The 144179-nt window shown below is 43.0% G+C and overlaps 2 protein-coding genes across 2 annotated transcripts; one reads left to right on the top strand and one right to left on the bottom strand.

The window, feature by feature from the left end:
- Positions 1-35421: 35421 nt before the first annotated feature.
- Positions 35422-100880, bottom strand: rbpjl (recombination signal binding protein for immunoglobulin kappa J region-like). Its single transcript, XM_060836225.1, has 12 exons — positions 100832-100880; positions 75023-75176; positions 61885-62010; positions 60698-60768; positions 52545-52660; positions 49555-49729; positions 47842-47979; positions 44287-44396; positions 42393-42533; positions 41827-41982; positions 38464-38567; positions 35422-35695 (listed from the first exon to the last, which is right to left on the bottom strand). The coding sequence occupies exons 1-12, from the start codon at positions 100878-100880 to the stop codon at positions 35422-35424; spliced, it is 1614 nt and encodes a 537-aa protein (XP_060692208.1).
- matn4 (matrilin 4) lies at positions 74728-143391 on the top strand. Its single transcript, XM_060836224.1, has 12 exons — positions 74728-75126; positions 114403-114558; positions 118763-119332; positions 120577-120699; positions 121763-121885; positions 123287-123409; positions 125334-125456; positions 126777-126899; positions 131462-131584; positions 137187-137600; positions 141170-141322; positions 143264-143391. The coding sequence occupies exons 2-12, from the start codon at positions 114450-114452 to the stop codon at positions 143389-143391; spliced, it is 2112 nt and encodes a 703-aa protein (XP_060692207.1). The 5' UTR covers positions 74728-75126; positions 114403-114449.
- Positions 143392-144179: the final 788 nt, after the last annotated feature.

Raw genomic sequence — 144179 nt, 5'->3', positions numbered from 1 at the left:
GTAAAGACTGACACAAAGTACTTGTTAAGTTCTCCTGCTATTTCCTTATCTCCCATCACTAGGCTTCCAGCACATCCTATGCACATCCACCCAACCTACACATCCCTGGACAGTAAGTGGCAATTTAGCACAGCCAATCCACCTAACCTGCACACCTTTGTGAGGAAACCCACGCAGACACAAATGTGTAAACTCCACACGGTCACCTGAGGCTGGAATCGAACCCAAGTCCCAAATACTATGAAGCAGCAGTATTAACTGCTGAGCCACTCTGTTGTCCCAAAGAGCTAGTAAAATAAGACCAGGAAACTATACACCAATGAGTCTCACATCAGTGATAGGGAAACCATTGGAGAAGATAGTGAAGGGGAAAATTAATCTCTATTTAGAAAGGCAAGGTTTAATCAGAGGTAGTCAGCATGGCTTTGTCAGAGGGAGGTCATGCTTAAAAAGATCTGGTGGAAATTTTTGAGGAGGTGACCAAATGAGTGGATGAAGGTAGGGGCATTTGATGCAGTTTATATGGAATTCAGTAAAACCTTTGACAATGCCACACATGGGAAACTGACAAAGCTCAAGGGATCCAGGGTAACATAGCAAGTTGGATCCAAAATTGGTTTAGTGACAGCAGACAGAGAGTGATGGTAAAAGGCTGTTGGTGTGATTGGAGCTTAATGTGCAGTAGCATATCACAGGGATCAGAGCTGGGTCCCTTACTATTCACGATATTTATAAATGATTTAGGCGAGAGCGTAGAAGCAATGACAAGTAAGTTTGTTGATAACACACAAATTGGCTGGGTGCTTGACCGTGAGGAGAAAGGTGTTATGTTACTAGAGAATGTAAATGGTCAGATTAGTGGCAGATGGAATTTAATCCTGATTAACATCATGTTATGCACTTTGCAGAAGGAACATAACAAATTGGTATTCAATGAATGATGGGACACTGGGAGCTCAGAGGAACAGAGGGATCATGGTGCGCATACTCGCAGCCCCCTGACGGTGGTAGGACAGGTTACTAGGGTAGTTAAGAAGGTATGATGTTTGTCTTTATCTTTGAGGCTTATAAAAGAAGAGCAGGGATGTTATGTAGGAACAAAAACAGAAATTGATGGAAAATTTCAACAGGTCTGGCAGCATCTGTGGAGAGAAATCAGAGTCAACATTTCAAGACTAGTGACCCAATTTCCCTAAAATATTTTTCCTATCAATCTCACACATTCCCATATTGTATTCCATCTGCCATTTCTTTGCCCAATCTTCTAGCCTGTTCAAGTCCTTCTGCAGACTTCCCTCTTCCTCAATCTCTGTCTGCCCCTCCTACTAGTCAAGGAACAGTCATACCCACAGAGTTGTACTCGAGCATGACCTGGAACTTTATGGACCGGCATATCCCCCACTCAACCATTACGATCATGGCAGGGGATCAACCCTAGTCCAATGGAGAGTGTTGGATGGAATGCCAGGAGCAGCAGCAGGCACACCTAAAATCAAGGTGTCAATCTGATGAAGCTACCAAACAGTATAAGCAGCAAGTGATAGACAGAGCTAAACAATGCCATGACTAATGGATCAGGACTAAGCCACATGTCATGCTATATTTAGTTCTGAATAGTGATGGACAATTAAACAACTTACTGAAGGAGCACAGCAGTTCAGGCAGCATCCGAGGAGCAGCAAAATCGATGTTTCAGGCAAAAGCCCTTCATCAGGAACAAAAAACCCGAAATGTCGATTTTGCTGCTCCTGGGATGCTGCCTGAACTGCTGTGCTCTTCCAGCACCACTAATCCAGAATCTGGTTTCCAGCATCTGCAGTCATTGTTTTTAACCTAACTTACTGGAGGAGAAGACTCCACAAATATTCCCATCCTCAATGATGGAAAAGCCCAGCATATCAGTGCAAAACTTAAGGCTAAACATTCACAGCAATCTTCAGCCAGAAGTGTTGATTGGATGATCCATCCTGGCCTTTTCCAGTAATCCCCAGCATCAGAGATACCAGTTTTCAGCCAATTTGATTCACTCCATGTGATATTAAGAAATGGTTGGAGGCACTGCAAATGCCATAGGCCTGACAACATTCCAGCAATAGTTCTGAAGACTTGTTGTCCAGAACTTATCGCTCCCCTAGCCAAACTCTGACAATATTGGCCTCGACCTAACAATGTGGAAAATTGCCCTGGCATGTCCTGTACATAAAAAGCAGGAGAAATCCAGCCTGGCCAATTATCGCCCCATCTATTTACTTTCCATCATCAGTAAAGTAATGGAAGATGTCATCAACAGTGCTATCAAGCAGCACCTACTCAGCAATAACCTGCTCAGTGATGCCCAGTTGGGGTTCCACTAGGGCCACTCAGCTCCTGACCTCATTACAGCCTTGGTCAAAACATGGACAAAAGAGCTGAATTCCAGAAGTAAGGCAAGAGTGACAGCCCTTTGACTGAGTGTGGCATCGAGGAGCACTAACAAAACAAAATGGGTATCGGAGAAAACTCTCCATGGTTAAAGTCGCGGTTGCACATAGGAAGATGGTCGTGATTTTTGGAGATCAGTCATTTTAGCTCCAGTCCATCTCTGCAGGAGATCCTTATGGTAGTGTCCTGGGCCCAACCATCTATACCTGCTTCATCAATAACTTTCCCTTCAGCATAAGGACGAAAACATGGATGTTTGCTAATGATTGCACAACGTTCAGCATCGCTCCCGACTGAGATACTGAAGCAGTGCATTCTCAAATGCAAAAAGATCTGGTCAATACCCAGGCTTGGGCTGACAAGTGACAAGTAACATTCACGCCACACAAATACCCAGCAATGACCATCTCAGATAAAAGACAATCTATCCACTGCCCCTTGACATATAATGGTGATACAATCACTGATTTCTGCATTATAAACATCATGGGGATTACCATTGACTGGAAACTCAGTTGGACACAGAACATCAATACAATGGCTACAAGGTCAGGTCAGAGGCTAGGAATATGGTGGCAAGTAATGCATTTTCTGACTTCCGAAAGTCTATCATAGAGTCATACAGCATGGAATCAGACCCTTTGGCCCAACTCATCCATGCCAACCAAGTTTTCTAAACTGAACTACTCCCATCTGGCCTCGATTCCTTGAAACTCTTAACCAAGTAATTGTCCAAATGTCTTTTAAATGTTGTTGTAACTGTTCACAGATTGAAAGAAGCAGCAATAACTCTGTCTGGAAAAAACTATTAAAGGACAAGGATAGACTTATGCAGGAATTGAAAGTCTATGCATCGATGGGAAAAGAAGAAGTCGAGGCTACATGAACAACACTGTTTTAATAACTGCTAAATACTGGCTGCTTTATACCACCAGGACAAATGATTGTCCTACAGCAAAAGTTTAAAGAGCCAACTACAGGAAAGCTTTATCTTTGAACAGGCAGTCAATGCCAAATATAACAAGGAACAAAGCTGTCCCTACAGGTCACCCCTGCTTTTCTACCACACAGCTTCCTTTACTTTTGTCCAAATGGTGTTTTGGATCACTCCAATATTTTGTACTCATGGAGTAATAGAGTCATAGAGCACAAAAACAGATGCTTCGGTCCAACTCATCCATGGTGACCTGGTTTCTTAAACTGAACCAGTCCCATTTGCCTGCATTTTGGCCATTTTCCTCTATACCTTTCCTATCCATCTCCCTGCCCAAATGTCTTTGAAATGTTGTAATTGTACTCACCTGTACTACTTCCTCTGCCAACTCATTTTATATACGCACCACCCTCTGTGTGAAAAAGTTGTCCCTCAAGTCCTTTGTAAATCATTCCCCCCTTACCTTAAACCTACATCCTCTAGTTTTAGACTCCTCTATTCACCTTATCTATGCCCTTCATGATTTTATAAATCTCTGCAAGGCAATCCCTGAGCCTCCTATGCACCAGGGAAAGAGGTGTCACAGCCTATCCAGCATCTCCCTATAACTACAAGCTTTCAGTCTCAATCACACCCTTGAAAATCTTTTTTCTACCCTTTCCAGTTTAATAACATCCTTCCTATAGCAGGGCATCAAGAATTGGAGGAAGTACTCCAATTGTGGCCTTACAAATATCTTGTACAGCTATAACATGACTTCCTGAATCCCGTACCCAATGTTTTGACCGATGAAGGCAAATGTGCCAAATACCTTCTTCACCAAATCCGTTTCAGTCCTTACAGTGAGGAATGCTGAACAAGTGCCAGGAACAACGTGCACTCGCTCATCCTGGTTAGAAATTGATAAAGCTGGGTGACAGCAGCAAGCGTTGTTCCAGTGCCTCTCACCCTCCTGGATAAAATAAAGAGAGCGAGCGAGCTCCTTGTTTGACAAGTGAATTTTCCCTCATTTTCCACGCCAGAGAAAGAATCAAAGGGAAATCCCCGCATGAAAGTCCACACCTTTCAGCATCTCAGGTGGGCTGGGAAGTTCTTTAAAAGTGCAGTCACAGTTGTATAATAGGAGGTGAGGCAAGCAAATGATGCACAGAAAGATCCCACAACGCTGTTCCACACTAAGACCTAAGATTAGCATTGTGTCCACTGACCTGCATTGGCTCCCAGCACCTTCATGATTTTGTGACGTGCAGGTGAGGTACCAACTGAGTAAAGATCGATGAACCCGGTCTAAGAGAGGTCACCACATGCAGCGAGGACATTATGTAGTAGCAAGCACAGTGTCCTGGCAGCATTTGAAATTAGCAGCATTGTCCACAGCTTATTAGATAAATGATTGGTCTCTGAGCCTGATGCATTGGCATAGTTCAGGTGCGTAAGGCCATCAGGCCTCAAGTTAGAATTGCAATGGGAAAAACATTTCCCCACCCCCACAGTCAATGTAATGTCAACTAACAACCTTGTGAAGTAAATCAGCTGAGACGGTCAGTAGAACACACTCTCGGCTGAGTGAGAGTAGTGGCTGGCTATCCTATCCCAGTGTCTGTCAAGACCACAACAACCCTTCTAAATCTTTATGTGAGTCGCTGCTTCTCAAAATCCACTGCGGACCCATGAAGGATCTCTCTATCCTTGACTCAATATGGAACAAGGCTACATCACATTGAGAGTGCTATACCGTGACACGGCCAAATTCATTAATAGGAAAGGGTCAATGTACAAGTTATCTAAGATGAGTTCTGAGGAAGGTTAACTCGACCTGAAACGTTAACTCTGATTCTGCCAGACCTGCTGAGCTTTTCCAGCAATTTCTGTTTTTGTTTCTGATTTACAGCATTAGGAATGAAGGGCTCTGGCCCGAAACGTCAAATTTCCTGTTCCTTGGATGCTGCCTGACCTGCTGTGCTTTAACCAGCAACACATTTTCAGAGCTGATGACTACAATGCACAACTGCCTTGACTGAGACCAAACATAGATATGATGCATTTCTGATGAATGGCTCCGGCCCAAAACGTTGATTTGCCTGATTTTCCTGCTCCTCGGATGCTGCCTGACAGAGATGTACAGCATGGAAACAGACCCTTTGGTCCAACCCGTCCATGCCGACCTGATATCCCAACCCAATCTAGTCCCACCTGCCAGCAACCGGCCCATTTCCCTCCAAACCCTTCCTATTCATATACCCAGGAGAAAGAGAGGACTGCAGATGCTGGAGATCAGAGCTGAAAAATGTGTTGCTGGAAAAGCACAGCATGTCAGGCAGCATCCAAGGAGCAGGAGAATCGACGTTTCGGGCATAAGCCTTTCTTCAGGAATGAGGAAGGTGCGCCAAGCAGGCTAAGATAAAAGGTAGGGAGGAGGGATTTTGGGGAGGGGCGTTGGGAATGCAATAGAAAGAAGGAGGTTAAGGTGAGGGTGATAAAACTGGAGAGGGGGATGGGGGCGGAGAGGTCAGGAAGAAGATTGCAAGTCAAGAAGGCGATGCTGAGTCTGAGGGTTGGGACTGAGATAAGGTGGGGGGAGGGGAAATGAGAAAGCTGGAGAAATCTGCATTCATCCCTTGTGGTTGGAGGGTTCCTAGGCGGAACATGAGGCGCTCTTCCTCCAGGCGTCGTGTTGCCATGGTCTGGCGAAGGAGGAGGCCAAGGACCTGCATGTCCTTGGCAAAGTGGGAGGAGGAGTTAAAGTGTTCCATCATGGGGCAGTTGGATTGGTTGGTGTGGGTGTCCCAGTGGTGTTCTCTGAAACCTTCTGCAAGTAGCCGGCCTATCGCCCCAGTATAGAGGAGGCCACATCGGGTGCAGCGGATGCAGTAAATGACGCGTTTGGAGGTGCAGGTGAATTTCTGATGGATATTGAAGGATCCCTTGGGGCCTTGGAGGGAAGTGAGGGAGGAGGTGTGGGCGCAAGTTTTGCATTTCTTGCAGTTGCAGGGGAAGGTGCCGGGGGTGGAGGTTGGGTCGGTGGGGGGTGTGGCCCTGACGAGGGAATCGCGGAGGGAGTGGTCTTTCCGGAATGGAGGGGAGGGAAATATATCCCTGGTGGTGGGGTCTTTTTGGAGGTGGTGGAAATGACGGGGAATGATACCATGTATCTGGAGGTTGGTGGGGTGGTAGGTGAGGACCAGTGGGGTTCTGTCCTGGTGGCGACTGGAGGGGTGGGGTTCAAGGGCAGAGGAGCGGGAAGTGGAGGAGATGCGGTGGAGAGCATCGTCAATCACGTCTGAGGGGAAATTGCGGTCTTTGAAGAAGGAGACCATCTGGGTTGTTCGATATTGGAATTGGTCCTCCTGGGAGCAGATGCGGCAGAGGCGAAGGAATATGGGATGGCATTTTCACAGGGGACAGGGTGGGAGGAGGTATAATCTAGGTAGCTGTGGGAGTCGGTCGGTTTATAGTAAATGTCCGTTTTGAGTCGGTCGCCTGAGATAGGAATGGAGAGGTCTAGGAAAATGTTGCAATTGTACCAGCCTCCACCACATCCTCTGGCAGCTCATTCCATACATGTACCACGCAATACACTCTCAACTCTGATCTTCAGCATCTGCAGGCCTCACTGTCTCCTATAAATATGATGCAGCCCATGATTCAACCTGGGTCATTGGAGAGCAACTGTTAGGCCTCCTCAGTATGTTCTGCAGAGCTGGAGCTGGCAAGGAGGGGATGTGATAGCCTCTGAAGGGAGGGAGAATATCAGCGTTGTTCTGAGATGAAAGATGAGGACATTGAGTAGGAGAACAGAACAGAGCAGTGCAGAATCTGGTACAACAATCTCTACAGAATTTAATTGCCGCCTACTCCCAATGGATTTGAGAAAAGCAAAGAAATAATTGAATTGAATTGAATGTATTGTCATGTGTACCGAGGCACAGTGAAAAACTTGGTCTTGCAAGCAATACACGCAAATCACAGAATTAAGTAGCATAGATAGTAAATAATAGGTAAACAGCAGCAAAAACAAAAAATCACAGGTACAGACGAATGTTAAGAGTTTGTGAGTCCATTCAGTATTCTAATAACAGGAGGGTAGAAACTGTTTCGAAACCGGCTGGTGCACATGTTCAGGCTTCTGCACCTTCTCCCTGATGGTAAAGTTTGTAGAAAGGTTTGTGGATCTTTGAGAATGCTGGCGGCCTTTTCTTGACAGTGGGCCTGGTAGATGGGAGGTTGGCCTTTGTGATTGTCTGGGCTGAGTTCACCACTCTCTGTAACCATCTCCGATCTTAAATGGTACAGTTGCATATGTCCAGATAGAATGCCTTCAATAACGCACCTATAAAAGTTGGCAAGGGTACTCGCCATCATGTCAAATTTCCTCAGCTGCCTGAGGAAAAGGGGAGACATTGCTGGGCCTTTGTAACCAATGCATCCACATGAAGAATCCAAGAAAACTTGTTGTGGATGACCACTCCCAGGAGCTTGACACTCTCCACTCATTCCACCTCTGTGCTGTTACTGTGTAGGGGGACATGAGTAACATCCCGCCAAAAATCAATAATGATTTTGCCGGCATTGAGAGTTAGGTTGTTCTCAGCGCACTATTTTTCCACGTCTTCCACCTCCTGTCTGTAGTCTGTTTTGTCGCTATCTGAGATTTGACTGACTATAGTGGTGTTATCAGTAAACTTGTAAATGGCATTACACTGGTATTTGGCGATGGGTATACAGTGAGTACAGTAGGGGGCTGAGTGTGCACCCCTGCGGGCTGCAATGTTGAGTGTTAGTGAGGATGAAATATTGCCCCAATCTTCACTGATTGTGGCCTGTGGGTCAGGAAATTGAGGATCCAGTTGCAGCAAATGGGGCTTAGTCTGAGATCACTAAGTTTAGTAATCAGTCTAGAGGGGATAATAGTGTTAAAACCTAATTTAGTTCTTGCTCAAAGGCAAGCAGCCCTTGTTTTGTCCCAAAACTAAATGCAATATCTTTGTTTGTTCTTTCTTCAATTTTCCTGTTTTTTTACAACTAAAAGTTAACATTTGAAGACTTCACAATATCTGATGCTGCAGCATTCAACAAGTACACACATTATATCATGATTAACATTAGGGAAAGAATTGTACTCCTTCACAAAGTATTACACTACCTCTGTAAAGAGGTGACTCCTGAATTCCTTACTGGCATTAAAGGTGATTCTTTCATAGAGTAATAGAGATGTACAGCACGGAAACATACTCTTAGGTCCGATTTGTCCATGCCAACCAGATGTGCCAACCCAATCAAGTTCCACGTGCCAGCACCTGGTCCACAGCTTTGGACCCTGGTTTTGATTTACCCTATATCATTTCTTGAGCTATAAAAAGCAATAGTACAAAATCTTCTTTAATCAGGAAATTCAAGAAACAAAACCTCACTGTAGCAATTGTAACAAGATCAGCCAGGTAGACATCATAGAATAGGAATTCCTTGACTGGGGCTGTTAACCTGGTCCCATCAGGGAGCCCTGGCTGACAGATAATAATAGGAGTGCCAGACATCCTGTTCACTTGGACAGTTGGTTCTGAGGGAGCTGGACCAATATCAGGGAATCTCCATGTGAAAATAAAGGGTGATTTGGTGAAGGGATACCAACCTCTGTAGAGCTATTTCACTTACAAAATCAGGAAATTCAGGTCAATCTGCAACTGAGATGGGAAAAGCCCCAGTTCACGGTTTAGTTGTAAATCTGTGTCAGAATTAAAAACGTATTAATCATTTGGTTATTGTGAGTATTAGTGACAAAAAAAAATACATTTGTTTAAGCCGCTTGTCTTGCACACTTCAGGACAATTTGCAAGAATTCCAATTAAAAGGGAAGGCCAATATTTCTAATGCTTGAAAGGAGATTATTGATTGATTAGCAAGTGGGCTTTGATTAGAAGAGGTGTTGCCATGGAAAATGCACCAGTTACTGTTAATTGGCAGTTAACTGTCAGGTTTCATTTACACTTTTAACAAGGCATGTTGACTCTGATTGGTTTAGGCATTGTCATAGAATCCCTACAGTATGGAAACAGTCCATTCAATGCATTAACTCTGCACAAATCCTCCATAGAACATCTCATCCAGATCACCTCACCCCTGCATTTCCAATAGCTAACCCACGTAGCCTGCACATCACTGAATATCATGCGCAATTTTGCATGGCCAATCCAACTAGCCTGTACATCTTTGGACTGGGGAGGAAACAGGAGCATCCAGAGGAAACCCATGCAGACACTGGGAGAATGTACAAATTCCACACAGACAATCATCCAAGGGTGGAATCGAACCTAAGGTCCCTAGCACTGTGAGGCAGCAGTGCTAACCACTGAGCCACCGTGCCACCGCATGTCTTGATAAATGAACCAATGGAGACCCGTCAGCCATTTTTTGAGTTTAAACAGGATTGTGTGTCTGTGTCCTCTCTGTCTGCATCGCAACTTATGTAGCTTCTAGTACATGCAAGTTCAAAATACTGTGAACTTGACTGACAATCCGATGGTTGTTAGCATAATTCTTCCCAAATTTAGGATTATCCAGCAAATGTTGTCCAATTGTGGAATCACATATAATGTTGGACACTATTGAAAGTTTTGGAAGTGCAGGTTGTTTGTGTACAGACTGAATGTTGCATGTTGTAAACAGCTGGAGGATGTATTAATGACTAGAAGATGAATTTTTTTTAAAATAGTCTTTTTGCAACAAGGCTAAAAAGTTTTCGTGCATTAGCAATCTTCTGTGTGGTTCCAACATTTTCTGTTTATAATTTGGGGAGCATCCAAGATGTTGAATTGCAGCTGGACAGTGACTTGACAGTGCCACATGGCCTTTCATTTCTTCCTACTTACTTATGTCCTTCTTTCCTGATTCAGACGTACTGTTTGTAGAAATCTGTCTGAGAAACACAGAGCTTTTTTATATTCATTTATGGGATGTCATAGAATCATAGAGTCATACAGCATGGAAACAGACACTTTAGCCCAATTCATCCATGCCAACCAGATTTCCTAACTGAACTACTCCTATTTGCCTGCATTTGACCTATATCCCTCTAAATCTTTCTTATTCATTTACCTGTCCAAATGTCTTTTAAATACTTCTTACAACTATCTCTTTTGAATGTTTAAATTTTTAAATCACTTCCTCTGGCAGCTCATTCCACATAGATGACACCCTCTGTATGAAAAAGTTGCCACTCAGGTCTCTTTTGAATAGAGTCATAGAGTCATACAACATGGAAATAGACTCTTTAGTCCAACCAGTCCATACCAAACATAATCCCAAATTAAACTAGCCCCACCTGCCTGCCCCTGGCCCGTATCCCTCTGGATCTTTACTATTCATGGACATATCCAAATGTCTTTTAAATGTTATAATTGTACCCACATCCACCACTTCCTCAGGAAGTTCATTCCATATGTGAATCAAATGTGTCCCATAGTTTTGAAATCTCCCATCCTCGAGAAAAAATAACTACAATTAATTCTATCTCTACCCTTCATTACTTTGTATATTTCTATAAGGTCACCTCTCAACCTTCTACATTCCACTGGAAAATTGTCCAGCTTATCCAGCCTTTCTTTACAATCTTTCCACATCCAGCAAGATCCTGATAAATCTCTTCGGAACCCTCTCCAGCTTAATAACATCCTCCTATAACCGGGCGACCAGAACTGGAGACAGTATTCCAGAAGGGGCCTCACCAATGTCCTGTACAACCTCAACGTGAATTCCAAATTCCTATACTCAAGGACTGAGCAATGAAGGTAAGTATGCCAAATGTAATGTTTGCATATGTAATGCAAACTTCAAAGAATTATGTAGCTGCACTCCTAAGTCCCTCTGTTCTACATCATTACCCAAGGCCCTACCATTAATTAGATAAGCCCTACTCTTGTTTGTTGGACCAAATTGCCTCACTTTTATCCAGATTGAACTCCATCTGCCATTTTTCAGTTCATTGACCCATATGATCAAGATCCCTTTGTAATCTTAGAAAACCTTCTGTTAAATATGTCACAAATTTTGGTGTCGTCCACAAACGTACTTACTATGCCTTCTATATTCTCATCCAAATCATTTATATAAATGACAAACAAAAGAGGACTTACAACCGATCCCTGTGGAACACCGCTGATGACAAGCCTCCAGCCCGAAAAGCAACCCTCCACCTCCATCCTCTGTCTCCGGCCATTAAGCCCATTATGTATCCAATTGGCAAGGTCACCATGAATCCCACATGACCTAACTTTACTAGTTAGTTTCCCATGCAGAACCTTGTTGAAGGCTTTACTAAAATTCAAGTAAATAATGTCTACTGCTCTGCCCTCATCAATCTTTTTGTTAGCTTCTTCAAAAAACTCAATCAAGTTTGTGAGACAGGAGTATCCTCACTCAAAACCATGTTGACTATCCCTAATCAATTTTTACCTCTCTAAATGCCCATAAATCCCATCTTTTATAATCACCTCCAGCAATTTACCCACAACCGAAGTCAGACTTCCAGGTCTATAGTTCCCTAGTTTCTCCTTACAAACTTTCTTAAACAAAGGTACAACATTAGCCACCCTCCAGTCATCAGGCACCTCACCCGTAGATATAGATGATGCAAATATTTCTGCGAGGGGTCTCATAATTTCCTCCTTACTTCTCACAATGATGAGATAGTGTAGGGGGATGGACTGACAATAGTTCACGGGTCGGTGCAATATCGAGGACCAAAGGGCCTGTTCTCCACTGTATTGTTCTATGTTCTATGCATTCTCTAGACCCCATTTCTTTCTCCACAGTAGAAACTGCACTCCAGTATTTAGCATCTCTCCCATTTCTTGAGGTTCATCACAAAGATGATGTCCTTGATCTTTAAGGGGCCTTACCCTCTCTGTTGTTACCCTCTTGCTCTTAATGTATTTATCGAATTTTTTTGGATTATCTTTAAACGTCAATGCAATCTCATAACTCCTGTTCACCTTCCTGATTTCTTTCTTAAGGGTTCTTCCGTAATGGTAAAGTCCTGGGGAGTGTGGCTGAACAAAGAGACCTTGGAGTGCAGGTTCATAGCTCCTTGAAAGTAGAGTCATAGGTAGATAGGATAGTGAAGAAGGCGTTTGGTATGCTTTCCTTTATTGGTTCGAGCATTGAGTATAGGAGTTTGGGAAGTCCTGTTGCTGCTGTGCAGGACATTGGTTCAGCCACTTTTGGAATATTGCGTGCAATTCTATCAGATGGATGTTGTGAAATTTGAAAGGGTTCAGAAAAGATTTACAAGGATGTTACTAGGGTTGGAGGATTTGAGCTATAGGGAGAGGCTGTTTTCCCTGGAGTGTCAGAGGCCTAGGGGTAACCTTATAGAGGTTTATAAAATCTTGAGGGGCATGGATAGGATAAATAGACAAAGTCTTTTCCCTAGGGTGGGGGAGTCTGGAAGTAGAAGACATAGGTTTAGATTGAGAGGAGAAAGATATAAAAGAGACTGAAGAGGCAACATTTTCACACAGAGTGTGGTGTTGTTTGGAATGAGCTATCAGAGGAAGCGGTTGAGACTGGCACAATTACAGCATTTAAAAAGAATCTGGATGGGTATATGAATAGGAAGGGTTTAGAGGGATATGGGCCAAGTGCTGGCAAATGGGACTAGATTGGGTTGGGATATCTGGTCAGCATGAATGGGTTGGACCGAAGGGTCTGTTTCCATGCTGTACATCTCTATGACTCTATGAATGCCCCTACACTCTTTATATTGATTAAGAGATTCAGTTGTCTACATCTAAAATAAGATACTCTTTTATTCTTGACTAGAACCTCAATATCTTTATTCATCCATTGCTCCTTAATCTTACCAGTCTTACCCTTCACTCTAAAGGAACATAATGCCTATCAACTCTTGTCATCACACTCTTGGAAGACTCCCACTGTCAGGCATCCTTTTACATGCGAACAGTCTACTCTAAATCAACTTTTGAAAGTTGTTATCTCATGCCATTAAAATTTGCCTTTCTCCAGTTAAAAACTTTAACTTTTGTGGAAGGCTTACACTTTTCCATAATCATTTTGAAACCAATAGAATTATGATCGCGAGACCCATGTGTTCCTCCACTTTTACTTAAGTCACCTGCCCTGTCTTATTGCCCAAAAGAAGATTTAGTTTTGATCTTTCTTTAGTAGGAGCATCCACACATTGATAAAGAAAATTTTCTTGAACATGTTTGACAAATCCTTCACCATCCAAACCTTTAATACTTTGTTAGCCCCAGTCAATATTTGGAAAATTAAAATTCCCCCATTATTACAACCTTATTATGCTTACATATATCTGAGATTCCCCCTACATATTTGTTTCTCAATTTCTGTCCTACTATTAGGGGGCCTACAGTACAATTCCATCAAAACGTTCTTTCCTTTCTTATTTCTAATGTCTACCCGTATATTTTCACTGGACAATTGTTTTTCAGAAATATCTTCTCTAGTTACAGCAGTAATGTTTTCCTTAATCACGAACCTCCTCCTTTCTTGCCTCCTTTCCTGTCCGTCTTGTAGCAGCCAAAACCCTGAACATTGAGCTGCCTGTCTCGTCCATCTCTCAGCCAAGTGTCTGTAATAGCTATGACTGCTGAATCCCACGTCCTTAAACATGCCCTGGATAGAGCAGGGTTGAAAATGCGTTGCTGGTTAAAGCATAGCAGGTCAGGCAGCATCCAAGGAATAAGCCCTTCATCAGCCCAAAACGTCGAATTTCCTGTTCCTTGGATGCTGCCTGACCTGCTGTGCTTTAACCAGCAACACATTTTCAACTGAGATCTCCAGCATCTGCAGACCTCATTTTTTACCTGGATAGAGCAGGGACAGGAATGGCTGTTGCAGATTCCAGGATTCAGATGTTTCAGTGAGAACAGAGAAAAAGAAGGGGAGGTGTGGCATTGTTGATCAGGGACAATATTACAGTTGTAGAAAGGATGTTTGGGGACTCGTTAACTGAGGTTAGAAACAGGAAAGGAGAAGTCACCATGCTGGGAGTTTTCTATAGGCCTCCGAATAGTCCCAGAGATGTAGAGGAAAGGATAGCAAAGATGATTCTCGATAGGAGTGAGAGAGGCAGGGTAGTTGTCATTAGGGACTTCAACTATCCAAATATTGACTGGGATCACTACAGTACGAGTACTATAGATGGGTCAGTTTTTGTCCAATGTGTGCAGGAGGGCTTCCTGACACAGTATGTAGACAGGCCTACAAGGGGCGAAGCCACTTTAGATTTAATAGTGGGTAACAAGCCTGGTCAGGTGTTAGATTTGGAAGTAGGTGAGCACTTTGGAGACAGCGATCACAATTCTGTCAGGTTTACTTTAGTGATGGAAAGGGATAGGTGTACTTCACCGAGCGAGAGTTGCAGCTGGGGGAAGGGATATTACAATGCAATTCGGAAAGATTTAGGAAGCGTAGAATAGGGAAGGAAACTGCAGGGGATGAGCACATTAAAAATGTGGAGCTTATTCAAGGAAAAGCTCCTGTGTGTCCTAGATAATATGTACCTGTCAGGTAGGGAGGAAGATATAGAAAGCGTGAGCCATGGTTTACTAAGGAAGTGGAATCCCTGGTCAAGAAGAAGAAGAAGGTTTATGTTAGGACAAAATGTGAAAACTCAGTTAGGGCACTTGAGGGTTACAAGGAAGTCAGGAAAGACCTAAAAAGAGAGCTCAGAAGAGCCAGGAGGAGACATGAGAAGTTGTTGTCAGATAGGATCAGGGTTAACCCTAAGGCTTTCCATAGGTATGTCAGGAATAAAAGAATGACGAGAGTTAAATTAGGGCCAATCAAGGATAATAGTGGGAAGTTGTGTGTGGAGTCAGAAGAGATAGGGGAAGCACTAAATAAATATTTTTCGACAGTGTTCACTATAGAAAATGATGATGTTGGCGAGGAAGATACAGAGATACTTGCATCTAGACGAGAAGAGATTGAGGTTCACAAGGAAGAGGTATTAGAAATACTGCAGAGTTTGAAAATAGACAAGTCCCCTGGGCCGGATGGGATCTATCCTAGGATCCTCTGGGAAGCAAGGGAAGAGATTGCTGAGCCTTTGGCATTGATCTTCAAATCATCATTGTCTACAGGAATAGTGCTTGAGGACTGGAGGATAGCAAATGTGGTTCCCTTGTTCAAAAAGGGTAATAGAGACAACCCTGGTAATTACAGACCAGTGAGTCTCACTTCAGTTGTTGGTAAAGTGTTGGAAAAGGTTATAAGAGAGAGGACGTATAACCATCTAGAAAAGAATAATCTGATCAGGGACAGTCAGCATGGTTTTGAGAAGGGTAGGTCGTGCCTAACGAATCTTATTGACTTTTTTGACAAAGTGACCAAACAGGTAGATGAGAGTAAACCGGTTGATGTGGTGTATATGAATTTCAGCAAGGCATTTGATAAGGTTCCCCACAGTAGGCTATTATACAAAATGCAGAGGAATGGGATTGTGGGAGACATAGCAGTTTGGATCAGTAATTGGCTTGCTGGAAGAAGACAGAGGGTTGTAGTTGATGGAACATATTCATCTTGGTGTCTAGTTACTAGCAGCATATCGCAAGGATCGGTGTTGATTCCACTGCTGTTCGTCATTTTTATAAATGACCTGGATGAGGGCTTCGAAGGGTGGGTTAGTAAATTTGCGGATGACACTAAGGTCGGTGGAATTGTGGATAGGGATGAAGGATGTAGTAGGTTGCAGAGAGACATAGATAGGATGCAGAGCTGGGCTGAGAGATGGCAAATGGAGTTTAATGTGGACCAGTGTGAGGAGATACACTTTGGATGGAGTAATCGGAATGCAAAGTACTGGGCTAATGGTAGGACTCTTGGGAGTGCAGATGAGCAGAGAGATCTCAGTGTCCATGTACACAGATCCCTGAAAGTTGCCACCCAGAGTGATAGGGTTATTAAGAAGGCATACAGTGTTTTGGCCTTTATTATTAGAGGGATTGAGTTCTGGAACCAAGAGGTTATGCTGCAGCTGTACAAAGCTCTGGTACAGCCACACTTGAGTATTGTGTACAGTTCAGTTCACCGCATTATAAGAAGGATGTGGAAGCTTTGGAAAGGGTGCTGAAGAGATTTACTAGGATGTTGTCTGGTATGGAAGGAATGTCTTACGAGGAAAGGCTGAGGGCCTTGAGGCTGTTCCCGTTAGAGAGAAGAAGGTTGAGAGGTGACTTAATAAAGACATACAAGATAATCAGAGGGTTAGATAGGGTGGACAGGGAGAACCTTTTTCCAAGTATGGGGACGGCAAACACGAGGGGACACAACTTTAAAGTGAGGGGAGATAGGTATAAGACAGATGTCAGAGGTAGTTTCTTTATTCAGAGAGTAGAAAGGGTATGGAATGCTTTGCCAGCAACAGTAGTAGATTCGCCAAGTTTAAGTGTATTTATGTTGTCATTGGACAGGCAAATGAACGTACATGGAATAGTGTAGGTGGGATGGGATTCAGATTGGTATGACAGGGCGGCACAACATCGAGGGCCGAAGGGCCTGTACTGCGCTGAAATGTTCTATGTTCTATGAATTCATCAGCCTTACCTATAAGACCCTTTGCATTGAAATCAATGCAATTTAGTTTTCAGAGTCACTACATACTCTGAGTCTCTCTTGTCTTTCTTTTCTAATTGACTGCTGTCTTTACATTTGGAACCTTCCCCATCAATATTTCTGTTTATACTGCTACATAGAATTCCTCCATTCCCCCTCTCTATCAGTATACAGTCTCCCTTATTGGAATGAGCAAATCTCCCTGCTAATATATTTGTTCCTTTCCGGTTCAGGTGAGACCCATCCTTTTTGAACAGGTCCTTTCTATCCCAAAAGACATGCCAACTGTCCGAAAACCTGAATTCCTGAACAATACATCAGCTCTTCAGCCATTGATTTATCTCCTTTAACTTTTTGTTCCTTCCCTCATTTGAGTTTGACACCGGGAGTAAACCAGAAATGACCGCTTTTAACTTCTTTTTTTTAATCTCCTACCTAACTTCTTAAATTCACTCTGTACCGCTTTAATCTTTTCCCTAAAAATGTCATTCCTTTCGACGTATACAATAATTTGTGGCTTCTCAATCTCAATCTAACAATATGCTTGAAAAATTAAGAGACATCTTTAATCCTAGCCCCAGAACAGCAACATAACAAACTAAATTTACGTTTGCTGCCACAGAATCGCCTATCTATCTCCCTGACAGAAGAGTCCCCTATAACAATAATTCTATTAAGTTTTGTCAAATGGTGCCTAATATAAGAATCATTTCAAGTGTTTAATAACTGACTGCCCCTTCCATTTTCCTTTGAGAGATTATCCCTTTCAGCAAATGATTATCCCAAAAACTTGATAGAGGAATAGTCACCGGAAACTTTTGAACTATCTTCTTATTGTTCCTGACAGTCACCCAATTATCTCACTGAACCTGCTGTGTAATACGTTTTCTAAATCTACTGGCCATCTCACTCATATTTGCCCTTAATAACATTAAGCCTAAAAAAAGGAACTTTCAATAACATATATATAAAATAAACTTTTGATTACCTAAAAAAGATGCTGAAATGGATAAAAATTATATATATAATATATGTCAAACATGTTCACTTCTCACCTTAAAAATAAGCCCTCTAGTTTTGGACTCACCTACCCTGCAGAAAATACCTTTGTTGTTCACCCTATTCATGCCCCTCATCCCAGACTACCCATCCTCTTGGTATAACTCAAACTTTCCAGTCTCGGTAACAGCCTTGTAAATCATTTTTGCTCTCTTTCCAATTTAATAACATCCTTCCTACAGCAGGCTGACCAGAATTATACACAATAGTTCAAAACGGGCCTTATCAATGTTGCCCGGCCAGCAGTTCTTGCCAATCCCCAGTTCCCATTGAGAAGGTAGTGGTGAGTGGCATCATGTACCACTGCAGTCCTTGGGATGTAGGAGGTCCCATGGTGCTGTTAGGAAGGGATTTCAAGGATTTTGATCCATCTGAAGCTTGAAATGGGCCCAACTTCTGCCTCATCACTGTGTATGTGAATCCTAATGGCTCAGTTGGCAGATGTTTTAAACACTGGTCAAAGTAATGGGGTTTCCATCACTACTCTGCAGTTTGACAATCATGAATCAATTTGCCAGTGCACTGAAGAATCAAAACAGAAATGTACTGCAGGGGTGTTGTTATTGCTATAAAATTTTACAGCAAGCCCATTTTTGATGGTTGAGACATACATTAAAGACCCTACCCCACTGGTTGGGGTTGAAGACGTGATGGTATGGTGGCTCAATGGTTAGCACAGCTGCCTCACAGCACCATGAACCCTGGTTTGATTCCTGCCTTGGGCGACTGTCTATGTGGAGTTTGTGCATTCTCCCCGTGTCTGTGCTCTGGTTTCCTCCCACAGTCCAAAGATGTGCAGGCTGGGTGGATTGGTTATGCTAAATTGCTCATATTGTCCATGAGTGTACAGGCTAGGTGGATTAACCATGGGAATTTCAGGGTAATTGGGTAAGGTCAGGTGGTTATGCTCTTCAGAGTGGCGGTATGGATCTGATGGGTTGAAAGAAAGCCTGGCTTTGAGAAGATGAAGGGCTCCTATATTAATGAATACCCACTAACACTTTCAGTACAGTGTCCTGTTTTATAGACTCAGGCATTAGCGTGAATGAGACACTCCAGAAACTCATGTTACATTCAGTAGAAACCCTCGTGAATCTGACTGTTTACAAATACCAGAATTCCTGTCTATCTGGTAAATCCTGAAAAGCTGGATTACGACCATGTTCTAGAGACTTTAATCCAAACTGGTTGGAAACAGAACTGGACATTCCAACCTTTGGCATGCAGATCCTGGTCTTAGAGATAGTCTTATTTCCCTTTTACCTGTTTAAAAATCAGCATGTCAGCAGGGACTTGGCTTTTTGTGTAGTATGAGTGGTGTGTCTTTGTGGAATTAAAGGAATATAGTTTTAATTCTAAATCATAGTTTAGGTGGCATGTGGTATGAATGAAGGAATTAGTTTGAGTTTGTTAAAGAAAATTGAAGGATATTTCTTTTGTTTTGGATAGTAACATTAAATAAACAATTAATGATTTTGATGATTGAATCAACACATTCGCACAGAATAGCAAGTGGAAGTTCCATCAAAGTTCTATCAAAGGAGAGAGATTGTGTTATGGAAGATGAATAAAGCCAAGGCTTTAAGTCCATGTGAAATTGTTATTGACGTATTTAAATGCTAAAATAAGGCTTGTAAATCCTCGGCAGAGGCCTCACCTTCATTCCCCTACGCTCTCGGATTAACAAGTTCAACACGCGGCAAGACATCGAACAATTCTTTCGCCGCCTTCGCCTCCGCGCCTACTTCTTCAACCAGGATTCTCGTCCACCCTCTGACAACCCCTTCTCCCACCTCCAACACACCCCATCCACCTGGACACCCCGTGCTGGCCTCTTACCTGCCCTCGACCTCTTCATAGCCAACTGCCACCGTGACATTAACCACCTCAACCTCTTCACCCTTCTCACCCACTCCAACCTCTCACCCTCGGAACGTGCAGCACTGCACTCCCTCCGCTCCAACCCCAACCTCACCATCAAACCGGCAGACAAGGGAGGCGCGGTAGTAGTTTGGTGCCCCGATCTTTATACCGCTGAGGCTAAACGGCAACTCACGGACACCTCCTCCTACTGCCCCCTTGACCATGACCCCACCTCCCACCACCAAATCATCATCTCCCAGACTATCCCTAACCTCATCACCTCAGTGGATCTCCCATCCACCGCCTCCAACCTCATAGTCCCACAACCCCGCACTGCCCGTTTCTACCTGACTGCCTCGGCTGATCCATTGTCTCAGCCTGCTCCTGCCCCATCGAACTCATCACTGCATACCTCGACATGGTCCTGTCCCCCTTAGTCTGAGAACTCCCCACCTACGTTTGGGACACCACCCACGCCCTCCACCTCCTCCATAATTTTCACTTCCCCGGTCCCCAATGCCTTATCTTCACCATGGACATCCAGTCCCTGTACACCTCCATCCCCCATCACGAAGGACTCAAAGCCCTCCGCTTCTTCCTTTCCCACCGTACCAACCAGTATCCTTCCACTGACACCATCCTTCGACTGACTGAACTGGTCCTCACTCTGAACAACTTCTCTTTCCAATCCTCCCACTTCCTCCAAACCAAAGGAGTAGCCATGGGCACCTGCATGGGCCCCAGCTATGCCTGCCTCTTCGTAGAATATGTGGAACAGTCCATCTTCTGCAGCTACATTGGCACCACCCCCCCACCTTTTCCTCAGCTGCATCAATGACTGTATTGGCGCTACCTCATGCTCCCATGAAGAGGTTGAACAGTTCATCCACTTTACCAATACCTTCCACCCTGACCTCAAATTTGCCTGGACCGTCTCAGACTCCTCCCTCCCCTTCCTAGACCTCTCCATTTCTCGGGCAACCAAATCAACACAGACATTTACTATAAACCGACCGACTCCCATAGCTACCTAGACTACACCTCCTCCCACCCTGCCCCCTGTAAAAACGCCATCCCATATTCCCAATTCCTTTGTCTCTGCCACATCTGCTCCCAGGAGGACCAGTTCCAATACCGGACAACCCAGATGGCCTCCTTCTTCAAAGACCGCAATTTCTCCTCAGATGTGGTTGACAATGCCCTCCACCACATCTCCTCCACTTCCCGCTCCTCCACCCTTGAGCCCTGGCCCTCCAATCGCCACCAGGACAGAACCCCACTGGTCCTCACCTACCACCTCACCAACCTCCATGTTCATCATATCATCCGTCATCCTTTCCGCTACCTCCAAATGGACCCGACCACCAGAGATATATTTCCCTCCCCTCCCCTATCAGCATTCCGAAAAGACCACTCCCTCCATGACTCCCTTGTCAGGTCCACACCCCCCACTAACCCAACCTCCACTCCCAGCACCTTCCCCTGCAACTGCAGGAAATGCAAAACTTGCGCCCACACCTCCCCCCTTACTTCCCTCCAAGGCCCCAAGGGATCATTCCATATCCGTCACAAATTCACCTGCACCTCCACACACATCATTTACTGCATCTGCTGCACCCGATGTGGCCTCCTCTATATTGGGGAGACAGGCCGCCTACTTGCGGAACATTTCAGAGAACACCTCTGGGACACCCGGACCAACCAACCCAACCACCCCGTGGCTCAACACTTCAACTCCCCCTCCCATTCCACCAATGACATGCAGGTCCTTGGACTCCTCCATCGCCAGACCATACCAACACGACGGCTGGAGGAAGAGCACCTCATCTTTCACCTAGGAACCCTCCAACCACAAGGGATGAACTCAGATTTCTCCAGTTTCCTCATTTCCCCTCCCCCCACCTTGTCTCAGTCCCAACCCTCGAACTCAGCACCACCTTCCTAACCTGCAATCTTCTTCCTGACCTCTCCGCCCCCACCCACCCCCTCTGGCCTATCACCCTCACCTTAACCTCCTTCCATCTATCACATTTCCAATGCCTCTCCCCCAAGTCCCTCCTCCCTATCTTTTATCGTAGCCTGCTTGGCACTTTCTCCTCATTCCTGAAGAAGGGCTCATTCCCGAAATGTTGATTCTCCTGCTCCTTGGATGCTGCCTGACCTGCTGCGCTTTTCCAGCAACACTTTTCCAGCTCTGATCTCCAGCATTTGCAGTCCTCACTTTCTCCTTGTAAGGTGGAAAAAACTTTACTACATTTACCATCGAATCTGAAAACGGACAAAGCATCTCAGTTTGGAAAGACCAGCTGGAGGATCCCAACTAGTGGCTTCCCATCCTCCCCCTTCTCCACTCTCCCAGTAGCCATGTCATCTCCTGCAAGAGACAGAGAAAGATGGAATATTCAGGACCCATAAGGGCAAAACTAGGCTGGAAGATTCATCTCTGATCATGTCAGATGGTTGAAGCCAGTCCAGGAGATCACTGTGTTATCTATAAACACATTTCTCCATGATGTCTCCCCCTGTCTCCAGAGAGACACTTTACTCCATTCCAACTCACACAGGTGTCCCTGCTCTTCCCTTATCTGGTAAACTTGAATCATAGGCTTACCATCTATTATTTTGTTATTAAGACAGTTGTCATGATTTTGTTCTGGAATATGAGGGGTTGGGAAGGAGAATGGGATATTGGGAATACTATTATGTTTCATTTGCAAAGGTATGCTTTTGTGACAGGATTCAGGATATATTCACATGAGCCTGTGTTGACATAGTCTCCAAGCTATGGACCAAAAGCTGAATATTGGGATTAGTGTAGTCAGATATTTGTTGTTTGGTGAGGACACAATGGGCTGAATGGCCTCCGGTTCTGCTATGAGTGAAAAGAGAGCATTGTGTTTCAGAACTAGTGTCAAGCTGATTGAAAGGTACCGGGAGTAAACAGCGGATCATTGGGCCTGTGCTGTAGTCATTAGCTGGGTGTAAATTTGCTGGAACCCTTAGAAATGTAGAAGGGGATAGAAGTCAGAAAGATTCAAGCTGAGGTTGAAGCACAGTGAGGATAAAATGTTTAATATTTGCTTCTTGAGGTTCAGTTATTAAGTCATAGAGTCATGCAACACAGAAACAGATCCTTCAGTCCAACTCGTCCAAACCAACCAGGTTACCCAAACTAAACTAGTCCCATTTACCTGCATTTGGCCCATATTCCTCTAAACCATTCCTATTTATGTACCTGTCCAAAGCACTTTTAAATGTTATAATTGTACCTGCTTTTACCACTTCCTACCAGTTCATTCCACATACAAACCACCCACTGTGTGAAAAACTAAATCTGTTTTGCAACTTAATAACTTGCTTCCTTTCGAAGGCAACCAGAACTGTATACATTACTCCAAAAGTGGCTTCACCCACGTCCTATACAACCACAACATGATGTCCCAACTCCTGTACTCAATAGCCTGAGTAATGAAGGCGAGCATGCTAAACACTTTCTCCACCACTCGACAATGTGTCATGCCCTTCCATGGAACTATGAACTTGCACCTATAGGTCCCTCTGTTCAACACTCTCCAGGACCCTACCATTAACTGTGTAGGTCCTGCTCTTATTCATTTTACCAAAATGCAACACTTATCCAAATTACATTCCATTTGCCACTCCTTGGCCCATCATAATCTTGGACAACCTTCTTCAATTGCACCAGGATATAAAAAGAACTGGAAAGAGAGAACTAAATCATTTCCCATCTGCAGTGTAAAATCAGGGCAAGCAATTTGCATGCAGCAAATGTCTTCAGTTCAATGAACAATAAGACATCTGTTTTATTGGTGATATTTGAGGGGAAAAGAGTGACCAGGAATCGCTCTGTTGATCATCTTCAGATTGTTCCTGAGGATCCTTTAAATCCACCTGAGATGGCAGACAGGGCCTCAACCTGATATCTTATTCTAAAAGCACTAACTGAGAGTACAGTGCTTCTCTGTACTGCACTTAAGTGAAAAGGCAATAAACTTGCTTTACTGAACCTGGGGGCTCCAACCATAGCAGTGGCCAATTGCTCAACAGTTTCCAGTTTGGTGCTGACTCAAGCACAGAAGCTAGTTTGACATTCCAGACAGCTAGCACCTTTCCACATGCGTGAGTTCATAATTATAATCAACTTCACACGCAACTGAGGAGTCGGAACAGTTACCTCGATATCTGTGGGCCTTCTTTAATAATTTTTTTTCAGCAGCAAGTATAAGCTTCCCTTGTTTCTTTACAGTTAAAAAGAAGTCATATTTCTACTTGATGTGAGGCTGAGTACAATGTGTTTTTGATGGCTGTAGCCAGCACTCACAGAGCTGGCTTTCTTTGGGGAGTTTAGGTTCAGCTCTACTGGGACAGGAGCAACCTACGCACTCAGGGGTCTCAAACATGGAGGACTTAGCGCTTCCTCCCAACCACACTACTATGGCCCTGCACCACAATGTTTTTAACAGTTCAATTGGTGAATATATTAACATGAACATTTGGAGTCTCGCCTGCTTCAAGACAGTCTCCAATTGAGTGTGAGGCTGGACTGAAGCATAATGCTTTGGTATGTTTTTCCCTCACTCGGCCGTTAATGAAACTCACACTTTGAATCTCCAAAAACTTCAATAGCCATCTGCTAGATTAAAGGTGGCTGTTTAAAGTCTTGCTCTGCACCATTGAAGAATGAGTGAATATGAGTGAGAGTCTGCAACTGGTCAATAGGAATGAGGAGGGGACAATTTTTATGTTTACTGCTTGGTTGGTAATCCCCAGAAAGAGAATCACGGGGTTTCTAAAGTAAGGAGATAATTAAATGCATCTAGTAATCACCAAGGCAGCAATGCTAACAGTACCTTCAGTCACAGAAAAAGGCAGAGACTGGAATGCAGAAAAACAGAATGACAGAAAGAGAGGATGAAAGTGCATGATACTGAAAGGGTGAGTAAATAAGAAAATGATCAAAAGACGAAGAAATACATTTATAAAGCCGGTTTCAGAGCTATATTATATCACAATTACAGCGACAACCAATTTACACGAAGCAAACTCCTACGAACAGCACAGCGATAGCAACAAGATCTTCTGTTTTGTGATGTTGATTGAGAGGAAAATATTAACCAGGAATGAGTGAAAGAGAGTGTGCGAGTGAGAGAATGACTCAGAGAATGTGTGAGATTGGGAGACAATAAAGGGAGATATTGAGTAACATTAATGAGAATGTGAGATTGAGAGATAAAGTCAGAGGGAAATGTAAAGGATTACTTTAAGCTTGTAATGGTTGTAGTGTAATTTGGGTGAAGTGAATTATCAGCTCATTAAAACTTAATTAATTTGTATTTTCATTGACCTTTACATTGTCTGAATATCTTAACTCCCTAAACCCCATTATCATTCTGGCACCATTCATAAACTTAATATATCCATCCAGAGAAATTATGCTCAACACTACATACAAGAATGAGGTTTGATCAAATTCCTGTTCATTTGAAACATTGTCTCAGATGTACCTTGATATAAAGATCAATATTCTATTAGCCATTTTAATTGCTTTATGTACATATCAGGGTTAGATCAAACGATTGATATCAAGATTTTCACAGTGAGTCACTGACATTAAAATAAACATTTCAGGCCAAACTTTGCAGAATAATGGTTGCATGATGGCTCAGTGGTTAACACTGCTGCCTCACAGCACCAGGGACCCAGGTTTGATTCCAGCCTCGGACTGTCTGTATGGAGTTTACACATTCTTCCCGTGTCTGTGTGGGTTTCCTCCGGGTAGTCCGGTTTCTTCCCACAGTCCAAAGATGTGCAGGTCAGGTGAACTGGCCATGCTAAATTGCCCGTAGTGTTCAGAGATGTGTAGGTTGGGTGCATGAGTCAGTAGAAATGTAGAGTAATAGGGTAGAGGGATGGGTCTGGGTGGGTTGCTTCGGAGGGTCAGTGTGGACTCGGTCCAAATGGCCTGTTTCCATACTGTAGGGATTCTATGAAATAATGTACTTTTAACTACATTCATGGGATGTAGATATCATTGGCCAGGCCAGCATATATTACACATCCCTTCTAGCCCTGAAGAAGGTAATGTTGAGCTGTTGTCTTGAATCATTGCAGTCTTTTTGGTGTAAATACACCCACAGTATTGTTTAGGAGGGATTTCCAGGATTTTGACTCAGTGACACTGAAGGAACAGCGACATGTCTCAGGACGGTGAGTGACTTGGAGGGGAACTTGTAGGTGGTGGTGTTCCCACATACCTGCTGTCCTTGTCCTTCTAGATGATTGAAGTCATGGGTTTGGAGGGTGTTGTTTAAGGACTCTTTGCGAGTTGCTGCACTACATCTTGTCAATCATATGCACTGCTGTTACTGAGCATTGGTGTAGAGAGAGAGAGAGAACGTTAAAGGGATTAGATGAAGTGTCAATCAAACAGGATGTTTTGTCCAGAAGAGTGTTAATCTTATTGAGTGTTGTTGGTGCTGTTCCATTACACTCTTGAGTTGTGCCTCAGAGATAGTGGTCAGGTTTTAGGCAGTCAGCAGGAGAGCAACTCTTTGCAGAATTCCCAATCTCTGCTCTGTATCTGAGATCGGACTATTAGAATGGTGAGTCCAGTTCAGTTTCTGGACTTTGGTAACCCCCAGGACGCAATAGTGGAGGATCCAGGGATGGTCGTCTCATGGGGCGATGATTGGCCTCTCTCCTGTTGGAGATGGCCAATGCCTGGCACACCAAATTCACTTTGGTTGAACTTTCAGGCTGCATATATGAGAAACGAGACAGGTCCTTTCCTGAATCCCAAACTACATGTCCAACATACGCTAACACTGCCTTGGAATTTCATGTTTCCACACTGTGTTCACAGTGCAGTTAGGGAGCCACAATGAAGTACAAGAGAAGTGTCAATGTGGAGGCATGCTGGTTAGAAGGCAGGCTTAAGTTATAGAGTCAGAGATTCAAACAGAATGGAAACAGACCCTTCAGTCCATGCTGACCAGGTTTCCCAACCTAAACTAATTCCAGTTCTCAATGTTATTTCAAGAACAGCTAAATCTCATCCCTTCACCTCACACCCCATGATGCTGTGTGGACCTCCAATGTCCCCATACCATTTCATGTCCTAAATGCACCCTTAATGCTACTCCGAAATCTTTACCTCCTCAGATCCTTCATGGCCCTTCCACATCAGACCCCTTGTGCCATCCATTTAACCCATGGATGCTCCACAGACAGGAACCCAGTAACAGCCTGGTGAGCCATGCAATAACAGTGGGAATTCTTTCAAAGGCATTGGAAAAAATCTGTGATAATCTTATTCAGAAATTACATTGGTGATCCAGAAAGAAAAATTGTACTCTGATAGAGAAATATTTTTAAGCAATCATTAATCACTTAAGCACACAAGTAAACATGCAGAAACCACAAAGCAAGTATATGTTATTGAATTTTCTGTAATCTGCCACACATTTCCAAATAGCTGTATCAATAGACCAACTGCTGAGTTAGTTCATTTATAGATTTTTGAACTCAGCCAAGCGTTCATAATAGCCACAGCTATCAGAACAAACCATTACAGCTACAAGACACTGAAACTGAAAGAATAGGTGGTGTTAAATTTCCATTTCAAAACATATTACCTGACATTAGTATTTTTTAAGATGTTCAGCAACACGTTTTAAAGTCAGAGTTGCCTGTATGTTACAGAAGTAAACATGACAGGTGGTTTACTAACATACTTTTGCACATTTTTGAAAGTCTCATGGCTCATTTTTTGAAGGAAAACGTATAGTAATATATGTTAACACCTACCCAATCCTGGCCAATATACTGGTCAAATTACCATAGCAGAACAGAGTTCTATGATGAATAATTGCTTTATAAATGTACCCACGTTAATATAAGCATCTGATAGTGATATTTGAAAGTGTCAAAATTTTATAATTACCTGTCAGAGTGTTTCCAACTCTCTGGCAGGTTTCCTTCAGTGAAGTCTGTAAGGAGTTACATTTATTCCAAAATAAGTATGAAGATAAAAAGAGTGTGTGTGAGGAAATACCTTTTCTCTTTTCTCCTCAAAATGGGAACATGGATCTCAGAGGGGTGTGTGTGCATTTTGCACCCTGACCCATGAAAGAGCCACACAGAAATGGAGTGGGGTCAGAAAAGCACAGGGAAATTCTTACCCCTTTATTTAAAAAAAAAGCATTTTGTGAGCCAATTTCCACCCAGTTGAGGACATGAAAATCCAACCCTAATCTCATGATTAAGCTAATTGCACCGTGTGTTCAGGCTCAAATTTTAGGGGGGCCATGGGAAGGATGAATGTGAGCTGAACGACCTTTCATAGGAATGGTGGAAGATAGGAATAGGAGTAGGCCATTAAGCCCCTCGAGCCTGTTCCACTATTTAATGAAATCATGGCTGACTTGTGGCAGCATCTGTGGAGAGTAAATAAAGTTAACTTTTCTGGTCCAGTGACCCTTCTTCAAAATCATCTTCAGAGAAAGTTCTGAAGCAGGGTCACTGGACGGAAAAATTTAACTAAAAACTGAAAGAGATCCTCAGAAGGTTCATTCAAATCAAAACATTAATTCTGATTTCTCTCCACTGATGATGCCAGACCTGCTGAGCTTGTCCAGCAATTTCTGCTTTTGCAAAACATTAACTGTTTTCTTTCCATAGATGCTGCTGGTTAGTTGAGTTTCTCCAGCAATTTCTGTTTTTGTTTCAGAAATCCAGCATCGTGCAGTCCTCTTCTTTATATTGATGTTTTATATTGACATGTAAAGCATTTTGCAAAGCTCGGAGTTATTGATGGAATAGGGTGGGTAAGGTTAACGTTGCAAGAGGGTTCAGGGTGAACATTTTGATTCCTTCTTTGACATCCCTTTCTATTCAATGACAACTGATCAGCTAGTTCCTCACCACCTGCACAACCTCCATTATTCTTTCCTAATCAAAATGAAACATTGCAATCCTGGTAATTTTCTGAGAACCACTCATGAACCCCCTCCCTGTTACTGCACAAGCAGTTACTACATTAACTCAGAGAGTGCAAAACTATTTTGAATGGTCCATTGTGATCCCACTATGAAGCATGACTTGCCTGTATGATTTAAGCCCTTACGGTACACTAAGCCTAGTATACAGTGGTGTCTGTGCAAGTCTTGCAGAAAGTATTTTCTCCTCAAATACCTCCAGTTTAGGTTCCAGGAAAAACAAAACATCGTATGGGTTTCTGTTTTAAAAAAAAATCAAGAGACCTGTAATAGAAAGGACAGCTTCAGTGTGTGAAAGCTCAGCAATTTCTGACAGCACTGCAAACATTGACAGCCTGACATTTGACAACCGACACTTTGAGAGGTTTGTAATGTCAGAACCAGTGACAGAGTTAGAAACAGGCAGCAATCTCCTGGAAGCCTTAAAACATTTTTCACAACCGCGGGATATCACAAAGAATTCACTTACCTTTGAAAGTGCAGTCACTGTTGTCTACATTAACTCAGCTGCCAATTCATGCTCCATAAAACAGCAGTGATCAAATCATTTGTTCACTGTGATGAAAATAAATATCATTCAGAAGACTGAGGGACAATCCTCCTTCTCTTCTTTGATGACATGTCATGATACACCTGATGCAAGTGAAACTGATCCTAGACCTTCCAGCTCAAAGGTAGGGACAGTGCCACTGCACCAGAAGACTACTCTGGCTCTTCTTTGGAGTTGAGCGCTTTTGTCTTTGCCTAAGAAAGCAGACAGGGCCTTAGACATTGAATCGGTCTCTTAGAAGTCACATTGAGAAAGCCCAAGTTTGCAGACTTGCATAGCTACCCACAGTATGGTCAAGGGTGAATTGTTTCATTGTGTTGGGGCAGTCTTTTAATTTACTTTTTGTCCATTTACAGTCGGATCTACTGTGATGTGTGTTTCTTCAATGCGAATTGGCTTTAACACAACTGAAGATTTTAGACTTATTTATAGTATGTGAACGTTTCTTACCTGTGTTGGCTGTAACGTGATTCTGGCTCCATTAGTTTAAATGGCATGGATGTTGATGAGTTTCTTATAACGCAATATCGCCCAAGAACGGAATTTTTGCGTTATATCAGAACTGACTGTATCTCCCTGTGTTCTTTGTGCTATTCAAATGAAACAACACACCATTTAATCCCCAGGTAATTCCTTCTAGTCCCCCCTTTCCTCGTATTTCACCTGGGAGTCCTCAATTTTGATGTCAGGAAAATTGATGTTTCGGGCAAAAGCACTTCATCCTGATGAAGGGCTTTTGCCTGAAACACGATTTTCCTGCTCCTCAGATGCTGCCTGACCTGCTGTGCCAGCATCACTCTGATCTAAACTCTGGTTTCCAGCATCTGCAGTTCTCACTTCTGCCCAATCTTGATGTCAGCCTGTCTTACAGGTTGCGTCAAGCTGGTGTTAGAATTTTGAATGTTATCGTCTGTCATACATACCATATGTTGACACCATCTGTGTGACTCAATTCTATATTTTTTTCTTTCAAGTAACTCAATGTTGGATACTTTGTCCTCCCATTTAAGGCACATCATGTTTCAATTTCATCTCTGGTGAAACTTGTCCAAATGTTCAATATGTCTTGAGTATTATTCCATGTCTTATAGACATGTAATAAAGAGATGTGATTTAAATATTACCTTTTAATAGGATTACCCGCGTACACATAAATATATCTCAAACTTTTAAACAAACAAGGCTTTGCTCAGAAAAAGGAACAAATTTTAACGGAAACAATGAGAGAACTGAAAGATCGTGTCATACAGTCCAGAGAACTTTCAGAGAGAGCTCACAATAACCAGTTTAAAGGTAAAATAAGTTTATTGCATTTCTGAACTCAGTGGGAGACTTCAACCTACCCAAAGAGCAACAACTCTTTCTCTCTCTCTCTCTCTCTGTCTTTCTTTGCAAATCCTCACAGTAAAGTGCATGAGCTGGAAACAACCTTTTGGAAAGAGTTCCTGAAGAGGATTTTTATGGAAACTACCCAACTATCTCCTGCAAAGAGACTTCAGCCAACTATAGCTGTTCCAGGAAGACATCTCTGTCCCAATAGCTTATGCAAACACAGACATGGAACACCATTTGGGACAAGCCATGAGTTATCCTATTTTAATGAGTCGAACTTTTAGAGGGATGAGGATTGAAGCCTATAAAATTCTGACGGGGTTAGACAGACTGAGTGCAGAGAGGTTTCCCCTGGTTGAGGAGTATAGAACCAGAGGTCACAGTCACAGGATATGGGGATAGACAGATGAGGAAACACTTCTTTTCTTCGATGGTGGTCAATCTGTGGAAATTGTTACCACAGAAGGTTGTGGAGGTCCAATCTCAATACAGTTAAGAAAGGGATTGCTTTTAAAAAATATCTTAAAGACATAAGAAGTACAGAGAGAAAGCTGGGATTTGGCATTGACTTAGAGAATCAGCCATGATCATATTGAATGGAGGATTGAAGCAGGCTTGAAGGGCTGAATGGTCTATTTCTGCTCCAGGTTGTGTCTTCCTGATTTCAATTTTGAACAGCCTACTTCTACTTTTAAAATCTATTCCCTTGTTCTCTTTATTCATCCTATGATGGAAGTATACAATTTCACCATACCGACCCTAAAAAATCCTTAAATCATTTTCAGCAGCTCAACCCTTCAACATTTCAGGGTTCATATTCACACAGCCAATCCTCACAACGTAACCCTTTCAGCCACAGGCTAAGTCTGTCCCTCCCCTCGGAAGTCAGTACACCCTCGGCTCAGGATCAACAATGTGAGACTGATGCCTAATACTTGGCCGTAGGGGAGGCTCTGATCTTACTGAAACATGAAAGATTTTAAAGAGGCTTGACATGGCCGATGCTAGGAAGATGTCATGGGGGAATCCAGACAGTTTAGAGAGAAGTGGCTTCCCATTTAAAACAGAAATAAGTTTGAATCTCTTCTCTCCAAGGTGGTTAGTCTTTGGACGTCTCTTTGACAGAGAGAGTAGTGCAGACCGGGCCATTGAATGCATTCAAGGCAGAGTTACAGAGAGTTTGATTGACATGAGAGAGCCGAGAATTATGGTGACAGGCCAGAGGACGCTGCTATAAAGGCCACATCGGGTAATCCACAATCTTATGGATAGTGGGGCAGGCTGGAGGGGCTGAATAGTTTACCCAAATCCTATTTCTTATGAGTTTATGATCTCTGGAGATGTTAGTACATTTATTCAAAGCATTGTGGCATAGCCAAAAGCAGCCTTTAAAAATTCAGGCTAAGATGCCAGTGGGAAATGCCCTGTGCTTCCCTGTGGTTCATAATGCCCACGACTGTTTGACTAGAACATTCTGTAACCAAACAAAATAACATGCAGTGAATATTTTTCCTGGATGCAGTGAGAGACTCACAGCCTATTGCAGAATGAGCCAGTTAGTCTGCATTGCATACTCAGTAAACTGAGAGCCATGGTGAAATGGAGATGTGCTGGACAGCCATGAGCAAGGTCAACAGCAGAGAGGTTACACCTATTGAGAGGTTCCTCCAAATGCTGAACTTTTATTCCAAAATGTGATCATCTATGTGCAAACACCTCCACAATCATCAGATTCTGGCTTATTGCCTATACCTGATTTTCATGGCTTCACCAGCGGGGACTGTGCCATTAGCTGCCTGGGCCCCAGGCTCTAGAATTCTCTCGCTGACCCCCACACATCTCCACCCTCCTACTCTACAGCACTCATCCTTAAAAATCTATATACTTGATGAATTTTTCAGTCACCTGTCTCACATTTCCTTCTGTGGTTTAGTGTTAGTTTTTGCTTGGTAATCGCTCCTGCAAATCTCGGGATGTTGTTCTAACTTAAAGATGCTATATAAATGCAAACCATTGTTACTAAAATTTCCCTTAAAGACAATGGGACCATTTTCCTTCGAATGTATATGAGGAGACAGGTCTGTTTCTCATTAACATCTTATGTGTTTTCTCTGACAGAACATTCAGAGACAGGAAGAACATAGAATCCCCATTATGGTATTAATCTGAAGCTCATTGTCCGATGATTGTGGTATGACTAAAAGTGAAATAAAACTGATAGTCTGTTATTGTAGGCCCCATTAAACCCCAAGGCACCAAAGTGGACTCCCCTCAACAGCGTGAGATTAGGTTGGTGTTAGGGTGACATTAGTAACCAGTGGGCGGAGGATTTATAAAAAGGGCTTAGTGATTGGTTGGCTGGGGATGGGGTGAACAGACAGGAGGCATGGGAGGTCCTGGGTAGGGCACAAGCTAAAGCTTTCCTTGTGGGGCCCAGAACACCATTTTCTCTCACCCTGACACTGGAAGTTTAAAAATTTGTTTCTACATATTGAGATTCTGTTGGTTTTGACTCCACTTCCCACAAGTTATCTGGCCCAGGTCTAGAAAATTACAACCTTTTCTGTTAAGTTTTCATAATTGAGATTTTGATAGACCTTTGGGATGTTCCTGGAGGTCAATTCGCACATTTATAGAATGGTGTCACAAGTGAGGCCCCTCACTTGTACAGAACAGCCGTGTGAAATCACAGCTGACAGGACTCCAGCGGCTAATATTCATGCATCCTCCTGTGGATGGAGAGAAAAAAATCTCCCCTTTATAGTTCGAATTAATCAAGCTGATCCCTGGAACCATGTGTCTGTGCTCCAATTCAAAACCCAACCAGAGACTATGCAACCAGTTATGATCTGCAGTACACTGCCTAAAAGAGAGGTGGAAGCAAATTGAACAGCAACTTTCAAGAGGATATTGGATAAATACTCTGAAAGGAAAACATTTGTGAGGGCAGAACAGAATTGTCACATTTCTATGGGTTTGAACTTGCTGTGCATCTTCTGTGCTTCCAAAAATGTGCTGCTGGTCAAAGCACAGCAGGCCAGGCAGCATCTCAGGAATAAGGAATTCGACGTTTCGAGCATAAGCCCTTCTGTGCTTCCTCTATTACAACAATGACAAAACTTCAAAAGTACTTCATTGGCTAAAGATCTTAGAGATGACCAGTACTGCTATATAAATGCAAATCTTTCCTTTCTTTATATATGACTGCAGACCCACAGCAATGGGATTTACTCTTAACTACCCACTGAAATAGCAAGACACTCAGATGTACTTTCTCAAGAACAAATAATTATGGGAAATAAGATGCCGGTCTTGTCAAAGACACTTGGATCAAAGAAACAAAAAAAAAGAAGCAGAGTTAAGCCATTTGGCCCTTTGTGCCTGTTCTACCATTCATTATGATCATGGCTGATTATCCAACTCATTCCTCTGTTTCTGTTTTCTCCCTTTGGCCCCTTCAGCCCTAGGAGTTATACTCTTTCTTAAAACCACATGTTTTGACCCCAACTGCTTTCTGTGGCAGCGAATTCCACAGGCTCACCACTCTCTGGGTGAAAAAATTTCTCCCTGTCTGAATCTTAAATGGCTTAAACTTAGAATGTGACTTCTAGTTCTAGACTGCTTGGTCACTGGGAACATTTATCCTACATTTACCATGTTGGGTCCTCTGATAATTTTATAGGTTTCAAAGGGATCACCCCCCACTCACAACATTCTTCCTCACTCCAGTCAATATTGTCCTAAACAATCTTCATACATCATTCCTGCCTTCCTAGGAATCAGTCTGATAAACCTTCATTGCACTTTTTCCATAACCAGAACATCCTTCCTCAGGTAAGGATACCAAAACTGCACACAAGATTCCAGGTGTGATCTCATCAAGGCCCTGTACAATTCCAGCAAAACATCCCTGCTCCAGTACTCGAATCCTCTCACTACAGCAGATGTTGTAAATCAGAAACAAAAACAGAAATTGCTGGAAAAGCTCAGCAGGTCTGGCAGCATCTGTGGAGAGAAAGCAGACTTCTGAAGAAGGGTCACTGAGCCTGCTGAGCTTTTCCAGCAATTTCTGTTTTTGTACAAATTTAGAAATGCCTATTTAGACAAGCAAGGAGAGTGCAGGGTGGATAGAGACACACAGGGTCATGTGATGAAACCTTCAGCAATAAACTGAGAATGATGGGAATTCTACTTCCAGGAGACTGAGTGGGTGTGGAAAGGGGAAGGGAGGTGTCTAGACACGATACTCCTGTCCGTTTGAGTGAGGGCTAGCCTAGATCAATCAGCAGTCAAAGTCAATCGACCCTGATCAAGAGGGTAATAAAATCAGAATTTATTTCTCACAAAAATTTACATAACAATTATAAATTCCAGTAATTGCATTTGTTTCATAAGAATTCATTGATTTGATTGCTTCCCTTGAGTTCCCCCACTGAAAGCTGGTTATTCCCACTGTAATCTGGAAAAGTGGAGAGGAATGAGGAGAGATTGGAGTCACAAGACTCCAGATTAAAAACCAAACAATGATGAGAATGTTTAAATCTAGGATAGCTAAACCGGGAGCCTTTGTAAATCAGCATTCACAGAGGTGAACGGATCCTGGTGGGTATGAGCACGTGGGCGGATGAAGACTGGTGTTTCGCAGGCTCTTAACTCTGCATGAAGAGGTGGAAATTGGTGCGAGTGAACTCCTGATGGATGGTGTTCAGGAAGTTGTCAGATTCCTCTGGGATCTCTCGGACCACTGCCTGCCTGGGAAGGCAGCCCTGTTCTGGGGTGTAGGTGAAAGTGAAGGTGCTGGAGAAGATGATTCCGTCACTTCTTATCAGAGAGAGGGGAACCGTGATAGGCTGTCGGAGCCAACGCCATTCACTGCTGTATGCACAGATATCAGGCACCACACAGATCACCGATTTGGGATTTCTGTCAAGGAAAGACATAAAATAGATGAGAATCCAGCTCTCCCAATTCCCATTTCTGGCTTACTATAGACCCCATCCCTCAGATAACACATGCCTTGTTAAACCTCTTCTGTTAAACTCTTTCCAAGGTCTCAGGTGATTACTTCAAATGTTCAATCTTCTCCTATTTTCCAGTTAAGAACTTTAGAGATCATTCATTTTTAGAGAAGATGGTGACATTGTGCTAGTGTCACCAGAACAGAAATCAAAAGGCTCAGACTAATCCTCTGGGGACAGGGCGGCTAGAGGAATTTAAATTCAGTATTTTGAGGAAATGGAATTTAATGTCTCACTAATGGTGACCATGCAACCTTCAGCGATTGACATAAAAACCTATCTGGGTCAATAATCTCCTTTAGCAAGGGAAATCTATCATTGTTATCCAGTCTGGCCTACAAGTGACTCCAAATCTAGCACAATGTGGTTGACTGCCTTGAAGGGCAATTAGGATGGACAAAAAATGCTGACCTCACGAGCAATACCCACACCCCATGAATGAAAATAAATCAATATTCTACATACCCCATGCCAAATGTCAGTGTTTCTGCAAGTGGATGTGCATGCATATGTGCAGGGAGGTTGGTGGCTCAGTGGTTAGCACTGCTGCCTCACAGCACCAGGGACCTGGGTTTGATTCTACCCTTAGGTGACTGTGTGGAGTTTTCACATTCTCCCCTGTCGGTGTGGGTTTCCTCCTACAGTCCAATGTTGTACAACTTAGATGGATTGGCCATGCTAAATTGCTCCATGTATCCTGGGATGTGCAGGCTAGATGGGTACACCAGGGAAAATGCAGGGTTATAGGTAAGGGGATGGATCTGTGTGGGATGCTCTTTGGAGGGTCAGTATGGACTCGACAGGGCAAATGGCCTGCTTCCACATTGTAGTAATTCTATGATATGACTATATGTTGTGTACACATAGATCATATAAAGTTCACATACGTACATATTGAGGCAATGATTTAAATTCATGAAATGGTTTGACAGAGGCTAGCAATACCAATTGGGCTCAAAGTGAGTCAGCTGATGTTTCACTAACTTTACTTACCATGGAGTGTGGAAATGATTGCTGATGTTTTTCATTTCAAATCAAGTTAAAAACCAGCAACATGGATGTCATGTTGTGAGTTTGATGTTTGAATCAAGCACATCAAGCTTGAAGAAGTGAGAACTCTAACTAGTTTAATACTCACAGGCTGCTTATACTGAAGAGGTCCCAATTCAGACTGTAACAGGCAGGGGTATTACTGGTTCAGTTACACATTACATGATTCTTAAATGTGGCTGTGAAATGTTTCCTACTGGAACACTTTAACACAACACTTTAGTTATAATCCTAACATATAGTAATATTTGGGTGGCACGGTGGCACAGTGGTTAGCACTGCTGCCTTACAGCGCCAGAGACCCGGGTTCAATTTCCACCTCAGGCAATTGCCTGTGTGTAGTTTGCACATTCTTCCTGTGTCTGCATAGGTTTCCCCCAGGTCCTCTGGTTTCCTCTCACAGTCCAAAAATGTGCAGGTCAGGTGAATTGGCCATGCTAAATTTCCCATAGTGTTGGGTAGGGGAATGAGTCTGGGGTTGTTCTTCGGAGGGTCGGTGTGGACTTGTTGGGCCGAAGGGCCTGTTTCCACACAGTAAGTAATTTAATCTTATATATTATTTTGTATTTATAGAATATATACAATGAAGCCCAGGAAACTAATCTCAAAAATAGTTTGATCTTTAATCTATTATCTGTAATGGAATGATTGGGTGCAGTCAAAGATTGGTTCCTAATTTGCTCCAAGCCTGCTTCAAACCAATTTCACACATAGGTGTTTTCACTTGTCAGAGAGTCCAAAACTACAGTCCAGGGGACTCTTATAGTTCAGAAGTAGTGTCCCTACTTGGCTTCAAGTCCACTGCCTCAGAGGTGTGTAATAACATGTCTGAACAGGCTGATTAGAAAAATGGGTTAAATAAAAAAAACCCACAGTTCATAAATATAATAGGGAGATCAGGTGAAATTTCTTTACAAATGAAGTGGTTAGAATGGGGAACTCAGGAACTGAATCAAACAGTTACACTTCAGGAGAAGCTATAAAAACTCAGCAGGGAGAAAGGAATAGAAGATTATGCAGATAATATGGGCAAAAGTATGGAGGAAGTTTCTTGCAGAGCATATCAAATTAATTAGGAGCATTTGATGCATAAGCTTGCTCTATTGTTTGATAAGTTCATGGATGATCCGATTGTATCTCTCTTTTTTGTAACTCTTCTTTTCTATCTATCCCTATATGTCAAAGTGGAATCCACTGAAATATTCAATGATCCTGCCTCCAATTGCTCTTTGGGGAACATAATTCTGCAGACCAGTGATCCTTTGAAAGAAAAAGATCTCCTCATGTCTGTCTTCACCAGGAGGTCCCTAATTTGTGTCTCCTCACTCAAGACTGTCCCATAAATGGAAACATCCTCTCAGCATCCCTATCTCATGTTTCAATAAGATCACTTCTCATTCTTCTAATGGAGACTGTCATCCCAGGAATAAGTCAAGAGAACTTTCTCTGAGCTAATTCTAATGCAATTTTTCTGAAGTAGAAATGTAGCACAGACATGATAGACTGAGTGGTGTTGTACTACTCAATGAACATGAAAGAATTTGGGTTCTAAAAACATTCGGTTCAGTACAGTCAGCTCAAGATGTCTATAGGTACAAGTCTAATGTCTAATACAGGTCTTACCTGTACATAGTTTCTGCCTCCACATCACCAAACCACACTTTCAAATTTGGGCTGAAGTTCTCTCCTTGTACTTCTAACATTGCTACATCACCTCCTCCATTCAGCTTGGGAAAAGAGAGAAGAAACTGTAATTGGAATTGAAATAATGGCCTACAAGGTTATGAGGGGTCAGTCAGACACAAACATCAGGATCTTGCAGTGTGCTCATTCTCTTTCAGCCACATGACCAAGAAGACAATGTTTTCAAGTGAACTATCAAACCAAGATCTTGTTAGCCTTCATGGAGGAGTATTAAAGATGCCATGGCACTATTATACCCAGAGGAACTTTTCTCTAGTGTCCTGTCTCAGGCTTGACCTTTAGCCAACATCACTGAAAAACAGATGATCTTGATGATTATCTCATTACTGTATGCAGAACCTGTGTGTGAAAAATGGCTGTGCATTTCCAACACTACCACAGTGACTACACTTGGTAAAATACTTCATTGACTATAAAGATACAGGAGTCGTCCTTTTGTATTGGAAAATTGCACATGTCTCTCCACTTTTTAAGAAGGGCAAAAGAGGAAAATCAGAGAACTACTGACCAGTTATCATAACATTTGTGGTGGTGAATCTGCCATGGTCTATGATCAAGGGGGAGGTAACTGAACATCTTGAAAATTTCCCATTAATCAGATAAAGCCAGCATGGACGTATGACAGGTAATGAATGTAGGTTTGCTCGCTGAGCTGGAAGGTTCATTTCTAGACATTTCGTTACCATGCTAGGTAATATCTTCAGTGAGCCTCTAGTTGAAGCACTGCTGGTGTTTCCTGCTTTCTATTGGTTTCTACAGGTAGGTCATGCCTGACAAACCTCAAGAAATTGTTGCAAAGGCAAGTAAGGTAGTGGACAGGGGAATGTCCATAGATAACACAAAACCACAGATGCTGGAAATCTGTAACAAAAGCAGAAATTGCTGGAGACACTCAGCAGGTCTGGCAGCATCTGTGGAGAGAGCCACAGAGTTAAAGTTTTGAGTCCAATGACCCTTGATATGTCATGTCGTGCCCAAAATTCATTAAGGTGGGAGTGCAGGGGGATAAAACTGAGACTTTTACTGAGTACAGAATGTTCAGCATCAGACAGCGGAAAGTCAGTAGGGATAATAATTATACAGCAGGAAGTGGGATTAGGAGAGGGGATTGAGTCAGAGAGGAGGGGAGGGGAAGAAGATTCCAGAGGGGCAAGGGTATCTCTTGAGATGTTGCGTCTTATGTTCCATAATGCCTGAAAAGGAGATGTTTATTGTTAGAACGAGCTGAAGGATGAAGTGGAACTGGGGGGCAGTGCAGCTTTGAGACAACATGAGACGGTGCTGATGGAGAGAGAGGTTAAGAGTATATGGCATCACGTGTGCACTGAAAGCTAATGAAATGTTGGCCTTTATATCGAGGCACCTGGAGTACAAGGACACAGAAGCTATACTGCAGTTACATAAAACCATTGTTAAACCCCCACTTGGAGTACTGTAAGCAGATCTGGACACCACACCTTAGGAAGGATATATTGGTCTTGGAGAGGGCACAACACAGATTTACAAGAATGATAACTGGATTTCAGGGGTTACGTTATGAAGAGACATTATATAAATTAGGCCTGTGTTCTCAAGAATTTAGAGGGTTAAAGGACAATCTGATCAAACTCTTCAAGATATTAACAGGAAAAGACAGGTTAGATAAAAATAAACTATTTGTACTGATTAGGCATTCTAGAACTAGGGGCATAGGCTGGGAATTAGGGCCAGACCATTCAGGAGAGATATTAGGAAACACTTCTACATACAAAAGGTGGCAGATGTTTGGAACTCTCTTCCACAAACAGCAGTGGAAGTTGGATCAGTTGAGACAGGTGATGGCGTAGTGGTATTTTCGCTAGACTATTCACCCAGTGACCCAGGTAACATGTTGGAGACCTAGGTCTGAACCCCAGCATGGTAGATGGTGGAATTTAAATTGAATAATAATCTGGAATAAGACTCTATGGATGACCATGAATCCATTGCCAATTCAAAGGCAAAACCCATCTGGTTCACTCATGTCCTTTAGGGAAGGAAATTTGTCATCCTTACCTGGTCTGGCCTACATGTGACTCCAGACCCACAGCAATGTGGCTGATTATTACCTGCCCTCTGGGCAATAAATGCTGGCCAGGCCAGTGATGCCCTCATTCCATGAATGAATTTTTAAAAAGTCGCTAATTTAAAATCTGAGATAATTTTTTTCTTATTAAGCAAAAGTGTTCAGGGAGATAGACCAAATATCAAAGTGTTTTTAACTGAATCTGTGCAAGAAGAAATCTGTTCTTTGTTTTCTAATTTATGCATGGTGTTGTATGCATATTTTGGGATATTTAGAGAGTAACCATTTATATTTTCATACAAGCTGTGTGTGTTAATCAATGCTACATTTTTATGGGATAAGTTTTGTTTTATAATAAACTAATAGGTTTGATGATTATTAACAAAACCTGGTTGATAGATCATTTTATTCAAAGTTTAATATCATGAAAACAAATGATAGTCAACTTTAGGAATTGGGTGAGACAATAAAATTTATGTTGTGACCCTTGGACTAGTGGAACTGGAAAGAGACAGCGAACCCCCTTCCACTTAGGTCTCAACACCAAGTTCTTTCTTTCTGACGAAAGGAAACCATCTCTCAGGCTCAGAGAAGCGTCCACTAAGCTCTATCCATTGGATAGTATTCTGTCTAGTGCTTCTTTCTTAGACCTTACGTGGCATGTAAAGCTCACTATTTACAATATTGCTGAAAAATCTTGCAAAAGGGAAGAAATTTCCGCTGGCTATTTAGAATTGGTTCAATCTCAAATTGGGGGAGTGGTGACATTGTGGTAATGTCACTGGACTAGAAGTCCCGATGAAGGGCGTTTGCCTGAAACATTGATTTTCATGCTCCTCAGATGTTGCCCCCTGCTGCGCTTTTTCAGCACCACACTCACGACTCTAATCTCCAGCATCTGCAGTGCTCACTTTCGACTGGAAGTTCAGAAACTCAATCTAATGCCTGACAAGATTGGCTTGAATCACATCATTGCAGATGGTGAAGTTGAGAGACAGGTTCATCCACATCCAGCACTGCATACTGCTCTGAAGTCATGTCATACTCAAAACATTAATATTTGTTTCTCTCTACAGATGGTGCCAGAACTGCAGTGTTTCGCCAGCACACTCCTTCTATTTCTGCAACATTGACATTGACCCTTGAAATGGTTTCCCAGTTTAAATATCTAAATGAAGGGACAGGACAAAGTGTTAAATACCATCAGACATTCTCTGAGATTACTACAAATCTCTTACCTCAAGGCTGCTGATGATGGGAATAGGAGTGACAGGCATGTGAAGCTGTGCCAAGCTCTCACTAAATGTGTATTCTACAGTCTCGGTGCCAATGATTGTCCAGCATGCACCATCATTCAGTACTTCCTTATTGACATCCTTAGAGCAAGGGGTCGCCTTTGAAGGGTCAGAAGAAAGCATCAGTTTGGAGTTCTTGATTCCACAATTGGACAGCATTTGCTGAAACATCCCAAGTATGCTAGTGAAACTGTTTTCAATTGTTGTAAAAACCTATCTCATTCACTAAAGTCCTTTTGGGAAAGAAATCTTCCATCCTCACCCGGCCTAGTTGACATGTGACTCCAGGACTAGAACAATGTGACTGACTCTTAACCACCCTCTGAAATGGCTGAGCAGGTCACTCAGTGCAAAGGCAATTTGGGATGGGTAACAAATGCTGACCTTGCCAATGACCCCCACTTCCCACCAAAGAATTAAAAAGACGTTGGCCAACCAATCCTTCACCCACAGCTTTCAAGTAGTCTGATTCCCCTAGATACAGGAACGGAAAGTCCTGGTGACATTACCTGGAACTGTATGATGTTCTCATTGGAGAGACACAGATACATCCTGTTGGTGTCCTTGATGTGAAAGGCACATTTGTGAAGTTGAGAGACAGGTTCATCCACATCCAGCACTGCATACTGTTTGTTCACCTTCCGAATGATCTGGCCACACAATCAACACAGTGAGATACAAATTATTACTCAGGTATGGCACATATACACCAATCTTTAGGTCAAGGAGGTAACTATATCTACCATTTCCATAAATACTGATGAAGGGAGAGCTATGTTGCCAAAGCTTTTTGACTTGTGGACAAACACAAGAATGCCAAATATCTAATAATCACAACAATTTTCACTACAAACAAAAGGGAACTTGGAGAGCCTATACTTCTCTGTTGCTGTCTCCATGGCAACCCATCAGCTAATCAGAGGTGTGCTGGCTAGGTGGATTAGCCAAGGTGGGAGAGAGTAGGACATGGGGCACCGCCTTAGAGTAAAGGGATGACCTTTTACAGCAGAGATAAGGAGAAGCTACTTCAGTCAGAGAGTGGGGAATCTATGGAATTCACTGCCACAGAAGGCCAGGTCATTGAATATATTTAAGACGGAGATCGCTAGGTTCCTGATTGTCAAGGGGATCAAGGGTTACGGGGAGAAAGTTGGAGAATATGGTTTAGAAACCTATCAGCCATGATTGAATGGCAGAGCAGACTCGATGGGCTGAATGGCCTAATTTCTGCTCCTCTGTCTCATCGATTCATGCGAAGGTGGGGCGTGGAGCAGGTCTGGGTGGGATGCTCTTCAAAGGGTTTGGTGTGGTCTCAATGGGCCGAATAGCCTGTTCTCACACTGTACGGATTATGTGATTCAACAAAAGTCATGTCTAACGAATTCTTTGAGTAAATAGCATGCATGGCAGAAGAAAGGGAATCATTGGATGTGCTGTACTTAGATTTTCAAAAGCCATTCAATAAGGTGCCACATCAAAAGGTTACTATGCAAAATAAAAGCTCTTGGTGTTGGGAGTAATATACTGACACAGGTAAAAGATTAGCTAGCTAACAGAAAGCAGAGAATAAATATAATTGGATCATTTCGTAGATTAGATTAGATTTTTTTTTAGATTAGATTTTTTTTAGATTAGATTCCCTACAGTGTGGAAACAGTCCCTTCGGCCCAACAAGTCCACACCGACCCGCCAAAGTGTAACCCACCCAGACCCATTCTCCTAAATTTACCCCTTCACCTAACACTATGGGCAATTTAGCATGGCCAATTCACCTGACCTGCACATTTTTGGACTGTGGGAGGAAACCGGAGCACCCGGAGGAAACCCACGCAGACACAGGGAGAATGTGCAAACTCCACACAGAGTCGCCTGAGGCGGGAAATGAACCCGGGTCTCCGGCGCTGTAAGGCAGCAGTGCTAACCACTGTGCCACCGTGCCACCCCAAATTAGTTAGCAAGATGAATGACAGTGTTGAGGCCACAAAGTATAGCAATTTGAATGGTGGAATGGCAAATGGTGGAATTTGAAGTCAATTTAAAATGTCTGGAATTAAGAGTCTAATGATGACCATTTAACCATTGCCAATTGTTGGAAACACCCATCTGTCCTTTGGGGAAGGAATCTGCCATCCTTACTGGTCTGGCCTACATTATGACTTAGACCCACAGAAATATGGTTGACTCTTTGCCCCCTGGGCTATTAGGGATCAGCCTCATTGGACTTAATCTTCTCATGAAAAGTGTGTTTTGATCAAGATAGTGACGCATGTCATAGTTTAACAATTCTCGATCAGACACTCTCATATGAGGTGATAAGTTAAACTAGAAGAGGACAAAATAAGCAGCAATAGTGAGGATAACCGGACTTCACTCTAGGCAAAGGCCACCTGATGTGGGTCATACCATGCTTGGTAAGGACACTCCTGACGTAGTGCATACTAATTTGACAGCTGATCCATATCGGATGTATCCATCCCCAGGACAGAATTCACCTCTTGGACATTGGTCGTTCTCTGCTGAGGAAACAAGAGCGTTAGGGATAGGCATGAAGTTGGCACAGTAAGAAGCTCTGCCTGCTCCCCAGAAATTATTTCAGGGAATGTTCCAGAATTCAGCCTATTGGATCTGTTCCAGCTCTTTAAACAGGTATCCCCTTCATCCTGCCAACAACTCCCACCATCTTTCTTCAATTATTTTGTTTCCTCTCTTCAACTTGGAAATTGTTATGGACCAGGCCAGATGCTCTCAAAACATTTCAGAAAGGTAGCCCAGACCCTGACTTTGCTGGTTGTTTTAAGCAGGTGTAACGCGGATATTCCAGGAGAGAATCAGCTGGTCAAACTACTTAGTTTTAAACAAAACAGAATTTATTTACAAGATTACCGAATGAAATACAAACAACAGAAAACAGAATACCAAATAACTCAACCTATCCAAAAACTCAACAGATTATCGCAGCTTAATGATGCTCTACCAAATACTTGTAACAATCCCCATAAATACCCCATGGCACAAAAGGTAAAATCAAACACAGGTTCTTATAGGATAGAAGTCACAGAGAGAGAGGACCAGCCTGGACCTGGGTCCAGCAGCCTTTCTCAATACTACCTGCTGAAACCAAACCAAATCAGAGCAATGCTAAACTGGGAGAACTGGCCACACCTCTTTTATTGCACAAGTGTTTATTTTAAAACTTGAAAGCCTCTGCCTGAGACATTATCTCTTAGTTATTATCAAATCAGCCCTAAAAATCCTTCAACCCCCAAACTTTTCGGAGTCTGTGTTGTTTACGAACTCTCTGACAAAAAAGCCAAGGACTGCATAGCCTTGTTAAAGAAGCATCGTCGTTACAATATTATGACTGAATCTGCTTCTATCAGGCAACACATTTCGCTCATAGCAACTCAATCTCCTCACCTATCCTCTGGTTCATTGTCAATCATTTTAAATGTGTGTTCTCAGGAAACTGGCTCTCCTGACCCTGAAAACATTTCTACACTTAGTCTATCGGAATCCTTTGTAATCTTTGAATCCCTAATAAATCTCCCTAACACTCTTCTCTCTAAGGAGACCAATATTAGCTTACAGTTTCTCTGTGTAATTGAAGTCTTTTGACCTTTTACTTCCCGGAGGCAGTCCCTTAGGCCAGAGGGTGACTCATTTTCACTCAGGGTCAAGAGGTTCTGAGTTCATGTGAGTCCAATGCTTATTCTGCAGACTTTGTAACATATGGGGCAACATGGTGCCCTGATATTCCATGTCCCAAATTTCATCTTGACCAGATATGCGGACAGGATCTCTTTACTTCTAAACGTGGAGTGGTCACTGCCGCTGAGGGGCCCACGGTCTTGGCAGGGTGGGGCTTTGATCCAATATCAAAGGGGTTACAGACAATCGGAGGCTGGGCTCTGTGGTCAGACATCACTGTGGTCTGTGCATGAGCAGGAGCTGGAGACATCCGTTTTCAAACCGTGGATGGCACCCCACCCACTCCCCACACCCCAAACTCTCTCATCCCCTCTCCAAAATGGGCAAAACAGGTCAGAGTTGGGGCAATGAGTTTCTCCCTCCTCCAAGCCCAACTGTACAGATGTGCTCTGCCCAAGACATTGACAATATGTTAGAGGTCAATATGAGCACTTTCCTAACACTGTCTCCTTCCAGTGGCTCAGTGCAGTACTATGGGTGTATGGGAAGGGATCACAGGCCCCAGTGTCAGCTGTGTTCCTGCAAGTGTTATTAAATAGCTCGGCCAGTGAGTGGTGGAGATGTATGTTAAAGAGGAGTTTCTGCCCCGTGTTCAGTTTACAAATCGATCTTTATTTGGAGCTCCTTAACCACGTGTGTGGGAGAGGTCAGAGACTGCTCCAAATCGGTCTTTCACATGAGGCCCAATTGCCTTTTTAATTACAGCGCAGATCGATGGAGAGGTCAGTGACATTCTACCTTTCCCAGTAAAGAACAGGATATTTACAAATTATGCTTTACAATGGTTATATGCAACATTGACATCAGTGTTTGCCACCTCCCATCGGACCTACACATCCAATCCTGTGAATACACGATCAATGATGGTCAACATTATGGTCCACCTTAGGTCCTCCCATCAGCTCATATATTTGCCAGGCCCCCTATCACCTGTCCTTGGGCTCCTATGATTATTGACCACATTCTAACACTAATTGTTCCGTCTCTTCCTATACATTTGCCAGCCACATCGTACTCTTTCTGGTTACCAATGACTTTTCAAACTCGATCATGCAATCCATATCCATTGCTGATCTTAATACAGAAGGTGAAAAGGGATGTTAATTTCCACCAACTGTTCTCTTATTTGTAATATCAGCTCTAAAATAAAGTTACTTATAAAGTTATGTGTAGTTAAACCTAATACTATGATTCTGTGACAAAGCTAACAGTGTCAGGAACAGCTTCCCTCTTATGAGACTTGTGAAGCAGCAGTTGTTTATTCTCTCGGCCACAGTGACCCTATTTCAACACTGTTTCTGAACCCCCCACCCCACCTTGCCACATTATTTGTCTCTCAGTACTCTTACAAAGTCACCATGCCTATACCTTTTTGCTGCTCTATTCGAGTAAAACGTGAGGACTGCAGATGCTGGAGATCAGAGCTGAAAATGTGTTGCTGGTTAAAGCACAGCAGGTTAGGCAGCATCCAAGGAACAGGAATTTCCTGTTCCTTGGATGCTGCCTGACCTGCTGTGCTTTAACCAGCAACACATTTTCAGTGCTGCTCTATTCTTCTTGCTGGTGGAAAAAGAAGTGTCTTCAAGGCTGTCTCTGCATCCAAGGCGAACTGCCTTCAGAAATGTAATTCCCCAATATCTAATAAATTGTAAACTTCTATTCTTGTATGAATCCGTGTCGACTCTAATATGTAATTATAGTTAATTTTAAAAGCCTCATTTCAGGTTGGTCAAGCTTTCCCTTTCTATTTCATATTAAAATCAGAAATCTCAAATCAGATGGTTTTCACCTAAGCTGCCTTATCAGAGTCTTACTGTCTACATCCTAGTCCCAGCTCACTAAGGCTCAGAGGTATTTTGTTGTGCGGCCATGATTTGAGCAATATAAAATGCTACATCAGCTAAAATTTCCTTTGATTGGCTGTGTCAGTTAAAAAGAAAACCCCTAACAGCCATTTTGTCATATACAGCCCTGGGCATCTACAACAGTGTGTCAGACCCTTGTGGGGCCTGAGTACTGGAGTGTTGCAGAGATACCAGAGGTCCTGCAACACTCTGTGACCTTTCCAAAGCCTTCACATCCTTCCTAAACCATGGTGCCCCAGAACGGAGTGGAAATTGAACCAGTGAGTTAATGAAAGCTTGCCATAGTGGCTCGTGAAGTTACAGTGATAGGCAGCAAAGTTGACTATTATTTTCTATCAGAAGTATCCCCTTGCAAAGGCTGATGTGATTCATGGTGAACTCTTACCCAGATGCAGAGTGAATGCTGCCCATTGCCTGGCACTAGCGATGAACTCCTCTCCTTCCACACACAGGTACCGTGTACTGACTGTTTGAGATCGCAGACGATTGAACAAAGCCACTTTGGAGCCTGAAAGGATACATACTGGGCACAGGCGATTAAACAGTGAATACCTTGTGAGTGGAAGAGACTGCATCCCAATAACACACCCTGAACAATTAGAAGGAGGTGTCTTTGAGTACAGTGTTTCACAGGGATTGGGGCAGCACATTCACATCTGAATGGGTTCTCTTATGTATTTTTTATCTCAGAGCTATACCGAGGTGACAGTAGCTTGTGTAAATATGTACCACGGTTTTGTTCACAGCACTTTACTCCACCCTTCTAGTTGGAATTTCTGGCTCTTTTTCCGCTTTGTTCACTTTCCCCTGAGTCCACACCCAGGCTTAACCATTCAAGTGTAATGAGCATCAATAGTAACCAGACTCTCTCAATCGAGCACTGAAGAATTGAAATGACGATTTCAAGTCTCACTGTCGAGATTTGGGCATGTTATTTGGGCTGACAGTCCAATGGGGTACTGAGGGAATAGCCCCTTTTCAAAATATAGAAGATATCTCAAAATCAACATTTCTCATCCCATCACTGACTAGACCCCAAGGTGACAGGCACTCAGGGCGAAGGGGCTTTGGAGAGGTCACGGAATGATACAATAAGGAAATCATTCAGCTCATTGATTCTGTATTACTTAAATAACTTAAAAATAAAATTAGCGGCTGACTGTTGGAGATTCAGAATTAATGAGGCTTCAATTAACTAAATACTGGGGATGTTGCCTCCTTGTTTTAAGATAATTGCGGTGCAAAGGTTTGGAGGTAGCTTTATTATCTGTGACTTACAAAAAAAAGGGAAACTCTTGTGGTAAACTGGCAGTGTCCCTACCTCAGATTCAGGAGGCCTAGGTTCAAGTTTCACCTGCCCCAGAGGTGTGCCCTACTGTATCAGAATAGGTTAATTAAATTATGTACAAAATAGAAACTGAGATTTCTCTAGCACTTTTCTTCATGTTGTCACTCCTTTGAATAAAGACAGGAGTCAGGTTGTGCACAGTGAGCTCACGGAAACGATAATGAAGATTTTTTTTTAAAGTGGCTTTGCCTGAGTGTTAAATATCGGTCAGATCAGTGGGGAAAACTTTCCGTTTGTTCTACAAGGTAGTAAGGTGGGATTTTTTACATCTACCTGAAAAGGCAGTTGGACGTTTGGACTTGATGCAGCCAACTCGTCCAACAGCCTGCACCCCAACAGTATGACAGTCTATCAGTGATCCGTTGGATTGTCAGCATCACTTTTGGACTCAGGATCCTGGAGCTGGACAGGACCTTGTGACCTTTGGACTCAGCCACTCACCCAGTCCCATCTCCATGAGAGAACTTTCTAATTCCTACTCTGCTGCTGTGAAGAACACAGTAATACTGGACTCAAAACATTAACTCTGTTTCTCTTTCCCCAGATGTTGCCAGAGCTCACAGTCCTAGAGTCACACAGCATGGAAATAGATTTTTTGGTCCAACTAGTCCACCCTAGTTCAGTCCATTTTCCCAAACTAAATTTCCCATTTATTTACTTATCCAAATGTCTTTTGAAATTCTGAGTTTCTCAAGAACTTTTCTGTTTTAATTTCACTTTCTAACTGACCACTTACCCAGTGATACTTACAGTCTGCATTCTTAATAGAGTGCTTCTTCTGGGATGGCTTTGAAATGACCTTGATGAATTTACTGTAGAAGGTGCCAACCTCTTGGCCAGTTCCAAGGAAGAGACTGAAAACAATCCGAAAGTGTTTGCGTTTGTCAGCATCAGATATGTACAGCGCTTTAGCACAACCGAATTTCTGTAGGTAAACAAAATCCACAAAACGCAAGTGTATAATTTTAAAGATTTGGTCTGATTTATTATTGTCACACGTACTGAGAAAGTGAAAAGTATAGTTCACATACTAACTGGCAAATCATACCTGACATAAGTACATCAGGATAATGGAACAGAATGTAGAATATAGCATTACAGCTATAGAGAAGGTGCAGAAAAGGTCAACCCTAATATGTGAGAGGTCTGTTTAGAAACTTACAGGGTGCAGAAAAGATTTACAAGGATGTTGCCAGAGTTGGAGGGTCTGAGCTATAGGGAGAGGCTGAATAGGCTGGGGCTGAGGGGTGACCTTATAGAGGTATATAAAATCATGAGAGGCATGCATAGGTTGAAAAGACAAGGCTTTTTTCCCAGGATAGAGGAGTCCAAAATTGGAGGGCATAGGTTTAAGGTGAGAGGCGGGAAAAAATTTAACTGGGACTTAAGATGTAGCTTCTTATGCAGAAGGTGGTGGGTATATGGAACAAGCTGCTAGTGGAAGTGACGGTGACTGATACAGTTACAGGATTTAAAAGATAGCTGGATGGGTAAGAAGGACTTGGAGGGATATGGGCTAAAAGCTGCCAAATGGGACTAGATTAATTTGGGAAATCTGATTGACAACGATAAATTGGATTGAAAGTATGTTTCCATGCTGTACAACTCCATGTCTAATAACAGTGGGGAAGAAGCTGTTCTTGAATCTTTTGGTACGCGTTTTTAAACTTTTGTACCTTCCACCCGATAGAAGATTTGCCAGAATTGTACAAGGCATGAGGAGCTTCAATTACATGGAGAGAAGAAAACATTTCCCTTAAAGCAGAGAAGGTTGAGGTGACAACTCACGAGACATTCAGAAACGTGAAGGAGTTTGAGACAGTAATAAAGGGGAACAATTTTTAATGACAAGAAGATTGGTAAGTAGCAGAGAGTTAAGGTGATTAGCAAAAGAGCCAAAGTGGAAGTGAAGATTGGTTTAATGCAGTGCGTTGTTGTGATATGGAATGCTCTGGAGTGATGGGAGCAGATTCAATCATAATTTTCAGATCGGAATTCTTTGAGAAGTATTCTTTCATTCACTGATGGGTTATAGGCATTGATGGCTAGGCGCATTCCTAGTTGCCCTTGAGAAAGTGATGGTGAGCTGCCTTCTTGAACTGCTGCAGTCCATATGCAGTCATGATTTGACTACTTTATTGATTAAGGATTAGAATCCAACAGAAAGAAAAGTATGGGGAACCACAGCCAGAAGGGTCACGTTTCCTCCCACAGTCCAGAGATGTGCAGGTCAGGTGAATTGGCCATGCTAAATTACACATCGTGTTAGGTGCATTAGTCAGAGGAAAATAGGTCTGGGTGGGTTACTCTTCAGATGTGAGCTGTTGGGCCGAAGGGCCTGTTTCCACACTATAGGGAATCTAATCTAATTCTGGGTGTTAGAATTTCAGCAGGATAATAACTTTCGAGAGGGTGCAGAGTAGATTGACCAGGATGGGATCAGGAATGAGGGTTAGGGTTCGGGAAGATCAGAATGCTCCTCTTACAACAATATGCTTTAGGGGAGACTTGATAAAGACATTTATAATCATGAAGGGACATAAGGAGCAATTGTACCCACTGGCAGGTGAGTCAGTAACCAGAGGACACAGATTCAGGCTGATTGGCCAAAGAACCAGTCAGTAAATGAGAAAAGTTTATTTTACTCAGCAACTAATATAATCTGGGGCTCTTGTGGTACAGTGGTAATGTTCCTACTTCTGAGCCTGGAGGTCTGGGCTCAAGTTCCCTTTGTTCCAGAGGTGTATCACAATACACCAAGAGAGACTGATCCAGAATTAATGAAATAAAGAGATTATTGTAATCTGGAATGAGCTGTGTAAAGAATGGGAAGCATCCTTTGAAAAGAGAATGTGAAACAGGGGGAGGGGAGAAACAATGTCAAGGTGGTGAGGATAAAGAGACTAATTGCACAGCTCATTCAAATACTGTGGGCGTTCAGCACTGCATCATTCTGTGATTGTTACCTTTATTCTATGATATAGGAAGTGAATTCAATCTAGAAAATAATCACTGGGAACCTTTATTGTATTGGTTGGAACTATTGTTTTGAATCTCCATTTCCTCCCCACTCTATGCTTTCATTGTGGACTCTCTGAGGCCACTTTTATTCAGACTGACCAATGCCTCAGTGATCTACCAAAAGCATCCTACAGTCCAAGGGAGTCACTGATTCCCTCTGGAAGGTAGGATGCTTGACCTCTCCAACAGGACACCAGCCGGTGGCCAAGCTGAGAGCACCCAAGGAGTTACAATTCCAGATGTAGGTTTGCTCGCTGAGCTAGAAGGTTCATTTCCAGATGTTTCATTACCATTCTAGGTAACATCTTCAGTAGGCCTCAGGCGAAGCACTGCTGATAAGTCCTGCTTTCTATTTATATGTTAGTGACGTCATTAACCCAAAGAAACTCAAACATATGGGTGCTCTGAGTTCTTCCCACTATCCAAAGATGTACAGGTTAGGTGGATTAGCCATGCTAAATTGCCCATAGTGTCCAGAGATGTGCCAGTTAGGTGGACTATGAGAACTGCAGGGTTACCGGGATAGGGCAGGTTATGGGTATGGTTGGGATGCTCTTTGGATGGGCTAAATGACTTGCTTCCATGCTGTAGGGATTCTGTGATTGGGCTAAATGATCTGTTTCTATGCAGTATAACCTCCAGAAAAAAGCACATCGCAAAGGGATTGAAGGCCACAGCCGATGATTTTAGGATACAACCACTAAAGATTCCAATGGTACCTTGGAGTCGGGCTGTTCTTCAAAGTTGATCTTCATTGCAGCTTCTTGACTGTTGGTAATGCCATCCAGCCCCATGTACCCACAGAGTCTACAGCTGGATTCGTTGAGACCACACACTGAAACAAATATTGATGTTGGTAAATTGTTGTGGCCACCTCAACCAAGATGAGATGGTCCAGAAAAAACTCTACCCTCAAACCTCATCCTTCCCCCCCCCCACAGACACACACACACGTAGTGGTGCAACTGTGATGACAGGGGAGGGACAATGGCAGATATTTCTGTGGATAATGCAGAAGATGCAGGATCAGTTCATTCCAAAAAGGAAGAAAGATCCTAGGAGGAGGCATGGGAAGTTAAGAAACATATAAAGTTAAAAGAGAAAAAGTATAACATAGCAAAGATAAGTGGGAACACAGAGGACAGGGAAGCTTTTAAAGAACAACAGAGGATTACTAAGAAGGAAATATGCAGAGAAAAAAGGAGGTATGAATGTAAACTGGCCAAAAATATAAAGGATGACAGTAAAAGCTTTTTTAGGTATGTGAAAAGCAAAAAAATGGTTAACACTAAAATTGGGCCCTTGAAGACAGAAACAAGGGAATATATTACGGGGAACAAAGAAATGGCAGAAGAATTGAATTGGTACTTCAGATCTGTGTTCACTGGGGAAGACACAAGAAATCTCCCTGAGGTAACAGTGGCTGAAGGACCTGAACTTAAGGGAATTTATATTTGCCAGGAACTGGTGTTGGAGAGACTATTAGGTCTGAAGGTTGATAAGTCCCCGGGGCCTGATGGTCTACATCCCAGGGTACTGAAGGAGTGGCTCGAGAAATCGTGGATGCGTTGGTGATTATTTTCCAGAGTTCGATAGATTCGGGATCAGTTCCTGCGGATTTGAGGGTGGCTAATGTTGCACCACTTTTTAAGAAAGGTGGGGGAGAGAGAAAGCAGGAAATTATAGACCAGTTAGTCTGACCTCAGTGGTGGGAAAGATGCTGGAGTCTATTATAAAGGATGAAATTATGACATATCTGGACAGTAGTAACAGGATAGGTCAGAGTCAGTTTATGAAGGGGAAATCAGCTTGACTAATCGTCTGGAATTTTTTGAGGATGTAACTCTGAAGATGGGCGAGGGAGATCCAGTAGATGTAGTGTACCTGGACTTTCAGAAAGCTTTTGATAAAGTTCCACATAGGAGGTTAGTGAGCAAAATTAGGGCGCATGGTCCTGGGGGCAAAGTGCTAACTTGGATTGAAAGTTGGTTGGCTGACAGGAAACAAAGAGTAGTGATAAACGGCTCCATTTCGGAATGGCAGGCAGTGACCAGTGGGGTACTGCAGGGATCAGTGCTGGAACCGCAGCTTTTTACAATATATATTAATGATATAGAAGATGGTATTAGTAATAACATTAGCAAATTTGCTGATGATACTAAGCTGGGTGGCAGGGTAAAATGTGATGAGGATGTTAGGAGATTACAGGGTGACCTGGACAGCTTAGGTGAGTGGTCAGATGCATGGCAGATGCAGTTTAATGTGGATAAATGTACAGTTATCCACTTTGGTAGCAAGAACAGGAAGGCAGATTACTACCTCAATGGAATCAATTTAGGTAAAGGGGCAGTACAGAGAGATCTGGGTGTTCTTGTACACCAGTCAATGAAGGTAAGCATGCAGGTACAGCACACAGTGAAGAAGGCTAATAGCATGCTGGCCTTCGTAACAAGAGGGATTGAGTATAGAAGCAAAGAGATACTTCTGCAGCTGTACAGGGCCATGGTGAGACCACAACTGGAGTATTGTGTGCAGTTCTGGTCTCCAAATTTGAGGAAAGACATTCTGGCTATTGAGGGAGTGCAGCGTAGATTCACGAGGTCAATTCCTGGAATGGCGGGACTACCTTACGCTGAAAGACTGGAGCGACTGGGCTTGTATAGCCTTGAGTTTAGAAGACTGAGAGGGGATCTGATTGAGACATAAAAGATTATTAAAGGGTTGGACACTCTGGAGGCAGGAAACATGCCGAACCAGGGGACACAGCTTAAAAATATGGGGTAGACCATTTAGGACAGAGATGAGGAGAAACTTTTTCACCCAGAGAGTGGTGGCTGTGTGGAATGCTCTGCCCCATAGGGCAGTGGAGGCCCAGTCTCTGGATTCATTTAAGAAAGAGTTGGATAGAGCTCTTAAGGATAGTGGAATCAAGAGTTATGGAGATAAGGCAGGAACAGAATACTGATTAAGGATGATCAGCCATGACCATATTGAATGGTGGTGCAGGCTCGAAGGGCAGAATGGCCTACTCCTGCACTTATTGTCTATTGATACACTGAAAGTGGTGCAGATAACCCCAGGGATTTCTAGAACATTCTACCATCTTCCCAACACAACTTGGTTTGAGGCAATATTCCAGGTGGTCAACCATTCCTGAGATGCTGCCTGGCCTGCTGTGCTTTGACCAGCAACACATTTTCAGTTGCTTCACCCACAACTCCAGAAAGGTCATGGCAAGGCAACAGCCTTGGGAGCATGTGGGGCTTTAGGTTAAGGCTCGTGACAGTGACCAAAGAACCAGAAGATTTGATAAATAGCCACCAATCAAAGGATACTCAATCTTCAGGGTCAAGACTCACCTCAACTTAACTGGCAAGTTGCCAATGAATAGTTTGAAAATCATTTCCACAGCAGCCTTCAGTTGTTACAAAAGTGGGCTGTGGCTGTGGTGAGGGATGATGGCAAGATAATGGGGAATCCACTGGAAGGCACTGCTGAGCAAGTGACATCTTAAAGCATTGGAGCACAGAGGTTTTTACAGCAACCCTATTCTAGATTGAGCAGCACTGTTTGAGGGTGGAACTGTTTAATTTGGATCTAACAGTCTAGGTGACAGCGATGTTGTGTTAGAGTTCAATTGGGGAGCCTAGCTTGATGCTGAAACACTCACTCACATGTTGCAGTCTAAAGCCATAGGTAGCAATTGTTCTAATGTGCTTTCCATCCCTTGGCTGACCAAGAATCGTTCCCACACATATTACCTTCCACTGGCTTCTGCTGGAAGGCTTTACAAGTTGATATTTGTAACGTTTAGCCACCTTCCCCAAGCTTCTGGAGTGGAACTTGAACCCAGAACTTTGAGATCAAGGGCTGGGACACTACCCATTGCACCACAACAGCATAAGATCCTTCTTTAAATGTTTCTTCACAAGGCTCTTATATGTTTCAGCCACTCTTTATCACAACATTGATTTAAATATTGAATCCACAGGGCCATGAGGACTGTAAACTTTTTTACTTCCATATTTTTCAAGATGACATTGTCAATTTGATAAACGTTGATAATTTTGATAAATGTTGCTCACTTCACACCCACCCTTGAGTAAAGCAAACAGCAAAACCATGAACGATACTCAGTAATCGTCAAGTAAAATGTAATTACTCTTCCCGCAGAAAATAACCTGACATGATAAAGGAGAGCCTGACTCTTGATGGAACTTAGCAGGATATCAACTTTCTTGATTTTATCCAGAAACTTTTGTAAGGGCCTCCAATGCATTCATCAACATCTGAATACACTCTGAAACAGTTTGGAGCTAAATTCATGTTCCTAAAACAGACACTTGCACCAGCATGGATGTAATGTAGGAAAAATGTCTACTGCCATAACAACTATCCAAAAATAACGTCATTGTAAAAGCAGTTATCAACACCCCCTTAAAGCTTAGAGTTTAACTCTTATTTACATAAATGCATTGCCAGCTTGTACATTTAATGCAAGTCTGGCCTTAGCACTTCTCAGAATTTAAGATAACTCTAAAAGACACCACAGACATCTCTTCTCTGATAGTTCAATGGAACTCACGATTTGCTGGTCAGTTTCTAGTCCTAGAAACAAGATGAGGCCATTCAGCCCCTCAGGACCATTCCATCAGTTTACCACGGTTGGTCTGTCTCTCAACTCTCAACTCCAGTTCCCTGCCTTGCATCCACATCTCTTGATAATCATGAGCCATCAAAAATCTCTCTAAACTTATTGAAAACATCATTAATATCTACAGCTTTTTTCATGGTAACATTCAGAGACTGTTCCAAACTTCCATTAGCCTTTTGGTGAAAAAATGTTTCCTCATTTCACTCCTAAAAGATGCTTGAATGGACATTTCAATGGACAGTGGCTGGGACAGGGAGGAGCCTTTTGAACTTTCATTTAAAGAGGGACCTATACTATTGAAGGGACTCTGATGATGCAGCAAGTAGTGTACCCACCTCTGAGCTAGGGGTTCTGGGTTTGAGTCCCACTCCAGGACTGGATGGCTAAGGAAGGCACAAGTGCAATGTGGCCAAACATGTCAAGTATCAAGTTGCAAATCCTTCCAACACATGTCAGTAGCAAGTCGTAAGAATGGGTAAAATTCCCGGTCAACCATTGGAAGAAAAGAAATTGAAGGCTTTATTGTCAGTATTTTGATTTATTCGTTTGTGGTATGGTGAGCCTTACTGGCCTGCACTTATTGCCCTTGATTTGTTGCCCTTGACAAGATAGTGGTGAGTTGCCTTCTTGAACTGCTGCAGTCTATGTATTGAAGGTTCACCCACAATGTCCTTAGGGAGGGAAATCCATTGACAACAATGGGGGAATGGAGATATATTTCAAAGTCAGGATGGAGAGTGGCCTGAAGGTGAACTTGCTGACAGCGGTGTTCCCATGCCCTCATCTTTCTAGACGGAAGTGGTCATGGGTTTGGAAGGTGCTCCCTTAGGAGTCTTGGTGAATTTCTGAAGTGCAGTTGCTATCTCTTATTCCAGAATAGAACACACAGCATGTTGCCTCGTACACTTGGACTCCCTGAGTGAAGTGTAACACATTACTATCACACCGCCCAGACTGTTAGTCAGATCCCAGATAATTTTCAGCTACTAATCAGCCTTCCACCCTCACCTTTTGAGATGATGTTCTGGATTCACTGAATTTGTAGAATCTCCATCTTTCTTCACCAGCTCAGCATGAATCCATAGCAAATAAATAAATTAAACAAGTTTGCATGAACTGCAGTTTTCACTCTGAGAGTGTTGGCTTGAGAAATTAAAATGTCAACATCAAGTGAGCTTTGGTTTTAAGCGTGCCGCGAGAGGAATATAGAAGGATATGTCACTTCACCTAACTCACGCTATACAGCAATAGCAAGTTTTGATTGTGACTGAAATATTGAATTCTTTTCCATTTCAAAAATAAAATTCATTCTAATAATTTTTACAAAAATTATAATTCCCCAACAGCAATACCCTTACAGTGAGGTGTCCAATTGTCTGTATTGACCTGAAGGACCCCAAGGCACACATCAGAAACCACACAAACCTCCGCGTTCAGCAATCGGAAGATTAAGTGCACCATCACTCATGTAACACTGGCATACAAACAAACACTGTGTCTCTTTGGGATATACGATCTTGAGATTACAAAGCGCGATATTAACTTAATTCTTTGGGGGTTTTTCTTGTAACTTATTAGTTTGATGTTTGACTTAATTCTGCCTCTGATAAGTTACTGGCCAGGAAGTGCCAGTATGAGCAAAAGTAAAGGATTTAAATCTCTCATCAACAACGGGAGTACTCTTCTGTCTGGTGTTCCAAAATCTTACCCCTCCTGCTATCTTTCATTTACCTCTGGCTACAGATCCTGACAGGGCCAGTTCTAATTACAGGATTAGATACCTTGCTGTTAGCTAACAACTGGTATGCTTTAGCCAGGGTGATTTCAAATCAGGATTTCTTGGCATCGAGTCTACCTCGCAATTCATACAGAGGAAAAGTTCAAATCAACCAGTTTAAGATGAAGGGCAGGAGCTTTAGAGGATTTCAGGAAATGTTTTCCACCGAGAGGGTCGTGAAGGTCTGGAATGTACTGCTGGGGTGGAAGGTGAAGCAGATAACATCACAACCTTTAAAAGGTACTTGGATGTACATGGGAAATGACATAACATTAAAGGCTTTGGGCCCAGCATTGGAAATTAGGACTAGTGTAAATGGGTCAGAGCAGACTCTTTGGGCTGAAGGGCCTCTTCTGTGCTGATGACTCTATATCTATAAAGCTAACAATATCCATTAGCATTCTAAATCATCCCATTGCCTGTAGGTCGAGCTTGGCAGACAGTTGATATCATCTTGGGGACGTGGATTTGTGACAAATTGATAACTCAGGAGCATTTCATGCTTAGGTTGGGAATTTGTACATTGGCAATAAACAGGAAAGTGATCAGAATGCAGAGGAATATTCGGATTGGATCACAGTTTTGCTGGAATAACCGATATGTTTGGCCAGTGCTGATTCCCATGTTTCCAGGTTGAACTGTAATGATGCAGTCAGACAGCGGGTTTGTCGAAACCAGATCAAGATGACTTGCACTACTGCACCATCAGAACGCTCAAACTCTGTGCCAGCTGTTTAGCTCGTGATCTTTTCAGGATAGTTGTTTACAAAAATTTAAACCAACACCGGCTTTTATGTCAAAGATGGTTGGCTAGCTCGGTTGGCCGGTTGCCAATGCAGAGAGACACTGACAGTGTGTTCAATTCCTGCTCCGGATGAGGTTACCGCGACAGTTGTACCTTCTCAATCTCTCCCTTCACCCGAGGCATGATGACCCTTGGATTAAACTCTCCATCAGTCATCTCTCTTTCTAATGAAAGAGCAGCCCTATGGGGATTATGGCAATGTGCTCTGTACCCTATGTAATGTTTCAGAGGGAAAGCGGCCTGACATGCTTTTAATCCTTTGACGAGAGGGTGTTTCCACTTGGTATGTTGTTTTTATGGTTCACCTATATTGACAGGGATTCAGGAAAACCTTCTTTACCCAGACAATGGCCTAGATGCAAATGAGGGGAATATCTCCGAGGGAAGGTAGGTTCACAGTCAAGGGGGAATAGAATACAAGGTCATGTTGATAGGGTCAACTGAGGTAGAGTCAAGGAGATTCACATGAAGGATAAACATCAGCACAGACTTATTAGGCTGAATGGCCTGTCACGGGGCTGTGAATTCTATAAATGCTTATCTCACTGCAGGTGTTCCTATCAAACAATCCAAGATCAAGTTAACATCTGCAGGGAGACAAACCCAGCAGTCTGACTTGACAATAGGGTACAAGTGGACGGTGTTGAAAAGGGTGGCACTGGAAAAGCACAGCAGGTCAGGCAGCATCCAAGGAGCAGGAGAATCGACATTTTGGGCATCAACCCATTCCTGATGAAGGGTTTATGCCCGAAATGTCGAATCTCCTGCTCCTCGGATGCTGCCTGACCTGCTGTGCTTTTCCAGCGCCACACTTTTGAACTCTGATCTCCAGCATCTGCAGTCCTCAGTTTCTCCCACAAATGGACAGTGCCTATTGCACCAAGATAGTACTTCTATTTTGGCACACTTTGCATCCAGTTGTGAAATACCCAATGTTGTGCCACATTATGGACACCATTACACAGTGAGCCCATGCTCTTCAGCAACTTGATTAAGGCTAGTCCCAACTCAACAGCTATCTGACTCTTGCAACCAAACAACTAAGGAACCTTTGTGCTGTCAATCTGAAAGTGAAAGGTCAGTGTATTCATCAACAGGACAAAATATCAAGTGGTAGCATTGTCATAATTTCACTGGATGAGTAGTCCAGACCCCAAGATAGTGTTCTGGGGACATGGGTTCAAATCCCATCCTGGCAAATGGAATTCAATGAAAATCTGGAATCAAAACAAATTCGCTTACTGATTAGGCAGGTTGACCCTGGCTCTGACCCTCCCAACACATGAACACTCCTGTTGGCCTCCACATCCATTATTAGTTGTCATTAAATCCCATCTGGTCGACTGACATCCTTTCGGAAATCTGTGACTCCAGACTCTCAGCAATGCAATTGACTCTTATTCACCCTTTGGGCAATTAGGGATAGCCATTAAATCTATGCCTTGCTACCTTGTTTGGATTAAGCCTCTGGTTCATTCATCCAGGTCTCTGGCTTAGTGTCCAGTAACACAACCACTTTGCTACTATACCTCCACGCCTGTCAGTCTAGCCATTGCTTGCAGATATTGAAAAACAGACCCTATACAAACACAGTCATTGCTAAGTAAATATCTGGTTAATGTTAAGACTGCCTTACATTTCAGTTGCTCATGTTTGAGTCTCCATCCTGGACCAGTTAGATAGACAGATGGTGGTGGACAGAAAAACCTGAATGGAATTTCAAAGAAAAACCTTTTGTTAGTCACATGAATAGATTGATGTTGGTTGCTGGTATCAGTTGAACGAACTTTTCTTCCACATGCACTAGCTCCCACAGGAAGGCTCTGGTTCCAGTTAACACTAGCCCTAAGGACGTCTCTCTTTAATACTTGATTACGGGAAACCTCCATCACACCAAATAGGAACAGGATTAAACCATTTTACTCTTTCAGCCTGCTCTACCATTCAACCAGATCATGGTTGGTGCACTGTTGCACCATCCACTCCTTTGTGCCCAACATACACTCGACTCCTTTGTCAAATAACATTGTTTCTAAATTAATATTCATTCATGGGAGCTGGACCAATAATTACTGCCCATCCCTAATTGCGCAGAGGATAGTGAAGATTGAAGCACATTGCAGTGGGTCTAGAGTCACATGTGATTCAGACTAGGTAAGGGTGGGGTTTTCTGTCCCAAAAGGACTTTAGTGAATCCGATATGATTTTACAATCAACATGTCACTGCAAGGTTAGCTTTTTATTCCAGACTTCTGTTAAATTCAATTTCACCATCTGCCGTGGGGGGGATTTGGACCTGCGTCCTCGAACATTAGCTGGGGTTCTAGTCTAGTGGCATTATCACTATGCCATTGAATTCACTCAAGAGGAGGCAATGAGTCAGCTGCCACTGCTCCCTATGAAAAGAGAATTTTAAAGATTCACAACCCTCCACAAGAGAAAAAAATTCTTCCTCATCTATCTTAATGGGAGATCACTTATCTTTAAACCGTGGTCCCTTGTTTTACATTCCCCTCTGATGGGGCACATCCCCTCAGCATCAGCCCTGTCAAGCCATGCCCCTCTCCTCAGCAAAATCCTAGGTGTTTCGCAAAGCTTACTTCTCATTCTGCTAAACACCAATCTGCTCAACCTTTCCCCCACAAGAAAATCTTTTCATCCCAGTAGGCATTTACAAATCACTCTGTAAGCCATTGCAGTGATGGCTATGTCTATGGAACTAAAGACACAGAAAGTGAGTAACTCTGCGAGCTGTGATGTAGACCATAAATACTTCTGTATAAAGTTAAAGTAATACATAAATGATTGGCTTTGGTTTCTTACCTCTTTTCATTTCCATATGATTTCTGAGCAACCTTCGCATGTAGGATCAGCACCGTCTGGTCAGGGCGTTGTTGCAGGTATTGGCGGAAAGTGTCACGAGTCAAACTGAGCTGGTCAGAGCCAGACCTACAGGGGAATGGAATGATGGCTTAAAGATGATGTTTGATGTCACAGATCTCTGCGTTCATAATTTGTGAATGGTAGTATTATCCAATCATTGTTTTGCTGAAACCCCATTCCTGGGAATGTTGCAACAAGCAGGGGGTTGCTAGCTGAATGAAGGTCAGATACCAAGGAGGAGAGGAATAAGGAGGTCTATTGGTCCGGCAGTCCCAAAGCATTTGAAGAGCTTTTTACTCATTGTGGGTTAAGATAACACCCCCGTTCTCTAAAGGTTGTTTCCAATGTTTTCTCTTGCTTACTGCAAGTGGGGGAAGTGAACAACTGCACAGTGCAAATGTATAGCAAAGTCCCAAAAGGATCAAACAGCGGGGTTAAATCAAGTACAGACACAGAGCAGAGTAGGCCAGGAGGCAGTCATTGGCACCAGTTCCAATGTAGTCATCTTTAACTTAGACGCAGGCTCCAAGTGCTCTCCAGCACCGTAAAATCTCACAGTGTAAAAGGAACAGAGTCTCATTGTAACTGCCCACAGCTCACATTTCTTGACCCTTGCATTTAAGAAGATAGTTATTCTTTGAGGTCAGAGAAGTCAGCCCAGATCTTTTTTTTCCTGCGTACTCATTTCTTTAAAGTTTTGTCAGAAGTCACAGAACACCAGGTTAAAGTCCAATACTTCACCCGATGAAGGAGCAGTGCTCTGAAAGCTAGTGATTTCAAATAAACCCATTGAACTATAACCTGGTTCGTGAGACTTTTGACTTTGTCCATCCCAGTCATACATCTGCATCTCCACATTTTAAGTTGTGTGAGTAATCTCGTAATGTAAAGCCAGGGTTAAACTATCATATGCAGTTCATTTGGATATAACCCAGGGATTAGGATGATTACCCATGACACAGAATCATTCATTGCTCTTGGGGCTATTTGCATTGTCGTGAAATAAAAAGTAAGTAATGCAACTGAGTTCTTGTAAAGGAAATCTATCTGAATAAGAAAGCATTCCAGTACCAAGAGTCCAGCTCCCTCTGACAGTTCTCAGTTGGGTGTCACAGGCTGTCAGTTTGATGAAAGCAAGACCAAGTCCTGGAACAGCAACCCATTTGATAATTTGGGTCTGACATCATTCCTGACACTAATCCAACAAGCATACTATCAACGGACAGGGCCATATTGTCAGCTCCTTCCAAGTGTGAGCTTGAACCGTCCCAAACTGATTACTTTATTAAACTATAACCATATCATCAAAAGCCATACGACACCAGGTTACATGCCAACAGGTGTACTTGAAATCACAAGCTTTCAGAGTGCTGCCACTTTGTAAAGTGCAGTCTCACTCCACCTGATGAAGGGGCTGCTGTCTGAAAGCTTGTGATTTCAAATAAACCTGTTGGACTATAACCTCGTGTCGTGTGATTTCCGACTTTGCCCAACCCAGTTCAAAACCACCACATCATATCATAGAATGTTACAATACACGAGGAGGCCATTCAGCCCATCATGACAGTGCCAGCTCATCCAAAGAACTTTCTAATTAGTTTCACTTGCTTACTCTTTCCCAATATCCATGCCAATGCATTTTTCTTTTTCAAGTATTTATCCAACTTCCATTTAGAAGTTATAATTCAAACTGCTTCCAGCAATATAGACCAGATTATAACAACTCACGGTATATGGACTGTGATTGTGAGGTCTGACCACAGAGAATTAAAATGGAGGCCTTTCAAACAGGCAGTTAAGACTTTCATGATCACTGGATTTGGAAAACTGTTTGTTTTGCTTGATTTACAGTATGCCATTTATTTCATACACAGTGAGTTCCAAGACTGTTTGTGACTCACCATCATTCTTGAATGATCCAAGCAGCTAATCTTCACACATTAAGCCTTGTCAGTGAATGTTAATGGTCTCTTCAACAATGGGCTAGGATTCAACTTTACCCTGGAGTCTGATACTGACTCACATATAGCTCTTTCACTTACAGGAGATTGTGACAGGGAGTGAGAATTGAGGATGGTTAGGAACAACAAGGAAGGAGTTTAGGCCAGCAGTGAGAATGGACAGTTTTAGATTAGATTAGATTCGATTACTTACAGTGTGGAAACAGGCCCTTCGGCCCAACAAGTCCACACCGACCCGCCGAAGCACAACCCACCCATAGCCCTACATTTACCCCTTACCTAACACTACGGATAATTTTAGCATGGCCAATTCACCTGACCCACACATCTTTGGACTGTGGGAGGTAACCCACGCAGACACGGGGAGAACGTGCAAACTCCACACAGTCAGTCGCCTGAGTCGGGAATTGAACCCGGGTCTCAGGCGCTGTGAGGCAGCAGTGCTAACCACTGTGCCACTGTGCCGCCCACAGTGATGTACTATTCTCTTATTTATTCATTGGGGAAAGCTGTTCATTGCCATGCTGACAGACATGCAACTGAGGCCTCGTAAACTTTGAAAAAAAGACTGCATTTTCATCTCATCTTCACCCCAATGTATTTTACAGTCAATGACACACATTTGAATTGTAGCCATTATTGTAATGTAGGAAATAAACAGCCAATTTGTGCACAGCAACATGTCAGTAATAGAAACAAAGACAGACGTTGCTAGAAAAGAAACTTCCGGTAGCATAAGTGAAGAGAAATCAGAGTTAATGTTTCATATCCAGTGACCCTTCCCCTGAAAAGACAAAGGGTCACCGGACATGAAACATTAACTCTGATTTCTCTTCACTGATGCTGTCAGACCTGCTGAGCATTTCCAGCAAGTTCTGCTTTGTTCCTGATATATAGCATGCACAGCCCTTTCAGTGTTAGTGGTGGGTTTTTTTAAGCTGTTGATCGAGGGAGTCCTGGGAGAATTTGCCTACTCATAAGATCATAAGATACAGGAGCAGAAGTGGGCCATTCAGCCCATTGTGTCTGTTCGGCCATTCAATGAGATCGTGGTTGACCTGATAATCCTCAACTTTGCATTCCTGGTTTTTCCTCATAATTCTTGATTCACTCACTGATTAAAAATCTATCCATCTCAGCCTTGAATCTACTTAATGACGCAGCCTTGACAGGCCTTGTTGATAAAGGATTCCATAGATTTGCTGCCTTCAGAGAATAAATTCCTCCTCAACTCTATCTTAAATCTGCAATCGCCTCCTCTGAGATGATGCCCACTGGTTCTAGGCTCTCCCACAAGGGGAAACAACCTTTCCACATCTACCCTGGTTAAGTTCTGTAAGAATCCTGGATGTTTCAATAAAGTCATCTTTCATTCTGCTAAATTGTAAATTAGTCTCTGAAAATAATGCCATGAGCTCTGCAATGTTCAGCTATTAGGGCAGTCAGAGACTCCTTCTAATGACTGATTTGGAGGATCTGTTCATTACTGGCTTGGTTCCAGAGTGGAGTGTCAGCCTTGATTTTTATACCTAAGTTACTGAAGTGCAACCTGAACCTAAGCCCTTCGAGAGCGATAGTGTGCCCAACTGATGAAAATATCATCAGTAGACATTGGGATTGAGACTGGGCAGCCATGGGATTGAGAATTCCAGCAGGAATATCACTTGCCACATCACTTGCCCTTCACTCCTCCCTAGAACACCTTGACACCAAAAGCAGTACGTAAGAACCCTACTCACTGACTACGTTCAGCCTTTAACACTATTATCCCTTCGAGAATGATTACTAAACGTAGTACTAAGCCCCACTCTCTGCAATTGGATCCTCAGTTTCCTGACCCACAGGCCACAATCAGTGAAGATTGGGGACAATATTTCATCCTCACTAACACTCAACACTGAAGCCCCCCCAGAGGTGCGTACTCAGCCCCCTACTGTACTCACTTTATACCCATGACTGCATCACCAAATACCAGACTGATGCCATTTACAGATTCGCTGATGATACCACCATAGTCAGTCGAATCTCAGATGAAGACGAAACAGACTACACAGGAGGTGGAAGACTTGGAAAAATGGTGCACTGAGAACAACCTAGCTCTCAATGCCAGAAAAACCAAGGAACTAATTTTTGATTTTCGGCAGTATGTTACTCATTCCCCCCTGCATATTAACAGCACAGAGGTGGAACGAGTGGAGTATGTTGATGGGAGTGGTCATCCACAACAAGTTTTCTTGGACTCTTCATGTGAATGCACAGGTTACAAAGGCCCAATAATGTCTCTTCTTCCTCAGGCAGCTGAGGAAATTTGGCAGGACGGCGAATACCCTTGCCAACTTTTATAGGTGTGCCATCGAGAGCATTCTGTCTGGATGTATCATTACCTGGTATGGCAACTGTACCATTCAAAATCGGAGACGGTTACAGAGAGTGGTGAACTTGGTTTGGACAATTACAAAGGTCAACCTCCCATCTGTAGAATCCATCTACCAGGCCCGTTGTCAAGGAAAGGCCGCCAGCATTCTCAAAGATCCATTCCATCCTGACAATGTTTTTCTACAACCTCTCCCATCAGGAAAAAGGTACAGAAGCCCGAACACATGCACTAGCCAGTTTTGTAACAGTTTCTACCCTACTGTTGTTGGAATACTGAATGGATTCGCAAACTCTTAACATTCACCTGTACCTATGTTTTTGTTTTTGCTGCTGTTCACCTATTTTTTACTATCTATGCTACTTAACTCTGTGATCTGCCTATATTGCTCACAAGACAAAGCCTTTCACTGTGCCACTGTACATGTGACAATAAATTCAATTCAGAATAGAATACTGATTGGGTTAGGATAGAGCTGAGGAGAGGCAATAAGTTGTGATTGAGAATTTCCGTGACCCTGATGGGAGGAGTTCACTGGGTAACCAAGCCCCACTATTCAACAAACCGTCACACATGTATAAATGATCATTTGAGTCACTAAGATGGTTAATCGCTTGACTTTGACTGCAAACAAGGTTTTCATCAACAAAAATAACAGTTAAAGACACCCTTTAACATGTAACAAAATGGATTATTAAGTAGGACCATGAAAATTTAACCTACATCCTCTTTAAAGCCAACCACACATGTATTCGTTCATAAACAGGACAGATAAGCCAGCAGTTCTGGAAATGTATCTAGAAGAGAAAACATAAGCAAGAAGGAACAAATTCTGTGAATCTAGAGACCAAATCATAAATGTGGAATGAGGTGACTTCCTCACAGTTCTTTTTGATGATCATTCACTTCGTTGTCAACCATAGAATTTTCTCAAGTCAGTAGCCAGTCAGTTAGACCTAGGTCTTTGCTTGAATTAGATATCTTGCTTTTCAGAGACTTTGAGTGCCAGTTTTCTTCCACACACAGAGGGAGAGAGACAGGGACCTGTATTGGTCTTCTGGTTTTTGTCAGTCTGAGTGCAACTACCTTCTCAGGTCTGTGATAGACTGCAACTGAAAACCAATTCACTGTTGTTGCTGAGTAGCTTTTTAAGTCAGTATTGGAGCCAGCGAGATTTACTGAAGTTTCAAATCTAAATTCTCCAAGAATGAGACCTTTCAGTGTGAACAAAAAACAGTATTCTTTGCAATACAGAGTCCAAATTTCCATTTTTCCCAGTTTATATTTTGGAGGAATATAAATTGAGAAAAACAATCTTTATAGAATGGATAGAGATAAAGAATGGGGTTGAAATGGGACTACGAAGAAACAGTAATCAGCATAGGATAGTTATTCCACACATTCATGAAAACAGAGCTGAGTCCAACCTCACTAGCCTTCACTGCTGGCTGAGCTCAGTAACTGAATCACCATCATCTGTAAGGCATCAGCACGGGGCGGCACGGTGGCTCAGCGGTTAGCACTGCTGCCTCACAGCACCAGGGAACCAGGTTTGATTCCACCCTCAGGTGACTATGTATGTGAAGTTTGCACATTCTCCCAGTGTCTCTGTGGGTTTCCTCCCACGGTCCAAAGATGCGTAGGTTATGTAGACTGGCCATGCTAGATTGCCCATTGTATCCAGAGATGTATAGGTTAGGTGGGTTAGCTATGGGAAGTGCAGGGTTACAGGGATAAGGTAGGTGTGGATCTGAGTGGGATGCTATTCGGAGAATCAGTGCGGACTCAATGTAGGGATAAAAAAACACATGGGAGGGGTACACACAGGCATACAGTGGTGAGTCACTAAATTAATACAAAGACTATCTCGTTATAAATATGATATTAACATATAGGCTGAAATTAATAACTTCGACAGGGTTCATGTTGACTGCCTCAATACCAAAAGACAGAAACCCAGTAACTGTGGGTTTTATGTCTGTACAGTGGGCGCCAGATTATTTGAAACTGCTTAAGAATTATTTATATATCGTCCCATGGTTCAAAAGTGTAGCAGTGTTATCACTGTGAGTCACTCCTGAAATAAGCTGTATTTAGGGTTTCAGATGATTTAGTTTGTTATATGATCTCAATCAGAGGGGGTGACTCCAGACTTCAGTGTTGGGCTCTGAAGCACTGATCATAAGACAGTCTCAAGTACGGCAGCTAATGTTGACAGTATATGTAGGAACGTACAACTCACTGTCTGCGCCAATGTTTCTTGTCTCTATTTTGTTGATACTACGATGGGCTTACAACTCTCCAAGAACACTGTGTTCATTCAACACTGGCTTCTCAAGCATCCCCCAGTTCTCTACATCGCTCCATTGACACCTGCACATTTCAGCTCAACTCTGTGCACTGAGCCCCTCTCTCTCTCTTTCTCTCTCTCTCTCTCTCTGCTCCTTTAGGATTCTGCATTAAACCTCGTCACTTGCACCAAACTTTAAGTCACTCTCCTATAAGATTGCCTTCTTTGGTTCAATGTGACATCTTTGAATCATTTTTTTCAAGTCCCAGAAGACCAGTCTGCAATAAAAGATGTTCTATAAAGCCATTATTGTTTGCCGCTGAAGTTCCTTGCTCCTTTTTATCTCCAAGCTGCAATGTACAAACCTAACCTTCTCCCACCTCCATTCCCCACTGTGTAAGGTCTCCTGAAGTAATCAACATTTTCAAATATCCCAAAACTACAAAGTTCCTTAATTAGCAATATAGAATCACACAGTACGATGTAGGCCACAGTGATTAATCAGCTATCCAATCAATCTCATTATCCTTCCTACAGTCCACAGGTTCTTAAAGAAATTTCAAACTTGCTCTCAATATCTTGTGCGGTTTCATTTCAACTTTGCTAATACTCTACATGTTTTATCAGAGTTCCCTAAGAATTTATGTGCGGCACAGTGGTACAGTGGTTAGCACTGCTGCCTCACAGCGCCAGAGAGCCGGATTCAATTCCCGCCTCAGGCGACTCTCTGTGTGGAGTTTGCACATTCTCCCCGTGTCTGCGTGGGTTTCCTCCGGGTGCTCCGGTTTCCTCCCACAATCCAAAAAACCTGCAGGTTAGGTGAATTGCCCGTAGTGTTAGGTGAAGGGGTAAATGTAGGGGAATGGGTCTGGGTGGGTTGCGCTTCAGCAGGTCGGTGTGGACTTGTTGGGCCGAAGGGCATGTTTCCACACTGTAAGTAATCTAATTTAATAAGAATACTTGATGCACCCCAGATTTTTCTAGGTTCTGATGAATGACACCCCTTCACCCACACAAAGGAAAAGCCCTTCAGGTCCCTGGTCATTTTTGTAACTCTTATTTATTTGTTAAATGTGTGTGATACTGCCAAAGCTGCACATATTGCCTTGTCATCAGAGATGGCTTTTTCCCCACGTGAGCTCAGGGAAGGGTAAAGCAGTCGTTTTAGTCCCAAACACAAAGCCTTATTGAACTCTAAGTTGAACTTCAGGCCATACCATGATATTTCCCCATTTTATCCTTCTACATCTCTGCAAATCATCTTCTCCTAAATTAAACGTGGCAATGTAACAATCCAGAACCCAACTTAATGTTCTTGGGACATAGGTTCAAATGGCAAATAGTGATATTTGAATTGAATTCAATTCAATAAAAATATAGAAGGAGAAGTGAGGTCTAATGGTGACCATGTTCATAAAAACCCCACTGGTTCACTAATGCCCTTTAGGGAAAGAAATCTACCATTCATACATGATCTGGACTACCTGCCACTCCAGATCCAGAGAAATGTGATCGATTCTTCATCTCTCTTAGGCAATTAGGGATGGACCAATAAATTATGCAACAACTATATGAACAATTTAAAAAAAATAATTCAAGTTGATGCTACTTAATTCCAGCTGACCCAAGAAACTGTGGAACATTATAAATGGTGGAATATATATCCTGTTTCTACCAGCTAGTCAGAGATTAAAAGGCATGGACAAATTGACAGTACAGACCCATAGCTGAAATGAAGAGCTATTTTTCATACAGTGAGTTATTATTCTTAACGAAAGATTCAATAGTAAATTTGAATAGAGAATTGGATAAAAGCTTAAACAGGAAAAAAATGCATGATCATGGGGAAAGAGCAAGGGAAGTAAAACTAATCAGATAGCTCTTTCAAAGAGCTAACACAAATGCAGTGGGCTGAATGGTCTCTTTTTGTGCTTTAAGGTAGTTTAATATTCAGACTAACATTTCTTGGCATTCTCACTCACAGACAGAAATATCAATAAAACAATATTTATTAAATTAATATCTCGCCAACTTTAAGGGCATTTAAATGGTCATTGGATGAAAATGGAATAGTGTAGAATAGATGAGCTTCAAATTGGTTCCACAAGTCGGCACAACATTGAGGACTGAACGGCCTGTACTGTGCTGTAGTGTTCTACAATCTATGTTCTAATGTTCCTGCTTTATCAGATAGCAACAATTTTTTATTTATTCTGTGATTCACATATGATAACCAAAAGGCTTTTTATCACATTTTTATTGATGTATTATGATAATCTAAGTACATGTGAGGCTTTGTTAAAAAAAAAGCCTTCATTTGAATTCCATATTTGAAACAACATCTAATGTAAATCCAAGTGCTTTGGAAATTTAACTGTCAGGGACAGTTCAATATCTCAAGTGAATTAATTCAGACTTAATCTGTTTAGCTGCCTTAAAAAGTAATTGAAATGGTTAAGGATATATATACCTTCAGGCATTTTATAAACCATCAATTCATATTTCATGGTAGTGATTGACTTTTGCTTCTCCACTTGCCAATGCATATTTTCATGATGATTAAAGACAGCACATGGAAAGTCAGAGACTAGCATGTTCAAATGGAAAACCCAACTTTTCAGTTTCCTGATCTACAGAGTAGGATCCCAAATCATGGTGACAGTTCAGACATCACATTGTTCAGCCAGTCCTTTCAGGTTCATAATATCCCATTTCAAGCAAGGCAGTGGGGAGATCTGTCTTAAACATCAAAGGCCAATAATTGCACCACGCAAAATACAAGTCAGGAGTATAATAGATACTCCCTGTTTGCCTGGATGAGTGCAGCTCTAACAGTAGACAAGAAGCTTGACCCCATCCAGGACAAGGCAGCCCACTTAATTGGCACATCGGCAAACATCCACTTCCTCTACCACCAACACTCAGTAGCAGCAATGTATACCAACTACACAATGCACAACAGATAACTCCTTTGACAGGATCTTCCAAGCTCATATACACTACTAACCAGAGGACAAGGGCTGCAGACATGGGAACAGCCCATCTGCAAGCTTCTTTCCAAGCCACTCCCCTTCTGGCGGTCACCGGTTCAAAATCCTGAAACTCCCTCCCTGCCGGTATTTTGGGTCTACCTGCACCAACTGGACTGCAGCACTTCAAGAGAAAAGCTCACCATCATGTTCTCAAGCATAACTCACAATGAACACGAAGTGCTAGCCCAGCTAATAATGCCCAAATTTAATGAATGAATAAAAATAGAAATTCATTCTTGGAACGTGGATAACTTCAAATAAAGTAGCAGCAAATAAAGCCCATCCCACATTGTCCTCAGAATATTAAAGGTCAACTATATAGCAAGGCCCGAGAATTCCATGTAATCTAATCAAGTGTGAGACAGCCTATCTCTTTCCCATTAATGAACAGATGGGTTCTTCAATCAAAATAACAGCTTCTTATGATAATTTACTGGTCCCAACCCAACAAATGATAATATGGAACATCATTACAGACCATGGTGGGAGAGTGTTTGCCATCTGAGTTGTAAGTCTCCTATGTTAATTACCAGGCAAAAGTGAGGACTGCAGATGCTGGAAATCAGAGTCTAGATTAGAGTGATGCTGGAAAAGCACAGCTGGTTGGGAAGCATCTGAGGAGCAGAAAAATCGATGTTTCAAGCAAAAGCCCTTCATCAGGAATATGTTAATTACCAGTCAACTTCTGGTGGCTTGAACACTCCTTCTCAACTAAAGTAGATCAAAAACAGAAAAGAACACAGGCCAGTCAGCATCTGTAAGACTAACTTTCACCTCAGCTGGAGAAAATCATCTCAAAGACTGAGATATCTTTCTTTTACTTCAAATATTCACCATCTCCAGAGAAAGGATTCCACCGGAGAGTGATTTTCCAAGTTGGAGGTAGTGGTTGCAGATGGAGGGGATGGGGAAGATGGCTGTCTACTGTAAGTGATGGAAGATCTATGTAGGGCGAGGGGGAGATGTTAGTGGGTTGAGACTTCTGGGCCAGTGCTCCAGTTTGGTCTGTTTTCCCAGGATCCCTGGCAATGGCATCAGTTCTCTCTCCACTATCTGCTTGTAATTTTATAAACACGCTGAGGGAACACCCTACTGTATTCAAAAATAGCTGGAACACTCTTCCTGTCTTATTTACTGTCCTGCTCTCACACATAGCATTTGACTTTTCCCATCCTGTGTGTGTTTCTGAGCTTATTTCATTTTTCAAAAGTATTAGTTTGATTCCATCATATTGAAAAAGGCATCACACAACTATGAGATAATTTTTACTTTGTTAACACCAAGATTGGGCAAGGAATAATAATACTTCAAATATTTTTATGAAAGCAGAATAATATTCCTGAACTTCTTTAAAAATTAATTCCCAGGATCTTGGAACCCTTGCAGTGATGTCCTGGGACTGAGGTGATTGACCTCCAACAATCACAAACGTCTTCCCTTGTGCCAGGTATGAGTCCAACAAACAATGATTTCCCCCCTTTTTCCATTCACTTTCACTTTGCAAGCACCCCCAAAGCCACATTCAGTTAAATGCTGCCTTGACATTAATTGGGAGTCACTTTCAATTCATGTGAGCTCTTTTGCACATGTTTCGGTTAAGGCTGTGAGGTGAGCTGAGGCCAAATAATCCTTGCAGAACCCAAACTGGGCAAACTTTTAAAGAATTATTAAAGAACTGCAGATGCAAATAAAAACTGCTGGAAAAGCTCAGCAGGTCGGGCAGCATCTGTAGGAAATTAGTAGACATTTCAACCCACAGACCTGTTAGATTTCTCCAGCAATTTCTGTTTTTCGTTTGTGAGCAGAGTATTACTATCTAAGTGCTACTTCATCCCACTGTTTGCAAGATCTTCCATCACTGATTATCGAGAGTAGACTGACAGAGTGGTAATTGGCCAGATTAGTGTCATCTTGCTTTTTTGTGAACAGAACATACCTGTAAATGTTTTCCCCATTGTCGGATAGATGCCATCATTGTAAAGGTAAAGTCGCCATAGTCTTACCAGACCACAGGGCTTCTGTCTCACTGGAGAGAGACAACTGGTGGTGGTTTAACCTGAGGGTCACCGGGCCACTGTGAGGGGAGAGGTTAAGGAGAGTCTTTCATGGTAACCTCACCTGGTGCAGGAACTGAACCCACATCACTGTGTCACAAGTTCCGCTAAATGAACTGACCAAACCCATAGCCAGTGTTGTAGCTGTACTGGAATAGCTTGTCTACGGGCAGGGTTAGTTCTACAGCATAAGTCTTCAGCACTAGTGCTGAATTGAAAACAACAAATGCTGGATGCGGGTCAGACAGCCCTTCCTCATTCCAAAGATGTGCGGGTCAGGTGAATTGGCCATGCTAAATTGCCCGTAGTGTTAGGTAAGGGGTATATGTAGGGGTATGGGTGGGTTGTCGCTTCGGCGGGTCGGTGTGGACTTGTTGGGCCGAAGGGCCTGTTTCCACACTGTAAGTAATCTAATCTAATCTATTCCCGAAACGTTGATTCTCCTACTCCTCGAATGCTGCCTGGCCTGCTGTGTTTTTCCAGTACCACATTTTTCAACTCATCCATGGAGAGATAGCAAGCTAATGTATGGAGTCTGGATGAGTGCTAAATTGTTGCTTGGGTCCTTGGTTTTTGCAGTATCTATCCTGACAACACGATAACCTTCCAAAATATATACAGGTATGGAGTGGAGCTTACAAGGTTAATTCTGCTCTGAAAAGTCGATATTTAAATTTTAGTGCACAACAAAAAATGTTTGTTAGTTTTCCCAAATCGGCAATAAATGGACTCCATTGAGAGAACCACAATTCTCAGAGGTATTCCCTTGACCAATAATGTGGTACAGAAAATCTATCTATTTTGTTTCAGTATCAGCTTTACAGTTTCAAAATAATTCCTGCCAATGAATTTCAGCTCTGCAGCCAGCTTTCTGTGTCGCTGACTCTCTGCAAGAAATCCTAGACAGTGTCTAACGTTCACCCAGTGGGTTTTCAATGAGACATTCATCCAAACTGCTCTGATCCCTGACCCTATAGAGCATTCCAGAAGGAGGGGCTGACTTAGCCCTGGCTGAGGCAATGTATTAAAAATCTGCCCAACGTTCCTACCCTTCTAGTAAAAAGTGAGGTCTGCAGATGCTGGAGATAAACACATTTTCAGTTCCTACCCTTCTACTAAGGGACAAGAACCCCTCCCGCAGATTTATTTGAGTAGGTCAGGCAGAAAGAGAGAGTTTTATCTCGTATATTCTTCCTTAAATTTTGCATCAGATATCCATTCATTCGTTGGAATCCCAGAGATTCATAACTGGAGAATATCTCCAGGAATGTGTGTCTGTGTTTTTTTTAATTAATTGAAGCAAACCCTCGTGGTCTTTTTTTTAAATACATATATAGTTTTTTTTAAAAAAAATAGAATTATCTTACCTCTGCCACAAGTCTGCCCGGAAGAAGTTTCTATCGCCATCCGTCTCTCCCAGCGGTTCGATCGGGATCCTGTGCCGCCTTTCAGCGCTCCCAGCCCGGATCAGGTGAGTGTGTGCTCCCGCTGGGGTAGGTACTGAAGCATCTCGGACCAGGGCTAAGTGGAAAGAGAATGGGGAGTGAGTGAGCGAGAGAGAGTTTATTTCTGATAAGTACTTCATTCTTCTCGGAGCACGATTGTTCGTGGGCTGGGCACAGAGAAATAATTTACAGCGAGAACGAAAAAGCCACTTATTCCAAAAGGAATAGATTTGAATACGTTCTATTTGCCTTAAAGGAAAGTGATGTATACAGATAAAAACATACTTAAAAGATTCTTGAGCAAGTCGCACCTCTGGGCACGCCTACTGTTGGAGACAGCAATCTGTTTAGAGTAATGCAGTTCAGTATAATGTAATGGGATCTCAAACAACAGCATTCAAAATTATTGTAAATAAATCAGAAACTGAGGTGTCCAAAGCTGTTTCCCTCCCTTGGGTCTCTGTGTCAGAGAGACTGAAGAGCTGGATGTTACTTTTCAGCATTTACTTTGTTAAACAAAGTCTACTTTGTTTATAATTAGTATTTGCTTTGTAGGAATATATAAATTAATGGACCTTCTTGCAATTTTGCAATGGGTTGCTTATTATTGTACACACTGTTCTCAGGGTATCTCAAGACTTCGTTGAACACATGTCCTCTGTTTGCAAATGCTAAATAATGGAAAGCACAGGAATGTAATATTCCTGGAATGATGCAGGGGTTTTTAAAAGGGTTGATTATCTGGATGAATTTTGAATTCATTGAGTCAGAATTTTACTTTACAGGAGGCTTTCAACCCCATTATACCTGTACTAGCACTTGAAAGAGCTACCCAACTGGTCCCATTCTCGCCATAGCCCTCTAAATGTATCCCTTTCAAATACATATCCAGTTCTCTTTTGAAAGCTCAGATGGAATTCACCTCCACCACTCTCCTAGGCAGTCCATTCCAAATCCTAACAACTCTCTGAGTGAAGAAGTTTCTCCTCACCTCATTCCTAATTCTCTCGCTGACAATCTTGAAATTGTGACCCCCTAGTTACAAATATACCAACTATTGAAAACAGAATATCTTTCTTTACTCTGCCAAAATTGTTCATTATTCTGAACACATCAGTAAGATCAACTGTTAATCTTCTCTGCTCCAAAGACAATAAGCCTAATTTCTATCATCTTTCCTTATATCTAAAATCCCTCATCCCTGGTATCATTCTCATAAATCTCCCTTGTACTTCCTTCAGGACTTTAACATCCTTTGTAGAAATGCTGTAGTGTGGAAGCAGACCATTCATCTCATCAAGTCTAGAATGACCCTTCAAAGAGCATCCCGCTACACATGCCCCCTCCCCTCCATATCCCTGCAATTCCCATGGCTAATCCATCTAGCCTGCACATCCATAGACAACTTAGCACGGTCAATCCACCTAAACAGCACATCTTTGGACTGTGGGAGGAAACCGGAGCACCCAGAGGAAACCCACACAGACACTGGAGAATGTAAAGACTCCACACAGACAGTCATCTGAGGTTAGAATTGAACCCAGGGCCCTGGCGCTGTGAGGCATCAGTGCTAACCACTGAGCCACCATGGCACCCCACCCTTCCTTAAATAAGGTGTCCAGGCATGAACACAATAATCCAAATGTGGTCTGACCAATTCATTTGAGCATAAAAGACACACAACTGGGACGAGCTAAGTGAGCAATTAAAGGATTTGACATGGGGTAGATGGAGAGAAATTATTTCCTAGAGAGAGAAGGATGGAGCTGTCTGGAACACAAACATAACTTTAAAAACAAAATTAGACCATTGGGCTGAATAGCCTCCAGTGCTTCATAAATTTCAATGCTCTGTGGAGCTTTAAACTGGTGGGCACCATCAAATTCCATCACAATCCATTTTAAAAACAGTTCAATTCAGGTATGACTTGGGATACTTGTTTTGCTCTTACAATAGGCTCTTCCTTTATCCTCAGGCATTCCAATTTCATATTAAGATTGTAAATAAAGCAGAAAATCTTCAAGGTTATCATATTCATATGGAAAACCTTTGCCACAATTTCAGAGTTGTTCCAGCCTTTAGTTGTACTAACTTTAGTTGTCAAGATTAGAGTGGTGCTGGAAAAGCACAGCAAGTCAGGCAGCATCCGAGGAGCAGGAAAATCAATGTTTTGGTCAAAAGACCTTCATCAGGATTGATGAAGGGCTTTTACCCAAAATGTTGGTTTTCCTGCTCCTTGGATGCTGCCTGACCTGCTGTGCTTTTCCAGCAACACTCTAATCTTGACTCTAATCTCCAGCATCTGCAGTACCCACTTTTGCCTAGCTAACTTTAATTGTACTTCAGATATAATCACAAAGCTGTCATTCACCTCAAACTGTTTTCAGGCTGCACACTCTGCATTCAAACTTCAGAATGAACAGACCTGTTTAAAATATTTTACTCAAGAGGAGGACTGACTGGTTTAAGTTTTTGCTCAACTCAATATCTAAGCGGTGCTTTTTCCATGTTATAACCGCTCCCTGGCAAATACTGAGTCACTGTTACTCTTCCAAGGCCACTCCCTACCTTATCTAATAATTTAAAAAAGGCAAATTTGAGTTACCACATCACATCATGGTGTGGTACAAGTCATCTGTTCCATTGTGCCTGTCCAGTCCTTTGAAAAAATGCTATCCTGATTGACTTGGAACTATATTGTCATTCCTTCTTGGTGTCTAAGTCGAAATCCCAGATCTCCCTCCTCAATATCACTGTGGGTGTACCTATGCCAAATGGACTGAGGTTGTTCACAAAGGTGGTCCCTAGCACCTTCTCAAGAGAAATTAGGGATGGGCAATAAATACTGACCTAGCAACATTCAGAACTCATTTGATGATTTTTTTTTAAAGATTAGTCCCACTCTCTTATTTCTCCATAGCCTCACATTCTTTTCCTTTTCAATTATTTTTTACACAATTTTCTTTTGAAAGTTCCAATTCAATAGGCTTTCACTGCCCTTTCAGGCAACACATTCCACATCCCAACTATTCACTGCGTTTAAAAAAAATATAACTTTTGGTCTCAGGTTTGTTCACTAATTACCATTGATCGGCGTCCTCTGGTTAGCAACTCCCTTACCATGGAAAAATGGTTCTCTTTATTTGCTCAGTCAACTTCGTTTTGAACGTATCTATTAAATCTTGTTCCATTTTCCGTGCTCAAGGGAGAACACACACCAGTTTCACTAGTCACTTTGTGTAAGTAAACACTCCCATTCCTCCAACTTTTAAGGTAAACCTTCATATTCTTCCCTGCCGTATGATGAACTCAATACTTCAGCTGGGATCTAATTTGTGAGTTGTGAAATTTTAGTGTAGTTCCCTTGATTTTGTACTCTGTTTCTCTATTAATAACAGAATAGGTTGTCCACAAAACTGGTGTCCAGTGATTGATGACAAAGAACGTGAACTCTGAAACAAAGTCATTCCTTCACCAAGATGGTGTTTGTTATTTTAATTCTTTCATGGCCTGACCAGTATTTGCTACCCATTAAGAAAGCCACTTTCTTGAACTAAGGCACGTTGCTGGGCCATCTGAGGGCTGTTACGAGTCAACTACATTGCTCTGGGTCTAGAGTCACATGTAGGCCAGATTGGTGGGGATAGTAGATTTCCAGCCCTTAAGGACAATAGTGAACCAGATGGACTTTTACAACAATCAATGGTCATTTCGTGGTCACCATTTCTGGGACTGAGTTTCAATTTCTGGTATAAACTGGTGTCCCCAAGGCATTAGCCCGGGCCACTGACTTCCTATTCCAGTGATATTATCACTGCACTACCATCTCTCTTAGTTAGCAGATTGTGTAAGGTTGTGTATTTGGAGGTAGGGGTCCCACCAGCCAGAGCCAGTAGCCCTCTGTTCCCCTGCTACACACCTACAATATATGGAATGCGAATGGGCTACAGGTTAATGTGGTACCTGCAAACTGAGAATTGCACATAGAGGAATATTTATTTGAATGTTATTGCCAGTGAAAACAACCAAACTAAGAAAGACTTCTGGTTACACAGTGCCTCTCACAAACCCAGGATGTCCCTCTATATTCTACATGCAATGTCTACCTTATGGAAAGTCGGTCTCTGTTGTTAAAATTGGAAATGCAATTGCCAGTTCTCATAACAGCAAGCTCTCATAAATAAAAATGGGATTATGAGTAGATGACCTGTTTTACTGATGTTGACTGAGAGATATTGTAAGGCAGGATACAGGGATCGTCTCCCCTTCCATTCTTCAAAAGATCAGTATGGAACCATTTACAATAAAGCAGACAGATGAGCCTCAATTTAACATCAAATCTATAAACCAATGCCTCTGACCATGCAGCACTCCCTCAGTACTCACACTGGGAATATTAGAGCCTCAGCAGTGACTCGAGGCAAGAACAAAAGCTAGTTTCTTCCACTTGGTATGAAATAGAATAAATTATTTTGTTTTAAAACAATAAAAGGGAGACAGCAAAGCCAAAGAAATCAAAGATCACTCATGTCAGCATTTGGATTCATAGAGAGACTGACATCAGAATTAATTTGTTCACTATCTGTATTCATTAATTAAAAAGTCTTGGGTTATCACTGGTATTGAATGCATTATTTCTGTAGTTCAAGGTATCCAGATGGATGGCTCAGTGCATCCAGATCTAATTTCTGCCAGTTATGCATGGTCAATATTCAACATGATGAGGTGACAACTGCAACTCCATTGGTAACAGAGTTGCCTACATGCCAGCAAATCCTAATCCAGAGCCTGGCCTGGGATTCAAGGCTAACACTCCTGTCCACAGTGCTATGCTTTCTGTGAGATATTAAACCAAGGCCCACACCATCTGGTAATCTGGCCCATATTAATTCTGTATTAATGTAAAAGTATTGTGAAAACCGATTATGTAGCTGAGTTCCTGCCTGTGGGAGCTTGCTGTGTGGAAATTAACAGTTGTGCTTCCTAGATTATAATACTTCAAAAGCTCTTAATTGGCTATGAAACACTTTGAGATATCTGGTTTTGTGGACCATTCCAAGTCTTTCATTAATTTCCTTCTCTTTACTCCAGTGTATAACATCATCAGTTATGTTAGACACTTTGATGAATATATAAATATTTTATTATGTATAAAGTATATAAAATCCAAATATAATAATAGTCATAGTGTAATAGAGTCATAGTGATGTACAGTACAGAAACAGATCCTTCAATCCAACTTGTCTATACTGACCAGATATCCCAACCTAATCTAGTTCCACTTGCCAGCACCTGGTCCATATCCCTCCAAACTCTTGCTATTCATATACCCATCCAGATACCTTTTAAATGTTCAATTGTACCAGCCTCCACGATTTCCTTCGGCAGTTCATTCCATACACGTACCACCCTTTGTGTGAAAAAGTTGCCCCTTAGGTCTCTTTTATATCTTTCCCCTCTCACTCTAAACCTATGCCCTCTAGTTCTGGACTCTCTCACCCCAGGGAAAAGATTTTGTCTATTTATCCTATCCATGCCTTTCATGATTTTATAAACTTCTATAAGGTCACCCCCTCAGCCTCCAACGCTCCAGGGAAAACAGCCCCAGCCTGTTTAACCTCTCCCTGTAGCTCAAATCCTGCAACCCAGATAACATCCTTTTAAATCTTTTCTGAACCTTTTTAAGTTTCACAACATCTTTCCGATAGGAACGAGACCAGAATTGCATGCAATATTCCAAAAGTGGCTTAACCAACATCCTGTACAGCTGCAACATGACCTCCCAACTCCTATACTCAATATCTGACCAATAAAGGAAAGCATACCAAACGCCTTCTTCACTATCCTATCTACCTGCGATTCTACTTCCAAAGAGTTATGAATCTGCACTCCAAAGTCTCTTTGTTCAACAACACTCCCTAGGACTTTACCATTTATTATATAGGTCCTGCTAAGATTTGCTTTCCCACAATGCAAAACCTAAGTTAACCATCTTCTGCCATTCCTTAGACCATTGGCCGATCTGATCAAGATCCCGTTGTAATCTGACCCTCTGACGACCCCTTCTCCCGCCTCCAACGCACCCCATCCACCTGGACACCCCGTGCTGGCCTCTTACCCGCCCTCTGCCAACTGCCGCCGCGACATTAACTGACTCAACCTGTCCACCCCTCTTACCCACTCCAACCTCTCACCCTCAGAACGTGCAGCCCTCCACTCCCTCCGCTCCAATCCCAACCTCACCATCAAACCCGCAGACAAGGGAGGCGCGGTAGTAGTTTGGCGCACCGACCTTTATACCACTGAGGCCAAACGCCAGCTCGCGGACGCCTCCTCTTATCGCCCCCTCGACCACGACCCCACCTCCCACCACCAAACCATCATCTCCCAGACCATCCATAACCTCATCACCTCAGGGGATCCCCCATCCACCGCCTTCAACCTCATAGTCCCACAACCCCGCACCGCCCGTTTCTACCTCCTGCCCAAAATCCACAAACCTGACTGCCCGGCCGACCCATTGTCTCAGCCTGCTCCTGTCCCACCGAACTCATCTCCGCATACCTGGACACGGTTCTGTCCCCTTTAGTCCAAGAACTCCCCACCTACGTTCGGGACACCACCCACGCCCTCCACCTCCTCCAGGATTTTCGCTTCCCCGGTCCCCAACGCCTTATTTTCACGATGGACATCCAGTCCCTGTACACCTCCATCCCCCATCACGAAGGACTCAAAGCCCTCCGCTTCTTCCTTGCCCGCCGCACCAACCAGTACCCTTCCACTGACACCCTCCTTCGACTGACTGAACTGGTCCTCACCCTGAATAACTTCTCTTTTCAATCCTCCCACTTCCTCCAAACTAAAGGAGTTGCCATGGGCACCCGCATGGGCCCCAGCTATGCCTGGCTCTTCGTAGGATATGTGGAACAGTCCATCTTCCGCAACTAGACTGGCACCACCCCCCACCTTTTCCTCCGCTACATCGATGACTGTATCGGCGCTGCCTCGTGCTCCCACGAGGAGGTTGAACAGTTCATCAACTTTACTAACACCTTCCATCCCGACCTCAAATTCACCTGGACCGTCTCAGACTCCTCCCTCCCCTTCCTAGACCTTTCCATTTCTATCTCAGGCGACCGACTCAACACAGACATCTACTACAAACTGACTGACTCCCACAGCTACCTGGACTACACCTCCTCCCACCTTGCCCCCTGTAAAAACTCCATCCCATATTCCCAATTCCTTCGTCTCCGCCGCATCTGCTCCCAGAAGAACCAGTTCCAACACTGCACAGCCCAGATGGCCTCCTTCTTCAAGGACCGCAGATTCCCCCCAAACGTGATCGACGATGCCCTCCACCGCATCTCCTCCACTTCCCGCTCCCCCGCCCTTGAGCCCCGCTCCTCCAACCGCCACCAAGACAGAACCCCACTGGTTCTCACCTACCACCCCACCAACCTCCGTATACAACGTATCATCCGCCGTCATTTCCGCCACCTCCAAACGGACCCCACCACCAGGGATATATTTCCCTCCCCTCCCCTATCAGCGTTCCGCAAAGACCACTCACTTCGTAACTCCCTCGTCAGGTCCACACCCCCCACCAACCCAACCTCCACTCCCGGCACCTTCCCCTGCAACCGCAGGAAATGTAAAACTTGCGCCCACACCTCCACACTCACTTCCCTCCAAGGCCCCAAGGGATCCTTCCATATCCGCCACAAGTTCACCTGTACCTCCACACACATCATCTATTGCATCCACTGCACCCGATGTGGCCTCCTGTATATTGGGGAGACGGGCCGCTTACTTGCGGAACGCTTCAGAGAACACCTCAGGGACGCCCGGACCAACCAACCCAACCACCCCGTGGCTCAACACTTTAACTCTCCCTCCCACTCCACCGAGGACATGGAGGTCCTTGGACTCCTCCACCGGCAAACAATAACAACACGACGGTTGGAGGAAGAGCGCCTCATCTTCCGCCTGGGAACCCTCCAACCACAAGGGATGAACTCAGATTTCTCCAGTTTCCTCATTTCCCCTCCCCCCACCTTGTCTCAGTCGGTTCCCTCAACTCAGCACCGCCCTCCTAACCTGCAATCTTCTTCCTAACCTCTCCGCCCCCACCCCACTCCGGCCTATCACCCTCACCTTGACCTCCTTCCACTTATCACATCTCCATCACCCCTCCCCCAAGTCCCTCCTCCCTACCTTTTATCTTAGCCTGCCTGGCACCCTCTCCTCATTCCTGATGAAGGGCTTATGCCCGAAACGTCGAATTTCCTATTCCTTGGATGCTGCCTGACCTGCTGTGCTTTAACCAGCAACACATTTTCAACTGTGATCTCCAGCATCTGCAGACCTCACTTTTTAACCTTCTTCACTGTCCACTTCCAATTTTGGTGTCATCTGCACACTTACTAATTATACCTCTTATGTTCACATCTAAATCATTTTTATAAATGACAAAAAGTAGTGGACCCAGGACTGATCCTTGTGGCACTCCACTGGTCACAGGCCTCCAGTCTGAAAAACAACCCTCCACTACCACCCTCTGTCTTCTACCTTTGAGCCAGTTCTGTATCCAAATAGCTAGTTCACCCTGTACTCCATGAGATCTAACCTTGCTAACCTGTCTCCCATGGAGAATCTTGTCGAACGCCTTACTGAAGTCCATATAGATCACTTACACCGAATTTCACTAGTACCTGAAGATCATGTTGTTAAGTTGTGACCATACTGAGGCCCTACGTGTTGAGTTGGAACCTTGCTAAGGGAGTTATATCCTTTCATGTGAATTCTGTATAAGATATTAAATATCTGAAATCTGTACCTGAGAAATGTGCCACCACCTTGGCATCCCAAACAGCAGCTGAAGAACAAAGGAAAGAGTATTTAACCCTTTGTTTTGAGGGCTGGTGGGTTAGGATTTTTTTGTGAAGTATTCAAGCAATACTTCAATTTGGAGTTGAATTTCTACTGGTTCGATAGATGCAGAGAGAGCGTACAACTTATAGAAAGCACATGATATCTTTCAAACAGGTTTCAAACATGGCATAAGAACACAAAAAGATGAAATTTCAGTGGGAACATCGTGTTCATGTTGAGTATATTAGGAGGCTGCAATTGCTTTCACACGTGGACTCTGTCAAGTTGCCTGTTTTTTGGTGATTTTAGATTTGTGTCAGATTCTTGTAGGGCGTCGTGTCAGATCAGAAATGCAAAGAAATATCAGCAGAGGGGGTTTGAGGAGCAATGTGAAATGGTTGTAATCCCATTTGTTTTTTTCAAGCGAATTTTGGTAGTTAGAATGCAGCTGACTGTCTCTAGCTCTCAGTTCAGAAACACCTCAATTTTTAAAAATCTCAACCACTCTCTACCCATTTTTTAAAGTTTCATCATAGAATGTGAACATTGCTGACTGGGCCAGCCCATCCCTAATTGCCCAGAGAGCAGTTAAGAGTCAACCACATTTCTGTGGGTCTGGAGTCACATGGAGGCCAGAGCAGATAAGGATGGCAGATTTCGCATCACTGAACCGGGTGATTGTTTGATCCTGCTAGGAAGGATGTTGCTAAACTTGAGACGGTGCATAAAAGATTTACAAGGATGCTGCCCGAACTGGAGGGTTTGAGTTCTAAGGAGTGGCTGAACAGGCTGGAATATTGAAGGTTGAAGGGTGACCTTATGGAGGTTGTAAAATCATGAGCGGCATGGATAGTGTGAATAGCCAAGGTCTTTTCCCCAGGGTTGGGGAGTCCAAAACTAGAGTGCATAGTTTTAATGTGAGAGGAAAAAGATTTATTAAGGACCTGAGGGGGAACGTTTTTACACAGAGAGTGGTGCGTGTTTGGAAGAGCTGCCAGAGGAAGTGGTGGAGGAGATACACTTACAATATTTAAAAGGCATCTGAATTGGAACATGAATAGGAAGGGGTTAGAGGCAAATGGACCATAATGGGACTGGATCAGATTGGGATGTCTTGTTGGCATGGACAAATTGGACTGAAGGCTCTGTTTCTGTGCTGTATGTCTATATAACAGTCAACAGTGGCTCCATGGTTACCATTATTATTGAATTCAAATTTCACCACGGCAGGATTCAAAACCATTTCCCCAGAAGATTAGCTTAGGGTTCTGGATCAGCAGTCCAGTGACATTACCACTATGCCACCATCTCCACTCAAAGCCTCTTCCAGGGTCTACAATCCTCCAAGGTCTCTGCTTTTCTCCACTCTCTAGCCTCTTACCCCTCCCTTTTACATCTTCCAAACCACTTTGCCTTCAACCGTCGAGCTCTAGAATTCCTTCCCTAAAATTCTCTGTAAGCCTATCTCTCTATTCTTTAAAACCTCCCTCATTCATCTGTCCTAATATCTCCTTTTGTGACTAGGTGTCAGATTTTGTCCATTAATTCCCACATGTGGCTCCTTGGGATGTTTTACATTGCAAGAAGTGATAATGTATATTGTTATTGATCAAGAGAAAAGTTGGCTCACTTTAGGTAACACAAAGCTGTAACAATAAGACCTCTGTGAGATGAGATCCAGATGTCTTTGCTATATGATCATTTATAGCAGTCACATGCAATTATTTGAAGTGTTTCTCCACATGGGTTAAAATGACAAGTGTTAACGAGTTTTGGTGTGAAAATAGTTTTCTGTGGGCTAAAGTGCTATTTGTACAGTGACGGTCCTGTGCAAGCTATGTTAAGCCAATATTTGGCACCTTATATTAACAGCACTATGATCTCAAATATCTTTAAGAATGATATAGTTGTAATGGTAGAGGATTTAAGTTTCCAAACAGACTGGGACTGCCATAATGTTAAGGGCTTGGGTGGAGAGGAATTTGTTAAGTCTGTACAAGAAAAATTTCATATTCATATTGCGGATGTACCTACTAGAGAAAGAGCAAAACCTGACCTTCTGCTGGGAAATAAGGAAAAACAAGTGATTGAGGTGTCAGTGGGGAACACTTTGGGGTCAGCAATCATAATTCTGTTAATTTTAAAATAGTTGTGGAGAAAGATACACCTGATCTAAAGTTTTAAATTGGAGTAAGGCCAATTGTGATGGAAAGTGGGAGGCCTTTAAGAATGAGATAATGGGAGTTTAGAGGTAGTATGTTCCTGTTAGGGTGAAGAACAAAGATGATTTGTAGGGAATGCTGGATGATTAGAGAAATTGAGGCAGTGGTCAAGAAAAAGGAGGACCTTATGGGAGGTATTAACAACTGGGATCAAGTGAATCCCTCAGAGTATAAGGGTAATAGGAATATCTGAGAGGGAAATCAGGCAGTCAAAAAAAGGGACGTGAGATAACTTAGGCAAATAGGGTAAAGGAGAATCTACCAAGGGCAAAATATATTAAGAGCAAAAGAGTATCAAGCAAAAGAATAGGGCCCCTTAAAGATCCATAAGGCTGCCTATGTGTGGAACTGCATGAGATGGTAAACAAGTATCTCGCATCAGTATTTACTGTGGAGAAGGATATGGAAGCTATGGAACTAGGAAAAATAAATAGTGATGGCTTGAAAAGTATCCACATTACAGAGGAGGTGGTGCTGGATGTCTTAAAATGCAGAAAGGTGGATAAATCCCCAGGACCTGATCAGATCTATTCCAGAACACTGGGAAGCTAGGGAAGTGATCGCTGGACCCCTTGCTGAGATATTTGTATCATCGATAGCCACAGGTGAAGTGGAAGACTGGAGGGTGGCCAACCGTTGTGCCACTATTTAAGAGAGGTGGTAAGGACAAGCCAGGGAACTATAGACTGGTGAGTCTGACATCAGAAGTGGGTAAGTTGTTGGAGGGGATTCTCAGAGACAGGATTTACGTGTATTTGGAAAGGAAATGATGGATTAGGGATAAGCAGCATAGCTTTGTGCATGGGAAAAGCAGCTCACTAACTTGATTGAGTTTTTTGAACAAGTGACAAAGAAGATTGATGAAGGCAGAGCAGTGGACATTGTCCGTATGGATGTCAGCTTGGCATTCCACAAGGTTTGCATGGTGGACTGGTTAACAAGGTTAGATCACATGGAATCCAGGGAAAGCAAGCCATTTCGATCCAAAATTGGTTTGAAGATAGGAGGGTGGTGGTGATGGATTGTTTTTTAACTGGAGGCCTGTGAGCAGTAGTGTGCTACAAGGATCAATGCTGGGTCCATTGCTTTTTGTCATTTACATAAATTATTTAGATGTGAATATAGTGGGCGGCACGGTGGCACAGTGGTTAGCACTGCTGCCTCACAGCGCCTGAGACCCGGGTTCAATTCCCGACTCAGGCGACTGACTGTGTGGAGTTTGCACGTTCTCCCCGTGTCTGCGTGGGTTTCCTCCGGGTGCTCCGGTTTCCTCCCACAGTCCAAAGATGTGCAGGTCAGGTGAATTGGCCATGCTAAATTGCCCGTAGTGTTAGGCAACGGGTAAATGTAGGGGGATAGGTGGGTTGCGCTTCGGCGGGTCGGTGTGGACTTGTTGGCCCGAAGGGCCTGTTTCCACACTGTAAGTAATCTAAATAAGAGAAATGGTTAGTAAGTTTTGCAGATGACACCCAAATTGGAGGTGTAGTGGATAGCGAAGAGGGTTACCTCTGAGTACAATGGGATCTTGATCAGATGGGCATGAACCAAGGAGCAGCAGATGGAGTTTAATTTAAATAAATATGAGATGCTGCATCTTGGAAAGGCAAATCAAGGCAGAATTTGTACATTTAATGGTAGGGTGCTGGGCAGTTTTGGTGAACAAAAAGATTTTGAGGTGCGGGCTCATAGTTCCTTGAAAGTGGAGTCACCCCTCCATCTCCCCTCACCCCCAACCTTTACTAGTTTAAGAGCTTCCTGAGCATCTCTAGCAAATCTCCCTGACAATATATTACCCCCCTTCCAACTCAAGTGCAATCCATCCTTCTTATACAGGTCACTTTCAATGGAGACATTCCAATGATCCGAAAATGTGAATCCTTCTCTCCTGCACCAGCTCCTCAGCCAGACATTCATCGACTCTATCCTCCTATTCCTACCCTCCCTAACTCATATAGTACCAGGAGTAATCCAGATATTACTACCCTCAAAGACTCCTTTTTAAATTCTTGTCTGACTTACTATGTTCTCTCCTCAGAACCTTGTCCTTTTCACTTCCTATGTTGTTAGTTCCATTGCGTACAATGATCCCCTTTGAGAATATTCTGCATCCTCTCTGAGATATCTTAGATCATGACTCCAGGGAGGCAACACACCATTCTGATTGCTTGTTGTCAGCCACAGAAATGTCTGCCTGTGCCTTGGACTAGAGAGTCTCCTATTACAATTGATCGCTTGGAACCTCGCATACCATTTGAGCCGAGCTTGGTATGAGGAACTTGGCTGTCAGTGTTACATTCACCTGAGAGTGCAGCACCCCCTATATTTTCCAGAACAGCAATCATGCTTGAAATAGGGATAGCCACAGGAGACGCCTGCACCACTTGCCTCCCTCCCTTACCTTTGCTGTAGGTCACTCATCTACTTGACTGTATTTTTGGTTTATCTCCCTCCATACAACTGCCATGCATCACACTCTCTAGCTCCTGTAAATTCCTCATTGCCTCCAACTGCTGCCCCAACCGATCTATACAATCCAGTAAGATTTGCAACCAAACACATTTCCTGCAAACATGGAAACTGTCCCTAATCTCCCACTCCAATGGGAAGCACACATCACTCTACTAAAGGCCATTTTTGCACTTTACCAATCTACAGACCCAGAAAATAGCACAGTCTTACTGCTCTAAAAACTCTACTCCAGACTAACTGACTACCCATGCTTTTAGATTTTTAAAGTTTAAGCAAGAGACAAATCTAAATAATAACATATAATAAAAAAACCTGTTCTACTCACTATTGTAGATTCACAAAAGAAAAACAGTAAGGTTACACTTTAAAAAATCACTGAGCTGCTCCCCTCCTGTGAGCTGACATAGGTCAGCTATAAATTTTGCTGCTGGTTTATTTCTTTTAGAACGAACTCCAATATTCAGAAAGGCAGTAGTTGGGCAGGTTCGTTGCTGGGTCAGACAGAAGTGTAGGTTTCTTTCTTTTTTGAATCACTACCCATGTGGTCACTGTCCTTTGTTTGTCTTCCTCCTTTTTAAAGAGCCGTCATTTTGATTTTATTTTTCCCCAAAGTTCAAAAACAATGTAACAGCTTATAAAGCAGTAATTAGTGCTTCTAGAATTCGAGGAAATCAGCTCCAATGCTGAAAATGCCTCAAAAAAGGAAGAACTCTTGCATCCACAATTTTCTGCTGTCCTCCATCTTAATTAAACTTGAAAGAGTGCCAAAAAGATTTATAAGGATTTTGCCAGGGCTGGAAGGTTTGAGCTATTGCGAGAGGCTGAATAGACTGGGGCAGTTTTCTGTGGAGCTTTGGATGCTGAGGGATGACCATATAGAGGTTTATAAAATCACGAGTATGGATAGGTTGAATAGCCAAGGTTTTTTTCCAGTGATGGGGAATCCAGAACTAGACGGCATAGGTTTAGGGTGAGAGAGGAAAGATTTAAAAGGGACCTAATGGGCAACCTTTTCATGCAGAGGGTGGTGCATGTATGGAATGAGCTGCCAGAGGAAGTGATGGAGGCTGGTACAATTACAAAATTTAATGGGCACCTGCATGAGTACATGTATACGAAGGGTTTAGAGGGATATGGGCCAAATGCTGGCAAATGGGACTAAATTAATTTAAGATATCTAGTTGGCGTGGATGTGTTGGACCGAAGGGTTTGCTTCTGTGCTGTATATCTCTATAACTCTCACACTAACAATTGAGCAAACTTTTCTTGTTCCAATTTTTATCAAGTTCTGCAATTGATCTGGGAGTATAACAGCAAAAGGAGCATCCTGCATTAAAAGGATAATCATTCCAATGTTACGTGTGTAAATTATTCAGCTGGTGTCTCGAATTGAACTATCTTTAAACACTGGAGAGACTCAACAGCATCTATGAAGAGAGAAATAGATTTAACATTTTAAGTCCAGTATGAATCTTCTTCAGGACTTCTCAACTTGGGAGCTCTGAAAACAAATCATGTCCCACTTGAAACCTAACTCTGTTTCTCTCTCCAACCATGTTGCCAAACATATGATATTTCCTGCACTTTCTGCTTTTATTTCAGATCAACATCTTCAATAAATTGCTTTTATCTTATGAAGGTTGTTATTCTATTTTAGTGTCAAAAACAAAATGAAAATTACTTAAATTCTGTTTCATATTCTCCAATAAAATATTGCAAACTAAAAAAAAGTCATAAGCTTGCTCCTTTGTCCTTTAACTGAGTATTCATTGTTGCTACTGATTGTTAAAGATGAGGATGGTGATGTACACGGTATTTAGAAAGCTACAGACCCAGTTTCCAAAATCCACAACTTTTCCTCTTTATTTCTTAGAGATTTGTTGCATTAAAGGAAATGTTCAGCGACTGCCAATGCCAAAATGATTTCTTCCTAATGCATAATAAATTCCATTTTAATGTTTTAGAAATCTGTTTCTGATATAGGGGGAGAAATAGTCTATAATATTCCATGATTCACTATTTACATGGAAATGTTAATCTTCTCAAAATGAATGACAATTTTGAATAGGTTGACTAAACTATGCTACCTTACCAGGTCCAAGTCCATATTCCAGGTCCAGACAATGGGGTGGCCTCATGGTTCAGTGGTTAGCACTGCTGCCTTACAGTGCCAGGGACCTGGATTCACTTCCAGAGTTGGGTGTTATCGGTGTAGAATTTGTGTGGGTTTCCTCTGGGTGCTCCAGTTTCCTCCCACAACGCAGGTTAGGTGGATTGGCCATGGGAAATGCAGCGTTACGTAGATTGGGTTGGGTCGAGGTGGGACCCTCTTTGAAGGGTGAGTGGGCTGAATGGCCTGCTTCCCACACTGTAGGGATTCTATGATAACCTGCACCAAACTATAAAAAGCACATGTGTATTTGCTTGAAGCATCATTCATTGAAGGCCCCATGTAGGGGCTCCCAAATCATATGCTAAGAATTATCAGATCCTATAAATGCAGCCAAAAGCATTAATCTTTATTCTCGGGATACGGCCGTCACAGACAAGACAGCATTATTGCCCAACATAAGAGGATAGTAGCAGGAGTTGAACTGTCACGGGCAGGATGGTGGAGACGTTCCTACATTGCCGATATGTAAGGAGATCAACGGTGCTGAAGGAGCAGCCAAACTATAGCCAAGACAGGACACTGTTACCTGGAGGCATTGGTGGTCTCCAGTTGGGGAGTGGGTCTAAGTGGGATGCTCTTCTGTTATGGGCTGTATGGCCTGCTTCCACACCGTAAGGACTTTATGATTCTAGTTTGCTCAATTTCTGATCGGAGAACTTCATTCCCCAGGGAACAATTCACTGACCCTTCCCTGATGTACCTCTGAGGCCTTTTATAAAAGTGGCAAACAAAACTGTGTACAGTCCTCCAGATGTGTCCAGTTGTAACAAGATAATTTTATTCCTCCACTCCCAACCCCCCCACCCACCTCCCACTGATATCATTCACACATTATTTGTATATATTTATATCTGACCAGTTAGGTTCACTTGAAGACTTTATCCTAAAAGAGGAGCATTACAATTAAAATCTAAACTTGGAAAAAAACGTTTAAACACAAATGATTAATCCATGGCATTTAACATGAGGAATATGGGGCACACACAACTCTGGTAATACCAGCCAAGATGTAGTTGGAGGTGCAACTCTGAGATTGGGATCATCAGCCACACGAGGACACGCAGATCTTATGACCAGTGACATGGAATTTCCTAGGTGCACAATTAAACTGGTTAGTGAGTGGTTGCCAATGCTTCATAAACGTAATCTCCAGAAATGAAATTAGACACCAAGATTAATGAACCAAAATAAACAAAGAAAGTAAAATAATCCCAATATTAAAATGATAAAGAATTGCTCAGCATGGGAATTATCAAGAAAAAAAATGGAACTATCAAGACAATGATCTGGGTTTTCCACTGTACAAAGCTGAAACATGATCTTTGAAAAAAGATCCAAAGACTAGAAAGTTATGTAATGTGGTTATGGTGAAGGATAGAGTGGAACCCAATGACTGGTGTGTCCTGAACCAGGGGGGTCACAGTCTAAGGATAAAGGGCTTATGCTCGAAACGTCGAATTCTCTATTCCTGAGATGCTGCCTGGCCTGCTGTGCTTTGACCAGCAACACATTTGCAGCACAGTCTAAGGATACCGAGTAGGTCATTTAGGACTTAGATAAGGAGAAATGTCTTCACCCAGAGAGTGAGGAGCCTGTGGAATTCTTTTCAACAGAAAACAGTTGAGACTAAAACATTGAATATTTTCAAGAAGGAGTTAGATTGTAGTTCTTGGGGCCAAAGGGATCAAAGGGTATGGGAGAAAGCAGGAACAGGAGACTAAGTTGGATGGTCAGCTGTGATCATATTGAATGGGGGAAACAGGCTTCAAGGGCAGAATGGCCTACCCCTGCACTCATTTTCTACGTTTCCAGTTGGAGAGATTAAAAGAGCAATGACAAGATTTCAGAATGGTAAAGGAGGAAAGCCCATCAATAAATATTACTAAAAACCAACCAAAGTTGGACTGGCTTAAGAACATGGTGTAGGAGTTGACTGAACAAAGATTAGAAGATGTAGACTAAAAGACTGAAAGAGAATGATGATGATAGGCAACTTGAAATTGAAAACAAGAAGAAATTGGAGCTTTATGAGAAAGAGCACAGCCGGTCAGGCAGCATCCGAGGAGCAGGAGAATCAACGTTTCGGGCATAAGCACTTTCCTCAGTGTGTCCTCACTTTCTCCTGCTTTATGGGAAAGGACCTGTCCCTGGGCAGATTGCATTAAATTGCCCACTCCCCACCTCCCCTCCCCTCTCCCCCCACCCCCCCCACAATGGAGCCAGTAAGAGTGGGGGAGTGACACATGCAGGTTGCTTCCTTGCACCCTAATTCTGCACCAGTGAGAACTACCAGAAATGGAGACCAGGCTTAAAGAGGTCCTGGACAATCCGGCTGGGCAGAAATCCAGGCCCACAACCTCCGTCTTTCCAATATTTCACTGGAGCACATTTCTGCTCATCCCTGGATACCAGGCAAGAAACATGACACTTGATGACAACATTGCAGCATTACGGTGGGACTGGGTGCCATCAATATATTTGTGAAATCATTTTAGCAGGGACAGAGACTGCAGCAAAAACCCATTTTTAAACAACTTTCTGGTGGGATCTTATCTGAACTTCCAAAAAGGCTATAAAGATAAATAAGTGAAATGATTGTGTTATTCTATTAAAGTTACTTCATTGTGTATATACCTTTCTGTTACAAAAGAACTTGCACACCAGTTTTCCATTTGGTAATGTATAATTCATAATCTCCCTTGTCAATACAGCAAATGCTACACCATTAAGTATCCACTTATCTACATTGAGTGCGCAGAGTAAATATAATAATCTCATACACTTCATATATCCCTGGACTGTTTGATGTAAGAATAATTTTATTTTTGCTCTTTTATCTTTAAGCCAGGATGATTGGTTACAACAAGAAAGTTAGTACAACACCTGAATAGGACACTAAACAAATAGATTTTTAAAAAAGGAACTGTGGATGCTGGAAATCAGAAACAAACCAGAAATTGCTGGAAAAAAAATCTGTCAGCATCTGAGGAGAGAAAATAGAGTTAGCGTTTCAGGTCCAGTGACCCTTCTTCAGAACTGACCGTAGCGAGGAAGAAGTTGGTTTGAGAGGGAGGAGGACGGGGAGTAAACGGTAGGTGGAAATGGAGCCCAGGGGGAAGAGAGAGAGAGAGAGAGAGAGAGAAAGAGAGAGAGAGAGAGAGAACAGTAATCACGCAGACAAAGGAATGGGTAGAGGTCAGCCTGAGAGAATCAATAGGTGGCATGGTGACTCTGGTTAGCACTGCTGCCTCACAGCACCAAGGACCTGGGGTCAATTCTGACCTCAGGCGACTGTCTGTGTGGAGTTTGCACATTCTCCCCGCATCTGCATGGGTTTCCTCCAGGTGCTCCGGTTTCCTCCCACATTCCAAAAGATGCGTAGGCCAGGTCAATTGGCCATGTTAAATTGCCAGTAGTGTTAGGTGCATTAGTCAGGAGTAAATGTAGGGAAATGAGTCTGGGCGGGTTACTCTTCAAAGGGTCGGTGTGGACTTGTTGGGCCAAAAGGCCTGTTTCCACACTGTAGGAAATCTAATCTAATAGCTCAGAATGGGGCCATATCTTCAGAAATGTTCTTAAGGGTCACAGGACCTGAAACGTTAACTCTGCTTTCTGTCCCTAGATGCTGCCAGACCTGCTGAGTCTTCCCAGCAATTTCTGTTTTTGTACCCAAGTAGGATTTTGGTGCTCAAAAATTCAACTCCCTTGCAAGAATGTTTCTAATTCAAATAACTCCTAAGGTTTTACAGTAGTACACTGCTTGTCTGGTTCTAATCGATGCTAGTGCTATGCATAAACATAATTTAGATCAGGACTATGTCACAGAGCCCAAAGGTTACAATTCCTAGTTATTAAAATAAAGCTAATAATTCACCTACGACAGAAAGAGATTAACTATTATCAAACCAAAAGTATTTTAAACTGTCTTGTGTAGAATAAAAAGATTTCTAACAAAAACTGAAAAGGATAGAGGATACACAATAGAATCCCTACAGTGTAGAAACAGGCCCTTTGGCCCAACAAGTCCACACTGACCCTCTGAAGAGTACCTCACCCAAACCCGTTCTGATTACTCTACATTTACCCCTGCCTAATGCACCTACCCTACACATCCCTGAACACTATGGGCAATTTAGCATGGCCAATTCACCTAAACTGCACCTCTTCAGATTATGGGAGGAAACTGGAGCATCCAGAGGAAACCCACACAAACAGTCTGAGGCTGGAATCGAACCCGGGTCCCTGGTGCTGTGAGGCAGCAGTGCTAACCACTGAGCCACCATGCCACCCCCAATCCTACCATAAACAAAAGGCTAGGAACATTGGGAATGAATGAAGTAGCTGGGGGGGTTCTCCAGATTGGAGGTGGTGAAGGGCATCTAATCAAGGTTTTTAAGATTACAAATAGGGTAGTGTGGAAGATGTTTCCACTTCTGAGGAAATCCAAAACCAAAAGCAGAGTCATGACAGTCAATCGTGCAAGGACAGTCACAACTAAATACGATAACAAATTCAAGAGAAATTTCTTTACTCAAGTGGTGGCGAGAACATGTGTCCGATGACCCGAAAAAAGATATGTAAAGCAAATAGCAGTCGTGTAGCTTAGCAGGTAGCACTCTTAACTGAAAAACCCACAGCTCCGAGTTCAAGTCAAAGCTTACACTCCAGTGTAGTATTGAGGGAGGCTTTCACTGTCAGAGGCACCAATGTTTGGTTAAGATGTTAAATTCTAGAGAAGATCTAATGCCTGCCAAAGCAGATGTAAAAGATTTTGAAGAATAGCAGGAAAGTTATCTTCAGTCTCCTGGTCAACATTGGAGTCAGTGCCATAGAGATCTACAGAAAAAGGCCCTTCAGTCCATCACATCTACGCCAGTCAAAAACAAACCACCTAAATATTCTAATCCCATTTTCCGGCACTTGGCCCTAGCCTTGTATGCCTTGGCAGCGCATGTCTCAATACTTCCTAAACGTTGAGGGTTTCTGCCTCTACCATCCTTACAGGAAGTGAGTTCCAGATTCCTAACATCCTCTGGGTGAATTAGCTTTTGCACACATCTCCCTCTAAACCTTCTGCCCCTTGATCAAAATCTATGTCCTGTGGTCATTGATCCCTCCCACAAGGGAGGCATTCCTTCCTGTCTACCCTATCTATGCCCCTCATAATTTTATACTTCTCAATCATGTCTCTTCTCAATCTCCTCTACCTAATGGAAAACAGCCCTAGTATGTCCAGTCTCTTATCATAACTGAAATTCTTCAGCCAGGCAACATTCCAAATGGAATGTTTGTTATCCTCTGCATTTCCATGGAACAAATGTAGATTCGGTCATGGCACCTAATCCTCACTCCCTTCACTCAACCATTAAATACTTGACTAAAGGCAATTGTCATATATTGGACCAATGGACATCTGAAGCCCTCTGTCCCACTCTGTGCCAAGAGGACTTAACAGGGTAAAACCACATAAGGCCCCAAGCTTCGACAATGCAACCTCCTGAAACCCAGATACATCAGCTCAATTTCAATTTATATTTCTTGGTAGTACGTTTGCCTTGTTTGACCTTCATGAGTATGAGAGTTGAAAAGCCTTGCTTTCAATGCTATTCAAGTCATTAAGTCATACAATAGAGAAGAGGTCCTTTGGCCCATTGAGCCTGCACTGACCTACCTGCACTAATCTCACTTTCCAGCACTTGACCTGTAGCCTTGAACATTATGCCATTTGTAGAAACATAGATATTAGGAACAGGAGGAGGCCATTTGGCCTTTCAAGCCTGTTTTGCCATTCAATATGATTATGGCTGATCCTTATCTCAATGTCATATTCCAGCTTTCTCGGAATACCCTTTCTGCTTTAAAATCTAAAACATATTGAACTCTTTCTTGAATATATCCAGAAACGTGGCCTCCACAGTCTCCTGTAGTGAAGAAATTTCTCCTCTTCTCAATCCTAAATGGCCTACCCTACATCCTGAGATTGTGACTTCAAAATCTTGACTTGCCAACCAGGGAAAGCATCCATTCTGTCCAGCTCTGTTAGAATGTTATAAATTTCAATCAAATCCCCCCTCATTCTTCCAAACTCCTATTAATACAGGCCCTGTCGAACCAATCTGTTCTCAAGGACAGTCCTGCCATCCCAAACCTCCACTGCACACATTCTATGAAAGTTTGTCCTTTCTTAGGTTGAGAGACCAAAACCACACACAATATTCCAGCTGTGGTCTTACCAAAGCCCTGCGTAACTGCAGTATGGAATCCCTAGGTCTGAACTCAAGTCCTCTTGTAATGATACCCAGTTTATCACTTGTATTCCTAATAGTTAATGGAACTTCCATATTCACTTTTCTTTGGCTGCTTTACAATGATGCCCATATCCCTTTGTACATCAAAATAAAACAGAGAACTGCAAAACTGCTGGGGATGCTCAGCAGATCGGGGCAGCCTCTGTGGAGGGAAAACAGAGTCAACATTTTGACTCCAGTGACCTTTGTTCAAAACAGAAGGAGGTTCTCAAGAAGGGTCATGGGACTTGAAACACTAACTGTTTCTTTCTCCACAGACGTAGCCAGATCTGCTGAGTTTCTCTAGCAATTTCTGCTTCTGTGTGTTTCATAAGGTGGCACGGTGGGTCAGTGGTGACTGTCTGTGTGGAGTTTGCACATTCTCCCCATGTCTGCATGAGTTTCCTCTGGGTGCTCTGGTTCCCTCCTATGGTCCAAGATATGCAGGTTAGGTGAATTGGTCATGCTAAATTGCCCATAGTATTTAAGGATGTGTAGGCCAGGGACATTAGTCAGGGCAAGTGTAGAGTAATAGGGTAGGAGGGTTGGATATTCTTCAGAGGGTCTGTGTGGAATGGCGTTTTCCTCACAATAGGGATTCTATGATGTCTGCAGTTCTTATATCACACATCCACATTTTCCACCAGATCATAATCTACATATTTGCCTGTTATTCTGAATTTACAACAAAATATACTTCACGTTTAACAACAACATTCTGCATCTGCTATGCATTTACCTGCACGTTCAAATTGTTTGAATCGCCTTGAAGCCTCCTTGCATCCTCCTCACAATCCCATTCAGTTTTATGTGTCAGCCATTCAGGATTTATCACACAAGATCTAAAAGAAATCTGAATTCCTATCCTCAAAACAATACAATGAGAGCTTTCAAATACTTTTTTTTGAAAGGGTTACAAGAAGCAAAGGCAGAAAAATGGAAATGAGGCATGGATCAGTCATGAGCTAATTAACCAGGGCAAACAATGCATCTAAATACTTGCTTTATGTTTTTATTCTAATTCTGAGTTGATGCCTCGTTACCCATTCATCAATCAACACAGAGTACAGTATTTCGATGACATTTTCCACACAATTCATGTATTGTGTTTCTCCACTGGACAATAATCTGGTTGAGATTTAATGCTCCGAGTTGGGGAAGGCGATTTCAGAGACAATAAACCTCCCAATGAGAAAGCTTGCCAGATCAAGCAACAATTAGGTACTTAACAGTGAGCTTTACGTACAATCAGGAGCATCTCCACTGAGGTTCCACCTTGCCCAAGGCTGCTAGCTAATAAACAGCATTGCTGAACACCCAGGGAGTGTGGCCAAAGTGAGTTGCAACAATGAAGAGATTTGTTTGTGTCGGGGTGACGGGGGGCTGCTGGGGAGTTCATAATGTCAGGAGCAAGGGTAGCTCAATGGCTTTCAGTGGCCACCCCCTATCCCAGTTGCCCCCAGGTTTGGGGAAATATGTCCCCATTTGAAGACCACCATTTTTCTTAACTGCCAAGAAGGCAGCTCATTGGGTCATTGCTGTGTTATGGACTATCAGTGGACATTAATTGACCGCTTAAAAGCCCCTCGCTGGTATCTGGTCACCCAGGGACCTTCCTGGTAATTGCTGAGGTGGCAGGAAAGAGACAAGTATCTCTCCAGGACTAACCCCCCCCCCCTCCATCCTCAATTATCTGATCTTCCTCACCAACTTTGGGGATGCGAAAAATCACCAGCCAATGTTTTTAAGCTTTTCATATTAGCTATATAACAACAATGTTAGAATAGCACTTCTCCTAGATTGAAGAAGCTCAAAGAGAGCATTATCAATAAAAAATTTTCTCAAAAAGCTACAGAAGGAGATATCAATTCAAACAATCAAATACTTGGTCAAAAGGGGTTAGCTTTTCTTGAGTATCTTTGAGGCTAAGAGAGAGGCAGAAAGTGAAAGACAGGGAATGCCAGAACTTAAAGTCACAATGTTTAAAACAATCCTGGCCTCCAATGAGTAATCCAATTTTCCAATCTCTGCTTCAACTCTTGTCTTTACAGAATGAAACTGCAATTATATAGTGCCTTTGACAACCTCAGGGGGATGTCTGCAAGGGGATTATTCGATCTCTATCAGCAAGTTTGGACTGCATGAGGACAAACAAAATTGGAGTGGTGGTAGACCATTCGGCCCACTGAACTGCATTACCATTCAATCCCATCGTGCCTTATCTCTGCACTGACTTCTATTCCATTCTCATTGTAATGCATTTGGAACACAAGACCATAGTAATAAAGGGCACAGTTGCAGATTGTTAATGTTGTTTTTAAGTTGGAGCTTGTTACAAAATTTAGGAGTTATCTTTTATATCTCAAGGGATTTAAGAGTCTCTTTTGATTTTATTTGCAAAAATATTATCTTCATAAATTATGTATAAGTACATTATAAGAGTTCAAGTCCAACATTATAGAAATACGAAAAAAAACATTTTCCAAGAGTTTTGCGCTCTAAGGTACTTCCATCCAAATGCAAAACTTGAAAATTTACCAAACATCAGCAAAATTATTGACAATACAACACAAGCTACATGGTGGGTCAGTGGTTAGCTCTGCTGTCTGACAGTGCCAGGGTCCCTGTTTCGATTCCACCCTCGGATGATTGTCTGTGTGGAGCCTACGCGTTGTCCCTGTGTCTGCATGGGGTTTCCTCCCACAGTCCAAAGATGTGCAGGGCAGGTGAATTGGCTATGTTAAATTTGCCTGTAGTGTTCAGGGATGTGTAGGTTAGGTGCATTAGGCAGGGGTAAATATAGGGTAGGGGAACGGGTTACTCTTTGGAGTTGGTGTGGACTTGTTGGGCCGAAGGGCCTGTTTTCACACTGTAGGGATTCTATGATCTAAGCTACCAGGGGCTCTATATGTTAACAGACCTTTGGGATATCATCAAGGAAGAAAGGCCTTAGTCTGTGACTTTTACGCACAATGCATTGGGGGAGGCTTCTCCAAACTTTTTGTGGTTCCCTCAACACAGACCTGAAGCTTGGAATTCTCCTGTTTGCAACATTCAGCAGAGGACAATTCTTTTATTTGATTGAGTTAGTCAATAAATTGGGTGGTATGATGGCTCACAGCACCAGGTACCCAGGTTCAATTCTACCCTCCAGCAACTGGGTGTGTGGAGTTTGCACATTCTCCCTGTGTCTGCGTGAGTTTCCTCTGGGTGCTCAAGTTTCCTCCCACAGTCCAAAGATGTACAGGTTAGGGTGGATTGGCCATGCTAAATTGCCCGTAGTGTCCAGGGGTGTGCAGCCTAGGAGGATTAGCCATGGGAAGTGCAGGCTTGCAGGATAGGTCTGGGTGGGATGTTTTTTGGAGGGTCGGTGTGCACTCGATGGGCTGAATGGCCTTCATCCACACGGTGGAGATTCTAAACGCCCTGGAGCGTTTCACAGTCAATTAAATTCTTTGTGAAACAGTGACCAACCAAACAAGCAATCTGCAGTAAAACTGCCAATCCAATCAGTTACAGATTGCAAGTGTCATTGGGAAGTTGGAATGATCAGTTTCAGGTGAAATGACCATTGTGGAATGTCCGGGGCTGTTGTATACATTGGACTCAAGTGGCTTTCTGACTTTAAGCCCACCCACCCCCTCCCTCTGGGGGGTTGGTATACAGGATAGTGGGTAGGACCTGGTCTCCAGCCCCGGCTACTTACTGCAGTGGGTCCGGCTCTGGTGCGCGGTTAGCGGAGAATCCCTGGACATTGTGCCGGGGCTCGGTGCGTTCGCTCCCGCTCCTCTCTCTCCGAGAACCCGGCACTTTCTCCCTGTGGTCTAATCTGCTCAACACACGGCTGGTTCTCACGCCCTCTTCCCCTCCCATGATCTGTCAACAAGGAAATGAGGAAGCGGATTGAACAAAGACAGGGAATTTAGTAAAGAGAGAACTTTAGCAAAGACCAAGTCTGGGGTAAGCGAGAGTAAAGGAGTTTGTCAAAGGGAGACAGATAGGGAACCTGGCAAAGAGAGAGAGAGAGCGAACCAGGAGAGAGGCAACTTACCAAGAAGAGACAAGGAAACGAGAGAACAAGATGGGGAAGCTGGCAATGAGATACTCCAGCTATTCAGAATCGGAACCTATGAACTGATGTGTCCTATGCAGTGGAGATGGAGCCCACAGCTTAAGTAGGTGAACTTTAGAAGTGCCTCCATGCATCAGGTGCTCTCTGAGAACCTCTGTTTTATTGTTCTAAACTGTGGCCACTATTGCTAGATACCTAGAACAGAGGTCATTGGCTGTGGATGTGACCTCCTACCCCACTAGGGGGTAATTATAGGACCTGGACAGACACCATCAAGAATATGCTGGTGTTGCCTCTGTAATATGCCTGCCCTCCGCAGCATCTTCCAACTACCCACAAGTGGGCATATTGCTCACTGCAACCAGGTAGGTATTCCCTCCAACTTCCATTCCTAGCAAGGTCAGCAGAGAACATAAGAACATCAGAAGTGAGACCATTCGTACCCTTGAGTCTGCTCTGCCTGTGTTCAGTAAATTCATGGCTGATCTGGTCGTGGCCTCAATTCCACTTACTTGCCTACCCCACCGTCATTAACCCTTGATCAAAGGAATGGTAGAGCAGGGACCTCATCAGCTCACTCACTCAATGCCCTGTCCTAACCTACTCCAGGTCCCACCCTTGGAGACTATCCTAACAGGACAGGTAAGATTCTGCCTTTAACCCAGTGCTGTGATGGAGACTGGAATTCACATGTAGACCAGAGACGAGGAGAAAGTGAGGACTACAGACGCTGGAGATCAGAACTCCTTCCTGAAAGGTGTCAATAAACTCATTGTGTTTTATGATAGTATTATTGGTTAAATACCTGGTGGCACCTCATGTCCCCTTGATGTGATAATGTCGGCAAATCACTTTTGAATCTGTGATCTCTGTGGAGAGTGGGGGGAAGAAAGCTTTTTTTTATATATTCATTCTTGCTAAACCTAGCATAATTTAAATACTGTAAAGAAAACAGCACAGCTTCTCTAGTCTGTCCATATCACTGCATTCCCTCATCCCTGAGACCATTCCAGTAAATCTTTGCTGCACCTCCGTCACCTGTTGAACTTCTGACAACCAGTTTGGTGAAGGAGAATCAATCTTTACTCCGTTATAGACTTTTTCATAACGTGAAACGTTTTGCCAATGCACCCTGCCTAACTCTACGCCTCCCCAGTATGCAGGCCTTGTGGGCAAAAACTAAACGGGTTGGAACGCTACTCCCTGAAGTTTGGAAGAATGAGGGGTGATCTCATTCACATTCAGGATTCTTAAGGGACTTGACAGGGTAAATGCTGAGAGGCTGTTTTCTCTCATGGGACAGTCTAGAACCAGAGGGCACAGTCTCAGAATAGAGGGGCATCAATTTAAGATGGTGTCTAGGAGGAATTTCTTCTGAGGGTTGAGACTGTTTGGAACTCCTTGCCACAGAGAGTTGTGGGGGCAGATCCTAGTGTATATTTTAAGGCTGACATAGATTCATGATCAGTTGGGAAATCCAGGGTTACTGGGAAAGAGGATATGAGGAATGGCTAACTCCCATTCCTATTTCTTATTGTTTAAATGCCACCAGTGTTACATACTGTGTATATTTCTTTATGCTTTGCATAATCAGAGTAAATCAAATCAACAAATTAAGTTAGGAGGACTGCTAACAAAGCTTTGAAGGAAATTTTATTTAATGAAATTTTCTGGGGAGGGGGGGAAAGGGGGTGAGTAGGAGGGAAATTATGTGCTTTTTCCCCTTGAGCTGCCCACTACAGAAACTTCAAATGATACCAGTAGAATATATGTGCTCTTTTTTCCCAATCTGTCAAGTCTCTTTCAAATCCTTAAAAACCAAACACCTCTTTTAAGACAGGCTGCAACAAAAACAAACTTTTAAAAGAAACTGATCATAATTCAGTTGCGTTTGGGGACTTGAGGAGGTGTTTCAGTCCCCATAGTTTTCACTGTCATAGAGGAATGTCCTCTATTCAGCATCAAATCAGCAGATTAATAAATAACCAGCCTTTTAAAGGGACACCGTAGGGAAAACAACACTTGAAAAGGAAGATGTTGAAACAAGGTGGTGTTGCTGAGGGCAATGATGTGTTTCAGCTGCTACAAACTGTCCCTTCATACTATTCTAATTAACCAATCAAGAACTAATAATTCAGTTAACTAATTAAACAGTAGTGACTAGTGATAAGTTTTTAATGTCTCGTTATATGTACTCAAGTAGTTGTCTAATGATTATGTCTCACTTGTATACACTTATATTAATTGTGCAAATTAAGGTTCTAATGCCTTTACGGTGCCCAGAATTGGACAAAATGATCCATTGAGGCCTAACTAGAGTTTTAGATATTTTTAACCAAACTGTTCAGAAATGTCATGGTATACCTTTGGGGTAGGTAGGGCTTGTACCCAGATCTTCTAAAGACAGAAATGAGAGTTTTATAAAGGTTTAGCAGGAATTCTGTCCTTTGTATCAACTTCTTTAATCAATATAAACGTGTCAATCATCCCTAACTCTCCTCTACTCAAGTCTGACGACTAAATAATCAATGTTTACATTTTAATTGTCCCTATTCAACAGAGTTAGTTGGATAGATACAGGATCTAGCTTGTCCTTCAAGGAAAGAGTTAAAGGGGTCTTTCTGTTATGTGTTTTCAGTTCTATGACCGGTGGCTCAAGGGTTAATTCAACTCACTGTTGCTTAATCTGCCCCAATGACATTTGAGATGAATCTGTTAAAAGTTAGAGTGCAGAGTGGAGAAAGCAAACTGATTGCGAGCGGAGGGTGGACAACAAGAGCTCCCTTTGTATGGCAAACTTCTGACACAAGTTTCAGAGACTGTACAGGAAGCCTGACGCAAAGGTTAGATTATTTCAAACATCTCTGAAGAGCTGTTCAAAAGCCCTTCAATAGTTTTTATTACCAGGGAATTGACGAACCTGAAGCTTTGGGACACTGAACAATAGGCTTCTTCAGTGAAACCTTCAGTCCTCTGTACTGGAGTCATGTTAGAGTTTATATTTATATAACACCCTCAGGACGTCCCAAAGCACTTTACAGCCAATGAAGCACTTTATGAAAGTAATCACTATTGAACTGTAGGATATAGGAAACTGATCGGTAATGTATTCAGAGAAAGATTCCACAAACAGCATCATTGTGTTTACCAGTGCAGATGGGGTGGGCGGAATGGCATTCTCCTACACTGTAACCATTGCTTATAGAGTCGTACAGCATGGAAACGTACCCTTCAGTCCAACCAGTCCATGTCGACTAACTTTCCCAAACTAAACTACTCCCACTTGCCTGTGTTTGGCCCATATCCCTCTAAACCTTTCCTATTTTTGTGCCTATCCAAATATCTTAAATTTCTGTGATCATGGCCAGATAATCTGTTTAAGGTATCAGATGATGGATTACCAGACCATAGGGGCTGCTCTCTCATTAAAGAGTAGCAACTGCTGGTGATTTAACCTGAGGGCCACCAGACCTCGGGGAAGGGAAGAGGTTGAGAAGGAGAGTTCTTCATGGGAACCTCAAACCAGTGATGGGAATTGAACCCACACTGTTGGTAGTACATTATATTGCAAACCAACCATCCAGCCAACTGAGCTAAACCAATTTCCCAGATAAATTTCAGTAAGAACAGCAAAACAAAATCTCTGCTACGCTGTATGTTATACCAAGTAGGAACTTTCCTGTCCGCTTAAGAGAGATGACAGTACTTCAATCTCATCTTATGAAAAATACTCGCTTCTGGAAGTGCAGCACTCCCTCTGTACTTGGTAAGAATGAACACCTAGATTTTGTGTCAGGTCTCTGGTTTGTAGTTTCACCCTCAGCCATCTGAATCAAAGGCAAGATTTCTTCCTGTCCTCCATGACTGACCTGTAACTCAATGATATGCACTTGTCCCAGGTAAGGTCAGAGGTTGTGGTGTGACATTGCAATCAGCAGGAGAGGAAGCACAGCCATGGACTGAGAGAGAGGGCCCAATGCGTGGCACCTCACCAGTAATGGGTTACCACGGCTAAACCTTTCTTTGGGGCTGTGCAGGGAGAGGCTTCCATCCATGCACACCCCCCAAGACTTCCCACCCTTTGCTATTACCGTCTCCCTCCTGTAGCTGCAGTGGAATGTCCAGTGACAGGCCCTCTCTGTTAAAGCCAGCACCACCCAGACAGGTGGGGTCAGATGCACGGCAGAGTTGACCTGATTGACTGACTGGTTTCCCACACCAACCCGACCTCCAACATCCTCCTACACCGGAGATGGGAAATCCAGCATGAAATAAAATAGTTGCTTATGACTGACTTCTCCAAAGGTTATGCATTGGTTAATAAGTAACTGGGAAAGGCAACAGGTTTGCTAGGAGACATTTTACAAGGTGATAATTTCGCTGAATAGTTTCTAATCACCATCTGGAAGCAGAACATGATAACAGCCTTACAATGAAACTGGGTCCACTGTTCTCTGGTTAAAGGGATAGTGTTGCTTCAGGTTGTAACTCTCTGGTCCTGTACTACCTGTTTAGCTAAAGCACAAATAAAAACCTTTAACAGGAAAACTAAAGGCATGAGATTCAAAACACCTTTGTGTTGGTGCATATTCTGGTCTTAAGATATAGGGGATACCTTACCCTGCATCTTGCCTTTCCAAATCAAATCATTGGGATGATAATTGCTGCCAGAGACAGATCATGGAGATAAAGGAAAAATACTGCAGATGCTGGAAATCTGAAGTAGAGCTAAAAAGTACCAGTGAAGCACAGCAGACCTGGCAGCATCTGTGGAGAGAGTTAATGTTTTAAGTCTAATAGGATTCTTCTTCAGAACAGATGTAATTGTAGTAGTCAGCACAGAGCCAGGGATTTGAGTACAAAATTAATAAAACCGAGATTAAAAAGTTTTTGGTGCCCACAGAAGTGAATGTCCAGCCAATGAAAGCATTAATTAGCCTTAAAAAGTAGCAAATCTTTACAGTATTTCAGAGCATCCCAAAGTTCTTTGTTATTGTTGAAATAGAATTGAAGTGTCACTATTGTTGTAGGAATTGCAAGAGCAAATTTAAAAGCTGCAATGTCATAATTATCTTCCTTTAGCATGAAAAAAAAACTTCTAATGCTAAATCTGAAATGAGAACAGAAGGTACTGGAAGTACTCAGCAGGCTGCCAAAAGTATTGAGAGTGTGGTGCTGGAAAAGCACAGCATGTCAGGCAGCATCTGAGGAGCAGGAGAGTCGATGTTTCGGGCAAATCCTGACGAAGGGCTTTTGCCCGAAACATCGACTCTCCTGCTCTTCAGATGCTGCCTGACTTCTCTGCTTAACCAGCACCACACACTTGACCCTAATCTCCAGTATCTGCAGTCCTCATTTTCACCTGCCAAAAGTATTGAACGATTCCACTATTTTCTATGTTGTTCTTTCAGGTGATTGTGGTTGAGAGAAGAATGTAGGCCAGGCCATCATGAAGAACTGCCTTGTCCTTCAACATTGTAGTCTCTTAGATTAATATCTCATCTGAAAAACGGTACCGCTGACAGTGCTGCACACCCTCAGTTTGACACTAGGAGTGTCAGCATGAGTTTTATTTTCAATCTCTGGAATGGGAGTTGAACCCATGGCTTACATACTTTAAACTGAACTGCAGTCGACGTCCACTTTGACTGCTCCTACAGCATACTAGGTCTCCTGGAGCAAGGAATTTGTCCTGTTTACATTGTAGGGTGGGCTTTGAAATACCATCTGCACTGTCTGAAATCACTGTCTGATCTGCTCTAAAAGGAGTATCACCTCATTTAGGATACTGTAGGAGGTGTGTGTCAGTGCCGTCCTGAATGAAGGGAACATGAGGCAGCTTCTATATATGTCAATGCCTTCAGATTGAAGAATGTGTACACAGAGGGTTGCCGGGTAGCTGAATATAGGGGACTCACGAATCATAATGGCTGACTGAAATGGGAACCTGAGAAATTTACAGCACAGAGTTGGCCATTTGGCCCATCATGTCCATGGCTGGCCAATGAGAAACCTGCCTCTCTAATCCCATTTACCATCTCCTCAGGGACATACTTTTTCATGCTCAAGTCAATATCTTTTTTAAATGGGGTGAGGGTTTCTTCATCTATTGTTCTTTCAGGCATTGAGTTCCAGATTCTCACCACCCCCTAGTGAAAAAAAACCCCTTTTGAATCCTTTTTTACTGTCATAGCGTTGACCTTAAATCTATACCACCTGATCATGAGCTCCTTAGCCAAGAGGAAGGGGAAGAGAATGATTAGGGAGGCTCAACCTGTGCTCTCACTGTTTTATACACCCAATTAGACACCCCCTCCACCTCCTCTGTTCTAAAGAAAATTACCCTCGTTAATCTAATCTTTCCTCATAACTAAAATTCTCCAACCTGGACAATAGCTTGGTAAATCTTCGATGTCCATGGCCCAGATGGTGTTTGTCACTGCTCCAACATAATCTCCCTACTCTTCTGTGCTGTGCCTAATAAAGGCAAATATAAGCCTTGATCATCTCATTCTACCTGCCCTGTCACCTTCAGGGGGACTTGGTGCAGCGTAGGTTATAGGCAGCAGGGTTATATGAAGTTTACAGTAAGCTGGAGGATAGAAGGTTGACCTAAAGGTCATTGGAATGAATGGATGTGGAGGTGATAAAGCTATGGATCTGGGGTCAGTGGGAGAAACAATATTGGAGGTGAATGACTGAAAGCAACAAATTCTGGAGATCACAGCTGCATCCATGGAGAGACAGCAAGCTAATGTTTCGAATCCAGGTGACTCTTCATCAGAGCAGAGATGAATGACTTCACTGGATAGGAAGCAGATGGACTTGTGATAGAGCCATTTGGGTTCAGCAACACAACTCAGGGTCACTTTGGACACAGAGTAGATAAACAAATTCACCTTGAGCCAGTGGTGAGGGAGATGGAGAGAATCAGAAGCACGCTAACAAGAGTTTGTGGTGAGGTCTGAAAATTAATGACCTTGACCTTCTCTATCTTCAACTGGAGGAAGTTGTTCCTCACCGTATAGTGGGTGCCAGGAAACAAGAGAAACAGTCATGAGAGACACTGAGAAGATCGAAATGAGTTTCATTGGCAGGTATCTGACCTGTATTTCTGGATAATGTTGCTGAGGGACAATAGTGGATAGGGACTGGGTGTGTTGCAAGGATAGATTATTGGGGTACACTTGGAGATTACGGTGCAGAAACGTCATTGCAAGTGATTACAGGGCTAGCTGATAAGCTTAGAAGAACCAAGTGAGAGCAGTCCCACTGAGCTGGCCATTGGAGAAAAGGCATTGTGAGAGTTAGTGAGGTTGAACTGTCCCTTACAACTATTGCTATTAGATCCCATTCCCAAATCTGACTCGCATTTAGATTTGCAATGATGGCACTGAAATCCTAACTGATTTCAGCTTCCAATAAAAGATCAGACTATGTCTAAACCAAGCATCCTTTTCTCATTTTACCAAGCTTTGGTACAGCCTCTTGTGTGAGTGGAATTTGACATAAAATCAACTCTAGTTGCTGTGATCTTAACAGACATTGGCCCAAAAGAAAAAAGACAGGCAAGCTTCCACCAATAATGTAAAAGGAGTTAAAACCAATTAATATCTAGATTTATAATTCAACTAACACGTTATTGTAAAAGATACAGCAGGATAATTAATCAGCCATTTATTGTGTGAGCTGAGTGCAGGTGGTAACATTTAATGAAAATTACTCTTCCTATGACAACTTCAAAAAGCAGTCAAACAAATAAGTGAATAGATGAAAAATTGCCTCTAATATATATGGCAAACATTGTAACAAAGTGAAAGGGACTCAGTTTGTATATGGGACAGGTTACATCAAAGATAGTCAACTGAGGACGGGAGAGAACTGGTTCCCAGTAAAAGCACAAAACAGCAGAAGATGATTGGCACACTCAGCAGGTCTCATTTTCTACATGTATCTCAGTGGATCGTCTGAACCAGAAGATTGTCAGTTGAAGTCCCTGGCTTAGCTTGATGATTCTGATAGAGTTGATGGGGAGGATGAATTAGGCTGGAAGATTACAGACTGTGGTTGAATATAACTCTGCTGCTGATGACCCACACACTTTGTGAATACACAGTTTTGAACTGCTGGATCTTTTCTGCATCTATTTCATTTTGCACAGTGATGTTCCCACACAATATAATCAAGGGTATGCTCAGTGTATCCAATCGGGGTTGGCAACTGATTGGAGTTCCACACTACAGGCTGCCTTTTGAACTTACCCATGTAATATTTCACAAAGTGTTGGATATCAAAATGCATTGACCTCACTCTGTTTTGTCTGCACTTCACGTACACTGGAGAAAAGCAGAATGTTTCACTAATATATCTTGGCCGAGTTGGCATATCTTTAGATGGGAAACAAAGTCTGGACAGCATTAATCTAACCCAAAATGTACAGATTAAACCTCAGTATAAATGTTCTCTTCATCTTAGAATTAGTCAGAACTGGTTTGGCAGTCCTGATTGGAAAAGGAACAAAACTGTGTGAGGAAAGGAATCCCACACAGGAGGTTTGCTTTTTAAGTTGTTTCTCAGAGTCGGAGATGCAGGTGTTGGACTGGGGTGTACAAAGTCAAAAATCACACAACACCAGATTACAGTCCAATAGGTTTAATTAGAAACACTAGCTTTTGGAGCACTCCAATTAAACCTGTTGGACTATAACCTGGTGTTGTGTGATTTCTAACTTTCTCAGATTCGGTATTATTCAGGTATGCATGCAAAATTTTGTTCATCTTCACCTGTTACTGAACAAATAATTCCAATTCACTGACAATTCTGTGAACTAATGATTTTGCCTCCATTCTGGAGATTGGCTATTGCAAAATGTTACCATGCAAAATGTTACCCCATTGACTTTTGATCTGCTCAGATTGATAGAGTGAGAGTGTGATGCTGCAGAAGAAGGCTATTTGGCCCATTGAGTCTACACCAGCTCACCAAATGAGCATTATAGCTTATACCTATTCTCCTGCCTTTCCCCGTAGCGCTCTCCATTGTTTCTATCCAAATATTCGTCTAATACTCTCTTCAATGCCACCACACTTCCAGGCAGTTCTTTCCATATCCCAACTACCCACTGAGTGAAAAAACTTTCTCCTATCACATTTGCTACTTTTGCAAATCACTTTAAATCTATGCCCACTCAACCTTGAAACTTCTATGGACGGGAACAGTTAGTCCTTCACTTCCAGGTCCTGACCTTTCACCATTTCAAACAGTTCCTATCAGATTTCCTCTTCGTGTTTTTCTCTCCAAGGAGAACAATCCCAACCCCTCCATTCTATCTTTATCCCTGGAGTTTCTCAATTATGGAGCCAATGTTATCAACCTCTTCTGCATTCTCATGAATATATTCACATCCTTCTGAGAGTGTGGCACCCAGAACTGTACCCAATACATTACATTCAGCATAACTTCCTTGCTCTCACACTCTATGCCTTCATGAGCGATCCCAGGATTCTCTATGCTTTATTTGCAGCTTTACCTGTATCTGCCTTGTCATGTCCAATGATCTATGCATCAGGTCCCACTGATAACTTCAGGTGCTTTCAAATAATACCCCCAATTTTCTATTTCTGCCAAAATACATTGTCTCACACTTATCTGTACTGAACTACATCTGCCACCTATCTGCCCAGTCCACCAAGCTTGTCAATGTCCTTTTGGAGGTTTACACTATCCTCACAGCTTACAATCTTCCAAGTTTGGTACTATCCATAAACTTTGAAATTATCCCCTGTCCTCCAAAATCTGGATTATTAATATAAAATAGAGTCCAATCGAATACCAAATGTTAAAGCAAATTAGTATAGTCAGTGCAATAATTGATGGATACAAAGCCACTGTGTTAGAGCTGTGTAATAATATCAAATTATTCTCCTGGCAGACTCCACACTTAATAAAATCGAACTCAACTATAACACTGTTTCCTAACTCCTGCCAAGACCTATTATCCATGTACCCACTGTACTGACCTATAAGGCGTTTAGTTCAATAACACCTTAATTTTAGAATTCTTATCCTTATTTTTGTGTCCTTCCCTCTGCCTAATTCTGTAGCCTCCTCCAGACTTGCAATCCTCCAAGATCTTTCAAAGTGTCATCATATTAGGCTGAGTGCCCACCTTCTGTGCTGCACGTGAGTCAACCCACCTGTACGTTCAATATTTTCTGGTTTGCACGCAGGCTATGTTACTGAGTTGGAATTCAGAAGTCTAGGCGCATAATTCAGAAATTGTAAGTTCAAAGCTAATGTAAGTCTTTTGAGAATTTGAAATCAAGATATAAAATATCTGTAATTTCTTTTAAAGACCTGCTGAGTTAAGTGACCACGAGGGTGCTTAATCAGTTAAATAATTGGTTCACTGGTGTCTTAGAGAAGGAAACCTATTGGAATAAAAATAAATGCTATGAATGCTTGAAACCTGAAACAAACACAGAAAGTTGTTGCAGAAACTCATCAGGTTTGGCAGCATCTGTAGGGAGAGAAACAGAGTTAACAGTTCGAGTCCGATATGACTCTTCTTCAGAACAAAAGAATCATACCAGACTTGAAACATTAACGCTGTTTCTCTCTCCACTGATGCTGCCAGACCTGCTGAGTTTCTGTAGCAATTTTCAGTGTCTGTTTAAGGAAACCTATTGCCTTTACATGTGAGTTAGGTCCCACACTAACGTAGTTGACTCTTAATTATCCTCTGAAGTGGCCTAGCCAGCAGTTGTTAGAAAACCTTACAAAGAATAACTTCATCCATGAACGCCCAATGATTCAAAGAGAAGGGACAACACCACTTCCTGCGGAGACAACTAAGGGACAGACTTTGTTAGTGCTGGCCAAACTCTTCGAGTAAAAAATGAGGTCTGCAGATGCTGGAGATCACAGCTGCAAATGTGTTGCTGGTCAAAGCACAGCAGGTTAGGCAGCATCTCAGGAATAGAGAATTCGACGTTTCGAGCATAAGCCCTTCATCAGGAATAAGAGAGAGAGAGCCAAGCAGGCTGAGATAAAAGGTAGGGAGGAGGGACTAGGGGGAGGGGCGATGGAGGTGGGATAGGTGGAAGGAGGTCAAGGTGAGGGTGATAGGCCGGAGTGGGGTGGGGGCGGAGAGGTCAGGAAGAGGATTGCAGGTTAGGAGGGCGGTGCTGAGTTGAGGGAACCGACTGAGACAAGGTGGGGGGAGGGGAAATGAGGAAGCTGGAGAAATCTGAATTCATACCTTGTGGTTGGAGGGTTCCCAGGCGGAAGATGAGGCGCTCCTCCTCCAGCCGTCGTGTAGTTGTGTTCTGCCGGTGGAGGAGTCCAAGGACCTGCATGTCCTCGGTGGAGTGGGAGGGGGAGTTAAAGTGTTGAGCCACGGGGTGATTGGGTTGGTTGGTTCGGGCGGCCCAGAGGTGTTCTCTGAAGCGTTCCGCAAGTAAGCGGCCTGTCTCACCAATATAGAGGAGGCCACATCGGGTGCAGCGGATGCAATAGATGATGTGTGTGGAGGTACAGGTGAACTTGTGGCGGATATGGAAGGATCCCTTGGGGCCTTGGACGGAAGTGAGTGTGGAGGTGTGGGCGCAAGTTTTACATTTCCTGCGGTTGCAGGGGAAGGTGCCGGGGGTGGAGGTTGGGTTGGTGGGGGGTGTGGATCTGACGCCGGGGGTGGAGGTTGGGTTGGTGGGGGGTGTGGATCTGACACCCGACTGACTGACTCCCACAGACATCTATTATAAACCGACTGACTCCCACAGACATCTATTATAAACCGACTGACTCCCACAGCTACCTGGACTACACCTCCTCCCACCCTGAACCCTGTAAAAACGCCATCCCATATTCCCAATTCCTTCGTCTCCGCCGCATCTGCTCCCAGGAGGACCAATTCCAACACCGCACAGCCCAGATGGCCTCCTTCTTCAAGGACCGCAGATTCCCCCCAGACGTGATCGACGATGCCCTCCACCGCATCTCCTCCACTTCCCGCTCCTCCGCCCTTGAGCCCCGCTCCTCCAACCGCCACCAAGACAGAACCCCACTGGTTCTCACCTACCACCCCACCAACCTGCGCATACAACGTATTATCCGCCGCCATTTCCGCCACCTCCAAACGGACCCCACCACCAAGGATATATTTCCCTCCCCTCCCCTATCAGCGTTCCGCAAGGACCACTCCCTTCGTGACTCCCTTGTCAGATCCACACCCCCCACCAACCCAACCTCCACCCCCGGCACCTTCCCCTGCAACCGCAGGAAATGTAAAACTTGCGCCCACACCTCCACACTCACTTCCCTCCAAGGCCCCAAGGGATCCTTCCATATCCGCCACAAGTTCACCTGTACCTCCACACACATCATCTATTGCATCCGCTGCACCCGATGTGGCCTCCTCTATATTGGTGAGACAGGCCGCTTACTTGTGGAACGCTTCAGAGAACACCTCTGGGCCGCCCGAACCAACCAACCCAATCACCCCGTGGCTCAACACTTTAACTCCCCCTCCCACTCCACCGAGGACATGCAGGTCCTTGGACTCCTCCACCGGCAGAACACAACTACACGACGGCTGGAGGAGGAGCGCCTCATCTTCCGCCTGGGAACCCTCCAACCACAAGGTATGAATTCAGATTTCTCCAGCTTCCTCATTTCCCCTCCCCCCACCTTGTCTCAGTCGGTTCCCTCAACTCAGCACCGCCCTCCTAACCTGCAATCCTCATCCTGACCTCTCCGCCCCCACCCCACTCCGGCCTATCACCCTCACCTTGACCTCCTTCCACCTATCCCACCTCCATCGCCCCTCCCCCTAGTCCCTCCTCCCTACCTTTTATCTCAGCCTGCTTGGCTCTCTCTCTCTTATTCCTGATGAAGGGCTTATGCTCGAAACGTCGAATTCTCTATTCCTGAGATGCTGCCTAACCTGCTGTGCTTTGACCAGCAACACATTTGCAGCTGGCCAAACTCTAATAATTAGCTAAAACAAAACTGGATTAGTTGAGCCCTTGCTTTAAACCTGTACATTTTCTCCCATCATCCTCTAGCTGCACCCTTCTTTGTGTGTCACTTGCTGTCATCATTATCATCAATACCCTCAGAGAGTAAGAAACAGAGGCAGACATAAGGAATGATAAATGTTCTCCAATCGTTGGTGTTGCCTAACGTTCTTCATTCTCTCCCATCAGACACCTTGTCTCTGTTCCTCAGTCAATCACACTCCTCAGTTTGAAAGATGAAGTTGCCTCTGGCAATTGGTTTAGTCCTGATAATGGAAGTTCTCTTGATGGATGGGATTCAAGCAGCCAAAAGAAGACAAATCAAGATAAGGAACAGAATGGAAGGTAAGGAAAATTATTGGGAGATAAGAGACACAATATGGATGACCAATACGTCACCTAAAACAATGAAGCCCTCAACCAATTCATTTGTAGACTGGACATCATTTTAGAAATCCTATTTTTAGGAGAGGTCAGGCATTTGCTGCAAACTGTTAGTGTCAACATGTCAATGGATTGTGCCAGGAGTCGAGGAATCCATATTCAATTCATCTCCTTTAGCTGTTTTTTGGCTGAAATGAGAGGGATAGCTGGAAAGCAAAGAAATATGGACACGTCAACAAAATAATCCTCTGGCACTTCAGAATCATATTGATATGATCCTGAGTTTAACTGAAACATTTTAAGGACTCTCTAACTACCTCTTTTCTCACTGCCTGGGAAAGAGTTACAACTGAGGATTGGAGAGAAAACGGTAGGAATTTCAAACCTCCAACATTAAAAAATGTATGTTTCCCCATGTTGAAGTACAAATGTTTTTGTGAAGGAACATTCAAAATGGTGCCTTGTTTTGCTTTATATTGCACGTCATAAGTTATATTAGTTAACAAGACTTGCACACATATGAATTAGGAAAAGGAGTCACTCAATTCTGCTCTGTCATCTGTTCAAATCTATTTCCATTAGAATTGGAATCAGAATTAGATTTTATTGTCACATATATTCAAGTATAAGAATGCATGAGTACAGTGAAAAATGTGCAAAGTCCCATTCTCTAGCACCATTTTGATTACAAAGCCAGAATATTAAAAACAACAGAAATAAAAGAAAACCAAAAAGTAAGTAGAACATTCAAATATTAAAGTCTAAGTCTTATCTATATAAAGGTGTTTGGGACCACCAATGCAGGCCCCCAGGCCTAGCCATGGCCTGAAGTCTCGGTCAGCCTGTGATTCTCACATCAATCATCAGGAGGAGCTGCTGACAATGCCAACACTGCCTCCAATCACTAGAGGAGCTTTGCCACCCCTAATACCTTTTAACTCCTTGGTCATTCAAGAACTTATAACTCTTTCATGAAACCTGCCTCCTTTGCTCTTTGGCAAAGAGAGTTCCAAAGTAATGACCCTCGGAGAGAAGGTTTCTCCTCGACACTGCCTTAAATGTGAGAGTCCTTAATTTTAAACTCTTAATTGTAGTCCCTCCCAAACAACAGCTTAGCTCCCACTTTTTAGGTCCTCTGAGGATTTTACATGTTTCAATAAGATTACCTCTCATTCTTAAAATGTGTTGCTGGAAAAGCACAGCAGGTCAGGCAGCATCCAAGGAGAAGGAGAATCAACGTTTCAGGCATGAGCCCTTCTTCAGGAAGCCTGAAGTTCCTGAAGAAGGGCACATTCCGAAATGTCGATTCTCCTGCTCCTTGGATGCTGCCTGACCTGCTGCGTTTTTCCAGCAACCCATTTTCAGCTCTGATCTCCAACATCTGCAGTCCTCACTTTCTCCTACCTCTCATTCTTCTAAAGTATAATAGATATGCATCCAATCTTTCCCTTAAGTGGAGCCCTTCATCCTTGGAAACATTCAAGTGAACCTCCTCGAAACTGCTTATAATGCAATTATCTTCTTCCTTACGTTATCAAACCAAGACGAGGTCTCATTAATACAACTGTCATAACAATTGGTGACTTTTATATTCCATTTGCTTTGAATTTGCCTTCCTAATCATTTGCTGTAACTAAATTTGTGATTTCCAAGATATTGGAAGTAAGATAATATTTAGGAATTTGTGTTACATTCCTAATTTAAATTAATCATAATAACTTAAAGATTTGGGCTATGATATAAAACTTATGACTTTGTCGGGAAAGAATTTCTAAAATTACACATTATAGCACACATTTATAATTGGAAACATTCCCAAATTACCTGATGTTGTAAGGCTACACAGGGGTGTGAAGATGGAAATGGATGAAACTCTTCCTTCTGCTCACTATCCCAGGATGCATCCGGGAAGAGGTGGAGTTGGATATAAGGAAAAGACACACCAATTGTGCTTCCTTGGCAATTTGTGCAAAAATTAACCAGTTGGTAACAATAACTCCTAAATATCTTTGCAGGAACAATTTGGAGCAACAAGAATGATTTATTATTGGTTTCCCCCAAAACACCCTACATATACTGTAATAAAAACTTAATAAAACTTTTTTTTGCAAAAAAGACTTTGTGTGACTCAGGGGATGGCTTATCGGAGGTTATTAAAGTTTCCAAACCAAGTAATAAGACAGTAAATATGGAAAGGGTCAGGAATGTAACTTCAGGTACAGCAGATAAGGGGACAACTATGAGAAGGGGGGCAGTCAACACAGGATGAGGGTCTTGTACTTAAATGTATGTAGTATATCAAACTAGATAAATCAACTTGCAGCCCAGATTGCAATTCACATGTATGATGCTGGAGGTACCACAGAGGTGTGGCCGCAAAGTGATCAGGACTGGGAACTAAATATCCAAATCATTGAGTGTACTTAAGACAGATAAATAGGTTAGATTAGATTCCCTACAGTGTGGAAACAGGCCTTTCAGCCCAACAACCCCTCCACCTAATAACTATGGGCAATTTACCATGGCCAGTCACCTAACCTGCACATCTTTGGATTGTGGGAGGAGACCAGAGCACCCAGAGGAAACCCAGCAGACACAGGGAGAATATGCAAACTGTACACAGACAGTCACTCAAGGCTGGAATCGAACCTAGGACCCTAGCACTATGAGGTAACAGTGCTAACCACTGAACTACCATGCCATGATAGGTTTTTGATTGGTAAGGGGATCAAGGATTACTGGGAGAAGGCAGAAGAATGGAGTTGGAAAACATATAAACCATGATTGAATGGTGGAGCAGACTCGATGGGCTGAATGGACTAATTCTGGTTCTGTACCTTATGGTCTCATTGACTTTGGGGGCCCCCAGACCCATCATAATCAGTGACTTACTTTATTAATGTCGGGGAGCATAGCAGTCAATTTGCACACAGGAAGCTCCCACTGGCAGCAATGTGACAATTAGATAATCCGCTTCTAGTGATAGGATAAATTTAAGCCAGGACAGATGGAAGAGCTCTCTTGATCTTTAAAAAAAATGCTTTGGAATCTTTTACAATCACCTCATTGTTAATTTTTCAGTGGATACACGTTGGCCAATTTAGAATTGATGAGATTTACTAATTGGCTGTCAAGTGAGATATAAAGGTTTGATGTTAGAGTAAATCAGTAGGGAAGCTAAATAAATAATTCATTAAAAAAACAAATAAAATGTGAAAGAAGGTTATCTGACCATTTATAATTTTCCCACCCCTCCTTTCCTGATAGTGCTGTCTTTTAAGGTCATAGATCTGACCTTAATGATCTGTTTATTCAAGATTTTCCTTATCCAATAGCAATGTAAACAACTGGCCCAGAAAATTCATAGCCATTTCAACATACTCCTCATGGGTCTTGTGGTACAATGGTAGTGTCCCTACCTCTTGAGCCAGGAGAACCAGGGTCAAGTTCACTCCCCACTCTAGCAGTGTGAAATGATATCTGCAACCTACTCCTGTTAAAAGCAGGCTATGCCCTGGGTAGACTAAGTGCTGACGACTTGAGAATAGCCTGTTCAAGTTAGAGGCCTATATGTACCCTAAACATCCGCATATATATAATGAGGAGCGAACTGAGGAAAACACAGAGCATTCACAGGGACTTGAGCCAAGGTCATTGCAGATGCGTCTTGTGGGACAAGGTCCATCCACATGTGAGAACCATCTTGAGATCCATGCTGCAGAAGCCCACAAACATTAGCAAACTCATTACTTTTAATTTTTAAATTTGTAAAGCCACCCAGGAGGGCAGGTGACTCTGCTTTTGTTCCTGAGAGGGGAAGATTCAGAATCGTGTGTGTCCTTTCCAACACACTCCACATTCTCCAGCCTTTACCAGACCTCTGTTCTGGATTCTCCTCTTCCTGATATGGTTGGTGCCCCAGATTGTGCCCCCAATGGTTCAGATACTTAGCAATGGGACCTCTGCCTGAGCCCTTGGGCTGGCCAAGGGTCAAAGGTTATAGTTCTAGATCTGGGGCATCACTGTGCGGAAGCTGAGGTATGCCAGAACGTAGATTTCCAAATCAATAGATTCCAGAATCCGAATAAATAATTAAATAATGAATAATGCACTTCAAATGACTGTCATCCCAGTTTGCTGCAACAAATCTTGTCTTTCATTTCAGGTAAAAAGTGCACAACAGGTCCCATGGATCTGTTGTTTATTATTGACAGCTCCAGGAGTGTCCGCCCGTTTGAGTTCGAGCTAATGAGGAACTTTGTGATCGACATGATCAACTTCTTGAATGTGGGACCTGCTGCTGGCAGGGTTGCTTTGATCCAGTACTCCAGCCAGATCCAGAATGTCTTCTCCTTCAAAACCTTCCAGAAGAAAGCTGACATGATCAAGAGTGTCAAAGAGGTGATCCCACTGGCCCAGGGGACAATGACTGGCTTAGCCATCCAGTACGCCATGAACGTTGCCTTCACGGAGGAACAGGGTGCCCGACCCCTGGCACAGAAAATCCCAAGAGTTGCCATCATTATAACAGATGGGATGCCCCAGGACCGGGTGACAGAGGTAGCAGCGGAAGCTCGGGAGTCTGGTATTGAGATCTATGCCGTTGGGGTGCAGAGAGCAGAGATCTCCTCCCTCAGAGCCATGGCCTCCTTGCCACATGAGGAGCATGTCTTCCTGGTTGAGAACTTTGACTTGATTGATCAGTTCGCTAAGACCTTCAAGGACAAGTTGTGTTGTAAGTAGTAAAATGACCAAAGGGGAAGCGTTCTAATTCATGTTTCTCATCTTGAGAACTCTTTGTCACAGTGAGGAACGCCAAGCCATCACATGTCTCTTTGCAGTAGAAAGTTAGGAGCTTTTGTTATATGTCCCCTCTCTGAAAGAGCAGTTCTGTGAGTCTCATTTCCCTGTAAATTGTTTCCCTTGCCATGATTGTACCTTCATCCACCAGGCACTGCTTTCCAGTCCCTTACCAATTGAGATCACAAAAAGATTTTCCCTTATGTCGCCAAAGCTTCTTGTGCTATTTATCTTAAATCACTGACATCTCATTGATCCCTAGCTGCATCGATAGCTATTTGGTTGTCCAGAACTCAAATAATGCTGAAAAAAAATACAGCTTGTCAAAGCTTTACATTTTGTACCAATCAGGCCAATTTGCATTGTGAAGGGAAAAGAATATCTGTACTGCGCAATAGATGAGCATTGATTGGTTGGTAGGTAGAGTTACCATAGAGAATGCTCTCAAACTTTGAAAAAATGTGTTCTTGTTTCAGCAAAACCCTAGCTCTATACTAACCTGTATTTGACAGGTTATTTTTTAAAATTCCGTTGTGAAATGTGGGGATTGCTGGCATTTATTGCCTGTCTCTAGTTGCCCTTGTGAAGGTGATGGTTAGCTGCCTTCCTGAACTGCCACATACCATGTGGTGCAAATTTAACTACAATGCCATTAGGGAGAGAATTGCAGCATTGTGACCCAGCCGCACTGAAGGAACGGCGATATATTTGCAAGTCAGATGGTGAGTGGCTTGGAGGAGAACTTGCAGCTGGTGGTGTTGCCATGTACCTGCTGCCCTTGTTTAAGACATTTTGCTCTATAATGACCAGCAGTTACACCTGTCTAATACCTGTGTATTAATCAATCTATAAGAACTCAAGTCCTTTATTCACCATCGAGATTCCCGATAGGTTTTGTGGGATACAGCCACTGCGAAACCCTGCTCACATTCGGTCATGCTCCAATGTGAGATTTTGACTTCCATTTAAATGTACGATGCACAGAATTCACAAGCGGTCTGCACAGGATGAAAATAAATTAGGGGAACATTGTTCATTAGTATATAATACACACCAATCTGCTTGAGACCCATGGTTATGTGTTACCTTGCACAAAACACATGAACCTTCAATATTTCTTATTCACTCATTTTGCTCGTACCCCAAATTCAATTTTGACTTGTATCTCTTTCCATCCAGCTCAGGATCTGTGTGCTAGTGAGAGTCATGGTTGTGAGCACATCTGTGTCACCACTCCTGAGTCCTTCCACTGTGCTTGCCGTGAGGGCTATGTGCTGAACCCAGACAAGAAGACATGCACAGGTATACACTCGTGATATTTTATCTCAAGAGGTTGTAAACTGATTATAAAATGCGTCTTCAGCTGTTAGCAAGTAACAGAAATGAAAGGCATGGAATCCAAGTATCCGCATTAAACTGAAACTGCAGTAACCACGATGTGAAGTTCTTGTAGCCAGAATGCTGCACAGAAACAGACCCTTTGGCCAACCCATCCACGCCAACCAGATATCCTAAACACATCTAATCCCATTTGCCAGCACTTAGCCCATACCCCTCTAAACCTTTCCTATTCACTCCTCAGCCTCTAATGCTCTGGGGAAAAAAATCTCAACTTATTCATTAGTCAGGGGAAATGTAGAGTAATAGGGTAGGGGAATGGGTCTGGGTGGGATACTCTTTGGTGGGTCGGTATGGACTTGTTGGGCCAAATGGCTTGTTGCCATATTGTAGGGATTCTATGATATTCAGCTTCTCCCTGTAGCTCAAACCCTCAACCCTGGCAACATTCTTGTTGATCTTTTCTGAGCCCTTTCAAGTTTCACAACATCTTTCCTATAGCAGGGAGATCAGAAGTGCACGCAGTATTTTAAAAGTGGCCTCACCATTGTCCTGTACTACCACAACATGACCTCCCAAAGCCCATACTCAATGCACTAACCAATGAAGGTAAGCATACCAAATGCCGCCTTCTCTATCCTGTCTACCTGCGGCTCCACTTGTTACAATCTTCCATGAACAACTTGAGTGTAAGACACACCCACATGGTATTCAAAGGAAGCACTGAAAGGATACTGAAAGCTTCAGCCAGACATTTTGACATTGATCCTGAGTCCTGAGAGAATCCCACCCATGATTACAGCCTCCTTCACTACGTGTCTGAGGCAGATAGAAAACACAAAGGCAAGAAATCCTGAGCCAACATCTAGCCCAAGGCTGAGTTGTCTGTAGTGTCCTATCCTATTTGTGGAACCGGCTTGGAAAAAGCAGTGATTAAAATAAAAATCATAATGGTGGGAGTAAAAAGACAGGACAGTGGTAGAAACTTCCAGGTTGTTCTGACCAGTGACTGTGTATTCCTCCATAGCTATTGACCTCTGTTCCCATGGAGACCATGACTGTGAGCAGATATGCATCAGCTCTCCGGGTTCATACAAGTGCAGTTGCCGTGAGGGCTTCAGACTGAACCCAGACAAGAAGACTTGTAGTGGTTAGTACTTCAATCCTATCCGTTCTTAATACTATGCATCCTGTTTTGATTCCAGTTGAAGATAATGTGGGACAAGTGAGATCGCAGAATGGAATATAGCTTGATAGATAATATATTTCATTTTTTATACACTGAGGCATTCTCACATGAGATTGCAAATGTTCTTTAAATGACAGAATGTAAGTTTATCACCCAAAACAATGATACAAAGAAATCAAGCTTTATTTAATTCAGTTAGAAAGATCGCACCACATGCATTAAAACAAAGTTTCAACCTGTTTTCCGACACCATTCCATTACTGTTACCCAACCCTAGATAAATAGCTCTCCTGTTTCAGCTTTACTTAACTGAAGCTGTCCAGTTTCTTTATCTTGAACTGTCGAGCCAATTTTATGATTCCATTCCGATGGCATAACCCTTTTACAATTCTAACATCCTAAATGTACTTTAACAACTTGAAGATTTTGTTGCAAACTTCTCCTGGTTTCACAGAGTAGAAAAACTCCTGCTCAGATCGGTGAACTGAACCAGAAAAACGTGGTTCATCTGAAGAAACTATTCTGACATCGGGTCTGAACTCTGGATTTTTCTCAACTAAAGGCTTTGAATAGGGTTGGGGTTTTAAATAGCTTATTATCATTACAGTTAAACAGATCTTAATTGCACTTCAAGGGCATTTCCATCTCCTCCGTAAGATCATAGCAACTGCTAAAATAAGGTTTGTTTGAACTCAGCCCAGGGTTCAAATGGCTCTGTTCAATCTGGGACCCAATTATGCACAAATCATTCCCGCTCACCCCACAAGCCAACCCACCCCTAACCCCAGCACTTTCCATTCTGCCAAGACTAGATCTGTAGGAAGTTAAAGTGTTGCATTTGGATCTCGCTGATGTTCTTGAAAAGCTCTGGAGTCTTCCTGCCCAAATCAGTAGAGTCATTATGGAACAGAAGGAGGCCATTTGGCCCATTGATTCAATACTGGCAGACTTTAGATCAATCCTGTCACTCCCCTACTCTTCACCAGGCAAGTTTATTTCCATTTGGTGCCCATCCAATTTCCCTTTGAAATCCTTTAAAGAAACCAGTGAGATGAAAAGTTACACACAGAAAGTAAGTGCTACCTGGCCATGCCACAAGTGAATTGGTTTAGCTCATTGGCTGGATCATTGGTTTACAGAGCAGTGTGACACCACAGTGTGGATTCAATTCCCATCATCGATTTGAAGTTACAATGAAGGATTCTGCATCTCAATCTCTTCCGTCACCTGAGGTTTGGTAGCCCTCAGGTTAAATCACCACTAGTTGCTTCCCTCTAATGAGAGAGCAGCCCCTATGGTCTGGTAAGACTATGGGGGCACAACAACAACATATTCTAAACTATCAGTCCTTTTATCCTTTAGCTGTCAACCTCTGTGCCCTGGGAGGTCATGGCTGTGAACATATCTGTGTAAGCACACCTGGGTCCTATCGCTGCCGCTGTCGATCTGGCTACACTCTCAATCAGGACAAGAAGACTTGCTCAGGTTAGTATTCACTGCTCTGTAATATCAGTCTCACCCACAATTATTGCCTTGTAAGTTGAAAATTACTTAAAGCTGGAAGGGCTACCATCTATTTTTGCAAGTTGGCAAGCGCTTCCTGCTGACCCCAGGCCTGTCTCCTCTTTGGCTTCAATTCTCCAGTGGTTATTAAAGTTAAATTGGGCAGGTACATCAACAGGCTTCATTGGCCAATGACAATTTTCCCTTTCATAGAGTCAGAGTCATACAACATGGAAGCAGACCCTTTGGTCCAATCACTCCATGCTGACCCGATATCCCAAACTAAACTAGTCCCAACTGCCTGCACTTGGCCCATATCTCTCCAAATCTTTCCTATGGATGTACTTACCTAAATATATTTTAAACATATATTTTCCTCTGTAAGATCATAGCAACTGCTAAAATAAGGTTTGTTTGAACTCAGCCCAGGATTCAAATGGCTCTGTTCAATCTGGAACCCACCAGTTCCTCTGGAAGTTCATTCTACACATGAGTAAGGGCTTATGCTCGAAACGTCGAATTCCCTATTCCTGAGATGCTGCCTAACCTGCTGTGCTTTAACCAGCAACACATTTTCAGCATTCTACACATGAACCATTCTCTGTGGAGAAGAAATTGTCTCTTGTGTCTTTTTAAAAAATCTTTCTCTCCTCACTTTGAAAATATGCCCCCTAGTCTTGAAATTCCCCATCCTAGGGAAAAGACACCTGCAATTCATTTTACCTGTATCCCTCATGATTTTATAAATCTCTGTAAGGTCACCCCTCAATCTCTTATGTTCCAGTAAAAAAATGGTCCCAGCCTCTCCTTATCAGTCAAACCCTTCATTTCTGTCATCTGTTGAGGCTTTTAAGTCAATTCATGTGATCTTCAATGTCACTCTCTGCATTTACACATCCTAAAATTATTCTAAGTCACACAAATCTTTGTCATCTCTCCCATAAAGATGACGTGAACCAATGAGGTTGAAACTAGGACCTAACATCTCATCTGAAAGGGGCACCTCTGACAGTTCAGCACTCCCCTCTGACCTGGAGGGTCAGCCGAGACTTTTGTCTTGAAATGGAGTTTGAACCTACAATCTTCTTAAATTCAATGGTGTACAGCAGTGATGACTTGCATCTATACAGCAACTTAAATTTAGTAATCCTCTCAATACTTTGCAGGAGATTTAGAGCAGGAGACCAAATACTCAACACCAAAGATAAAGGAGCTACTTTGAAAAGGTCAGAAGTCACACATCACCAGGTTATAGTCCAACAGGTTTATTTGGAATCACAAGCTTTGGGAACGCTGCCCTGCATCAGACGAAAGAGCAGCACTCCGAAAGCTTGTGATTTTGGATGAACCTGTTGGGCTATAAACTGGTGTTGTGTGACATCTGACCTTATCCATCCCAGCCCAACACCAGCACCTCCCCATCATGGCTACTTTGAAAAAGAAATATGAAAGAAAGATGTGACTTGACAGGAACTCCAAAAATGCTTTATAGTCAACTCAGTACTTTTGACGTAGCAAGTGTTGAAATGCAGCAGCTACCCACAGAAACCAGTTAGCAACCAGCAATATCCCCCAAACAGCAATGACCAGCTTATCTGTTTTTGTGATGTTGAGGGAGAGATAATGATCAGCCAGGATATCATAGTGAGTCCTGCTCTCCTTCACATTATGACCTAGGAGATATTTTCCATCCATGGGAAAGTAATAAGCAGGAGAATGTCTCATCAGAGAGACGGGGACCTCGGTCTGTGCAGCACTCCCTCAGTACTGCAGTGGGATCGTCAGCCTAGATTCTCTACATTGAAACTTGAACTAACAGCTGCCTCACACACAATACTGTCTTGTGAATCTTTGACTGTGCCCCTTTCGTGATGATGCCTGAGCAAATTGCAATCTTCCTCTCTAGCCGTCGACCTCTGTGCCCTGGGAGATCATGGCTGTGAGCACATCTGCGTGAGCACCCCTGGGTCATATAGGTGCCGATGCCAACCGGGGTACACCCTCAATCAGGACAAGAAGACCTGTAGCAGTAAGTACTGAACCCTCACTTCTCTGTAATTGTTCGGATGTTTTGCTGCAATTTAATCTGATGCTTGAAGCAGAAAGCAAGTCGGGTGCAGGTCAAACTCTCTCAGGCAACTGTTGGCATTTGCCGGCAAGGCTAGACTCTACCATTCTCCTCTGGGGATGGAGAGTCCCAGGACAAACTGGTTGATCCATTACCCTTAGAGCGGAGCTGAAGAAGCCAACTTCAATGTGACAGATAACGTCTCTTTAGGATCCAGCTGTTCACTTAAATCCCATTTATATAATTCCTGGTAGGAAGTGCAAAGTCTCAGCCTCCAGAACTTCAACAACAATGTGCATTGACAATGCCATTAAATTTCCCCAAGACACTTCACGAAAGTGGCTATCGCCACAACAGCTAATGCAGATCCTAAAGCAGAGGGCAGGTTTCTTTATAAGCATGTTAAATATAAATTTCTTAAATATAAAAGCAGGGAAATACCCCTGAGACTATATAAGGCTCTGGTCAGACCACACTTAGTGTACTGAGAGCAATTTAGGCCCTATCCCTCAGGAAAGATGTATCAGTCCTGACACGGGTGCAGAGGAGGTGCACGAGAATGACCCCAGGAATGAAAGGCTTAACAAATGAGGAACGTTTGAGGACTCTGGAACTATATTCAATGGAGTTGAGAAGAAGGAGCGGGGAATCTGATTAAAACTTACTGAACGGCCTGGACAGAGTGGATGTTGGGAAGATGTTTCCATTTGCAAGAGAGACCAGGACCTGAGGGCACAGCCTTACAGTAAAGGGACGACCTTTTAGAATGGCGATAAGGAGAAACGTCTTTAGCCAGAGAGTGGTGAATCTATGGAATTCATTGACACAGAAGGCTGTGGAGACCAGGAGATTAAGTAAAGAACTTATATATCTATGTTTTAAATTGATTACCAAGGGGATCAAAGGTTATGGGGAGAAAGCATGAAAATGGGCATGAAAAACCTATCAGCCATGATTGAATGGCAGAACAGACTCGATGGGCAGAATGGCCTAATTTCTGCTCCTATGCCTAATGGTCTTAAGGTCACTGACATTCGCAATCTTAGAAAAGCAATCCTTGACTGCCACTTGAACAATGCCTTATACTTGAACATCCTTATATCCAATTTCTTCATTAAGACACCAGTGCATGTTGATTTAATGGACCAGGATCATTCCAACTCTACTTAGAATGATAGGAACAGGCCATTCAGCCCCTCAAGTCTGCTTGCCACCAATGGGAGCACATCTATAGACAGATCATAGTACTGAAGTTAAAACGTGTGGGACCTTTCTCTACAGTGGTGAACTATTGTTCGTTTGGGAACCACAGCTGCCAACATGAATGTGTCAGCATTCTGAATGGATATTATTGCACGTGCCGGGATGGATTTGAACTGCACGATGATGGGAAAACGTGTAAAGGTAAACGCAAGCAAGAGGACTGATGGTAACAGAAGTCATTCCCAAATTTGAAACACCTCTCTGGTTTTCCTTGGATTTTTTTTTTTAACCTGCCCATCTGCCCTGAACTATTTTGGTCAATTGAAGAAGATTCAGGAGCACTCATCAAAAGAGAAAGAAATAAATACTAGGATAATACAGGACAGTTTGGAGGCCTCTTTGACTGTGCTGGCTCCTTGATTGGACTATCCAATTAAATCCACACCAACCATTTTTTTACTCACAGCAAACTTTATCCTTCAATATTTATCTAATTCCCTTTTGACTCAACGTACAATGTTGTTTTTTGGTCCCATGTGGGACATGGGTGTCACTGGCTGGGTCAGCATTTATTTCCGGTGCCTAGTTGCCCTTGTGAAAGTGGTGGTGCACTCCCTTCTTGAACCACTGCAGTCCATGTCCTGTCAGTACATCCACAATGCCCTTAGAGTGGGAATTCCAGGACTTTGACCCAATGACAATGAAGGAACATATTTCCAAGTCAGAATGGTGAGTGGTTTGGAGGGAAATTTGCTGGTATGGTGTTCGCATGTATCTGCTGCCCTTGTCCTTGTGGATGGAAGTGGTTGTGGGTTTGTGCTAAGAATTTTTTGGCAAATTTCTGTGGTACATCTTGCAGTTAGTACTGACTGCCATTACTGAGTGTCAGTGATGGAGGCAGACTTCGCTTGTGGATTCGGTGCCAATGAAGCGGGTTGCTTTGCCCTGGATGGTGTTGAGCTTTTTGAGTGTTGTTGGAGCAGCATGCATCCAGACAAGTGGGGAGTATTCCATCACACTCCTGACTTGTGCCTTGCAGACGGTGAACAGGCTGTGGAAATCAGGGAGTGAGTTACTCGTCGCAGTATTCCTAGACTCTGACCTGTTCTTATAACTACAGTATTTTCAATGGCAAGTCCAGTTGAGTTTCTGGTCAGTGGTAACCCAGGATGATGATAATAGAGGATTTAGTGACAGTAGCACCATTAACTGTCAAGGGCAGTGGTTAGAGTCCATCTTATGGGAGATGGTCATTGCCTGAGACTTGTGTGGTGTGAATGTTACTTGCCACTCGTCAACCCAAGCCTAGATATTGGTTAGGTGTGAATGTTACTTGTAGAAGCTGAAGGAAGATGTAAAAGAACTTTGATTTATGTGGTGACCTGTAAGATGTCCCACAGCACTCATAGTCCATGAAATGCTATAGAAGTGCTTTGAGTTACTGTTGTAACATAGGGGAAAGCAACTACCATTTTGTGCACAGCAAGATCCCACAAGTAGATTATATAACCAGATATCTATTTAAGTAATGACATGGACAATCAGGGAGAACTCCCCATGCTCTACAATAACATCACGGGTTATGTTATATCAACTAAAAGGGCAGATGGGATCTCAGTTACTTGTCCCATCTGAACGGTGGTACCTGTGACAGTGTGCAGCACTTCCTCTAGATGGTATTAAGGGTGACAGCCCAGGTTAAACAGTCTCAGAGTGGTGCTTAAAGCCAGCGTTTCAGCCTCTGTGACGAGACTGTTGTCACAGAGCCAAATTGCTGAACTTGTTAGTAATGGAGTAACAATAGAAAGAGGGATCCATATTGATGTATGTTGTAAAAGACTTTGGCCCATCTTTAACTTTCCGTTTAGATGGGATGCATTTCAACGTGTGGATTGCACTTTAACCCCACACTCCTAATATTTGAACTCCCAATGGGGAGGAGGGTAGGTAGGTTGGAAGACCCTTTTAAGTTTGCTCTTGTGCTTGGGCAGGGTGGTCATTATCAGATCCCAGGCAGCAGTCTGTGACGAGGGTAGTTTTGCCTAATTGCTTGTCCTTCTTGCATTGCTACATCCACACCCAAATGGTTTTGAAGATGAAGCAGGTGGTACTCCGGATCTGTGACTGGTAGGCGCCACAGGAAATGGGGCACAGAAAGTGGTTAAGACCAAAATTTTAAAAGTTTTCAAAAAGTTGGATATGGTTCCTCAAGCTAAAGGAATCATGGGTTTAGTGAGAAAGCAGGAACAGGGGACCGGGGGTCACAGTTTGAGGATATGAGGTGGGCTATTTAGGACTGAGAAAAGGAGAAATATCTTCACCCAAAGAGTGAGGAGCCTGTGGAATTCATTGTCACTGAAAGTGGTGGAGGCCAAAACATTGACTGTTTTCAAGAGAGAATTAGATCTGAGGTCTAATGGGATCAAAAAGTATGAGGAGAAGGCAGGAGCAGGGGACTGAGTTGGATGATCATCCCGTGATCATATTGAATGGGGGAGCAGGCTCAAAGGGCTGAATGGCCTACTCCTGCTCCGATTTTCTATGTTACTATGTTACACCAGTAATCAGCTAATGACAACAAGTATGGTTCTATATGCACTGTAGTAGACACATAGAATACCAGAATAATACAAGACAGAAAGAGGCAGTTGTGTATGTGCTGGCTCATCGATTGTACTATCCAATTGATTACATGACCAACTGCTGCCCCCAAATTGTGACCCATTATTGGTTATCAAATAAATCACCTTATCAGATACACCAGTTTGATAGCAAATGGTCTGTCCATCCTGTGTTGGACTATAACCTGGCGTTGTGTGATTGTTAACTTTGTCCACCCCAATCCAACAGCAGCACCTCCACATCATGGCTAATGCTTGACTGTTGCAAAGCAGCCTTGAAATGCTTCCAAATAAAATGAAAACAAAACACATTTTAAATCTTTTCTTTAAAATTCTCCAGTGTACTACAGAATCACAGAGATGTTTGATGCAGAATAAGGCCATTCAACCCATTGTGCCTGCACCAGCTCGTTAAATGAATATCATTACCCATCGTTAATCTCTTGCTTTCTCCCCTTGCATATTACTCTAATCCAAATAATTATAAAATCCTCTGTATCTAGCATTGTCCAGGAGATTAATTTGTAATTCTCACATCAACCCTGGAGGCTGACATGGGGTTAAACTTCCTCTCATCACTGCTTGTGAGGCAGTCTTGTGGGTAGGAACCCTGTCTCTGAGACAGAGGCCTTGGATTCGAGTCTGATTCCAGGATTTGATGCACTCATAATGTGCCAAATGTGTTGAGCATCATTCTGAAGATCCTTCTGACGGTCACCAGGGGCAGGCAACAGAGTAGGAGAGATTTCTGCCCAGCCATTGTGTACTCAGGTCTCTTCAGTAGAACATGAACCTACAACCTGAGGAGAGAGTGCTACATCCTGAGCCGCAGCTGACAGTACAACAGTGTGTGTTGGTCAGATCTGTGAATGCTGCTGATTCCTGGAAAGAATATTGGACCCACCACTAACTCTGTCCCTCACTCCAGCCCGACCATAGCAGATGGTGGAATTTGAACTCAATAAAAAATATCTGGAATTAAGATGCTAACAATGACCATGAATCCATTGTCAGTTGTCAGAAAAACCCATCTGGTTCACTAGTGTCCCTTAGGGGAGGAAATTGCTATCCTTACTTGGTGTGGCCTACATGTGACTCCAGACCCACAGCAATGTGGTTCACACTTAACTGCCCTCTGAGCAGTTAGGGATTGACCATTAATGCTGGCCGAGCCAGAGGCGCCCTCGTCCCATGAATGGGTTTTAAGCTACAACATCCATTTTGCCACGGTAAGTGGTAACACATTTCACCTTTGTACATTATATACAGAAAAAGAACCATATAAAATCATTTACTAGCCATCTTCAGAAACAGCTGCACTCTTTAACTGATTGATAGTCTCTCTCTATTAGGAGGCATTGCAAATTGCAATAATGTAAGAAAGGAAACAGGATGGGGTGTGTGTGTGTGTGTGTGTGTGAGAGAGAGAGAGAGAGAGAAAAGGGAGTGGGAAATAGTGACAAGCCTCATTATGATGACATCCCATAGCAGCTGATGAGTGATGATGACAACATCGCTGGTCTAGTAACTTAGAGAACTGGAAGCATTATTTAAACTTTAAAACATTAGAAATAAATTGCAAGTTAATTATTAGTGGTCATGAAGCTATTGGATTGTTGTAAATACCAATTAGGTTCACTAACACCATGAGGGAACAAATCTGCTGGCCTGCCCATGGCATTGCAAAGTTGTTAACTCTTAACTGCCCCTCTGAAATGGTCTTCCTAGCCACTCAGATATGTTCAACTGCTACAGAGTGTGAGTGTAGACACTGTTGGGGTACGCCATCAATGAAGCTTCTCATCATCTCACCCCACCACGTAAATCTATGTTCCCAATTACTAAGCCCCCTGCTAGTGGCAGCACGTGAAGAAGATAAACTACCACCACCTTCTCACAGGTAATTAGAGGTGGACAATAAATCCTGGCCATATTAGTAATGTTTATGTTCCGTGAATGTAGAAGAGATTACTTGGAGCAACAGGTCAGGTGAGGTCGCAGTTTAAATAAAAATGACTCCCATAAGCCATGTCATGAGTGCTCCTGGGCCAGTGGAATGATATAACCCCAATTTGACTCCTGGCAAAATGGTGATAAGTCAATAATATAATTTCTTAAAGCGAGCATTCTCTTGCATTGCAGTTGTCGATATGTGTAACACTGTGGAACATGGGTGTGAGTTCAAGTGTGTCAGCACTCCTGGGTCATACTTCTGCATCTGCCCCCCGGGAAGGCAACTGAACGAAGATGGGAAGACCTGTAATAGTGAGTTCTATTCCTGTCTGCACCCATTTGGTCTCCACTAGAATCTGTTTTCAGTGTGGTCTGCTGGACTGTGAACATACGAGTTCCCAGCAGGAAGTTGTTCATGTCTATGCTGGTTATGTGAAACAGCTATTCAATTAGATCCACTCTACCTATTCTTTTCCCAAAGCCGTGCACATTTTTGCTTCACAGACATAAATCCAGTTCCCTTTTAGAAATTAATATTGAATCTGCTCCCACCAAATCCAAAATCACAGCTCACTGTATCAACGAAGCTTCTCATTTTCTCATCCCAGCATGGAAGTCTGTTTCCTAATTCCAAGTCCCTGGGAGTAGCAACACTTTCTCTTCTGTCTGCCCTGTCTAAACTTCTCTCCTTTTGTACAGCTCTCTTAAAACTCTCTATAACATTTTCAACTTACTTAACGGTTTAAAATGTACAGAAAAGACTGTACATGCTCAATAGGTCAAGCAGTGATTGTGAAGAGAGAGAAACAGGGCTAACGTTTCCGGTCTGTAGCCTGTCATCTTCCCTAATCTAGGCAAAACGGTCTATTACTGAAACCCTTTCTTCCTAATTGGGGTAAAAGAAGGTTGCACATGAAAGACCAATGAAGGAAGTAGCACTGCCTGCAAGTAGCTGCTCCAGAGTTCTCCACGTAGTGATCAGTGTTGGTACGCTGCTCACAGAATTGATTTCCAGTTCTGGAAGTTGTATGGATTTCAGAGGCCCACACAGCAGAAAGAAAATTAGAGGGAAAACTGTTCCCTAGTCTTCTCCCTGTAACCGTGTAGTTTCTCCCTTATCTGATAATAACCCAACACCTTCTTGAAAACCTTGACTGAACTGGTCTCCAACACCATCTCAAGCAGCACACTCCAGATCCTAACCACTCACTGCATGAAAAAGTCTCCATTGCATTTTTTACCGATTACCTTAATCTTCATTCTCGTTCCTTTCATCATTGGACACAGTTTTCTAACGGTAAGCCTATCTTCACACACACACATGTTTTTCCTTTTGGAGAATGGTGGAAGAGATGGAAGGATTTGCAGATTAACTAACCTGTTGATTCACCTCATGAGGACTCATAGAGTCGTAGAGATGTACGGCACGGAGACAGACGCTTTGGTCCAACTTGACCATACCGACCAGATATCCCAACCCAATCTAGTCCCACCAGCCAGCACCCGGGCCATATCCCTCCAAACTTTTCCTGTTCATTACTCATCCAGATGCCTTTTAAATGTTGCAATTGTATGAGCCTCCATCACTTCTTCTAGCAGCTTATTCCATACACACACCACCCTCTGCATGAAAACGTTGCCCCTAAGGTCTCTTTTTTTATCTTTCCCCTCTCACCCTAAACCTATGCCCTCTAGTTCTGGATTCCCCAACACTGGAAAAAGCCTTGGCGATTCACCCTATCCATACCCCTCATGATTTTATAAACCTCTATAGGGTCACCCCTCAGTATCCAAAGTTCCACAGAAAACTGCCCCAGACTCTCCCACCCCAGGGAAAAGACCTTGTCTATTTATCCTATCCATACTCCTCATGATTTTATAAACCTTTATAAGGTCACCCCTCAGCCCCTGACGCTCCAGGGTATACAGCCCTAGCCTAATCAACCTGTCCCTATATCTCAAATCCTCCAACCCTGACAACATCCTTGTAAATCTTTTCTGAACCCTCTCAAGTTTCACAACATCCTTCTGATAGGAAGGAGACCAGAATTGCACACAATATTCCAAAAGTGGCCAAACCATTCTCTTGTACAGCCGCAACATCACCTCCCAACTCCTGTACTCAATATTCTGACCAAGAAAGGAAAGCATACCAAACGCCACCTTCACTATCCTATTTGCCTGTGACTCCACTTTCAAAGAGCTATGAACCTGGACTCCAAGGTCTCTTTGTTCACCAACACTCCCTAGGACCTTACCATTAAGTGTATAAGTCCTGCTAAGATTTGCTTTCCCAAAATGCAGCACCTCGCATTTATCTAAATTAAACTCCATCTGCCACTTCTCAGCTCATTGGCCCATCTGATCAAGATCCCGTTGTACTCTGAGGTAGCCTTCTTCACTGTCCACTACACCTCCAATTTTGGTGTCATCTGCAAATTTACTAACTATATCTCTTATGCTCACAACCAAATCATTATATAAATGACGAAAAGTAGTGGATCCAGCACCAATCCTTGTGACACTCCACTGGTCACAGGCCTCCAGTCTGAAAAACAACCCTCCACCACTACCCTCTGTCTTCTATCTTTGAGCCAGTTCTGTATCCAAATGGCTAGTTCTCCCTGTATTTCCAAGGGATCTAATCAGTCTCCCATGGGGAACCTTGTCGAACGCCTTATTGAAGTCCATATAGATCACATCTACTGCTCTGCCCTCATCAATCCTCTTTGTTACTTCTTCAAAAAACTCAATCAAGTTTGTGAGACATGATTTCCCATGCACAAAGCCATGTTGACTCTCCCTAATCAGACCTTGCCTTTCCAAATCCATGTACATCCTGTCCCTCCAACAACTTGCCCACCACCGACGTCAGGCTCACTGGTCTGTAGTTCCCTGGCTTGTCCTTACCATCCCCGTAACAAGGATAGAACCCCTCCCTGGTGCTCACCTTCCACCCTACCAACCTTTGCATAAACCAAATCATCCGCCGACATTTCAGCCACTTCCAAACGGACCCCACCACCAGGGATATATTTCCCTCCCCACCCCTTTTCATTTTCCATAAACACCGTTCCCTCCGTGACTACCTGGTCAGGTCCACGCACCCCCAACAATCCACCCTCCCATCCTGGCACCTTCCCCTGCCACCGCAGGAATTGCAAAACCTGTGCCCACACCACCTCCCTCATCTCCATCCCAGGCCCTAAAGGAACCCTCCACATCCATCAAAGTTTTACCTGCTAATCCACCAATATCATTTATTGTATCCGTTGCTCCCAATGCGGTTTCCTCTACATTGGGGAGACTGGACGCTTCCTAGCAGACTGCTTTAGTGAACATCTCTGGGACACCCGCACCAATCAACCACACCGCCCTGTGGCCCAATATTTCAATTCCCCCTCCCACTCTGCTGAGGACATGGAGGTCCTGGGCATCCTTCACCGCCGCTCCATCACCACCCAACGCCTGGAGGAAGAACACCTCATCTTCCACCTCGGAACACTTCAACCCCAGGGCATCAATGTGGACTTCAACAGTTTCCTCATTTCCCCTTTCCCCACCTCACCCCAGTTCCAAACTTCTAGCTCAGCATGTCTCCATGACTTGTCCTATCTGCCTATCTTCTTTTCCACCTATCCATTCCACCCTTCTCTCTGACCTATCGCCTTCATCCCCATCCCCATTCACCCATTGTACTCTTTGCTACCTTCCGCCACCCTGCCCCCTGACCTATCACCTTCATCCTCACCCCCACTCACCTATTGTACTCTATGCTACTTTCTCCCCACCCCCACCCTCCTCTCATTTACGTGTCCACCCCTTCAGGCACTCTGCCTGCATTCCTGATGAAGGGCATTTGCCCGAAACATCGATTTTACTGCTCCCCTGATGCTGCCTGAGTTGCTGTGCTTTTCCTGCACCACTAATCTAGAATCTAGTTTCCAGCATTTGCAGTCATTGTTTTTACCTAGTTGATTTTTTCGTAAACAGTGGCACCACGTTAACCAACCTCCAGTCTTCCGACACCTCACCTGTGACTGTCGATGATACAAATATCTCAGCAAGAGGCCCAGCAATCACTTCCCTCACTTCCCACAGAGCTCTAGGTACACCTGATCAGGTCCTGGGGATTTATCCACTTTTGTGCATTTCAAGATGGTCTACCTCATCCATATTGACCAGGCATCCCAATCTGACCTAGACCCATTTGCCAGCACTTGGCCCATATTCCTGTAAACCCTTCCTATTCAGGTACCCATCCAGATGCCTTTTAAATGTTGTAATTGTACCAGCCTCCACTGCTTCCTCTGGCAGCTCATTCTATTCACGCATCACCCTCTGTGTGAACAATTTACCCCTTAGGTCCTTTTTAAATCTTTCCCCTGTCACCTTAAAGCCGTGCCCTCTAGTTTTGGACTTTACCACTCTAGAAAAAAGACCTTGGCTATTCACCTTGTCAATACCCCTCATGATGTTTTGAACCTCTATCACTCCTTCCAAGACTAATATGTCCTAGCTTAGAGTGGTGCAGGAATGCTGTTCATTTCTGATGAAGGACTTTTGCCTGAAACATTGATTTTCCTGCTCCACGGATGCTGCCTGACCTGCTGTGCTTTCCCAGCACCTCTCTAATCTAGACTCTGATTTCCAGTATCTGCAGTCCTCACTTTTGTCTAACATGTCCTAGCAGCCACTTGATCCTATAGGCTCTGACCAGCAGTAGGTACTCTACCAGATGACCACCAAAGACAATCACCCTTTCTGCACAAAGGTCTCTCTGATTATTCATCAAACACAGATTCCAATGAAACATCGGAGGAGGCTATGCCAATTTTGATCTTAGCCAATTTCCCAATGGTATCTTTCACTTATTAAGGGAGCAAGCCCATGTGCATATTCTGCATCCATTGAAATGGGCAATTGTCAATGAACTGTCTGAAGGAAGGAAGATCCTGACAATATGCAATGGACATAAAGTCTCATCTCTAGCCCAGAGGGCAGCAAGGAACAGAGCAGATCACACATTCATCATTGACCTACCTTGTCATCCTCCCATTCCTTTCAATGAAAGAAAGGGTTTTCATTAATGGCCTCCATCATGTCCCAAATTGCTTTCCAGCCAAAGCAGTACCCTTGAAATGTAGTCGCTAATGTAATGCGGGAAACATGACAGCCAACTGATGCACCAAAAGATCCTAGACAGAACAATCCGAATGTAAGCAGATAATTTGGTTTTAGTGATGGAATTAAGGGATTATTATTGACTATGACAATTTCTCTGCTTAGATGTGGTGCTCAAGATTCTTGTTGCACAGTGGTAGCGTCCCTACCTTTGAGCCAAAAGACCTGGGTTCAAATCCCATTTTCCCCAGAAGTGTGTAATAACATCTCTGAACAAATTGATTAAAACATCTCAAAATAGTGCCCATGTAACACAACTTTGGTTTAATGTCTCATCTGAAAGTGGATACCTCTGACAGTTCTACAGAACCTCACCACACTGAGGTGTCAGCATTGATTCTGTGCTCAGGCCTCTTGAACAGGACTTGAGCGATACTGAGGGCCACGCCACTGAGCCACAGCTGATGGCACAACAGCGAGGTGTACGTTAGTCAGGTCTGTGAAGAACATTAGTATCCTCTGACAATTTATCTTGGCCACAAAGACAAGTATTTCCCCCCCATCCTGTTTGAAGTTATATTTTCACTGACCAAAGATCAGGAGCTGAAGCCAAATTCACACTTCATGAATCTATCACATTCATACCTTTGTCCAGAGAGACCTAACAACTGAGCATCAACCAGGCCCTCTGATTGCACTTGGTGCTCTAACTATTGAGTCTTTCAGGTGATCCCTTTCTCTACTCCCTAACCATTTCTTAACATTAACACAATTGTTTAATTTTTAATAGGATGCAGCAAGGCAAACATTGACCTGGCCTTTGTCATCGATGGGTCCAAGAGTGTACGACCTGAGAACTTTGAACTGGTGAAGAAGTTTGTGAACAACATTGTGGATGCCTTGGATATCTCCAGCCAGGGTACCCGGGTGGCCTTGGTGCAGTATTCCAGCAGCGTGCGCACTGAGATTCCATTGGGCACACACACGACCGCTGCAGCTTTGAAGAAAGCAGTGAACAATGTGGTGTACATGGAGAAGGGCACCATGACTGGACTCGCTCTCAAACACATGGTGGAGAACGTCTTCACTGAAGCAGGAGGTGCCAGACCTGGATCTCAGAGCCAGCCCAGGGTAGGCGTCGTGTTCACCGATGGCCGTTCTCAAGACAGCATCTCTGAGTGGGCCAAAAAGGCCAAAGACGCTGGTAAGAGGCAGCGGGGGCTTGTCCATCTGGAAAAGGGTCTAATTACAAATGAGGAGCTTTTCCTTTCGTCACTTGTGACTAATTTTGTCAGCTTATTCTCTCCCCAAAAACCTTCTGGATACCACTCAAACCAAATCCAGTGAATTCACTCCCCTGGAGTTTGAAAATCCATTAGATCCATGTCCAGGGTACTGTACAGGATCTTTTTCACTCATCTGAGAGGGTAGGTAAGGTTTTGGTGCCATTATCCATCTGAACAATGGTACCTGTGGCAGTGCCACACTCCCTTGGAAATGCACTGATAACTCCAACCACAATTTGAGACTCTCAAGTCTCTGGTGTGAGTTCCAACCCATAACACACAGAATCATCTACATTTACAGTGGTGAAGCCAGCTGTATTACCCAATCAAAAACGATCAGACCACACCTATCCCATTTTGAATTTACTTAATGATTGAGCTTCCATCAGCCTCTGGGTAGAGAATTCTAAAGCTTCAGCATTTGCCAGGGAAGAAATTCTGCCTCATTTCAGTCCTTGTCTTTTGTTCTGAGACTCTGTCCCCTGGCTCTAAATCCCAAAGCCAGGGAAACATATTTTTGCAAATGAAAAAGCAAGTTATCTTCAACTTGGGGCCAAAGGGTTAAAATTAAACTTCCTGTGACAAGACAAAGAATGACAAAGACAAAGATTTGTCATTACTAACAACAGATGTGGGGATAGTGTGGAAACATGGCATTTGGGTCCAGAATGTCTTAACGGGCCGAACGGCCCATTCCTGTTTCTTTGTTCTTCTATTCTGAGACTCCATGCAATGATATTGCAACCACCAAACTTATTTCTTGGACAAGAACCAATAAAACATTAGGACATTACAGCATGTCCTTTTTATTGACTTCACATGCTGGGTGAAGGGTTCAGGAATGTCAAGTCATGTCAGAGGTTATTAAAACAGAAGGCCTACTTTGGAGTAAAACAGAGAAGTTCACTTCCAGCTAGTATTTTAGATTCATGTATAAATGGGGGAGGCGATTGCTTGATGGTATTATTGCTGGGTTGTTAATCCAGAGACCCAGGTAATGTTCTAGGAACCCTGGGTTTAAAGCCCCCATGGTTGATGGTGGAATTTGGATTCAAAGAAAAAAAGCTGGAATTAACAATCTAACGATGATCTTGAATTCATTATTGATTGTCAAGAAAAACCCATCTGCTTCACTAAAGTCCTTTCAGGAAGAAGCCTGCCCTCCTTAGCTGGTCTGGTCTATATGTGACTCCAGACCCACAGCAATGTGTTGACTCTTAACTTCCCTCTGGGCAATTAGGGATGGGCAATAAATGTTGGCTTAGCCAGTAACACCCTCATCCCATGAAAGAATAAATAATAATTGCATGAATTTTACTGCTACTATCTAGGGTGGCAGATCTAAATTTGGACAGAATATATGATAAAAGCAAATCTTGAATAAAAGGTTAACAAGGAAAAATTAGAATATGAGAAAAGGCCAGCTAGAAATATACCAACTGATGGTAAGATATACTGTATCTCCAAAAAGGGAAGAGTTATCAAAATTCATGGTAGTTCTGTAGAATCTGATTTTGGGGTATTATTATTATTGGAAATAAGGAATTGGCAGATGAACGGAACAAGGATTTTGTATCAGTCTTCACAATAGATAACATGAGTACACCTCATCAGCAACGATAAGTCAAAAAGAGGATATTGAGAGGCAAGTTCAGGAAAATTACAGTCACCGAAGAAGTGGGACTGAACAAATTGTTGGAGCTGTCAGTTGACAAGTGCTTGGGTCCCGATGGATTTCATCCTCAGGGGTCATTAATGAAGTGGCCACTGAGAGAGTTAATGCTGCATAAGCTAAAGGTGCATGGAATTGTGGGTAATGTATTAGCATGGGGAAAGGATTGGGTTAACTAATAGTAAACAAAAAGTGGGGATAAATTAATGTTTTCTGGTGTCAATCAGTGGCTCAAGGTGTACCTCAGGGATCAGTGTTGGAACTGCAATTGTTTACAATTTACAGAGATGGGAACCAAACGTAGTGTGTCAAAGTTTGCAGATGACACTAAGATGAGTCTTAGAGCAAAGTGTGCAGAGGACACTGAAAATCTGCAGAGGGATATAGATAGGTTAAGTGAGTAGACAAGGATCTGGCAGATGGAGTACAATGTTGGTAAATGTGAGGTCATCCATTTTGGTATAAATAACTGCAAAATGGATTATTACTTAAATGGTGAAAAATTGCAGTATGCTGCTCCACAGAGGGACCTGGGTGTCCTTGTGCATAAATCACAAAGCATTGGTTTGCAGGAGCAGCAGGAAGTTAAGAAGGCTAATGGAATATTGTCCTTCATTGCTGGAGGGATGGCGTTTAAACAAGGAGGTAATGCTGCAGCTGCATAGGGTGCTGGTGAGGCCTCAGCTGGTGTAGTGTGTACAGTTTTGGTCTCTTCCTTGAGAAAGGATGTACTGGCAGTGAAAGTGACACAGAGGAGGTTGACTATGTTGATTCCAGAGTTGAGAAAGTTGGGTTATGAGGAGAGATTGTAGTAGATTGGGACTATACTCATTAGAACTTAAAAGCGTGAGAGGGGGATCTTATAAAATTGTGAAGAGTTTAGAGAAGATAGTGGCAGGGAGGTTGTTTCCACAGGCAAGTGAAATAGAACTGGGGGCATAAACCCAAACTAAAGGGGAGCAGATTTAGGACTGAGTTGAGGAGGAACTTTTTCGCCCAAACGGTTTTAAATCAGTGGGATGCCCTGCCCAGGGAAGCAGTTGAGGCTATCTTATTGAATGTTTTTAAGTTAAGGGATTGAGGGTTATGGTAAGAGATATTTATGGTGAGGGTTATGGTGAGAGATATTTATGGTGAAGGTTATGGTGAGAGATATTTATGGTGAGGGATATGGTGAGAGATATTTATGGTGAGGGTTATGGTGAGAGGGCGGGTAAGTGGAGCTGAGTTCACAAAAAGATCACCCATGATTTTATTGAATGGTGGAGCAGGCTGAAAGGGCCAGATGGTCTACTCCTGCTCCTAGTCCTTATGTTCTTGTGAATTCCATCTGACCTCAGTCCTGGGCTACTAGGGATGAGCAATAAATATTGCCAGTGGCACCCACATCCTATAAAAGGATAATATATATATAGAGAGAGACACACACAAACATATAGACTTACTCTCATTTGAACTGCAAATGTGTTGCTGGTCAAAGCACAGCAGGCCAGGCAGCATCTCAGGAATAGAGAATTCGACGTTTCGAGCATAAGCCCTTCATCAGGAACAAGAGCTCTTGTTCCTGATGAAGGGCTTATGCTCGAAAGCTCTTGTTCCTGATGAAGGGCTTATGCTCGAAACGTCGAATTCTCTATTCCTGAGATGCTGCCTGGCCTGCTGTGCTTTGACCAGCAACACATTTGCAGCTGTGATCTCCAGCATCTGCAGACCTCATTTTTTACTCTCATTTGAAATCTAATGAGCTTTGTTGCCTAGGTCCCTTTGCCTGTGGTTAATGAATGATATGTTCCTTATTGCTATTCACCCTTGCAGGGATCACTATGTACGCTGTTGGTGTCGGTAAGGCAGTGGAGGACGAACTGCGAGAAATTGCATCAGAACCAGTTGATCAACATTTCTTCTATGCTTCAGACTTTAGCATCATCGATCAAATCGCTGAGAACCTAAAAGTGAACATTTGTGAGGGTATGTCTCTGTGACCTTTTTGTTTGTTTCAGTAACTAAATAGGTAAAGCTTTAAATCTTTGACTTGATGAATCAGTTCATCTCTTCCTGCCTGTGACATCTTTGTGTACATCAGAAACAAAAAAAGGTCTGCGGGTGCTGGTAGTCTGAAATAAGAGTCGAAAATGCTGGAGAAACTCTGCAGATCAGGCAGCATCTGTGGAGAAAGAAACAAAGTTAGCATCACAAATCACATTTAACTTTGAAAAGTCATAACAGACTCAAATGCTAACCCTGTTTCTCCCTCCACAGATGTTGCCCAGACCTGCGGAATTTCTCCAGCACTTTCTATTTTTGTATAAATTTGGATTCCTGTTCATTGTTAAAATGGAAGGCAGGAAAATACTTGAGTACTCTATTACCTTTTCCACTTTGTTAATTACTGAATTGTCCCTGAAACGTTGCTAGGCAATTAGTCCTGTGTGCCCTTACCTATTGCCTTCAGTTTTCTTTTTGTTCCCCACCCCTTCACCCTCTCTGAACCCGGAAACCAAGACTAGCAACTTTAATCAAGCTGTTTCTATATGTAACAGTAACTGCTGACAGAAATACAACAAGGATGGGATTAATATCACACCGGCAGTGATGTTATAATGTCAGAGCTGCAGTACCTGCAGTGAGGGAGTTCCTAGTTAGAAACAAGAAACAGGAGTAGGCCATTCAGCCCTTTGAGCCTGCTCCCCCATTCAATATGGTCATGGCAGATCATCTAGCTCAGTTCCCTGTTCCTGCCTTCTCCTCATATTCTTTGATCCCTTTAACCTCAGATCTAATTCCTTCTTGAAAACAATCAATGTTTTGGCCTCAAACACTTTCAGTACCAGTAAATTCCACAGGCTTCCTACTCTCTGCGTGGAGATATTTTTCCTCATCTCAGTCCTAAATGGCCCACCCTGTATCCTCAAACTGTCAACCACTGGTTCTAGATTCCCTAGTCATTGGGAACATCCTACCTGTGTTTATCTTGTCTAGTCCTGTTAGAATATTTTTAGGTTTCCGTGAGATCTCCCTGTATTCTTCTAAATTCCAGTGAATATAGTCCAAACCAATAAATGAGGGGGCGACACGGTGGGTCAGTGGTTAGCACTGCTGCTTCACAGCACCAGGGACCTGGGTTTGATTTCAGCCTCGGGTGACTGTCTGTGTGGAGTTTGCATGTTCTCCCCGTGTCTGCGTGGGTTTCCTCAAGGTGCTCCGGTTTTCTCCCACAATCCAAAGATGTGCAGGTCAGTTGAATTGGCCAAGCTAAATTGCCCGTAGTGTTAGGTGCATTAATCAGGGGAAAATATAGGGTTGGGGAATGGGTCTGGGTGGGTTACTCTTCGGAGGGCCAGTGTGGACTTGTTGGGCCGAAGGGCCTGTTTCCATACTGTAGAGAACTTCATTCAGTAACTGGGAAGATTTATACCATGGAGTTTCACAGGAAGAGGACAATTTTGGCCATTGTGCTCATGTCAACGCACAACTTTGGGTGCAATAAGACCACAAATTTATCCTGCTAAATTAAACATTCAAGTGGAGCTCAGCTCTCAGTGTTGACCGTGCTTAGTCAACCAAACTCAAACCCCGAAAAGGATAAAAGATTACCAATTCAATCTCAATGGATGAGTACAGATTTGTGAGTCTGTCTGTTGCACTTATTTGTTTAAACGTCTTTAGTGCACATAAGAAATCCCATTCAAAGAATAATGGAACCCCCTAGATCATGACAAGTAATAATCCTTTGACCAGCAACATGCAAACATATTATACAGCTGTGCTGATTGTGGGATCTTGCTGTGCTCAACTTTACAATCACGTTAGCTCCAACTTCAAAAGGAACATCATCGGTAGCAAAGCACTTTGGGACAAAGTGAAGTTGTGGTAAAGATTCTATATAAAGGTAATTCTTTTTTCTTTCAGAGGAAGTGACTGGACAGGAGACGATTAAAGATCCGTGTGCTTGTGAAACCCTTGTAGCATTCCAACAGGACACATTATCGTTGTTAGAAGAATTCTCTCAAAAACATATCCTTTTCTCCATGGAGTGAGCGCTGATGTTCAATTCCCATTGTTGCCATCACATATGGCATTCTAGATATCTGGCCAATCAACAAAGCAGTGAAGTTAATGTTAATATACAAAGAGGATTGATGAGGGCAGAGCAGTAGATGTGATCTATATGGACTTCAGTAAGGCGTTCGGCAAGGTTCCCCATGAGAGACTGATTAGCAAAGTTAGATCTCATGGAATACAGGGAGAACTAGCCATTTAGATACAGAACTGGCTCAAAGGTAGAAGACAGAGGGTGGTGGAGGAGGGTTGTTTTTCAGACTAGAGGACTGTGACCAGTGGAGTGCCACAAGGATTGGTGCTGGGTCCTCTACTTTTTGTCATTTACATAAATGATTTGGATGCGAGCATAAGAGGTACAGTTAGTAAGTTTGCAGATGATACCAAAATTGGAGGTGTAGTGGACAGCGAAGAGAGTTACCTCAGATTACAACACGATCTTGACCAGATGGGCCAATGGGCTGAGAAGTGGCAGATGGAGTTTAATTCGGATAAATGTGAGGTGCTGTATTTTGGGAAAGCAAATCTTAGCAGGACTTATACACTTAATGGTAAGGTCCTAGGGAGTGTTGCTGAACAAAGAAACCTTGCAGTGCAGGTTCATAGCTCCTTGAAAGTGGAGATGTAGGTAGATAGGATAGTGAAGAAGGTGTTTGGTATGCTTTCCTTTATTGGTCAGAGTATTGAGTACAGGAGTTGGGAAGTCATGTTGTGGCTGTACAGGACATTGGTTAGGCCACTGTTGGAATATTGCATGCAATTCTGG

Source organism: Hemiscyllium ocellatum, chromosome 15 (genome assembly GCF_020745735.1).
Source record: "Hemiscyllium ocellatum isolate sHemOce1 chromosome 15, sHemOce1.pat.X.cur, whole genome shotgun sequence".
NCBI lineage: Eukaryota > Metazoa > Chordata > Chondrichthyes > Orectolobiformes > Hemiscylliidae > Hemiscyllium > Hemiscyllium ocellatum.
Note: the sequence above shows the minus strand (reverse complement) of the source record. Positions and strands in the feature narration are given on the sequence as shown.

What these genes read in the sequence shown, in the direction of transcription:
- rbpjl (XM_060836225.1), bottom strand. Translation starts at nt 100,880, where the DNA reads ATGTCCAGGGATTCTCCGCTAACCGCGCACCAGAGCCGGACCCACTGC. An exon ending in AAGAACAGCCCGACTCCAAG is followed by an intron (nt 49,730 to 52,544) that starts GTACCATTGGAA and finishes GTTTACCTACAG; the next exon opens with AAATTCGGTTGTGCTAAAGC. An exon ending in CTCTATTAAGAATGCAGACT is followed by an intron (nt 47,980 to 49,554) that starts GTAAGTATCACT and finishes GCCTGTGCCCAG; the next exon opens with TATGTATCCTTTCAGGCTCC.
- matn4 (XM_060836224.1), top strand. Translation starts at nt 114,450, where the DNA reads ATGAAGTTGCCTCTGGCAATTGGTTTAGTCCTGATAATGGAAGTTCTC. An exon ending in AGACAAGAAGACTTGTAGTG is followed by an intron (nt 121,886 to 123,286) that starts GTTAGTACTTCA and finishes TTTATCCTTTAG; the next exon opens with CTGTCAACCTCTGTGCCCTG. An exon ending in GGACAAGAAGACTTGCTCAG is followed by an intron (nt 123,410 to 125,333) that starts GTTAGTATTCAC and finishes CTTCCTCTCTAG; the next exon opens with CCGTCGACCTCTGTGCCCTG.